This window comes from Mercenaria mercenaria, chromosome 1 (assembly GCF_021730395.1).
Source record: "Mercenaria mercenaria strain notata chromosome 1, MADL_Memer_1, whole genome shotgun sequence".
Taxonomy (NCBI): domain Eukaryota; kingdom Metazoa; phylum Mollusca; class Bivalvia; order Venerida; family Veneridae; genus Mercenaria; species Mercenaria mercenaria.
Window position 1 is genome coordinate 21,656,133 of NC_069361.1, and position 128,207 is coordinate 21,784,339.

Sequence of the window (128,207 nt, forward strand, 5' to 3'; positions counted from 1 at the left end):
ACTGATGGGTCATTTTTCTTAGGGGTCAGAGAGACGAACAGTTTTTTACAAGGATCAAGTAACCATAATCAAAGAATTGAGCGTTGGTGGGGTATACTTCGAAATGAAAATGTTCAGTATTGGATAGATTTTTTCACAAGGCTGAAAAGTGCTGGTGATTTCAACTGAAGCTTCCTTGATAAGGCTGTTCTACAGTTTTGTTTCATGGACTTAATTCAGGTACGTCTATATTTTTTTTTTTATAAATTATAAAACATATGACAGATTTCTGACCTTTCTACACGGATTTTCGATTATACCTTCATCGTATAATGTTGTTATTTTATATAGAAACAGATTTTGCTCTACATGTATGTAGGTTAATTATTTGCTGGTCGTGTTAAAATATATAATTTAGTGACCAGGCACAGGCACCAGTATAGGACCTGGGACAAAAAATATGGCCTTATTTTCATCCTAAATGAGTTCAAAATGAAAAATATGTAGTGAAATATGAGCCCCCTTCAAAAGATACGTATGTCTACTGAAGGCCAGAATCTTGAGAATCAAGCCTGCGAGCAATGGGTTCACTTCCCGGGCCGTTGTGAAATAAATTCTCTAGACAAACTACCTATCACTGTTTCCCGTATACATTTAGCTACAAAATGAGACTGACCCCAAGTCTCTAGCCCTTCCCGTTCATGAAATATCTATCAGGAAACGAATGCCTTCCTTCTGAAAGTCCCTGGTAGATAAAGATGCGGCACAAAGAATCGGTACCTAAACATAGACTAAAGTATAGCTGTCTGCCGATTACAGCTCAAATTCAATAAAAAAAACAACCTAAAAAGTATAACTAAATACATAAACTAGGGCCACTCAAAATCTTCAGTAGCATCTCAAACACGCGATATATGCGTTTCAAATTTTTCCACGGTCTTTCAACTGAATGCTACGCCATTGAACAGAATTCATTAAGTACTTTAACTTAAGTTTCTGATTGGCCAATAGTGACACACCTCTGACAGAACCACAACGTTTCGTACAAAATTACTCGGATATTATTATATCTGTTTCAATGGCGGAGAATACAATAATAGAAAGACCGACGGAAAAATAAAGAAGTAAATATCGCGTGTAGCAGATGCTACTGACGGTGGTGAGTGGCCATAATTTACATATTTAGTAATACTTGTTATTCATGGCAAATGAATCTGACCCGTGCTAGGCAGACAAACATCTTTTAGTCCATAATTTCGTACCGTTTCGTTGTGCCACATTTCTATCTACCTGGAACTTGCAGCAGAAAGGCACTCGTTTTCTGATAGATATTTCATGAACGGGGAGGGCTAGAAACTTGGGGTTGGTCTCAATTTGTAGCTAATTGTACATGCGAAATTGTGACAGGTAATTTGTTCAATTGTCTAGAGACTTTATTTCACAACCGCTCAAGAAGTGAACCCATCGCTCGCAGGCTCGATTCTCGAGATTCTGGCCTTCAGTAGACATATGTATCTTTTGAAGGGGCCAATATTTGACTACATAGTTTTCATTTTGGACTCATTCAGGATGTAAACAAGGCCATATGTTTTGTCCCAGGTCCGATACTCGTGCCTGTGGTAAGTTACAATGGTACCAGAAACGTCAATATTTTTCAATACACGGACGCCTGAATTTCATATCGGGTGCGTAACGTAATTTACTGTGTGTCGTTGCATTAATTATTTTATTTATTTCAGTACTGTTAGTCTTAATCAGACTATTAAACAAATTTATAATATTCACATTTTGTTTATACATGTAGATATGCATGTGATAAAAAGGTTATTATCTTTGCATATATACATTATATGTGTAAATACCGGTATGTATGAAATAAAAAGTTCTCAATGCACGAGTTCTGCAACGGAAATATTGGTCGACTTTTGGAGCGCAAAAGAATCAATTCATATTTTCCAATGTAAATCCAATACAGTACTAATTTTATAACTTACGCATACCTCACTTTTAATTATTATATAAATGGTACACATCTTTTTATGAAACGTGAGTGAAATTGAAATTATCGTCGCTGAAGAACTTTTAAACGTGACGATATACCTGAAACTGACGTCACACACCCGGTATGAAATTTGAACGTAAAAAAAATAACATTTCAGACTCCACTGAAACTTAATAGAGTTTTAAAAGAGTGTTAACAAATACATTTAAAAGTGTGTGAGAAGTCTTAAAAAGTGTAAATACAGGCCTATATGTAGCGTGCATCTTAATTACTTTCTTTCACCATTATACTTTTATCTATACATTTTTTCAGGAAGAACTTAACTCTATAGTTAAACTGTGGAATAACCATCGTATAAGACCATCAAGCAATCCAAACCAGCCATACGGAAGACCATTTTTGATGTATCATTGTCCTGGTATGTTCGGCTGTCAGGATTACCTTTATCGTACATCTGAAGCACAGGTGAACTTGTGTCTTGAGGAAAGTATTCAAAAGGGAAATGTTACATGTGACGAAACGGTGTACCATCATCATGTCGGACCATAATCTGATGCCTGCCAAAACAGCAGACGATGCTGCACTGCTTTACCAATTTCTCCGACAGGAAATATTAAACAAACTTCACCAGGACTAGGCCTAAATGCAAGACCAACCAATATAAGGTGAAGTCTGTCGACGCACAGGCTACTCCATTATTTACAAGTTATTTTAAACAAGTTGACCATGTTCATTTGTAAAACATGAAAATGACGTATAACTGTTAACGTGAACTCGCGACCCCACGATCTGTAGACCAACGCTCTACCTACTGAGCTAAGCAGGCGGGCTCCGTCACTTTATGAATGTTGATGTTTCTAATATTAGCACGACATAATGTTTCAATAATTGAGTAGTTTGGGAAGGGCCCTCGATAATGTTGTCATAACTTTTAGCCCAACCCTTTTGTATATATGACATAATTATATGATGTATGTGATTGTTGTTTATGTTTCCGTATATATGTACAATAAAATATGATTAAACTAAATGATTGAGTAGTAATTGGGAGTCTGTAATTATATTTAAAGGCGAGTGTTTTAGAAATTATATTTTTAAATTACTGAACTATTCATCCTTTATTCTTATGAAAAACAAATGCGGACCTCTGTCAATTTTAGTACACTAATTAGTCGGGCCACAAAAGTGGTCACCAGGCAGTGCAGTCTTAGGGTTAAGGTTTACAAGCTAAATCTTTCAAATAAGGTGCCTTAATAATTTTGCCTACAGAGGTAGCTTTAAAACACTGCTAGATCTTTTAAGCTAATGTTATCTTTTTAGCTAATGTTAAAACTGATTCCTAAACCTTCGACCAACAACATGCGCGGATCCAAGGGGGGGGTGGACCAGACCCCCTCTGGAAAATCCTTGAAAAAGGAAAGAAGAGAAAAAGGAAAGAAAATGTTTGTTTTTTTGAAAAAGGCAATATTAGGACTGCATTCAAAGTATATGCGGCTGCTGCTTCATACCATCCCGAGATAATTAATATTTATACCAATTATCTAAAAGAAACTAAGAATTCTACCTTGAAGAAAACTTAATTTTATTATTTTCCCCAAATTTAACAGATTAGCACATAAAACTGTGAAAATAAGGGGTATATTGTATATAAACTTGCAGTGGAAAAGTGTTCTTAAGTGCTCCTAAAATGCCCAGAATGCTGAAAGCGCTAAATTTCAAAATGTTCCGGGTGGGGGAGGTGGTCGGACCCCCTCTGAGAAAATAAGCTGGATTTGCGCATGTACAACTCCAAATTTCCCTGACTTTTCCCTGACTTTTGCCCAAAGTCCAAATTTCCCTGACTAATTACAAAATTCACCGACTTTCCCTGACCGTGGGAACCCTGACAGAGTTCAGATGCGTATGAATTGAATGCCCGACTGGTTAAATACCGATCTAGAACCGACAAAAATAGTTCCGTCTCGGCCGAAAGTGACCTTGACCTTTCAGCTAGGGATGTGGATCTTGCACATGTCTCATTTTTCATATAAAATTCAAATATTCGTCTCTCTCTCTCTCTCTCTCTTAATTACTGTATATTTTCTCTTAATTACAGTACTATATTTAGCCCACTTTTATATATTATTTCCTACTGAATTTTGTGATCTATTCCCCAGAATACACTCAATAATAGTGTTCCGAAAAACTAATGTCAAATCAACTTGTGGTCCAACGGTTTTGCATTCTTTAACATGGTGTGTGTATCTTCTATATATTGTATATGTTGTGAAAAAGAGGAAGAATAGAATAGTATTTAAATAAAGTGTAGCATTTTTTGACAGTAAAATGTTTTAATTAACGATATCACGGCGAATTTGTAGGTTTCAGTCATTAAATCTGGTTATCCTTTGTTTTGTTAAGTTTATGCCTAGAGAGAAGAAATTAAGGACGAGTAACTTGGTAAACATGATTTATTCCCTTTTATCACTCTTCACAGTAGAGGCTTTTTTTTTTAATATAAGAGCTAATTTCATGAGAAATAACCTTTACAATTTTGTTTGATCAGAGTGACTAGATAAAAGAATAATTGACTAGTTGAAACTTACTAAATCTTATAGAACATTGATAATCATGTCATGCAATCAGGTCTATATAAATTCATTCTTTGTTATTGGTTAGAAACAGTGGTTAAGAGATTATTTCACGGAATTCAATGAAAAGTTATTTATTTAAGCCCCTTCTCGAGACAACACATAAAATACAAGAATATAAATAGTTTAGAAAATAAATGAAATATTGCAATAAATGCCTTTTATCAGCACGCAATTAAAAAGTCAACCAGCAATGTTCAATTTTACTGGGGGTATATCAATTACTGGGATATACATATTACCGTGAATGTCCTGTTTTGACACTTAACATGAAAATTGCTTTACAATTTTTCTCTCATTATTCATGCTCAATGTGCTCAGGTTTTTAGCAAAACTATTTTTGAAAATTGGAGTGTCTTTCTTTTTATTTCACACTGATCCCAGAAATTAAGGAATTTAGCTAAGTGACTGTCATTATGGTTAATCTTTGCAATTTTTCTCCGCAAATTTTCAATGACATTTCTTATTTCTGCCATATCTGTTTCATATTTAGTTTGGCCCATTGTAAAATAGAAATGCTTTCTTTGTCTTAGATCAATTTAACAACTTCTTTAGATTGAAAGCTGAAATTCACGGTATAAATACAATGTAGGTATATGCAAGAAAATGCTGAAATTCACGGTATAAATACAATGTAGGTATATGCAAGAAAATGCTAAAATTCCCCACCTCTGTTCTTTGAATGACAGTAGTGGAACTTTTACCTGGGGTTTTGACGAGCTTTTGGCCAAAAGTCTAAAACTAAAATATAAATTAATTAAACAGAATAAAATTTATCCTTTCATACAATCATTTTGTTATAAATAATGTCCACTGAATATAAGACTCACGGTAATTGGTATACCCAGTATAACACATTACCGGAAACGCAAGTAGGACCACAGAACGTCGCAGCGCTGCAAAATGGGAACCCTTACGTATGAGTTACTAAGTCACATGATGCAGGTGATAAGGTGGCACATCTATTTAAAGTTTGAATCAAATCAATTCAGTAATAACTGAGATAATAGATTTTGGGACATGACGGGACGGGACAAAACTGACTCCTATATAGCTCCCCCAAAACATGTCTGGTGGGGGTATATTTGGTTTTAATCGCGTATTTTCTTTTTAATTTTTACAGATGCAGGATATTTAACCTGTGTCATCTCAACAATTTTTTTTTTAAAATTGCGATTTTATATGATTAACTGATGTCGCCATTGGTTCAGTGCTGTACCTGCTTTTAAACAAAGCCCAAAATGCTCTTCAATAGGATACCTGTGCAAGTAATGTAACAGCAGACCACTTTCAAAAATTGTTTGATTGTCTGCAAAATCTGCAATTTGTTTAAGTAGGAAAAATGTATAAGCTCTACTTTGGTGTATATTATGCACCACTTTGTGAACATGAAAAAAATGTCGTAAAATAAAATTCAGATTATATTCAAATGTCTACATTATATAGTATACAGTGGTCATTCATTTTCTTTTTAGCCAGTGACATTGTATAGTAAAGTACAGTCTCATAAAATCATATGTTTTATAATTGTCACTCTTTAAATTACTAATTTTGTTATTATTTCTTGGCCCTAAGGCGTTTAAACTGAACATGAAGAAAAAAAAAATGAATTAATCACAAAAACATATTTTTCCGAGACACTGGAGCCTGAAGGGGTGCTTCGAAGAATCGTCTATGTTTGATCAGAGTTAAAACAACTGAATAAAAATAGTTTAAAGTCTAGATACATGCCTGACATATTGTTTGGGCAACTGGAAAAAGATGATAATTATGAGCTACAGTAGCAGTACAGTGTTCTAAATCTACCTATGCCAGGAACAAACTCTGCAAAGATATTGCAGATAATTATCTGGATTAGAATTAATGTTGACAAGTCAGTCAAAACTTTGGTGTCAAAAATTTAGGCTTGATCATTGATTTATTCAGATTGAAATTTAAACAAAATGAAAGAGTTAAACTAGAAGATGCTTTTGTAGAAAAGCACATGTCTCACCCAATGCATAGTCATAATCATCCTATCATCCTATGAAGTTTCAACAAAAAACAAAAAGGGTCATCTACTCTGATAGCCCTATCACCCTATAAAGTTTGAAGGTTCTGGGTCAAATGGTTCTCAAGTTATTGATCCAAAACCGTTTTCCATGTTCTGGTCCCTGTGACCTTGATCTTTGATCAAGTGACCCAAAAATCATTAGGGGTCCTCTACTCTACTTGTGCAATCATCCTATGGAGTTTCAACGTTCTGGGTCAAGTGATTCAAGTGGTTATCAAGTTACTGATCAGAAACTGTTTTCCATATTCAGGCCCTTGTAGGTTATCTACTCCGTATGCACTGCCTACTTTATGATTTGTTTGTTTGTTTGTTTTGGGTTTAACGCCGTTTTTCAACAGTATTTCAGTTTGAAGGACAAATGGTTCTCCAGTTATTGATCGTAAATGAAGTGTGACGGACGGACATGGCAAAAATAATATGTTTCCACCGGGGAGGGGGGGGGGGGAACATAACATAACAATTCTGACACATTACTGAAAAACAAATGGAAGGTCAGCTCAGCTCAAAGGCTACGCACTGACTGAAACAAGGGAAATCAAGAAAGATATGACATGCAATGCCTTACTGATCAATCTTGGTCCATAATGCAGGATATTTTGCAGTTGCAGTACACCACAGATGAAATTGTCATGTAAGATAAGTTTTTGTCCTTCAGATGTTTGCACAGAACTGGAAGTGTTCTATACAAAAGTCCTGGAAAGTGTTGCCAAATTGTAACTGCATGTACAAGACTGCATAACTTCTGTTTGGAAAGAAACATACCATTACCAGATAACAAACAAATAACTGTTGACAGACAGGAGGAGGTGCTTGCAAATACTGCAGATTTTAATGCTGTTGCTTATCGGCAGCACATCATTGAGCGTTTTGGGTAGAAGATGGATTTTCCTCATGTGTTTAGGTCAGAGTCAGACTGTTGTAGCATGGCAGGAATAATGAAATCAATGCAGAAAGGACTGACAAATATTACTGCGAGCATAGGGAAAGACAAGAAACTAGTGCACCATGCAACAAATATATGGGATGCTGCAAGGAGAGTTGGACGAGACAGGATTGCCACTTGCCAACCATATAGTGTCTGGGTGTACAACAGATTCATGGGAGGCGTAGATCATCATGATCAGTTGAGAGCAAACTGCAGTGTTGGACGTAGTGGAAAGAAGTGGTGGCGCTACCTCTTATGGTTAATGCTGAACTGTAGCATTGTCGATGCATTTGTCATTTACAAGGACGTATCAACATGAGTAACAAGGAAGAAGCAATACCGTCATGCAGACTTTAAGAGTGAACTAGTAAGGCTGCTCATTGGAGGGTTTGCCAAGAGAAAGAGATCAGATGGTGACCTGCAGAGAAATGGAGTCGCACTGGTTCGGCATGAGAACATGGGTGTTCATGTAGACGTTCTGTTGCCTGGGCGCAGAACTACATGCAAATACCACATGCGTGTCCATAACGAACAGCGGGAAACTGTTTATGGTTGCGCAGTATGCAACATTCACTTGTGTAAAGAGGAATGACATGGACAGTACCACGCACAATAATACAAACACTGTTACACTATGGATTATTGAGTGAATAGAACATTTAAGTACTGGTTAGAAACTCAGAAGAATAAAACTGTTTCATAGAAAACTGAACACCAAATCTTAAAAATTATTTAGATATTTGAGAAGATAAATTAGTGTATTAGTACAAGTATGCATTCATTTTGTGTAAATGGAATTTGTTTTCAAAACAGTGACTAAACTTCACACCATTGGAATTATTTTTCAAAGCTAAAACAGCTGGATTTTAGTTCAAGAATAAACAATTTGTGCACTTGGATTTATTTTGATGTTACAGTTAGAACATTAGTTTCACTAAGGATAGACAGGCATTCAGCCTAAAAGATGGGACTTATTTATTGATATATCCATTTTATCATATCAAGTTATTATTTTGTTTTAAAATTTATTAGGTTTTGTACATATTTTACTATTTGTTTTGTATTTAAATAATTTAAAAACAAATGATTTCCATTAAAAAAAAATATGAATTTGTCTCTTTTATTGCCCAGCATCAATGGTGTAAATTAAATTACTGATTTTGGTATCACTGGAAAGGAAATTTAATTCTCTACAAGTTTTATATTTGTCATAAAATGATTAAACGAAAACTTAACTAGGAAACACAGGTGTAAACAGAACAGGACCTGGTGTAAATTTATTGGATTTTTCCAATATATCCATATCGTCGGTGTCACTCGAAAATGTTGTATCAGAATTTTGGCGGAAAAACTTTTAATTCATTTTCGTAGATATTTATTAAAGGTGCACCATATGCGTAAACACCAGTTAAATAGCCAATCAGAAAGTTTGAAAAACGTCACGTGAGAAAATATCGTATGGTAATTGGTTCAAATTTCGTCACGCGAAAATATCGTATAGGACTCAGAATCAACGTCGATGTTTCAATGGAATGAACAGTTTTGCAAATTCGAGAATTAATGTAAGTTTTTGCTTGAAATAGTCTTTCAACATTATTAAATTGTGTTTTGTCATTTATAAACAATCGTAATATCTCGTTTTCAATCATAATTTAGGCTTTAAAGATCATTTTAAACTGATTAGTAGAACTGAACAAATCAGATATTCTGTTTGTCATTTTTTTTATATTTTTTTGATTCAGATATTTCAGTAAACGGACAATGATGCATATTTCTAACGATTAAGGCTATTACTAGCTTGATATGAGGTGTTGATAACTCCCAATTTTGATATACGTCTTTTTCACATACTCATGCAGACGTTAAGAAATTCTTATACGATGTTTTCGCATAAAAACTTCTGTGCACTATGCATTACCACAGACACTTTGGGGTCAGCACCCTTCCCCTCCCAGGCCACATATAAAGATAGTTTTTTTTAGTAATTATAGAATATGGGAATTTTTTAAACATGTTGAAATGGAAACAGAAGTCGTTGGACGATCGAGACATGTGCTCAGTTTGTTTTAAAAAACAAAATTATACTGACATGTGTTCAGTTTGTTGTAAACAAGAGCTGTCTGATGACAGCGCGCTCGACTATTCGAAGAATTGATTGAAGAATGGGGTCAAAATATTTCCACGGATATTCAGACAAAAGAAATAAATAGATTAGATAAACAATGTTCCTGTATTACTTTGATTTCGATAAGTCTTGCACTAAATGGCAATATATGAGCCAATTTCAAAGTCCAAAAAGGGCCATAATTTAGTCAAAATAGTTATGTACTCTTGCCTACAGATGTAAATCATAATGATAAGCAAGTGTTCAAAGTTTAAAAGCCATATGTCAAATAGTTTTGACAAAACATGGACTTGTATGAAAACAGAACCAATTTCAAAGTCCAAAAAGGGCCATAATTCTGCCAAAATAGATGACAGAGTTAATATGTTCTCTTTCCTACAGATAGAGACTATTATATTAAACAAGTGATAAAAGTTTCAAAGCTATATGTCAAACACTTTACAAAAAATATGAACTGGTACGAAAAACTTAACCAAGATTTCTAAGTCAAAAGGGGCCATAATTCAGCCAAAATCCTTGATGGAGTTATGTACTCTTGCCTATAACTGGACATGGTGATTGTAAACAGGTGTTGAAAGTTTCAAAGCTTTATCTCAAAAGATTTTGTCAAATAATGAACTGGTACGAAATATTAACCCAGATTTCTAAGTCAAAAAGGGCCATAATTCAGCCAAAATCCTTGATGGAGTTATGTACTCTTGCCTATAACTGGACATGGTGATGGTAAATAAGTGTCGAAAGTTTCAAAGCTTTATCTCAAAAGACTTTGTCTAAATATGAACTGGTACGGAAAACTTAACCAAGATTTCTAAGTCGAAAGGGGCCATAATTCAGCCAAAATCCAAGATGGAGTTATATACTCTTGCCTATAACTGGCCATGGTGATGGTAAACAAGTGTTGAAAGTTTCAAAGCTTTATCTTAAAAGACTTTGTCAAAATATGAACTGGTACGAAAAACTTAACCATGATTTCTAAGTCAAAAGGGGCCATAATTCAGCCAAAATCCTTGATGGAGTTATGTGCTCTTGCCTATAACTGGCCATGATGATGGTAAACAAGTGTTGAAAGTTTCAAAGCTTTATCTCAAAAGACTTTGTCAAAATGTGGACTGGTACGAAAAACTTAACCAAGGCGTGACGCCGACGCCGTGGTGAGTAGGATAGCTCTACTTATTCTTCGAACAGTCGAGCTTAAAAGGAAAATTTATTGACTTAGGGTTGTCAGGGGCAGCCTTGGAGGATGACGGTGCTGACCCCCAAGTGTCTGTGCCCATAACGAATGTCTTTGTTATGGCCAATTATGAAATTTCTTACTTTTGATTTTGTTTATATTTTCAGTTCCCAAGCAAAGCAAGTACCGCAAAAGCAAAACCGACAAAGGCCCGAGGTGTCACTTCAGTCTGGCTGGAGTCTTTATAGAAGCTTTCTCTAATTAGTAAGGTAATGTCTGTACTAAATAACAAGTGAATTATGGATGCATTCCTTTTAATAAAATCCTTCAACATTTGTCTTGCAATATGCCAAAGCATTTTCTTGAACTTGATTCAGTATTTTGATAGAAAGAAGAACACTATAATACTTATTGATTCCATGCATTGAAAGTGAATTTATCAAAGAATAATGAACATTAATTGTAGATTGTTGATTATTTCATTTTCTTTTTGTAAAGATTTTATGCCCCGGGGAGCATATTAAGCAATCGAGAACATATGATCTTTCTTTCTGTCTGTTTGTTCATCCGTCCGTCAGTCACGAACTTTAATACTACCTTCAAATGAAAAAAACTTCATCTTGCGATCAACAGGGTATTACTTCATAACAAAGGTTCACCATGATGAGTTCTACATGACTCATTGAATTTTGAGTCACAAGAGAAAAAGTCAAGGTAACAGTAACCTTGATGCAAGATTGTAAAATAAGCGTCCCTAATACAAAATTTGAACCTAGTCTGTGAACAATGCAGTCATATGCTTCAAGTTTCACACAGTCATGTAGGTTTGCCCATCATTCATCAATTTTCAAGTTCAAGGTCAAAGCTTAGTGTTTTATGATTGTTTACCTTACAAAATTTTACTGCAGTTCTATCCAACCTCCGGGGTATGACGTTTAAAAAAACCCTCTTGTTCGTTATGTAAAATGTATTAAAGACAGATATTTGTTGTTACAGGAGAGATCAGTTTTGATGTCAGACACTGAGAATTCGGACTCTGAGTATTTGGTTCTTGATGACTGGATCTGCGACAACTGTAAGGAGAAAGCAGTCAATCCAATACAACTGGAGGAACAATTACTTCCTGGAGAAAAAGTATTTCTAATTGATTCAAACAATGAAGTGTGGTTACTTTGTTGGGGATGTGGACTTCGATTCCATTTAAAGTGTTTTTGATCTTTCTTTGGATTCTACTGAAGAAGAAGTTGGTGCAAAGTAATTCTGTTGCTTTTGTGAAAATGTCCAGTAAATGGTTACGTTGTAAAGAACAAAATACTGCACATGAAAATTTAAATATTTATCTGTGTAGAAAGGAGACTGGGTCATATTCCAGCAAAGGAAGGCAATACAGCTTTCTTAAGGAATGTTACTTTACCTTATATCGAGAAACCACACCAAGATATATTTATATTCAAAAGAAGAAAGGGGAATATAGAAGTGTGGAGATGAAATTTCATCCAAATTGCATAAACGGCTGCTAATTTGAAAAAGAATAATCATGGCTTCTAGAGGGAAAAGGCTAGTACAGTTAGCTATTGAAAAAATAACATTACAGAAGGCACATGTTGAGACAAAAACTGACACAAACAATAACACCCTTGATACTTACAGAATTCAGGGATGCACCATCGTTAATACAAACACAGCTTTATTAAGTGAAGAACAGTTACCTCAAGCCTCTGAATTAGTTGCAAATATAGATAATGACAAGATATCAGAAGTTAGTGAAAATGATAGTTAAACTGATGAAATAAATGGGGCAATGGAAGAATTTTATGACACAGATGATACAGCTAATGATTCAGATTGGAGGATTGATTCAAGAAAAAATCACAGATTGACCTCATCGTCCTCTGAAGATTCAGAAGATGAAAACCCAAAGAGAAATAGAAAGAGAAAAAAGACACTGGAGAAAAGCAAAACTCTACCTACAACAATATCAGAAATTCCAACAAGAGCACCGCCTTGCGGGTGCTGACGCTCATCTGAATTTTTTTGTGTAATAGAAATATTGTCCTACCCATGATTTTCTAAGTCTAAAAAGGGCCATCATTCTTGCAAAAAGCAGGATAGAGTTATGTTTCTTGATGTACAGTGTCCACTTATGATGGTGAAAAACTGTTGCAAGTTTTAAAGCAATAGCTTTGATAGTTTATGAGAAAAGTTGACTTAAACATAATACTCAACCAAGAAAATGATTTTCTAAGTCCAAAAGGGGCAATAATTATTGCAAAAAGCAGGATGGAGTTATGTTGCTTGCTGTACAGGGTCAGCTTATGATGGTGAACAAGTGTTGCAAGTTTCAAAGCAATAGCTTTGATAGTTTAAGAGAAAAAGTTGACCTAAACATAAAACTTAACCAAGAAATCTGATATTTTCTAAGTCCAAAAGGGGCCATAAATCTTGCAAAAAGCAGGACGGAGTTATGTTTCTTGCTGTACAGGGTCAACTTATGATGGTGAACAAGTGTTGCAAGTTTTAAAGCAATAGCTTTGATAGTTTAGGATAAAAGCTGACCTAAACATAAAACTTAACCAAGAAAACTGATTTTCTAAGTCCAAAAGGGGCGATAAATCCTGCAAAAAGCAAGATGGAGTTATGTTTCTTGATGTACAGGGTCTGCTTATGATGGTGAACAAGTATTCCAAGTTTCAAAGCAATAGCTTTGATAGTTTAGGAGAAAAGTTGACCTAAACATAAAACTTAACCAAGAAATCTGATATTTTCTAAGTACAAAAGGGGCCATAAATCTTGCAAAAAGCAAGATGGAGTAATGTTTCTTGCTATACAGGGTCAGCTTATGATGGTGAACAAGTATTCCAAGTTTCAAAGCAATAACTTTGATAGTTTAGGAGAAAAGCTGACCTAAACATAAAACTTAACCAGGCAACGCCGACGCAGACGCCGACAACTGCTCAAGTGATGACAATAACTCATCATTTTTTTTTTTTCAAAAAATCAGATGAGCTAAAAACAGATCTAAGAAATGTATAAGAAAAAGTAAATGCTTGTATTCAATTACATCATGAACAGGAAAAGGCAGAAGTAGCTCAACAACATGTAGCAGTTTATATTGACCACGAAGAAACAGTAGAAACCCAACCATTTGAGAATCTGACAGAGACAATATCAAATACAGATAATTCAGGCACTGAGACTCCACAAGCTCTCAGTGATACAACCACGATGAATGACCGAGAGCAGGTTAACAATCAGTCAACTAGAGTGTGAAAAGGAATGGGAAACAAAGACACCTGGAAACAGAATATAGAGAAAAGGCTTAGAATGACAGGGCGTTCATATAAAGGTCTGAAGAAGGTAGATGGAAAGAAGAAGTATTGTGTTGATAAGGGTGAAAAAATTATGGGTGAAAGAAACTGTGGTAATCGATGTAGGAAATCAAGAAAGTGTTTTGAGGTTAGTGAAGAGACAAGACAGAGTATATTTAGTTCGTTCTGGTCTAACATGGACTGGCAGCAAAAGAAAGTGTATGCTGTAAGTCTTGTGTCTAAATCAGAAGCCGGTAAGACATAGTGGGAAGTAAGAGAAAATACACGTATCGGTACTACATCCGAAAGGGAGAGGAGAAGTTTCAGGTATGCAAAAACCTGTTTCTTTCTACCTTCGGCACTGGAGAGAGAGCACTCACAGAATGGTTAAAAAAGTCTGACCAACATGGATTGCCGAGCGAGAAGGTTCCCGAAGAACAAAATACAGAAAAGTTCACAACAGAGAAAGCTATCAAAGTAAAAGAATTCCTAAATTAACTTCCAAAAATGCCATCACATTATTGTCGGTCTACGTCGAACAAAAGTTATCTTGAACCTGAATTCAGAGATATGACTAGTTTGTACAATTTTTACAAACATGAATGTATAAATGAACCTGTTGGAAGATCTCTGTTTGTTAGAATATTTCGGTCACTTGATCTAGCTCTATTTCAGCCAAAAAAGGATCAATGCGACATTTGTGTTGGTTATGAAACCAAAAATATCACAGAGGATAAATATCTGTTGCACATCAAGCGAAAAGATGAGACTAGATCAGAAAAGGCAAGAGATAAAGAAAGGGCAGAAGACGATCCAAAGATAAAAGTAATTACAATGGATGTACAGGCTGTACTTTTAAGTCCTAGTCTTCAAGCAAATGCACTTTATTACAAGACAAAGCTTGCATGCCACAACTTCACGGTGTATGATCTTACGACACGAGATGTTATCTGTTACTTATGGCATGAAAGGGAAGCAGGATTAAGTGCTTATTCCTTTGCAAGTTGCGTAAATGATTACTTAGAAGGTGTTCTTGCAGGCAACAGTGAAATTCAGGAAATTGTTTTATTTAGTGATGGATGTTGCTACCAGAACAGAAATGTTACGCTTTCAAAGACATTGTTCAGGCTTGCTGTAAAATACAATGTGAAAATTCTGCAAAAATACTTAGAGAAAGGCCACACTCAAATGGAGGTCGGTGGAGGTCAAATTGAACGTAAACTTAGAAAAAGACCTATATTCTCCCCAGCAAACTATGTAGAATGTTTTAAAGAAACACGCCCAAATCAGCCTTATAAAGTGAAATACATACAGCATGACTACTTCAAGGACTTTGGAAGTTTCAAGTTGTACGAAAGTATCAGGCCAAGCAACAGAGTAGGTGACCCAGTTGTTACTGATATACGATGTCTGAGCTACAATCCAAAAGGGGATATAGAATTTAAACTTGTATTTGGAGATCAGTTCTCTCCTTTACCACAGAGGAAGAAAGCAGATATGGCAGTAGACGAAATGATACCTCGGTTTTATACGAGTGCACAGAGTATAAAACGTACTAAGTTCACACATTTACAGCAGCTGAAGTCTGTAATTCCTGTTGACTATCACAATTTTTACGATACACTTACTGTAGATTCTCAAGAGTGACTGAAATGTGTACAAATAAGAGCATTATGACTCTCAGAAAACATTTTATTTAGAAGTATTATAATGGTAACGTAAACAACATTATTGCCAGATTTATGATTGACTGTTTGACATCAGAAGTTACTTGTTGACATTTAAAAAACATGTTTGTTTGACCACTCTTCTCTTTATTCTTAGCAGAAAAGTGAGAATTTGTATTTCACATTAATTTTGTCATTTTATTTTGATACAATCAATGGATGTTTTTGTTTTTAATTTGTGCGAAAATATCGTATAATCCTCTGGAGTTTCAATAAAAGTTTTGCAAAAATGTCGTATTGTTTTGGTATGTCATATGAGAGCATCTCATGTAGCTGTTTTTTCTTCGAAAATGTGGTATGTAATTATATTCAAGATCTAAAGGGATTATCACCAGTCAATCATTCTTGTTCGTATTAGCTTTACGTTAATGTTAATTTATCCAAGTTTCGCCACAACAACTTTACTAGGTAAAATTAAATTTTTTTTCTTCCTCCTGAAAAGTGCCGTTATTGCTGATATGACATTTTCTACTGACACCAACGATAAGTAGTTTTTGATCCTACATGACCCAGATTCAAACTGGACCTTGAGATCATCAAGATTAAAATTCTGACTAAGTTTCATGAAGATACAGTCATAAATGTGGCCTGTTAATAAGCTTTTCCTTTGATTTGACTTGGTGACCTAGTTTTTGACCCCAGATGACCCAATATCAAACTCCTCCAAGATGTTATTGAGGGTAACATTCTGACCAAGTTTCATTTAGATCATGCAAAAATTGTGACCTCTAGAGTGTTAACTAGCTTTTCCTTTGATTTGACCCGGTGACCTAGTTTTCAACCCTACATGACCCAGATTCGAACTTGACCCAAAGATCATCAAGACTAACATTCTGACTAAGTTTCATGAAGATATAGTCATACATGTGGCCTCTACAGTATTAACAAGCTTTTCTTTTGAGTTGACCTAGTGACCTAGTTTGTGACCCCATCTGAGACGGATTTGAACTTGACCTATGTATCATCAAGATTAACATTCTGCCAAAGTTTAATTAGGATATGGTCATACATGTGGCCTCTAGAGTGTTTACAAGCTTTTCCTTTGATTTGACCTGGTGACCTAGTTTTTGACCCGACATGACCCTGATTCAAACTGGACCTTGAGATCATCAAGATTAATATTCTGACCAAATTTCATGAAGATACAGTCATAAATGTGGCCTCTACAGTGTTAACAAGCTTTTCCTTTGATCTGATCTGGTGGCCTAGTTTTTGATCCCAGATGACCCAACATCGAAATCGTCCAAGATTTTATTAAGGGTAACATTTTGACAAAGTTTCATTAAGATTGGGCCAAAATTGTGACCTCTAGAGTGTTAACAAGCTTTTCCTTTGATCTGACCTGGCGACCTAGTTTTTGACCCCAGATGACCCAATATCGAGCTCGACCAAGATTTTATTGAGGGTAACATTCTTACCAAGTTTCATGAAGATTGGGCCAAAATTGTGACCTCTAGAGTGTTAACAAGCTTTTCCTTTGATTTGACCTGGTGACCTAGTTTTTGACCCCAGATGACCTAATATCAAACTCGTCCAAGATTTTATTGAAGGTAACATTCTGACCATGTTTCATTTAGATTGGGCCAAAATTGTGACCTCTGGAGTGCTAACAGTCAAATTGTTGACGACGACGGATGACGGACACAGGGCAATCACAAAAGCTCACCTTGAGCACTTCATGCTCAGGTGAGCTAAAAAGCAGGATGGAGTTATTTTTCTTGATGTACAGGGTCAGCTTATGATGATAAACAAGTGTTGCAAGTTTCAAAGCAATAGCTTTGATAGTTTAGGAGAAAAGATGACCTAAACATAAAACTTAACCAAGAAATCTGATATTTTCTAAGTCCAAAAGGGGCCATAATTCTTGCAAAAAGCAGGATGGAGTTATGTTTCTTGCTGTACAGGGTCAGCTATTGATGGGTGAACAAGTGTTGCAAGTTTCAAAGCAATACCTTTGATAGTTTAGGAGAAAAGCCGACCTAAACATAAAAGTTAACCAGGCAACGCCGATGCCGACTCTGACACCGATTAAGTGATGACAATAACTCATCTTTATTTTTCAAAAAATCAGATGAGCTAAAAACAACTGACACTTTTGACCACTGACACTTTTTATGGGAACAGCTAAAGAACACTACTAAGAGCATCAACACTAGCCGACAAAGTATGATTGGGAAACCAGGCACTTGTCCCAGTTATGAAAGCATTGAGCAGAAAAAACATAGGTCACCGAACTCGTTTTAATTTTATAGGGTATTTTCTACACCCACTGTTTACGCATTTCTGAAATTTTGTAAAATTGAAAAAATGTTGGTACTTTATAAAACATATAATATCCTATTTAATCTTATAGGGATTTCAGGTCTTACAGGTTAATATGAATACATGGTGATGTCAGTATTATATAAGCATAAATGTCACTAACAAATCTCTTTAATTTTTACATGTTGACATAATTACCCCACCCACTTTATTTTCAATGGAAAAAACGTATTTAGATCTACAAAAAAAATTCTGAAACTAAGATTTTCAAAATATTTTGCAGCATTAATGACACACAAAAATGCTTCAAAATGGAAAGAAAAAAAGTTGGGGTCACCGTGCATCTAAGAGATTTATTAAGAAAAAACTGTTAAAAAGTGGTGAATTTTGATATTTTTTATTCTTTTTGATTTATTTTATATTTTCTAGATAATATAAAGTGCTATCTTGAAAACTTTAATTTTCTTTATAGCTTAACATTATATGTATCAGTCAGAAAAATATCAAAACCAAACCTGATCTCCTTTAACAGATATTTTAAATTACCTACCCCTACCCCACTTTAAGTCAATTTTCGGCAAATGCCAGCCATAAATAAGGGTGAAAAAAATATTTCTGAAAGCATAATATATTTGGTTAAATGGTACATTATTAGCCATATTTTAATTGTTTAGCATTAATTTTGGCAAAACTTTTGTCAGAAAGCAATATTCGAAGAACATTTTTTCAAAATGGCGGATATCCTGAAAAAACAAGAGGACCATGATGGTCCTGAATCGCTCACCTCTTCCCACATGACCCAGTTTTGAGTATGACGTCGTTTTTTCTATTATTTGACATAGTGACCTTGTTTTCGAGCTCATGTGACTCAGTTTTGAATTTGACCTAGATATTATCAAGATAAAAATTCTGACCAATTTTCATGAAGATCCATTGAAAAATATGGTCTCTAGAGAGGTCACAAGGTTTTTCTATTATTTGACCTATTGACCTAGTTTTCGAAGGTACATGACCCTGTTTTAAACTTTACCTAGATATCATCAAGGTGAATATTCTCACCAATTTTCATGAAAATCTCATGAAAAATATGGCCTCTAGAGAGGTCACAAGGTTTTTCTATTTTTATACCTACTGGCCTAGTTTTTGACCGCAAGTGACCCAGTTTCGAAACTGACCTAGATATCATCAAGGTGAACATTCAGATCAATTTTCATGAAGATCCATTGAAAAATATGGTCTCTCGAGAAGTCAAAAGATTTTAATAATTTTAGACCTACTGACCTAGTTTTTGACAGCAGTTGACCCAGTTTCGAACTCGACCTAGATATAATCAAGATGAACATTCAGACCAACTTTCATACAGATCCCATAAAAAATATGGCCTCTAGAGAGGTCACAAGGTTTCTTTATTATTTGACCTACTGACCTAGTTTTTTAAGGCACGTGACCCAATTTCAAATTTGACCTAGATATCATCAAGGTGAACATTCTGACCAACTTTTATGGAGATCCATTCACAAGTATGGCCTCTAGAGACGTCACAAGGTTTTTCTATTTTTAGACCTACTGACCTAGTTTTTGACCGCACATGACCCTGTTTCGAACTTGACCTAGATATCATCAAGATGAACATTCAGACTAATTTTCATACAGATCCCATGAAAAATATGGCCTTTAGAGAGGTCACAAGGTTTTTCTATTATTTGACCTACTGACCTAGTTTTTGAAGGCATGTGACCCACTTTCGAACTTGACCTAGATATCATCAAGATGAACATTCAGACCAACTTTCATACAGATCCCATAAAAAATATGGCCTCTAGAGAGGTCACAAGGTTTTTCTATTATTTGACCTACTGACCTAGTTTTTGATGGCACGTGACCCACTTTGGAACTTAACCTAGATATCATCAAGGTGAACATTCTGACCAATTTTCATGAAGATCTCATGAAATATATGGCCTCTAGAGAGGTCACAAGGTTTTTCTATTTTTAGACCTACTGACCTAGTTTTTGACCGCACGTGACCCAGTTTCGAAATTGACCTAGATATCATCAAGACGAACATTCAGACCAACTTTCATACAGACCCCATGAAAAATATGGCTTTTAGAGAGGTCACAAGGTTTTTCTATTATTTGACCTACTGACCTAGTTTTTGAGGGCACGTGACCCAGTTTCGAACCTGACCTAGATATCATCAAGGTGAACGTTCTGATAAATTTTCATGAAGATCTCATGAAATATATGGACTCTAGAGAGGTCACAAGGTTTTTCTATTTTTAGACCTACTGACCTAGTTTTTGAAGGCAGGTGACCCAGTTTCGAACTTGACTTAGATATCATCAAGGTAAACAATCTGACCAATCTTCATGAAGATCTTGTGAAATATATGGCCTCTAGAGAGGTCACAAGGTTTTTCTATTTTTAGACCTACTGACCTAGTTTTTGATGGCACGTGACCCAGTTTCGAACTTGACCTAGATATCATCAAGATGAACATTCTGACCAACTTTCATGAAGATCCCATGAAAAATGTGACCTCTAGAGTGGTCACAAGCAAAAGTTTACGGACGTACGCACGCACGGACGGACGACGGACACCGCGCGATCACAAAAGCTCACCTTGTCACTTTGTGACAGGTGAGCTAAAAAACGCTCTTACATCCTTAAGTAATTCATTTAAAAACAAGAACTGTCCCTAAGACAGCGCACTCGACTTTTCTCAGTACTTGACTCTGAATTAGAGCTTGGCCAGTAATAAAAAAATCCAAGTTAAAAAGGGACATAACTCTGTCAAAATTCAATCAGAGTTATGGGAATTGTGTCTGCTGGTGTAGACTTTGATAGTATTTAACTATTTTGAGTTTCAAGTCAAAAGCTTTAATAGTAACAGAGATATTTGACTTCAACAAAAATTTTAACCAAAAAAAAAAAAAAACTAAGTTAAAAGGGGGCATAATTATGTCAAAATTCAAATCAGAGTTATAGGGATTATTTCTCCCGGTGAAGACTTTGATTGTAATTAAGTACTTTGAGTTTCAAGTCAAAAGCTTTGATAGTAACAGAGATATCTGATTTTATCAAAAATTTTAACAAAAAATTCTAAGTTTACAAGAGCTGTCCGTAAGACAGCACGCTCGACTTTTCTCAGTGCTTGACTCTGAATTAGAGCTTTGCCAGTAGAAAAAACTCCATGTTAAAAAGGGACTAACTCTGTCAAAATTCAAATAAGAGTTATGGGAATTGTGTCTCCTCGTGTAGACTTTGATAGTAAATAACTACTTTGAGTTTCAAGTCAAAAGCTTTGATAGTAACAGAGATACTTGACTTTATCAAAAATATTAACAAAAAATTCTAAGTTAAAAAGGGGCATAATTCTGTCAAAATTCAAAACAGAGTTATTGGGATTGTTTCTCCTGGTGTAGACTGTTATAGTAAATAATATTTTAAGTTTCAAGTCAATAGCTTTGATAGTAACAAAGATATTTGACTTTATCAAAAACTTTAACCAACGGCGATGCTGACGCAGGGGCGAGTACAATAGCTCTACTTTTTCTTCGAAAAGTCAAGATAAAAAAGGACAAAATTCTGTCAAAATTCAAATCAGAATTATGGGGATTATTTCTCCTGGTGTAGACTTTGATGGTAAATAACTGTTTTAAGTTTCAAGTCAATAGCTTTGGTAGTAACAGAGATATTTGACTTTATCAAAAATTTTAACCAAAAATTCTAAGTTAAAAAGGGGCATAATTCTGTCAAAATTCAAATCAGAGTTATGGGGATTGTTTCTCCTGCTGTAGACTTTGATAATTAATAACTTTTTTGAGTTGCAAGTCAATAGCTTTGATAGTAACAGAGATATTTGACTTTATCAAAAACTTTAACCAACAGCGACGCTGACGCCGGGGCGAGTACAATAGCTCTACTTTTTCTTCGAAAAGTCATGATAAAAAGGGACATAATTCTGTCAAAATTCAAATCAGAGTTATGGGATTACGTCTCCTGGTGTAGACTTTGATGGTAAATAACTGTTTTAAGTTTCAAGTCAATAGTTTTGGTAGTAACAGAGATATTTGACTTTATCAAAAATTTTAACCAAAAATTCTAAGTTAAAAAGGGGCATAATTCTGTCAAAATTCAAATCAGAGTTATGGGGATTGTTTCTCATGCTGTAGACTTTGATAATTAATAATATTTTGAGTTTCAAGTCAAAAGCTTTGATAGTAACAGAGATATTTGACTTTATCAAAAACTTTAACCAACGGCGACACTGACGCCGACACCGGGGTGAGTACAAATTATAGCTCTACTTTTTTTTTGAAAAGTCGAGCTAAAAAGTGTGATAATTCCTGACGAGAAGGGAAGCATTTGTGCATCATTCTGGTGTTACCACTGCTCGTTCCTTTGAAGGTAATGTTGGAGACCCTTTCGTTGCAAATGGATGCATGCTGAGATGATATGAGGACAGTTATAGTGTACTTAATATACAATTAACGAAAGAAATGACACATTGGCCTTCTTAGAGCACATTCCGTGTGACAATAATATAGTTAATGACTTAAAGTCCTATAAAGCAGCCAGAGAAAAATGCTCAGTCTTTAAAAGACTTTGGTATATTATCTGGGAAAGAGTCTTTAGCTGCTGGAGTTTCTAGTGTTTGTGCTAAATTGTATCACCTGTGTCTGCTTCAGGGGTGTTTAAAGTAAATGGCAGGTGGTGAAAATATGCAGTTCTGTGAAAAGTGTGACAAGCGTTATTTGGTTTCTGGTGATGGTTTGCATTTACATTTAGCTACAGAAGGGTTAACTTGTGAAGTATTAATGATCAACCAAACATATGAACATTTCCTTAACTTGGCCACCAGGCAAGTGAAGGACTTCAGCCAGGATGAGTTGCTGCAATTGCATGATGGGCAACTGTTCAAATCTGAGTTTGTACCTGGTACACAGGGGTCAGATTTCATCTGCTCTGCTGTAGTTGAAGTTTTTGGAGATGGTGGACAGAGGGCGGATCGCAACAAGGAAGGTAATTGCCTCTAGCTATATCATTTGCTGTGACTGTCCAAAAAGTTCAAGGTCAAACTCTTGAACAGTCAGCCTTCAACATAGGCGAAAGAGTGTTTCAAGGTGGCATGGCATATGTTGCTTTAAGAAGAGTTTCGACACTAGAAGGTCTGCATTTGCTGTCATTTGATCAGAAGAAACTTTACCCACCTCCTCATGTGCCAGAAGAAATGGACAGGATACAAAAATATCAACTAGTTCAACAACTGCAAAAATGAGACTAGCATAGAATAAAATTTCAACTCAATTAAACAGCACATTGTTAAGCAATTCCTGAAACCATGAAAATGAAAGATTTGTTGTTTAACTACATGTAACTGTGAACTGGAGTGAATTATTGTCATATGGACCAGTGTTTATGTTTTATGCATTTAAAGTGATTTGTCCGTTTCAGAGGTGTGTCTTCTGCTTTAGACAAGACCTGCATAATAAGTAGAGCTATCCTACTCTTCACGGTGTCAGCATCAGCACTGCCCCTTGGTTAAATTTTTGTATCAGTCCTTTTTTTAGCAGATACCATGATAAAGGTATGTCATATAGCAGTTTTTATTTCTAATTTATGTTTCATTGTAATTCAAAAATGTTATGAATCCAGACACTTATAAAACTGACTACAAATGTATTTACCTTCATCATGCTGGACATAATTGATTCTTACTTTGCAACCAGTGCAGATCAAGATCAGACTGCATATCCGTGTATTCTGAACATAATCTGCACTGTTGAGTCAGTTTATTTAGGTAAGCATTCATTTTCACTGTTAATAACTCTGTCAAAATTGAAAGCTGGACAAGCACATTAAAGAAATTTAGAACGGTTTAAACCACAATGATGTTTACATGAACAAAGGACCATACCTCTTGTCGTACTAATACAATTTGACCAGCATTTCCCTATGCTGAGTTTAAATTTCAAATTCTTCCATGTTTTATATAATTACTCCACATCATGTAATTGATATGGCTGCGGGCAGATGAAAAGATGGCAGTCCAGACAAAGCCACACTATATTCCTCTGCCTTCACTGGAAGACAGAAATGTTTTATCATCGAGGTTGGTCGTAAGGCCAGTCACATCGTAAGACAGATATTTACGATTTTTTCTGTGACTACAGCTGAACAATTTTATGAACACAGTCGTACGTCTTCGGTCACAGCTAAGACTGTTTTCCGTCGTACGACCTAAAACACAGTGATGCAGTCTGAAATGTAAACATCCGGGTCACGTGACTTATGTCAAAATCGTCTGTTTCTAATGAAAACAAGATGTCCGCTACATGTACTACAGAAGTAAAAGCCACCAGAAAAAGTAACTGGCAAGTGAATGAAGTCAACGTCCTCGTCAACGCATGCACAGATAACGTGTCTACCATTTATGGTAGGCACAGAGACACCAGTGAGAAAGAAATGGGGGATTTCTGGAGGGATATTTGTGAAATATTTATTGTTTCATTTTGTATTTCCACGTCGAAATATCTATATCTATTTATCTAAAGTACTGTGAATGATCCTGTTGTTGACAAAGACATTCGTTTGCTGAAAAAATGTTTTAAAATAATGCCATACAGTACAGATACAATTATAATAGTCCAAATAATAGGACGTTTTGGGACTGCGTGCTACAGTCCCTGGCTCGCGGATTTTGCTTTTTCCTTGTTACCACCGGCACAAATATTTGCCTTGAGTGGAAAATTGCGATGATTTTTTCACATTGAACGGCTGTTGACAAGAGCGAAAAATCGCGGTGATTATATAATACACCGCAATAGAAGTATCAATAAATGCCCGCGGTGAGTCACGAGGAATAATCTCAGCGGGTCGCGGTGAATTGCGATGGATCGCGGTGAACCACCGGCAATCACCGCAAAATCCAGGTAAATTTTGTAGCTTTAATACATATAAACTCTCTACTAATGTTACATGTATAATTGCATTAGTTTTTTCTGTTAAAATGGACAAATAATAGGGTTTAAGAACAAATAAATAAAATTTATGTTGATATGTCATTCCATTAGTTTAGTAAATATCTATAGTATTTAACAAATTAAAATTTATTCCTATCTTACCTTTTGGATAAATTTCAAAATTCACACGTAGGGCTTGGCATTGGAATTTTGTAGTTTTAATTTGAAATTTAATGATTTCCTGTTGAGGATTAATGTTTATATTCATTCGCAAAATAAAACAGAAATATAAGCAATATATAGCATAAACTGTCTCATGTCATTGTGGAGTACCGAGGTTGGAGAAACAAAAATGACCCGTTTAACACTTGCAGGAAGTATCACTTTTCAAACTGTTTATTGTCATCAATATTTTAAGCATAGTCAAATACTGTATAATACACGTACTTGACACTTGACACTTTTCTATTTTTGTAAAGAAACAGTTGCACAATGTGATATGTATTATGAACATACATTAATTATATCAGGCCTTTTTGTTATAAAATATTATATAAAATATATAAAGAAATCGTTGTTTAAGTACTTTCTAAGTAAACCACTTTACATTTCGGCAAGGATGGTCACCTGTTTTTACCAACTTAGTTTTAAATATAATTTTATAATAAAATTTTATTAAATCTTTAGGCACAATAAAAATCATAATTAAGAGTCTTTGTGTTTTTGTTTTCGGCAAAGGCCGACTCTTATTTTATCCAATTGTAGCTAGTTTTAACAGTTTTAACCAAATTTACACAGTTTTTACATGTTTTACATAGAAAAGAAACAAAGGTAATAAAACTTTAATAAGAAATGAGCCGTGCCATGAGAAAACCAACATAATGGGTTTGGTACCAGCATGGATCCAGACAAGCCTGCGCAACAATCTGTTTGGTCAGGGTTCATGCTGTTCCGTAACAGTTTCTCCAATGCCAATAGGCTTTAAAAGCGAACAGCATGGATCCTGTCCAGACTGCGCGGATGCTGGTCGCAAACCCACTATGTTGGTTTTCTATTGAAAATTACAAATAAGAGGATGAAGTTACTCCAAAATTTCCAGGCTACAGTTTACAGAAGGGTTATCCTTGGTGAGAAATTACGATGGAATTGATCTGAATTTACGTGCTTTCTATTGCACAATTTTTGTTTAAATCAATTTTATTACTGTTCAGATTTGGCAATATAAGGTGCAATTTAACAGGTCTAGGATATCATTGTTTTTACAGATGTTCGGTTAAAGTCTACATCCCTGTAAAGGGTTAGATAGTATTGGATAGATAGAAAGACAAATAAACGGACAGTCCATTATTTTAAGGATTTTTAGTAAGTTTTTCAGGTAGAGATGAAAATGAATTGATTGATGAAGAAAAAAAGGATAAAAGTGATGATGAAGTGGTTGATAAAAAGGGAAAAACTGAAGGAAAAGAGGAAGAAAAAAATACAAAAGTGAGACAGATAGTGGAAGTGAAGAAATGGAATTTGAAATGCGGGCAGATGAACTTGACGACTTGTATAAGAATTTCTATTTGATAGATTCGAGCAAAGAGGAAGACAGAAAGGATGAAAATGAAGATGATGATGGTACAATGACTGAAGATGAAAGTGATAACATAGAGATAGATTGACAACAGCAACAGTGTATACATATAGAGGAAACAAAGTCATACATACTGAAAGATACATAATCAGTGATAAATGGTTTTATACAGAAAACTAAACAAGGATTTTAAGACCTGTATGTCTCCTGTTTATGTGTAATCAAACTTGAACACTATTAATTTTCCTCCTTGGCAGGAGTGTTGTGAAATACACTATGTTTTTGTGTCATTATTTGTTTTCATTTGATGTGAAATGACTTATGAATTATCATATTTGTTTAAGGAAACATTATATTTATAACATAAACATGTCCTTCTACTGAAAGCTAATAATAGCTATACTTATGCATTTTATGGTAGATAAAATAATTTATGTCATTGTATAGCATTTGGGTAAATGTTGCATTTATGCAACAACCAATCACAGAGCTCAATCTAATCACATGATCAATTCCAACCAATCGGTGTAAAGCGCCTTCCTTCTTTTAGAATAATTCCATCGTAAAAGCATTTAACATTTACAAGTATTTCAACAAAGTTTACCGATTGGATTTTATGGTAAACAATTACTGACATTTCGTGTTCCACAATGGCCTTGTGATCACTGCACCACGGAGGAGGAATATACAAAAAATTCAGTGTTTTATGTTCGGGTTGGAAAGAATTGTGGTCCTGGTATCACGTGACATTACAAAATGGCAGCCTCTATTCAACTTTAAGGACACTCTTTCATCACCCATTTAAAACGGTTTATTCAGTGCCAACCAGATATGTATTTTAACTTCAACTTAGCGTCATCTCCATTGATACAGTATACTGGTTACTCAGGAGGGCGAATACAAACACTAGAAAATGCTTTTGTAAAAAAGCGCATGTCTCCCCCAATGCAAAGTCCTATAGGCAAGAAGTCAATAGCGGTCAGGAGCGAAAGTCAAAGAGACACTGATGGTTGGTTGGCTGCAATAGGGATCATCTACTTGGCATGTCCAGTCAACCCGCTAATTTTCAACACTCGTGGCCTAGTGGTTCTCAAGTCACTGTTCAGGCTCCTGTGACCTTGACCTTTGGTCAAGTGACCTCAAAATAAAAGGGGGTCATCTACTCTGCATGTCCAATCATCCTATTAAGTTTCAACATTGTAGGACAAGTGGTTCTCAAAATATTTCAAAAAAATGATTTTACATGAACAGGCCACTGTGACCTTGACCTTTGATAGACTGACCCCAAAATCAATAGGGGTCATCTACTCTGCATGTTCAATCATCCTATGAAGTTTCAACATTCTGGGTCAAGTGGTTCTCAAGTTATTGATCGGAACTAGTTATCAATGTTCAGGCCCCTGTGACCTTGACCTTTAACGGAGTGACCCCAAAAACAATAAGGGTCATTTACTCTGCATGAACAATCATCATATGAAGTTTCAACATTCTGGGTCGAGAGGTTCTCAAGTTATTGATCGGAAATGGTTTTCCATGTTCAGACCCCTGTGGGCTTGACCTTTAAAAGAGTGACCCTAAAATCGTTAGGGTTCATCTACTCTTCATGACCAATCATCCTATGAAGTTTCATCATTCTGGGTCAAGTGGTTCTCGAGTAACTGACTGGATATGGTTTTCAATGTTCGGGCCCCTGTGACCTTGACCTTTCACAGAGTGACTCCAAAATCGTTATGGGTCATCTACTCTTTATGACCAATCATCCTATGAAGTTTCAACATTCTGGGTCAAGTGGTTCTCAAGTTACTGACTGGAAATGGTTTTCAATGTTCAGGCCCCTGTGACCTTGACCTTTAATGGAGTGACCCCAAAATCGATAGGGGTCATCTACTTTGCATGCACAATCATCCTATGAAGTTTCAACATTCTGGGTCAAGTGGTTCTCTAGTTATTGATCGGAAATGGTTTTCCATGTTCAGGCCCCTGTGACCTTGACCTTTGATGGAGTGACCCCAAAATCAATAGGGGTCATCTACTCTTCATGACCAATCATCTTATGAAGTTTCAACAGTCTGGGTCAAGTGGTTCTCTAGTTATTGATCGGAAATGGTTTTCCATGTTCAGGCCCCTGTGACCTTGACCTTTGATGGAGTGACCCCAAAATCAATAGGGGTCATCTACTCTTCATGACCAATTATCCTATGAAGTTTCAACAGTCTGGGTCAAGTGGTTCTCTGGTTATTGATCGGAAATGGTTTTCAATGTTCTGGCCCCTGTGACCTTGACCTTTGACGGAGTGACCCCAAAATCAATAGGGGTCATCTACTCTTCATGATCAATCATCCTATGAAGTTTCAACATTCTGGATCAAGTGGTTCTCTAGTTATTGATCGGAAATGGTTTTCAATGTTCAGGCCCCTGTGACCTTGACCTTTGACGGAGTGACCCCAAAATCAATAGGGGTCATCTACTCTTCATGGTCAATCATCCTATGAAGTTTCAACATTCTGGGTCAAGTGGTTCTCTAGTTATTGATCGGAAATGGTTTTTAATGTTCAGGCCCCTGTGACCTTGACCTTTGACGGAGTTTCCCCAAAATCAATAGGGGTCATCTACTCTTCATGGCCAATCATCCTATGAAGTTTCAACATTCTGGGTCAAGTGGTTCTCTAGTTATTGATCGGAAATGGTTTTTAATGTTCAGGCCCCTGTGACCTTGACCTTTGACGGAGTGACCCCAAAAACAATAGGGGTCGTCTACTCCAGCAGCCCTACAACCCTATGAAGTTTGAAGGTTCTAGGTCAAATGGTTCTCCAGTTATTGCTCGGAAATGAAGTGTGACGTACGGACGGACGGATGGAAGGACGGACGGACAGGGCAAAACCAATATGTCTCCTGGGGAGACATAATTACGTGATAACTTGGTAGACGTTACGGATTTTAATCTCAATATGGTAGTTCTTTTGATAGGAACAAATGATTTACATAGGCCTGACACAGGCCCTGAAAGTGTTACAACAGCAATTCTTGATTTAGTTGACACACTGTTATTTACTGAAAATGTAAAAAAAAAGTGGTAGTTTGTCAGATCCTTCATCGTCTGCCGTCAGATGTTTGTCGCTATGCGGTAAACACGACCTGGTTTAACTCTCGGGTAGATGACACCAATAATATTTTGTCCGCTCGGATTCTACAGCTCCCACACTCTAGGACTACATTCTGGTGTTTTAAGGGTTTTTGGTCTGAACAGGCACAGTCCTCCGCATTTGCCACTGATGGAGTCCATCTATCAGATTTGGGTCAATGGAAACTCTACTCGAACCTCGTTGCTACCCTCAATGGCGGGCTACAAACATAATTACCATCAGATAAGTAAACGATAAATTCAAATTTCCAACTGGAATTTACCCTGGCTTAATTTTGATTTACATTAAGTGCCAGGTTTTATATTTGCTCAAAGATGAGCTTAAGTATTTCCACAGCCTGCTTTTAATGGTAAAGGTATTTCAATTTTAACTACATGATACAAGTTTCAATTATTGTTTGTTTTGGGTTTAACGCCATTTTTCAACAGTATTTCAGTCATGTAACGGCGGGCAGTTAACCTAACCAGTGTTCCTGGATTCTGTACCAGTACAAACCTGTTCTCCGCAAGTAACTGCCAACTTCCCCACATGAATTATCAGAGGTGGAGGACTAATGATTTCAGACACAATGTCGTTTATCAAATAGTCATGGAGAACATACATCCCGCCCGAGGATCGAACTCGCGACCCCGCGGTCTGTAAACCAACGCTCTTACCTACTGAGCTAAGCGGGCGGGCTAAATTTCAATTAAAGTCCGTTTTACATATACAGACAACATTAGCTAGGACGATTGACTGACATGTGTATTGATATACCGTCTAGGATTTAAGCATGTTAATACCTCAATGTGAAGTAAATGCACCCAGATAATCACAGAAATAATTTTTTTTTTTTCTTGCTTTGCTCATGGGTAACAGTGTAGCTATTCTACATGTCTTCAACCGAAACATAGGGGTTATATACAGTATAGCATAATTTTTTAGATATGTTGATTAAGAACGCTGATTTACATGAAAGGATATTAGTCTCAATGTTTATATTTATAAGCATAAACAAGTACTTCAGATTGTATATAGGTAAACATTAAATAATAAGTTTATTTACATTAACAATAACATGCAGTAGGTTTAAAGTAGCCCACACTGCATACACTTATAAATACAGTGCATTCACGATGCTATGAATCGCAATTTAACGAAAGACTGGTATACTACGAAAAGGTTTTGTGGTCCCGGCTGCTTTCCTTCTCATTTCTATGTTACAAATTCGCGGTTTTACGAAAATGCAATTTTACGAAAAATGCGCTCCTACGAATGTATTGTTATGTCCTTAAAGCATGTTTTCAACTTGTTTAAGTTGCGATTTTACAAATACCTGTATCGTCTAAATTTTCACACCTTCCATAATGGCGTGAAAATGCTTTAGAGTGGAAAGTGTCACTATCATTTAGCTGGGCGTAAACAGTAATTAAAGTGTGAAAACTTAGTAATTAAATTCGAAACACATAGGCTGTACACTATGACAAAAGTTAGTGGTTAATTTTTCTCCTGTAACTATCAGATCGGATGGCATACCAGTCACACTTGCTTCGATATCTATACGTCTCAAACAATCACTGCATAAAGAAAATAAAAAAAATATTTAAGTCCTGATCATCTGTTTATAATTGTTGTTTTATTATTCCAAACAATTCAGTAAAGGGTAGCTGAGGGTATCGGAATATGCAATTGCAATTTTTTGTTCTTGTGCAACATTGTACCCTATATATGTTTAATATACAGTGAATAAAAAGTGAAGAAAAAAACCCGTTTTATATTCCAGATACCATCTGAGTTCAGATTCGAATAAGATTTGTAGTAAACCTAGATGTACATATAAAATTGGTATACATGTATTCATATACGAAAATCACGTTTAAATATCACGGGTTACGACATGTAGATATTATGGTGCTGTATATTTCCTATGCTATGCTCGAACGAAAATGCGATATTACGAAAAAAACGGCCGGTCCCTTGGCTTTTCGTAGGATCGCATTGTACTGTATATAAATGCGGTATAAAGGAGTATACTACTGCTAAACATCTGGCTGTCTGTTGTTGTTGTTTAACACTTCCCTTTTCCATCACTACATTTGAATTTGACTATTTTATGAGGATTTCATGCATTTGAAGTAAATATCATACGTAAAGGTAAATTAATTTTTGGAAAAATGGCCAAGATTCGTTCCTTAAAGATAAATATTGTGGCATATTACTTTAATAGTTTCCAATTTCAATCTGTTGCATACTTGTTTGTCGGTCCCAGTATTTTTAATGTTTCACTAATTTTTGGACAGGTTGTATGTTGGTAATAGGCTAGTTGTTTTACACTCCTGACCATGTTCACATACAAACTCTTGTACACATTCTGTTGTAATTTTCAAAACTGTTTTCAGTTATGATCTGATGTGCAGCACTGATTTTCCAGACTATTTGATCCTTGGAAAACTGGATTGTGCACAAGAGGACATGACAGGGGGCTTACCGGAAGGCGTATCCTTTCCGGTAAAAACAACAGAAGAATTAAACAACCTAGAAGAAATACTACTGAACAGATCATCATTCTCTGCTGTGGTAAGCAGAATAATATTTAGATCTTTTCAAAACACCACATGTTTGCGACATATATTTATTTATACCAATTTCTTTTTTATTAAACAGAAGGTCCCGCTGTTCAAAACACCGTAGTAATAAATAAGGCGGCACATGTAGATCTGATGAGTTGCATGTGCGACTTGGATCCATATATACCTTGGAATCCATAATATTTTATGTGTTAAGGGTCCTATCAAATGCATTTGAGATTGACTATTCAAGTATAAGGAGGGCTATTCTACTCGCTGCACATCTGAAATGCTGTCCCTGTAACGCTTTGGTGAAAGTTTTGAGTCCAATACTACTGGAGGAATTAGATTGAAACTTCACACATCTTCAGTGTCACTGTATGGGCAAGAAGCTCTATAATGATTGAGGAAGTGCAGTGTACAAGAACTGCCTCACTTTACCTTTTACTATGAATGATACTGAAGGGGTATTTTAGTCAGCTGATCACAAGACATCTGATAGTGGTCATAAATTGAAATCTGATGATGGGCCGATATAGAAATCTGATGATGGGCCGATATAGAAATCTGATGATGGGCCAATATTGGAAAACGATATTGGCCCAATGTCGTTTTGATATTGGTCAATATCGGATTGATTTCGGTCCGATATTACATCAACTTTGCAAATCTGACGATGGGCCGATATCTACTTCTGATGATGGGCTGATATTGCAAACATTATCGGTCCAATGTCGGCTGGATATATAATGCCTGCTGGGTATGTTCTGATGCTCCAGACTATGATTATGATATAATCTTTTCCAGTCTATATTCTGAGGTTTCAGACTAAAGTTTGATGCTCCAGAATATGTTCTGATGTTCCAGATTTTGTTTTCTGATGTTCCAGACTATGTTCTGATGTTCCAGACTATGTTCTGATGAATGTTTTATCACATATCAATTTATATTGTTTAATCATCTGTTAACATAAGTTTTCTATTTTGCAGATGAAACGTCACAAACGGTCGGCAACAGTGAGTGGCTGCACCTTGCCCTGTTGCGCTCCCACAAAACATGTTTGGCGGGCACACCAGTCACCCTCTCCGCAAAGGGAACAAACTGAACAGTCTACAAGAAAGTCTATGTCTAGAATAACTGTCTGTCCGTCAAATGTCTCCCCCATTGAAAATAGTAAAACCAAGACACGGGGTCGCACAGGTCATCGAGGTGAAAAAAGCCAACCACAAACAAGAATGAGTGACAATGTAAATGTCTCGTTCTCAGTAAATACTCTTAGCCGTAATAGGGGTAATAAACGGCAACGTGGTGAAAAACGCAAGTCACAAACACAGTTGGGTGACGATGTTGATAACACTCCCATTGCTAATAAGCAAACCCAGACTCAGAATCGGAGAAGGCAACAAGGGCAACAAATCCAGCGACAAACAGACTCTGTTCCCTCTCAGTCTACAACAGGTGATCATGCAGATCCAAACTGGGTACAAATGAACATTCACTTGGGTGATGAACACCTGGATGAGAATTCACTGTATATAAGTGACGCGTCAGAATCCTCCGGAAATTCCAATTCAGATGATTCCAGCGAAGGGGGATACTCCAGTTTTGAAAGTGTTATACACCACCATTCTCAGACTTTAACAGGTAATGGCACACTCTTCGTTGAGCCTGTCTCCACCCCTATTGCACACTCCATCTCTAAATCATTAAGAAAAAAAATTCACCACAATAAGTTTATTGATTCTGGTACACTACTTCCATACACTGATATACCCCACCCTACCAAATATTCCATTACAGTAAACAATTATTCACGTTTAAGTCTAGACCCAACCAGCAATACCAAGAAAATAACGTCCATCGAAGCCAGGACCACAGCATTTCTGAGGTTCGTTGCGATATATTCTTCAAAATATTCATCAGAGACTCCCCAACTTAAGAAATATGGGGAATAGTTAGGGCCCTAGCAAGAAGACGTCATGGGCTGGCAGGGTCATTTTATGACACTCAGTTCAGGACGTTCAGGGAACACCAGATTATGCCATGGGACCGGCTTCATACAGAATTCTGGATCATGGCAACCACTCAACACTCGCAACATCCCAGTAACAGTTATTCTGGCAATCGGCCCTTAATATGGGCTGGAAAAATTCAAGTGTTTTTAAACATTCTTGTGCTTTTGCCTTTTGGCGGGATAATTTAATATAAATACATTTCCTTTAACCGCTTTAGTTGTTAGATTCACACTGGAAATATTATAAGGAGGATTACAGTCATTTTATTTCTGAAATGGTGCGTTTGAGATTATATTCAATATTCTAATATGGCTAACAATGCTTTAATTATCGCAACGATATTATTTTGTTGTCACGTCAACATGATATTTAGCGCCATGTACGCATCAAGAAATAACGCTTTCAAATTTTATGAAGTATTTTACTTAAAGGTCCATTACTAAGGGAAAGTGAGTTGGCAATTTTTTTCATAGCCAGTGCATAGACTTCTGCAAGACACTAAATAATGAAGATTGGCAGGTCAAAATTTACAGAAGGTCTTTGGAACTCAAAGAAATGTATGTGTATTATGTTGAAATTTCAATGAATCGACAGAATGACCCCCCAGGTCTTTTTAACTTTCTTCATACTTCATAGGAAAAATAATTGTACATATACTGCGATTTATTTCGAATTTCTACATACCAACTTTCATTTTCCAATAAAATGAAATAGTTTCTGTGCTTTTTAAAAGAAATTAAAATGTTCACTTTCCTTAGTATTGGACCTTTAATAACATGTTTTAAACGAAATGTCACATTGCACAAATGTGTTGAATAATTTACAAACATACTGACTTTAAAGTTAGATCTATTTGCTTTGCTGAACAATTCACAATAGTTTTCGACTGAACTGAATTCTGCCGCCAGACATATTACCATTTCCGGTCCTGGCGTGTATAAACAAAGACCTACTATTGGTGCCAAGAAACAGTTCCATCATATTTGATATAAATTTTACAATAAAGAACGTTATTATTAGAATAAATAATTTATAGCAAAACAGTGCTTTATAACTATTTATACACTTGGGTGGTTATACGTCGTCCGAAATAATTTCACTCAGGCGCATCGTGTATAATAGTGATAAAGCAGTTTTGCTATGAATTATTTCTTAAATCAAGGCCTTCCAGTGGTTTATCATCTAATTTACCATGTTAGCCCTTGTGGTAAATTAGATGATAAATCACAAGAATGCCTTGATTGTTTTCATTCTTACAAGCTCATCATTTACCCGAGGAGTAATGTATTTGACGTCATGTGGCAATTTTATTTCATAAATAAATTTACCTGACATTACAGTGTGGATTTCCTTTCTTGGCCTGCATAATACTTTCCTTAATCTGGAAAGTAAACTCGACGATATGACATCACTTTACTTCAGGAATAAGCCACATGTGCCAGTTTTCCTTTTTCGGCAAAACAGTTCACATCGTATTACTTTCTTTTCTTTACAAAATTAAAGTTTTTGGATTTTTTTTACATATTGGATTTGATTTACATGCCAGGAATGTTGTTTGTTCAGGATGAAGATGAAATTTCTGAAGAAGAATGTTTGTCGAGTGATTCGGACTCTCCAACTTTTACGCTGAGTGACAAACACAGGTTAGAAAATCTTCGCACAAAGCCAAGAGAAAACAGAAAAGACATTCTAAGTATAAAGAATTGATGCAGCGTTTTGATAAGACTAGAGGCTTTAGTTGAAAAAGCATTGACTCTGAAAACAGCCTAAGAAATAAATTCTCGAGCACAGGAGAAAATGATACCAGAAACGACCATGTTTTGTCAATTCATGCACATTAACATGTTGGATTTTCAGGCAGTGATATTGGTGATAATGAAGAATTGTCAAGTCACATGAAAAAGTGTCTTGCTGATTTATTTGGTGAAGATGCAGTAGTAGTATTAAAGAAACCTCACAAAGACTGCTTAGTGTTGGACGAATCACAAATTGAAATTGTACAAAACAGTTTCCGCAAAAATGAACCCAACTTTCTTGCAGCTTTTTCTGAAGAAACATTTGAACAGTTTCCCCTTGATGTAAATTGTGAGTCACCCTTAAAAGTACCATCTTCAGACCCTTTAGTTGAATGTTGTCTAACTAAACGTTATGGTAATAAAATGTCTTTTGCTAAGAAGAAAGGAAAGACTTTTTAATCAGCCATGAAAAGTGGAGACTGAATAATAAAATCAATCGAGTTTTGAAGAGTCCAATATATTGTACACCTCTGGAGAGCCTCTCCTAACATTTAACCTATGTGTGAGTCATGTGGGCTTATTAGTAATCGGCTGCAGCCTCACTTTAGTTTGCGCATCCAGCTTCTTTCTTTCTTTGTTCGGAAGTGCGTGGTCAAGACTGGTCATTTTCGGAGCTCACTAATATTTCACTTATATCGTCAAAAACCTACAAACCAAAGCTTAAAAAAATGTCAGGAAGACGTGGCAGGAGCTTTTTAAGGAGTCAAGCTCCAAAACAAGCAGGACATTCCACGGAAAGTGCAAGTAATTCCTCTGGAATTGTTGCGGACAAAGGCCGAAGCAGGTCGCCGTGACGTTCATCAAAACTGAATGGATCAATTCCGGCGAACTGGAAGAGATGAAAAAGAGGGCCATGAAGGCCCTGTATGGCTCACCTGACCTATTGACCTAAAGATCATCAAGATTAATGTTCTGACCAAGTTTCATTAAGATATGGTCATAAATGTGGCCTCTAGAGTGTTAACTAGCTTTTCCTTTGATTTGATATGGTGACTTAGTTTTTGATCCCACATGACCCACATTCGAACTTGACCTAAAGATTATCAAGGTTAACATTCTGACCAAGTCACATGAAGATACAGTCATAAATGTGACTTATACAGTGTTAACTAGCTTTTCCTTTGATCTGACCTGGTGACCTAGTTTTTGGCCCCATCTGACCCAGATTTAAATTTGACCTAAAGATCATCAAGATAAACATTCTGACCAAGTTTCATTAAGATATGGTCATAAATGTGGCCTCTAAAGTGCTAACTAACTTTTCCTTTGATTTGACCTGGTGACCTAGTTTTTGACCCCACATGACCCAGATTTAAACTTGACCTAAAGATCATCAAGATTAACATTCCGACTAAGTTTCATGAAAATAAAGTCATAAATAAGGCCTATAGAGTGTTAACAAGCTTTTCCTTTGATTTGACCAAGTGACCTAGTTTTTGACCCCACCTGACCCAGATTTGAACTTGACCTAAAGATCACCAAAATAAACATTCTGGTAAAGTTTCATTAAGATATGGTCATAAATGTGATCTCTAGTGTTAACTAGCTTTTGCTTGATTTGACCTGGTGACCTAGTTTTTGTCCCCAGATGACCCAATATCAAACTCGTCCAAGATTTTATTGAGGGTAACATTCTGACCAAGTTTCATTAAGATTGCGTCAAAATTGTGACCTCTAGAGTGTTAACAGTCAAATTGTTGATGACGGACGGATGACGGCGGACGACAGACACAGGGCGATCACAAAAGCTCACTTTGATTGTGCTCAAGTGAGCTAAAAATCTCCAGGACTACAAAGAAATTGATGACGTCATAAATCAAGATTGCAGCGCCCATGTTTCTGATTCGAATCAGTCAGAACCAAAAATGTGTTAAAAGAAATCTATAACAAGAGATCACAGAGTGATCTTGGCGCCCACCATTGAGCCATTTTTGATTGTTCCAAATTTCAAGACTAGCTCAAGGTCAAATTTCATTTCAGCACACATCACTGAGCATGTGGTCCATGCATGTGGTAAAAATTTGAAAGCCGTAGCTTGAGAAATGTGAAAGTAGGTCACAAGATCAATATCAAGGTCAAAGTTCATTTCGGTATACAAAACTATGCATGTGCTTCAAATTGGGAGGCTGCAGCTTGAGAAATGTGAAAGTAGGTACTAGATAAAAATCAATGTCAAATTTCAATTCAGAGCACAAAAATATGCATGTGGTCCAAATTTGAACCCTGTCGCTTGAGAAATGTGAAAGTAGGTCACTAGGTCAATCTCTAGATCAAAGTTCATTTCGGTACACAAAACTATGCAAGTGGTCTAAATTTGAAGGCTGTAGATAGAGAAATGTGAAAGTAGGTCACTAGGTCAAAATCTAGGTCAAAGTTGTTTTTTTTGGTACACAAAACTATGCATGTGGTCCAAATTTGAAGGCTGTAGCTTGAGAAATGTGAAAGTAGGTTACTAGGTCAATGTCAAGGACATTGGATCGTTAAAAACAACTAGTCGAATCATGGCTACAGCCACTCAGTTTATTATTGTACCATGATGGTACCTTTGTAAAACAACTGATACCCATACATAATCTTAAGTTACAAGGGGTAACTGACTCGTATGAACTTGTTGTGTAAGTGTACTGATTTTTTCTTCTTCTTTCATTTTCGTTTGTTTACTTCCAGTTGTCAGCATTCCTGTGCACAAAAACTACCGACAGTCAATTTGTCTATAAAACCGCTGTAGAGCACAAATAAATGTATCTGTTAAGTCAAGGGCAAATAAAGTGAAAAGCTCCCTTTTCAAGATGTAACATCTCGAAAACCTTAAAACGTCATGTGGTTCCTTTATAACTGATTACATTAATTTTAAACCACTCATTTTATAAAATTTCTGCTTAGAAACAACAGAGCCCAGCTTTAATAAAAGCTCACATAACAGTCTTAGTGAGATGCCATGACTCAACCACTTGTTTAACCCCATAACAGCATACTATGCTTAAACAAGAGCACCGCCTTGCGGGTGCTGACACTCATCTGATTTTTTTGGTATAATAGAAATATTGTCCTACCCATGATTTTCTAAGTCTAAAAAGGGCCATCATTCTTGCAAAAAGCAGGATTGAGTTATGTTTCTTAATGTATAGCGTCCGCTTATGATGTTGATAAACTGTTGCAAGTTTTAAAGCAATTATTATATAGCTTTGATAGTTTATGAGAAAAGTTGACTTAAACATAATACTCAACCAAGAAAATGATTTTCTAAGTCCGAAAGAGGCAATAATTATTGCAAAATGCATGATGGAGTTATGTTGCTTGTTGTACAGGGTCAGCTTATGATGGTGAACAAGTGTTGCAAGTTTCAAAGCAATAGCTTTGATAGTTTAAGAGAAAAAGTTGACCTAAACATAAAACTTAACCAAGAAATCTGATATTTTCTAAGTCCAAAAGGGGCCATAAATCTTGCAAAAAGCAGGATGGAGTTATGTTTCATGCTGTACAGGGTCAGCTTATGATGGTGAACAAGTGTTGCAAGTTTTAAGACAATAGCTTTGACAGTTTAGGAGAAAAGCTGACCTAAACATAAAACTTAACCAAGAAAACTGATTTTCTAAGTCCAAAAGGGGCAATAATTCTTGCAAAAAGCAGGATGGAGTTATGTTTCTTGATGTACAGAGTCAGCTTATGATGGTGAACAAGTGTTGCAAGTTTCAAAGCAATAGCTTTGATAGTTTAGGAGAAAAGTTGACCAAAACATAAAACTTAACCAAGAAATCTGATATTTTCTAAGTACAAAAGGGGCCATTAATCTTGCAAAAAGCAGGATGGAGTTATGTTTCTTGCTATACAGGGTCAGCTTATGATGGTGAACAAGTGTTCCAAGTTTCAAAGCAATAGCTTTGGTAGTTTAGGAGAGAAGCTGACCTAAACATAAAACTTAACCAGCCGACGCCGACAACCGCTCAAGTGATGACAATAACTCTTATCTTTTTTTTTTCTTCAAAAAATCAGATGAGCTAAAAATGATCTCGGCTTAAATTGACAAAATCATGCATTCTTAAAAACCATCCTGCTATGAGTAATAAGAGAAGGAGGAGAGAAAATGTACATAGATTAGTATAAATGAGTTTATCTTTACTTTCTCGTTTCTGTTCTTTTTGTTTTATATACACACTATACAAAGTACAACACAAAGTACAAGTTCCCTACTCTATATAAAATAGGTTGGAACAAACAACATATCTCCTTCTGCACAAAATGTGTTTAATTCTGTTCGAAACTACTAACATGTTTTACAGAACTGACTTAAAAATACAAATATCATATTTAGTGCACTTCAATTAATACTAATATTAGTCATCATGTCAAAAATTAATGTACTTTTGAACACCAGGCTTTTCGTTTCTTAACAGAGTATAATGTTTGTGACTTTGTAGCATAACATTAACATTTTACTGGTGATTTTACTTTTAAGAGTAAATCATTTTCTGATTTTCCCCCCATCATCTACATACTCCATTTTGCATCATTGTCTGTTGCTTTGACACTACCAATATGCCTGTTTAATCATATTTTGTTTTAAGTATATATACTCACAGTGTCAATTAGGCAAGTTTTTTCAAAACTGGTTCTTTCGTAGACATCTTTATTCTTTCTTTTTCTTTTTAACAGAATGCCAAAGATCAAAGTCACCAGGAGAAAAATAGAAAGTAAACCCAGATGTCCAATGTGTAACATCTTCACATACTCACAGGAAGAGGACCTTATGACACATGTTCTTTCATGTGCCAAGGACACTGTAAAGAAAGTTAAACAGTGCAAGTACTGTAAGTACCAGACAGACAAACCTGCGAACTTGAGTCGTCACATAAGATCAAAGCATCCAAAAGCACCAAGGATGAATGTCTCATTGCACACTGGCACTACTGCCGCAGGCAGTAGCCAGGATGAACTTGAAAGATACCCAGATCCAGGCAGTTTGATCGGGGATGATGATGAAGATCCCCAATCAAATAAGGGTATGGATGGGGAAAGCGATCGATTGTCTGTGTCATTGGAAGACGAAACACCCCTTCAAGGAAATGAGACTTCCTGTAAGGAAAAGAACGTGCAGGGCGACACTTCAAAGGTGCCAGCTGCTCATCAAAAGTATCAACATCAAACTGAGCCATATTGTTCTTTTAGGGTGTTTTTTTTCTCTCTCTCTCTCTCCCTCTTCTCTCGAACGAAATTGTTAACATCAGCCTGTTCTACTTCTAGTCATTAGTCTGTACATATAGTTATTGTTTATGATGCTACTTTCATCAAGTCCGCCAGCAAAAGGGCACCAACATAATAGCCATTGCTTCTTTCTTGAATTTTGATGTATATTTTGTTGAACATGTTCACATCTAGTTGTTATAAGTGCTTAAAAAAAAAATAGTAATAAACAGAACATTTGTTAATTAATATAGCGTTATTGTTACCTCTCCCATAAGAAAGACTCTTGGTATTATGCATCTGAATTGATCTCATGAAAGAGTATGATTAAATATATACGACACACTTTACAGAGGCACCTGTTTTGATTAAATATCATTTTTCAATGGTTACTTCAACTAGTGTACTGAAATGTTGATGAAGGCTTGAGCAAATCCAACAAATCAATGAATACTGTTGATAGTGAACTGAAGAATGGTAGATGCTTAATAGGAAGCTCTGTTAATCAAATCTTTTGTGACAACCACAGCATACAGCTTGCTAACAAGTTCCTCATAACCTACTCATCCTTCATAGAGGAACGCCCATCTACACCTTATTGTTATATATACACCCTTGAAGCTTCTCTGCAAGCTCATTTTATCCAAGATATAACTTCTTGAAACCTATACACCTAGTGATTGCACAAATCACTCAAAATACAACACACTGTGATCCTGCTCAGCCGAACTATTCCTTTCACAAGTGTTGCTTTAGACATTTAAAAAACAACAAAAAAACATGCCGTAGCCATGATGCCACTACCATACACTTTTACTGGCACAGTTTTTGTGTTATATGCACCAGACTTACTTGCCATCACTCAATACTTAAGCATCATTCTATTGAAGCGTACAGTGCTATATGCATCCCTACAGAATCAAAGTACTACTGTTGACAAAAGTAACCATGCTGAATGAAACCATCAGATTGTTTAATCTAATCAGGAGAGATGACTGCACCTAGTATTACAAACGTTTGTGTTAAAACTTTATCTTAACCGCGTTTTGTTCCTTGGTTGTCTGCACGTTTCATTGTATTACCACACAGAAAACAGAGAACAGTATATTTTACTTATTTAAGTCATTAAAGGTAGCGTGGCTCAAGTAAATATCTTATCAAAATAAGCTGTCATTCGATCAAGTTTTCTCTACAGTATACACCTTCAACATCAATCTTAAATCAAGCGGAAATAAAAAAAATTGTGGGACGCACATAATCGGAGGCGTGGGTAATGTGATGATTTTTTTCTTTTTCTCTACTTTCATTTTGTTTGTTTACTTCCGGTTTGCATCGTACTTATGCATGAAAACTACCAACAGCCTGTTTGTCTATTAAAACACTTTTCTGTATCAATAAACAGATCCATTTTGTCTAGAACTTTGCGTAGATGCTACATGAGGTAATAAATAACCTTCAAACGCTTTCCAATCGCTGTTACAAACGTTTTTCATTTAGAAATTACCCCACCCACCATAATTTGCTAAAAGCTACATCCGGGGAATCGCAAAGATCAGCCACCAATCAAAACAGTTGTTTCTAAACTTTGAGCTAATCAGAATTGTTCTTTCTAAAACAATAATTTATTCAGTCTGTAGAGGGTGCTTTCGTCATTACTGAGACGCTTTCAGAACACATTCTCAATACGCAGCAAGCGCCAACTGACAAATGTAATATTTCTTATTAGTTATTCATGACAGAGAGGTCAAGAACTTTTATTATAAATAGCTGAATTCTCAGTTATTCGTCCCATTTGTTCTCAGTCTTTTCTACGAACAACATCGATCAATAAACAACAGCCAAATAATAGAAACAGCGATACTGAACAACTACTCTTCTACCTTGGTAAGAATGCTCGTTTGTTTCAACATGTCGATACGTCAGTCAAGCATTCTGCATCAGAACAACTTGCCCAAGTCTTTTAACACAATGTATTAGATGCATACAACATGTCACACCCCTCTATCACATATAATACGCACCCCCTTTTCCATACAGACTATCTTGCACAGCACGTAACAACCGTGCTCACTTGCGCAGGCTTCCTTCTAAAGGTACATTCAAACTCCTTATCTCAAGCCTGATAGTCTTCATTCTTTTTACATTCGCATCCCGTCAGTATCTGACATCCCGTGACCCATAAAGCTGTAATATAACTACAGCCACAGCTCAACATAGTGCGTACTCAAACCAAGTGACTCTACGGTAAATAAAGTGTGAGATTCTAGGGCAAATAAAGTGTGACAATCTTTTGTTAAGTCACCCCGGGTTGAGGAAATATTTTTATATCCAGTAACTTCCATTATGAACACAGACAGCTGTGTGCCAAACGTGTCTATTTTCATAATAGTGCACAACGATCATCTCTACTCATTGCTCAGTACCTCAGCAAGTTATCTGAGGCTTATCCACATAAAACAAATAGTGTGTTTTTATTATTGTTATCATTGTACATTTTCATATATCATATGTTCATCATAGATCAATCATTATTTTGGAGTCGTATAAGCTTAACGGCTAGTGTACATAACCACAAACTGCAGCACGTTACAAAATTTGACGGCACCCATTGGATTATTCTATTAAGCAATATACATTCATTGTACAAGTCTTCCACATGCACGTTACATAAATTTGGTAGCGGCAGTGAGATAATCTTTTGGAGAATAATTACATAGATCTTGTAAATCAACCATAAACACGTTACAAAAATTGGTGGCAGCGGTGGGATTATCTACTGAGCAATATATATATACATCACACAATTCTTTCGTTGTATTTTCCCCCCTCTCACTTCCCCATTTGTTTGATTGTTTTGTTAAATTTTCTTCTTGTAATTACTAATGGATGCAGACATAGAATCACTCAATCAACCTATTCAAGACCTTGAGTCAAAAATTTTAGAGAAGAAAGAGGCTATGGCTCAGTCGTCACCATATACAGAGAATTCTCATCACGTGCATTATGATGATCTAGAGCGTGATCAGTCCCTAGACGAACAGGAGTATAACTATAAGCAAAGACGTGATTTTCTGACCCAACCCTTATCTCATAATTATGACTCTGATAATAGTCAATATGATCAACCAAGGGATAGACACGTCACACAGAGAAAATATCGAGTTAACAGTATACCAGATCAACCATATGGCGGAAAGGCCAAATCAAACATTGAGCCGCTCTCATTTAGCAGCATACCATTATTTGTTACTCAAGTCACAGATAGTGACAAACCAGAAGAAAGAAAAACCGCTGGAATAGAAAAAGGCGTACAGACTGAACTGAAAAGTAAAACAATTACCAAGAGGATTTTCAAAAGGAGGAGGGTTGGTGATATCATTGAAGAAGAAGAAACAACAACTGTGGAACAATACTAAAAGGAGAAGACATTTATAAAAACCGGACATTCCTCCACAAAGGATTATATTTAAGCTATCACTAGAGTTTTGACAAAGCATGCACTTCTTCTACAAAAGAAAAAAAAATGATTTGATTAAAGACTGATATCTTTCACAGAACTTTACAGTTGTTTTCCCTTCTTTCTCTTCTCTTATTTTGTTACATTGTCATTGTCAGTACTTAAAGGTAGATTTGATTAGGATACAGTTAAAGCAGATTACTTTTAATAATGTTTCATCATTATAATCCTGAATAACTTACAAAAGTATTCCAAGCAGCTTACAAAAAGACCTCATTTATGGTAATACAATTGAAATTTTTGACTTTTAGCCTCCGGTTAGTACTGTTTTCTTCATACATTGGCATATTCCTTGTTGTTGTTGTTTTTTTTTGTACATATATATATATTATGTTATTACAGAACTTGGTTCAGAGGACCATGATACAATAAGGTCCCACACTTTTATGATGATGTTGTCTCATTTTTTAATATATCTATCATAGTCTTTGTAGAAAGTTACTGTTTGCATTAGTTGTTATTGTCAAGTCCGCCAGCAAAGCACCCAATGCCGAGCTTTTGCCACTTTTGACTTGGATCTTTTTAGCAGTTTTAAACATTATGTAGTAGTAATTATAGTTTTAAGAAATAAAACTATGCAATGTTTATAAAGCTTTTTTGTCACAATTACTGAGGCATCTTAAATGCCCCAATATATATATATGAATATTATTAAGGTATGAGTATTATTTTTTCAATAGCGTCTTTCAGAGTACATATTAATAATCCAGGATCACCCCAGCCAATATTCTGAAATGTTGAAGTATGCATAAGCAAATCCAACAAATCAATGGTTGCTGTTGGTAGTAGACTGAATGTTCAGTGATATGTTCTCAAAGACATATCGTTGCTCTATCCTTCCTATAACTACAATAACATTGACAGTCACTAAACTTAAATATATTAAGGGCTCAGATCATTATGCATAATGTATTTTTTTAATTGTATCAGTTTCTTCTCCTGGTCATTTTGTACCTTGATCTTTTCACATGAGTCAGTAAAATGACAGTCCTTTTCCATTATTAAGTAATAAAAAAATTATAAAGGCAGCATACTATACAGTTTTTTTTTCACAATGGACCATATTGTAATACTTTTTTATATGTCCTGAAAATAATTAAAACAAGAAGCTGCGTTCAATAAACGCTTGATGCCCCCGGTGGAATCCTTGTTGGTACAAAGCAAAGTCCAAGACGAGGTCAAGTTCAAGGTCAAACTGAGGTCAGGTGATGTCTGAAGATGAGGAATGGTCAGAGGTTACATCTGCATTAGTATCAAGTCATTCTAGTAAGGGGTACTGATGCTAGACGAAACGGTCCCATTTGGTTAACCAAGAGATGGCCCATATAAAACAACCTAAGTCCAAAATGAGGTCAAGGTCAAACTGAGGTCAGGTGATGTCTAAAGATGAGGAATGGTCACAGGTTACATCTGCATTAGTATCAAGTCATTCTAGTAAGGGGTATTGATACTAGATGAAACGGTCCCATTTGGTTAACCTCGTACGGATGGACGAACGGACAGGACAATCACTATATGCCTCTCGCATCAGTAGATGCCGGGGGCATAACAAGGAGCTGAGTTCAATAAACACTTGATGCCCCCAGTGGCATCCTTGTCGATACAAAGCAACCTAAGTCCAAAACAAGGTCAAGGTCAAACTGAGGTCAGGTGATGTTTGAAGATGAGGAATGGTCACAGGTCACATCTGTATTAGTATCAATTCATTCTTGTAAGTGGTATTGATGCTAGACGAAACAGTCCCAACCTAAGTCCAAAATGAGGTCAAGGTCAAGGTCAAACTGAGGTCAGGTGATGTTTGAAGATGCGGAATGGTCACAGGTCACATCTGTATTAGTATCAATTCATTCTTGTAAGTGGTATTGATGCTAGATGAAACAGTCCCAAACTAAGTCCAAAATGAGGTCAAGGTCAAGGTCAAACAGAGGTCAGGAGATGTTTGAAGATGCGGAATGGTCACAGGTTACATCTGTATTAGTATCAATTCATTCGTGTAAGTGGTATTGATGCTAGACGAAACGGTCTCATTTGGTTAACCAAAAGATGGCCCATATAAAGCAACCTAAGCTCAAAATGAGGTCAAGGTCAAACTGAAGTCAGGTGATCTCTGAAGATGAGGAATGGTCACAGGTTACATCTGCATTAGTATCTAGTCATTCTTTTGTTTTGTTTTGTTTTGGGTTTAACGCTGTTTTTCAACAGTATTTCAGTCATGTAACGGTGGGCAGTTAACCTAACCAGTATTCCTGGATTCTGTACCAGTACAAACCTGTTCTCTGCAAGTAACTGCCAACTTCCCCACATGAATCAGAGGTGGGAGACTAATGATATCAGACACAATGTCGTTTATCAAATAATCACAGAGTACATACGCCCCGCCCGAGGATCGAACCAACGCTCTTACCTATTGAGCTAAGCGGGCGGGCTTATCTAGTCATTCTAGTAAGGGGTATTGATGCTAGACGAAACGGTCCCATTTGGTTAACCTCGTACGGATGGATGGACAGACAATCACTAGATGCCTCCTGCATCAGTAGATGCCGGGGGCATAAAAATGTTAAATATTACAAAATTCAAGTTGTCAATGATATCTTTTTATTGCATTGAGAACAATAATATAAAAGAAGTACTTGTATGATATAGGTCAGTTTCAGTGTTCGGTTTCACCCATTTTCAACATTATTTCCTTGGAAAGACCGGTACTAGACCCTTTTACCTTGTTTCAGACCACCATGTGAAGACATCCACGTGGAAGATTTAGCATGGCTCGCTCCGGGTACATGGTTGATGAATTCACATTCATGAGTGACCCAGACATAGAGCTGGTGGACCCCAGGGAGGAGACCCCTGTGACACATAGTTAGGGGTCCAGGTCCCCTTCCCTTACTGAAAGCCTGTGTAGGCGTATGGGGTAAGTCTATCCTCTGTCAGTTCCCCAGATCAGAATGTACCGAGGGGGCAGACAGCACCCATCTTGGTCACTAGTTCCCCGCTGGGCTGAGGACTGAATCCTTTGGCCAATAGTTCCCCTCAGGGCTCCGGAGTGAGTGGGACTGATTCTCCTGAGCATCATGAGGACTGTGAGGATGAGAATATTCAAGCAGTCGGGGAGGGGATAAAGATCAATCGGGCCGCCGAGGAGGATAAATCTGAACGGCCAATTGTTCGGCTCCACTTGAGGCCTCTGAAACTCCCCTTGAGGAACCAGGGACAGATATGTCCCTATCCTCATCAAAGCCTGAAAGTCCATTGGCCTCACCGATGGTTGAGGAACATATGGCCCTGCTGGAAGGTGTGCCGTTCACCTCTCCAGTGGACTCTGAGACTGGTATTTCTCCTTTCACCCTACCAGCAATGAGCGACTCGGGGGAGAGCGAAACTTCACTCTATTCCCTTCAGAAGCCAAGGTTAGACTTGACCCAAGAGGGTTTCCAGTTAGGGGGGAGGTCAGGCAGGGAAGCCACTGCTGGCAGTATCAAACGGGTGCCAAAGAGGCAGCGTTCCCTTGAACCTATTTTTGTACCGTCCCAAAACCCAGGGAAACATCCGGAGAAAGTTGTGCCCAGTCCGCAGTTGTGAGCTCAGGCTGTAGACATGAAAACCCATGTCCAAAGGTCACATTTGCCAGAGCCTTTCCGTTCAGGGGCCCCCCCATTTTTAAAGTTTTTTTCCTATACAGTAAAGTTCCGCTTAACGACTGGTCCAAAAATGAGACCATTCCGTTAATACGGACAGTTTTTGAAAGAACCAAATTTCTTTCTCTATAATTTAATGGTCGTAAGGTCCGAAATTGTGACCACTTTTTAAAGAACCAAACTGTCAAATTGTTGTTTTAGGTCTCTTTAATGCAACCGCTCAACAATCAGTGAGAGTCAACTAATTAGTGATTATACACGGACTGCTACATTTTGCAACATTACCTATGATCGGTTTACTACACACGGAAGAGATGTGTGAAAAACAATTACAATGACCGAGTAATGACAATTTGATTGTTTGTTGATTGTTTATATCATGTGCCATTACTGATTGTGCATTTAGTGAAAACTATATAATGAAACTGTTTGATGTATTGAGTCGACACATGTACAAATCACAGGTGCCCGGCGCGTGACCTGGACCCCCCCCCCCCCCCCCCCCACCCCCCACACACTACAACCCCCCCTGTTTTAAAAAATAAAAAAATATCATCAAAATCCTGTAAAACACTATCAAATATTCACATTACAATCAAATAAATAATTTCAAACAAAAATATAAAAGTATATGGGTATTTTCTCTAAAGGTGTTTTTCTCTGAAGCATTCTCAATGGGGAAAAACTAATGTCAACGTTTCTAACGTAAATTTCTCATACAATCTTTGGTCGATTTCCGAAATTTTGGTCTCAATTTAGAGAAAATACCCATATTAATTTATATTTTTGTTTGAAACTATTTATTTGATTGTAATATGAACATAAAAGTTCATTTTATTACAATGTATACTGTATTATAAGAATGGAGTATATATATATATATATATATTAAACTACATCATGTACCTTAATTTGTTATTTATTAAACACTTTGTAATTTGCGTCCCTTCAGAGCTTCAATGCATTAACGCCTCATCTGAGTACCATTTTATAGGGCCTCCATAATTGACTCGATAATAACACCACTTTTTATCAGTCCCCCGAGTGGTCTTAACAGTGGAACTTTACTGTATAAGTCTATGTAAAACTTGAGACCCCCAAAGGCAGGGCCTCTTTTCATCCCAGGGGCATAATTTGAATAATTTTGGTATACAGCAATGTCACATCAAAATATCAAAGGCCTAGGTCCTGTGGTTTTAGACACAAAGATTTTTTAAAGTTTTTTACTAAATAAGTCTATGTAAAACTTGCGGGGCCTCTTTTCACCCCAGGGGCACAATTTGAACAATCTTGATAGAGGATCATAAGATGGTCTCACATGCCAAATATCAAGACTCTATGCCTTGCAGTTTTGGACAAGAAGATTTTTAACTTTTTTCCTTTTGGTTGCCATTGCAACCAGAGTTCTAAATGGAACTAAATTCTTTGAACAATTTTGAAACGGGACCACCCAAGGATCATTCCTGTTAAGTTTGGAGTAATTCTGCCCAGTGGTTTTCAAGAAGAATGTTGCTGATGCACGACGCACATTACACAACATAAGACGAATACTGAACGGTCACAAAAGCTCACCATGAGCCTTTGGCTCAGGTTAGCTGGAAATGGGGTGTAAAGGTCTGGATGCTATGCAACGCTAACAATGCTCCTCTCCAAGTTCAAGTTCTACCAAGGAAGACAGAACAACCAGAGAGAACATGGTTTTGGACACAATGTTGTTACCGACATAACATCCCACATCCAGGACACTAACCGATGGATTTTCTTTGACAATTTTTTACTGGAATTCCTTTGGTGCAGAGTTTACTTGACAGTGGATTATATTCATGTTGCACCATAAGAACAAACTGTCTTGTATTTCCGCCAGAGATGAAAACGCCATGTGACTTACAAATAAGGGTGATATGAAATTGATGCAGAAAGGACTAACAAATATTACTGCGAGCATAGGGAAAGACAAGAAACTAGTGCACCATGTTTCGTCATTGCGTGGTGCAACAGATATATGAGATGCTGCAAGGAGAGTTGGCCGAGACAGGATTGCTGATCGCCAACCACATAGTGTCTGGGCGTACAACAGATCCATGGGAGGTGTAGATCATCATGATCAGCTGAGAGCAAACGTAGTGGTAAGAAGTGGTGGGGCTACCTCTTTTGGTTTATGCTGATCTGTAGCATTGTCAATGTGTTTGTCATTTACACAAACATATCAACAAGAGTAATGAGTTAGAAGTGATACCGTCATGCAGACTTTAGAAGTGAACTAGTAAGGCTGCTCAATGGAGGGTTTGCCAAGAGAAAGAGATCAGTTGGTGGGGGAAATTGAGTCGCACTGGTTCCGCAGGAGAACATGGGTGTTCATGTGAATGTTCTGTTGCCAGGGCGCAGAACTACATGCAAATACCACATGCCTGTCCATAAAAATAGCGGGAAACTGTTAACGGTTGCGCAGTATGCAGCATTCACTTGACAATGTGTAAAGAGGGATGTCATGGACAGTACCACGCACAATAACAGAAACACTGTAATACTATGGATTATTGAGTGAATAGAACATTTTAGTACTGGTTAGAAACCCAGAAGAATAAAAATGTTCCATAGAAAACTGAACACCAAATCTTAACAAGAGCTGTCTGATGACAGCGTGCTCAACTATTCGAAGCATTGATTGAAGAATGGGGTCAAAATATTTCCACGGATATTCAGACAAAAGAAATAAATAGATTAGACAAACAATGTTCCTATATTTCTTTGATTTCGATAAGTCTTGCACTAAATGGCAATGTATGAGCCAATTTCAAAGTCCAAAAAGGGCCATAATTCAGTCAAAATAGTTATGCACTCTTGCCTACAGAAGGAAATCATAATGATAAACAAATGTCAAATAGTTTTGACAAAACATAGACTTATATGAAAACAGAACCAATTTCAAAGTCCAAAAAGGGCCATAATTCAGCCAAAATAGAGGACAGAGTTATGTACTCTTTCCTACAGATAGAGACTATTATACTAAACAAGTGATAAAAGTTTCAAAGCCATATGTCAAACACTTTACAAACAAGAGGGCCAAGATGGCCCTAGGTCGCTCCTCAGAAACACACTATAACAGTGTAAACATGTTTAACCTAGTGATTTCATGAAAACAAATATTTTGGTCAATTTTCATTAAGATTGGACTAAAAATGTGGTCTCTTGAGTTTAAACAAGTATTTTCTTAGATATGACCTAGTGACCTAGTTTTTGACCCCAGATGACCCATTTTCGAACTCAGCCTAGGTTTCATCAAAGCAATCATTCTGACCAATATTCATGAAGATCAATTGAAAAATACAGCCTCTATCGCATACACAAGGTTTTTCCTTGATTTGACCTAGTGACCTAGTTTTTGACCCCGGATGACCCATTTTTGAATTCGGCCTAGATTTCATCAAGGTAATCATTCTGACCAATATTCATGAAGATCAATTGAAAAATACAGCCTCTATGGCATACACAAGGTTTTTCCTTGATTTGACCTAGTGACCTAGTTTTTGATCCCAGATGGCCCATTTTCGAACTCGGCCTAGATTTCATCAAGGTAATCATTCTGACCATATTCATGAAGATCAATTGAAAAATACAGCCTCTATCGCATACACAAGGATTTTCCTTGATTTGACCTAGTGACCTAGTTTTTGACCTGGATGACCCATTTTCGAACTCGGCTAGATTTCATCAATATAATCATTCTGACCAATATTCATGAAGATCAACTGAAAAATACAGCCTCTATCGCATACACAAGGTTTTTCCTTGATTTGACCTAATGACCTAGTTTTTGACCCCGGATGACCCATTTTCGAACTCCGCCTAGATTTTATCAAAATAATCATTCTGACCAATAATATTCATGAAGATCAATTGAAAAATACAGCCTCTATCGCATACACAAGGTTTTTCCTTGATTTGACCTAGTGACCTAGTTTTTGACCCAGGATGACCCATTTTCGAACTTGGCCTAGATTTTATCAAAAAAATCATTCTGACCAATATTCATGAAGATCAATTGAAAAATACAGCCTCTATCGCATACACAAGGTATTTCCTTGATTTGACCAAGTGACCTACTTTTTGACCCCAGATGACCCATTTTCAAACTCCGCCTAGATTTCATCAAGGTAATCATTCTGACCAATATTCATGAAGATCAGTTGAAAAATACAGCCTCTATCGCATACACAAGGTTTTTCCTTGATTTGACCTAGTGACCTAGTTTTTGACCCAGGATGACCCATTTTCGAACTCGGCCTAGATTTTATCAAAAAAATCATTCTGACCAATATTCATGAAGATCAATTGAAAAATACAGCCTCTATCGCATACACAAGGTGTTTCCTTGATTTGACCAAGTGACCTAGTTTTTGACCCCAGATGACCCATTTTCGAACTCCGCCTAGATTTCATCAAGGTAATCATTCTGACCAATATTCATGAAGATCAGTTGAAAAATACAGCCTCTATCGCATACACAAGGCTTTTCCTTGATTTGACCTAGTGACCTAGTTTTTGACCCCAGATGACCCATTTTCGAACTCGGCCTAGATTTCATCAAGGTAATCATTCTGACCAATATTCATGAAGATCAGTTGAAAAATACAGCCTCTATCGCATACACAAGCTAAATGTTGACGGACGACAGACGACAGACAGACGCCGGACATCGAGCGATCAAAAAAACTCACCTGAGCAATGCTTAGGTGAGCTAAAAATATGAACTGGTACGAAAAACTTAACCAAGATTTCTAAGTCAAAAGGGGCCATAATTCAGCCAAAATCCTTGATGGAGTTATGTACTCTTGCCTATAACTGGACATGGTGGTGGTAAACAGGTGTTGAAAGTTTCAAAGCTTTATCTCAAAAGACTTTGTCAAAATATGAACTGGTACGGAATATTAACCCAGATTTCTAAGTCAAAAAGGGCCATAATTCAGCCAAAATCCTTGATGGAGTTATGTGCTCTTGCCTATAACTGGCCATGATGATGGTAAACAAGTGTTGAAAGTTTCAAAGCTTAATCTCAAAAGACTTTGTCAAAATGTGGACTGGTACGAAAAACTTAACCAAGGTGTGATGCCAACGCCGTGGTGAGTAGGATAGCTCTACTTATTCTTCGAATAGTCGAGCTAAAAATTATTTAGATATCTGAGAAGATAAATTAGTGTATTAGTACAAGTATGCATTCATTTTGTGTAAATGGAATTTGTTTTCAAATAAGTGACTAAACTTCACACCACTGGAATTATTTTTCAAAGCTAAAACAGCTGGATTTTAGTTCAAAGATAAATAATTTGTGCACTTGGATTTATTTTGATGTTACAGTTAGAACATTAGTTTCACTAAGGCAGGGTTCTGACGAGGCCGCGATATTGCGAGAATCTTGCGTTAAAATTACAAATGTTGCACTAGAATTGGTCTAGAAGCGTCAGTTGTCGTCTTACAAAATTTTGGGAAAGAATGTGTGTATGGGACGACCGGAACTGAGTACGAATCGTTCTGTAACTGAACAGAAGAGTTTCCTGCAAAAACATCATTTTGATCAACATTGAGCAATTTTAAGCTAAATTTCTGTATCTGCAGACAAGAAAAACATTCAGTCTAATGATTAATAGCCGAGTACTTCATGTTGCTTCATAAAAAGCCCTATATACCACACAAACCCAATGTTATTTACCGTTCTCTAGCCACTCTTGGCAGATGAAACTGAAAGTGCACCCATAGCCATTGACTGCTTAAAATCTGTCTACCATTTCAAACTTATTGTCTCCAAAACAAACAATTTGTCACAAAATCAAACCACAAAGGGTGCGGAAAATCAGATAAAGCCAAAAAGCAAAGTGACTTCAAATTTCAACAAAGTTGATAATAAAGAGTTTCAATGGTTGGACTAAAATAAAGACTTTAATTTCAGTGATGATACTGTGTTATTTCAATGACATACGATTAAAAGTTGTTGTCCCCAAGATTTTGAAAATGTCCCCACATTTTTCATACTGGGGGGACATTTGTCCCCACCATTTTTGATTCAGCAGAAGGATAGATAGACATTCAGCCTAAAAGATGGACTTACTTATAAATATATCGATTTTCTGTGTTTATCATATAGTTATTATTTTGTTTTAAAATTTATTAAGTTTTGTACATATTTTACTATTTGTTTTCAATAAATAAATTAAAAACAAATGATTTCCATTCAAAACAAGAAGCTGCGTTCAATAAACGCCTGATGCCCCCGGTGGCATCCTTGTCGATACAAAGCAACCTTAGTCCAAAACGAGGTCAAGTTCAAGGTCAAACTGAGGTCAGGTGATGTCTGAAGATGAGGAATGGTCACAGGTTACATCTGCATTAGTATCAAGTCATTCTAGTAAGGGGTATTGATGCTAGATGAAACGGTCCCATTTGGTGTACCTCGTACGTACGGACGGACGGACAAGACAATCACTATATGCCTCCCGCATCAGAAGAAACACTGGTGTAAACAGAACAGGCGTAAATTTATTGGATTTTTCCAATATACCCATATATGGACAGTGTATAGACACTGATAGATTATCTATTGATTATTGATTACCAATATACCATTATCTCTAAATGTATGAACTGACATCGACACTGAAGTGTGTAGGACATCTCCATATACTTTGTTTAGCCAAGATAAACATCAACAGGAAAGAAAAATAATTTCAAAATCTGCGTATCAACATTGTAGTGAGGCTTAAGGCAAAATGTTCCATACAGACAAAAAATCCAGAGCCTGAGCTCAGATCAAAAGTACTAATCTCACGCAATGTAAGTTTTTGAAAAGCTTTAACGTAGTTAAGATGTTTCTACAAATTATGTTTTTGCTGAATAAATTTGCAGGCTTAGGAGGAGGGGCCACCAGAACTCATAGCTATATGATTTCTTGATAAGATTGTTCTAACCAGGGAAATAATAAGTAACTGAACTGTCTCTATTCTTTAAGAAATTGTCTTCCAATAGCAAAAATTGTGTCTCAGATATTTAAGATATACAGGATATTTGTTTGTTTCAGTGCAAGATTGAAATATCTTTCACAAGAGAACACCAGAATACTGATGCAAAATTTCCATGAGTGGCAGTCATAGGTGAAACTGTAAGATACCGTGTTCATGAGTGAAAGATATTTTGATCTTACTACACATGTTAAACAAACAAATTTCCTTTTTTGTTTTGACTAAATTTATTCATTTTATAGTTTCTTACAGACGAAAAATGTATTTGACATTTTTCACTGTGACACTCTATTATTTTGAGAATTCACTGAAACATTTTCCTTGATACTAGTACTGATTATGTTAGTCTCTAGCAGGAACAGAAATTTCAGCATTTCAAGGATCTATATTTAAACTCATAAACTTAAGCTAGAATTTACCAAATAAAAAAAAAAAGATTGCATAGACTTAAGTAGTTCCATAGGATTTTTTAAAAAAGGTAGTACCAAAAAAACTAGAAATTTTAATTATGAGAAGTAAAATTACACTAAAAAATACCTGAGGAGTTCTCCGATACACATTAGTGTTTGAAATTATTTTTTGTCCAATGGCACTGCAGTATTTTTCAAAGTACCGTGATATCTATTTTGGTAAATCAATTTTTACTTCCATTTGTTTATTATTTTGTTTTGTTTTGGGTTTAACGTCGTTTTTCAACAGTATTTCAGTCATGTAATGGCGGGCAGTTAACCTAACCAGTGTTCCTGGATTCTGTACCAGTACAAACCTGTTCTCTGCAAGTAACTGCCATTCGTTTATTAATCCAGTAAGTCACATACTGTCGGCTGAGTTTAAATCTGTAAACAAAAAATAATTTCAAACACTAAACAGGTTATTCAATAGTAACCATTTATCAAATAAAACTGGTTGCGCGGCTGCGCTGCACCAAACCAATTTAATTTGATAAATGCTTACTAATAAATACTAACTATTACCAAATATTTCAGCAACACTGTGCATATGTAAATAAATTAGCAGTCAATGACTAGAAATTACAATACAACCTTTGTTTAGGACCAACAGCTGACAACAATGGATGAAATTTTCTTCCCAATCGGACATATTTTCTTAACACATCATCCTTGACACAGCAGCAGTTTCTTTGTTACAAACTATTTACAGCTGTCCATTTGCTCTGTAGAGGCTGATTAATATACATATTCAACACTGATTTATGGTAATGTCTCGTCGACTTCGACTTTGGATATTCAACACTGCCTGGTAGACTTGGGATAACGTTCTTTAAGATTTTCTTTGAAAGTTCGAAACAATTCTCTATTTCTGCTATTCTCTGCATCTTTCTTTGCATGGAAACTGGCTGGTTCCTTAAATCCTCTGTGCACCAAGAATGCATTATTCAACACAGCAAACTGGTACCCAGCAATATGCAGTTCACAAACCTGAAATGTCATTGTTAACTCATTATTCATGTTCCAGTCAATGGCAAGTATTTCAAATTTTATCCAACTGTAATGTCAAAATGAATTCTGTATACATGTATTCAGATTTATGTAATATGATACCAATATAAAATATTAAAACAAGATGTATACACTTATTGCCATTCATTATTTAAAATAACTGCCCGAGGTCTAAAACATCAAGAGCTACAAGTTTCAGTTACTAACAGGGAAGCCATTTATTATTATATGACACCAGAATTTATTTTTTATTAAGACAGTAAATTTGTGTAGAATATAGACTAGTCATATATCACAGGTGTTTTATATATGAGGTCATATAATAATATGTCAAACTATTTATCAGATCCAACATTTATTACAAACAACAACTGTCCCTTTTTTCTTTAACAGTAAAACATCATCTCCTCAAAATTCTAACAAGAGGAATCGCTCACCTCTTCCCACATGACCCAGTTTTGAGTATGACGTCGTTTTTTCTATTATTTGACATAGTGACCTAGTTTTTGAGCTCATGTGACCCAGTTTTGAACTTGACCTAGGTATTATCAAGATAAAAATTCTGACCAATTTTCATGAAGGTCCATTGAAAAATATGGTCTCTAGAAAGGTCACAAGGTTTTCTATTATTTGACCTATTGACCTAGTTTTCGAAGGTACGTGACCCTGTTTTGAACTTTATCTAGATATCATCAAGGTGAACATTCTCACTAATTTTCATGAAGATCTCATGAAAAATATGGCCTCTAGAGAGGTCACAAGGTTTTTCTATTTTTATACCTACTGGCCTAGTTTTTGACCGCATGTGACCCAGTTTCGAAACTGACCTACATGTAGATATCATCAAGGTGAACATTCAGATCAATTTTCATGAAGATCCATTGAAAAATATGGCCTCTAGAGAGGTCAAAAGATTTGAATAATTTTAGACCTACTGACCTAGTTTTTGACCGCAGTTGACCCAGTTTCAAACCTGACCTACATATCATCAAGATGAACATTCAGACCAACTTTCATACAGATTCCATGAAAAGTATGGCCTGTAGAGAGGTCACAAGGTTTTTTTTATTATTTGACCTACTGACCTAGTTTTTAAGGCACGTGACCCAGTTTCAAACTTGATCTAGATATCATCAAGGTGAACATTCTGACAATTTTTATGGAGATCCATTCACAAGTATGGCCTCTAGAGAGGTCACAAGGTTTTTCTATTTTTAGACCTACTGACCTAGTTTTTGACCGCACATGACCCTGTTTTGAACTTGACCTAGATATCATCAAGATGAACATTCAGACCAACTTTCATAAAGATCCCATGAAAAATATGGCCTTTAGAGATGTCACAAGGTTTTTCTATTATTTGACCTACTGACCTAGTTTTTGATGGCACGTGACCCACTTTCGAACTTGACCTAGATATCATCAAGATGAACATTCAGACCAACTTTCATACAGATCCGATGAAAAATATGGCCTCTAGAGATGTCACAAGGTTTTTCTATTATTTGACCTACTGACCTAGTTTTTGATGGCATGTGACCCACTTTTGAACTTGACCTAGATATCATCAAGGTGAACATTCTAACTAATTTTCATGAAGATCTCATGAAAATTATGGCCTCTAGAGAGGTCACAAGGTTTTTCTATTTTTAGACCTACTGACCTAGTTTTTGACCGCACGTGACCCAGTTTCGAACTTGAACTAGATATCATCAAGATGAACATTCAGACCAACTTTCATACAGATCCCATGAAAAATTTGGCCTTTAGAGAGGTCACAAGGTTTTTCTATTATTTGACCTACTGACCTAGTTTTTGATGGCACGTGACCCAGTTTCGAACTTGACCTAGATATCATCAAGGTGAATGTTCTGACCAATTTTCATGAAGATCTTGTGATATATGTGGCCTGTAGAGAGGTCACAAGGTTTTTCTAATTTAAGACCTACTGACCTAGTTTTTGACGGCACATGACCCAGTTTCGAACTTGACCTAGATATCATCAAGGTGAACATTCTGACTAATTTTCATGAAGATCTTGTGAAATATATGGCCTCTAGAGAGGTCACAAGGTTTTTCTATTTTTAGACCTACTGACCTAGTTTTTGATGGCACGTGACCCAGTTTTGAACTTGACCTAGATATCATCTAGATGAACATTCTGACCAACTTTCATAAAGATCCCATGAAAAATGTGACCTCTAGAGTGGTCACAAGCAAAAGTTTACGGACGGACGCTCGGACGACGGACACCGCGCGATCACAAAAGCTCACCTTGTCACTTTGTGACAGGTGAGCTAAAAATGCTGAGTTGTCCATAGTTTCAAAGTGATCCAAACATGGAAAGTTATAAGGGCAATAAAATGTGACCATTAGTTGCTCCAGTGAGACCATCAATGCCCATTATTATAAGCCAGTGATTCTTGACTGAATATAATCACAAAAATCAGCACAATTAATATTTAATAATATACGTGTTGTTCTCCTTCTCCTACCTTTATTATACAATTAATATTTGTCTAACATATATAGTCCTTAATGTAATACTAGCGTAAAATTGAGAAAATATCAAAGCTGAAATGAAATTTTTCCTCAATAAACCTCTGACAAATATAAGGCTCTGCAATTTTCATTCTGTACAATACTTCATTTAGCAAAGTCAGCTAAGAGGTAAATTAGCAAAGACCGACTGACCAAAATCTCTACATCTGTTAATTAAGACATTTCATATATGTTACTGTGATAAGAAAATTATTAAACCTAGACTAAGAGCAATCACATGACTTTCATTATTTACAATACCTGGCTTATTCTGTTAAATCCATACTGTTTAAATCTCCCATCATACGGTGGTAGATCCTTCCTCCTTGCAATGTAGAATGGCTCCCACGGATCTTCCCATTCCAATATATACCCTACATCCAAGAATGGCAAGTTGGGTAATCCTCGCCATTTATCATAGTCAGTCACCTTTTGACATTTCCAACAAACATTTTTATAAAACGGACGGACATTTTGGAAGTCCCATTGCTTTAAGAGTGACTGTTTGTCAAATGTTTTATGATCACCTTGAGATTCAAATGCAGGAACAACATACACTGTCTGTTCAACCTTATTTTTATCTCCCTTTATTTCAGATATCGACTGCCTGCTTATAAATTGCGAGAAAGTTTCATTGAGATCTTGGGAAGGAATCATATCTATGTCTATCACTAATATATATGGAGTTGATGCAGATGACACAGCAATATTGCGCAATACATTATGTGGATAGGCAATCTCATTTTCATAATTTATGTTATTCTCGTTAATTAAACTTTCAAAATTATCACAATGCATTTCCATATTTATGACTGTTTTTAAATTGATAGGAGGATGTGATATTGGATATGCAACATGAAATCTCACTGACGTTTGTACTTTTTCAAAACATGTATGCATGTATGCTATCGAATACAGAGCAAATGCTGTTTCATGACCATGTGTGAAAACTGTTACTGATACTGGTCCGTGCCAAGTTTCAGTCAGATCTTTCAAATAATGCAAATGATCTGCAGTTGTCTGAGAACACAGTGAGAGGGTTTCATTACTATCATCCGACACAGGAGTCACAACATTTTCAATAATCATGTATGTTCCGCTGGAATCCATTAAATGAGCTTTCTCGATCTGTTCAACATATTCAAGCAAACTGACACGTTTAATCATACGCTGACCTGTAAATCTATCACCTGCATTGACCTCCCTTATATGTTTCTTGTGCAAACTTTCACCTGTCTCCGTCTCTTCCTTATTTCTCTCATGCAGTTTCATCAGTTTAGTCATGTGATAAGCTTGTAAAATGACAGTTATTACAAGGAGTATCATGACAGTCTTCCCATAGTGACTCCAGATCATAGACTCTACACTCATCCTTCCCATGATTGTTCTTCATCCATCCTGTATTATGTTACCAATCACTGTAAGGAAACAGGTATATACTGTACAATTTATCAAGTTACCAATCACTGTAATGAAACAGGTATAAACTGTACAATTTATCATGTTACTAATCACTGTAATGAAACAGGTATATACTGTACAATTTATCAAGTTACCAATAACTGTAATGACACAGGTATAAGCTATACAATTTATCAAGTTATCAATCACTGTAATGAAACAGGTTATACAATTTATCTATCGGGCTTTGGTGGCTGAGTGGTTAAGTTCACTGACTTCCATTCACTAGCCCCTCAATGTGGGTTCAAGCCTTGCTTGGGTCGTAGAATTCTTTGTGTGAGAGAGCCATCCAAGGTGCCCATCTATGATGAAATAATGCCAGGAGGGGTCTTTCTCCACCATCAAACACCTGAAAGTCGTCATGTGACCTGCAGATGTGTTGTTGTGATGTTAAACCTCACCAAAAAAAATATATCTGTCAACATGCAAGTATCAGTATGACTTCCTCAGCAACAAGAAAATGCAGATTGAAGACAGTTCAAAAAGGTTATGAACTACATTAAATTTTAATGAAAAGTTCTTAATTTTGTACAGGATAAAGGGACTAGCTACATGTAATTCAACGAGCAATGGTTTGCTGTTGATCCTGGTTTAACAGCACACCAACATAGTACTGGTTATATGGAGCTAAACAGGACTTAAAACTTTGGTTTCATATCTCATTTATATGAAAATTAAAATAAGAGGTATGAAATCAAAACGTTCATAACTGCTGAAATCACAGATACAGCATAACCAAATGTTCAGACCCTGTAAGTTACCTCTCATGCAAGAGTAAGACAGTGGTTCAAATTATTTTTATAAATAACTTGTCCCAGACATGAGACCTAATCATTCCCTGGTTTTCTGGCACATTTTAGGACACCACATTTTATCTAAACTTTTAATTTTCTCTGAATTTTTTAAAGTTGGCCCATCGGTGTATTTGAAAACATTTTTCAGACTGACTGCAACCACTTTCAGTGATAATAATATGTAATAAAATCTGTAAAAAGATCCTTTGGAAGCAAAGAATGCAACCAAAAAGAATAATAGCAGACTCGGTTTGATTGAGTCTGTTCATGAGAGGTAATGAAACGTGCAATACCTCTCACGCCCCCTAGCACCAGCTTAAGCGGAACTCTATTACACATTTGTTGAATGGACTCCATGATCCCAAAGGACCAGAAAGCATGCTCCCCACATAAACAGGTAGGTATTTATTTTTTAATCTACTAACATTATGATATTGAGCTGTCAGATGGAAGGAACAATCAACTACTCAAAATGCTTTACATAATGAAGTGTAAGAAATTAAAAACAAAAATCAAGGCAACCCCAGGAAACCAAGTTTTTAACATTTGATAACTGAACTAACACTTTGATATGAATACAAATGTACATGTAATAATGCTAGCAACCAATCTGTTGTGAGTGTATCACAATTCTAAGTTTTTTTTACAGTGCTTTCCAACCTTTATTTCAATAGAAGCTGTCTTCACACCAAAACATGTCTGGGGACAAAAATAGGTCTACCCAAACTGAAGATGAAACCATTTGCTATATTTAGAAACAATGACACTGACCTTGACCCCAAATGTAATTCCAACCTTTGTCCCAGTAAGCACTATCTACACAGAAATCTTGGTGACAACAGGTGCATCCAAATTAAAGACTTTAAGTAAAAGCCATTTTTTCTATTCTTAGTAACAGTGACCTTGATCCAAGTGGCTCCAAATGCAATGCCAACTGTTATCTCCATCAAAGCTACCTAAACGCCAATATCATAACTATACCTCATTAAAGACTGTTTTCCTATTATTAGTAACAGTGACCTTCATCTAAATGACCCTAAATATGATCACAACCCTTGTCTCGATAAAAGCACACACCAAAGTGTACCTATTAACCTAAAGATATTGAGTAGAAAAACCCTACATGCAACCTGGAGGAACTGTTTGAACATTTTTGGAAGACCACCTAAAGAACATCAATGCTAAATTTCATCCTTCCATCTCATGGTTTCAGGGGATAATTATCTTTTGAAGAAAAGTTTGGATGGATGGCAACCGTGAGTGATCACAACAGCTCACCCCTAGTCCAATTCAAACAAGAGCTGTCACAGGAGACAGCGCGCTCGACTATTTTGATGCTGGATAGTGAAACTGGGCACATCTGAGGAAACTAGAGTGCCACTGGAGTGTTTAATGACTCCAACTGTGGATGAAGATATTGCACAATAGCCTGAACAACTATTTTAAGTTTGAATCAAATCCATTCAGTAATAACAGAGACAGAGTGAAAGTGCATCAAAACTTTAACCTAAAATTCCAAGTAAAAAGGGGAAATAATTCATGAAAAATTGGTCCCAGAGTTATGCACCTTGCATCATATGGTGTGGGTGATGATGTTGAAGAACTATTTTAAGTCTGAATCAGATCCATTCAGTAATAACAGAGATAGAGTGAAAGTGCATAAAACTTTAACCTGAAATTCTAAGTAAAAAGGGGAATAATTCATGAAAAATTGTGCCGAGTTATGCATCTTGTGTCATATGATGTAGGTGATGATGCTGAACAACTATTTTAAGTTTGAATCAAATCCATTCAGTTTTTACAGAGGTAGAGTGAAAGTGCACCAAAACTTTAACCTGAAATTCTAAGTAAAAAGGGGGAATAATTCATGAAAAAATGGTGCCAGAGTTATGCACCTTGTGTCATATGATGTGGGCGATGATGTTGAACAAATATTTTAAGTTTGAATCAAATCCATTCAGTAATAACAGAGATAGAGTGAAAGTGCATCAAAACTTTAACCTGAAAATCTAAGTAAAAAGGGGGGATAATTCATGAAATATTGGTGCCAGAGTTATGGCCCTTATGTCAAATGATGTAGATGATGATGAGGAATAAGTATTTCAAGTCTGAATCAAATCCATCAAGTAATTACAGAGATAAGTTGAAAAAAGAGAAAGTGTTAAAAAACTTTAACCAAGGTGGGGACGCGGAAAGACGCCGGGGCGAGTAGGATAGCTCTCCTTATACTTCGTATAATCGAGCTAAAAAGTACAGGGAACTTACTGGGAATGAGATAAGTGTATACCTAGCAGGGATCATCCTACAAGGCGATTTGAGCGATATCGTCGCTGTAAAGTTGGCCACTTCGCCTAATTATCGCCTGCAGGTGAAATCCGAATCACTGAGTTTTTCTGAGTGTTGTAATCTGTTTATTTAAAGTTGTAAAACTTGATGCATATTCTAGATTAAATTGCCGATAAATCCATAGTCAACCCCGCCTACTCGCCTGTCAAACTTCAGCCAACAGTGTTAATCAATAATAATGTAAGCCGCCGCCATTTTGAAACTTTTCAATCGGCATGTAAAAAGCCGATATACCTAACGAGTGCATGATCTTATGCATCAATAGTATAATTATAATTTATTGATTTTATTAAAACTTTCTTCAAAAAATATTTCAAATACGGCCAATTTCTATAGATTTTCTAAATGAATTGCCCGGACGCTGTGGATAAAAAAAAATATAATTCCGCGGACGTCTGAATTGCCGTACAAAATTATAGTAAAAAGATCGCCAATATCTATTTTCAAAAAGATTAATAAATATATCAATTAAATGTATAAATCTGAACAATTTGATGCAAGAATCGGGCATTATTTGAGCGCGAGAATCGAAAAACATGAATGAAAATTTTCACGGCGTTTCGATCGTGCACCTGATAAACTTACGAGTTTCGGACATTTAAATTTCGGATAAAAATTTTAAGGCGACTTTTTCATAGCTAAGTTAACCCTTACAGAAGCAAGCCTCTGTTGCGTACATGCTGCGTATTTGCTGTGTATATGCCGCGAACACAGTAGTACGCCAGAGGAGTACATTTTACATACACCGCATGCCGCGTACATGCCGCGTACTATTTCGACGAGTACACAGCATGTATGCAGGAGGTCACTAGTACACTTCAAGTACGCAGCACAGACTCTGAAAATTTAAGGAGTACACTGCATGTACGCAGGAGGGACTTGTACAAGAAAATAGTACACTGCATGTACACCGCAGATACTTTGAAATTTGTGCAGTACACTTCATATACGCGGGAAAGACTTGTACAATTTCTTTTGGCATTTATACTTAGTTTTTTTTTTATAAGTTAAAGTCTGAAGTAAACCTCATATACGCGGGAGGGACTTGTTAATTTTCTTTTGGTGTTTATACTTTGAATTTTTTTAGGTAAAAGTCTGAAGTACACTTCATGCAGGAAGGATCTGTACATTTTTTATTTTTAAGCAAGAACTTGATTTATCTTAATAGCACAGAATAGTTCAGATTACCGGTATTCTGAACAATGAACATTTGCCAAACTATTTGCAATGTTCATTTGTGAAGCTTACATCTTGGTGATTTCTGAGCTGCACCTTGCATGCAGTGTAAAAATATATTCTTTTTCATTTTGAATTAATCCTGGAGCTTTCTAACTTGGATAATTAAAAGCCTTATTTGAACTTTGTTGCATTACATTTTGTAATACATGAAATAATTACCAAGATAATGCCTCAACAGCGCCCGAATGAGAAGAATTAATAGCTCTCACTGTTATTTGAATACTCTTAAGCAAAACACCATTCTATCATGTTTTATAAAGGCTTTAATGCTCATTATGTTAACTCATTAAATTAAGGCCTCACCAAATTAAAAAGTTGTTCATCGGATTTGCCGCTTGTATATTTTCAGAACGTTTTTGGCTAATTGCACTCGCCCCATTGGAAAAAATCAATCCAAAATTTTTTGGTGCGCTACTTTTTACGGACGTTAAAGTGTATAAATGCTTATATAATTCAGTCCTAGATTGTTCTCAGATGGATTTTAATCAAAATAAATACATACTACGCACACATCGTCTATAATTAATCATAACACTTATATTTAGTTGCATTAAAGTTGTTTCCCCTTGATGCAGTTACGCCATTTTCTTCAAATGTTTACCAAATTACATGCTACAAAAATTTATTCATTTCATTGAAAAATGGATGAAGAAAAGCATACTAATTCATTTGATAACATCAATCTACATTATTTTGGTAAGGGTAAATACTTATTGATGAATGTCACTTATCTTTTTTCCGTTTTTTTCTGTCCAAATGATCAGCATTTGCATACCAAAGTTGGTGGGGTAAGGAATTTACATTATCACAGCAGTTTCGCCACAAGAGTACACATCATGTATGCAGCAGGAGTACACAGCATGTGCGCCGCAGGACTCGGGCCAGGAGTACACCACATGTACGCCGCAGGAGTACACAGCATGTACGCCGCAAGAGTACACAGCATGTACGCCGCAGGGGTAGTACACCGCAGGCTCATTTGCATGTGAAAAGTGTATGTGCCGCGTACATGCTGTGTACTATTTCCCGCATACTAAATTCCTCCAGCGTACATCCTGTGTACTATGTAGTCCACAGCATGTACGCAGCAAGTAGTACGCGGCAGAGCTCATTTGCATGTCAAAAGTGTACTACAAACGTACTATCGGTGTATGTGCGGTGTATATCCTGCATACTGTTTAAAGCCCTTGATTTCAGTACACATCATGTACGCATCATATACGCTGTATGTACACAGCAAGAGTATGCAGCATGCCTTTTTCTTCTGTAAGGGAATACTTTATTTATAAATTCATGAAAATAATAATGCAATAATCAATATCCTTCAATAATTAGTGTTTATAAGTAATAACAAGACCCACAGAAAATGGAAATATATAATTATAGGCTGGAAACTGAATACACCGATTCTTATCCTTAAATTCCTCGATTTCTCCTTAAATTTTGCAGAGGGAGAAGTCACTTCTCCCTAAAATTTTGACCTAGGATGATCCCTGCCTAGGAATAAGGTAGCGTTTGTGCGTTCTGATTGGTCAGTCATGTAAACAAACCCAAGAAGTGATTTTTTTTCAAAATGGAATATTTTTTCTGCATTTACAGTATTTCATTATACATTTTGACCAAATTTGCATTGAAAAAAGTTTCATCAAATGAATATTCCCGCCATGACAACTATGTAAACAGGGGGTCATCTCATTCACACGAAAATTACTTTTAAAAATAAAGTATCATTATTAATATGTTTTTCGTCTGATATTTTGGTGGCACCAAGATAGTTCTTGAAATAAATGTAATTGGATATACATGTTTCGATTTGTGGAAAGCCGTACACGCCATGTTATAATGGAAGTCTATGGGAAAACAATTGGTGTTCCCTAACCTTCACCAAGAGGGCCACGATCGCCCTAGATCACTCACCTGAGTTACAAAGCATGAACAGTTTTCAAATTGGCATATATGGCTAATACATCGGCTATGTAAGGAAAATGTCTGTGAAATTATATTGAAAAAGTGCCAGTGTTTTCTGACAAGAATATTTAAAAAGTTTCCATTAAATGAATATGGGTATGGGCTGGTAATGCAGGGCCGGCAAAATCAATTGTCCAAGTTGCCCCAAGTGGTACATTTGCGGGCCCAGGCAACCAAATTATTTGCATTTTGCTTGTCCGTGGACAAATGAAAATTGAGCATCTGCTTTCTAATGTTTGATCGAAATTCCAATTCAGACCCTCAAAGCAATATTCAAGTCTCCCAATTTTTCTTTTGATCTACACTCAATAATTGCTTACGTAAATTAATATACATTGAATACACGCCACTTATGACATAATTCAAGGACCGCCTACTTCAGGTACTTGTGAGATTTTCCCGAGAAGTGTTAAAGTGAATCAAATTAACAGTTACACCAGAGGCGATTGTACTCGGCCAATCAGCGACGCTGTTAGGTCTTTAACACTGCATTTAATTGTCAACACGTGTATGTTTTGTAAACAATTTTTTTTATTAAACAATGCGCTGAATTATCGCATGACCAGGTAATTTAGGTCAAATGTTGTATGTATAGCCGGAATTGAAAAGATGTCTTATTATATTTTCATCTGTCATTGTTGAAAACAACTAATAAATTTATCACAACACCGCTTTAAAATGATTAATTCATTGGCACACCAGTAGACACACGACAATTGACCATATCGACATTATAGGATAAATCCCGTTCTCTATATAAAGACCGTGTACAATATTAGCGATTATTTTTGCCAGAAGATAAAGATTTAGGAAAATTCATATTTACTTACAATGAAAATACTATTTTACGCCCTCGGCAACAAAATCTTTGCATGAAAAAATTGTTTACCCTGAAAAATGCGAATAATTTCAGACCATCTGTGTCAAGCCTCGGAAGCGGCAGTTTAAAATAAAAGATAAGATTTTAGAATTAAGCAAATTTTGGGGATATTTTAGCTACATCTTAATTACAACAATGTTGTATGATAATCTGCAGTAATTTTTTATACATTTTCTTTGTTTAAACCTAGAAAAAAGGATAATACTAAATACTACCACTATGTAATGGCCAATACCCCCCACATCGTAAAATGGGGAACTGTTGCTTATTGGTGGCGAATACCGGAAAACGGGATTTATCATATAATGTCGACATCGAGAAGGCCGAGACATTTGCATGATAGACTGTCGTGTGCCATTGCTCGTTGTCGCATTGAATGTTGTGTGTCATGGTTAAGAAATTTAAGCTGACAGTCGACAATTCTACAACCTTTGCATGATATAATGTCAAGTGTCATTGTACACTGGCGTGTTGAATTTTGTGTGTCACATTCTTAGGGCGACACACGACAATCAACAGATCAACGCGAGTCGTGACACACAACATATGTGGCACATTATAACACAACACTCAGTTTTTACTGCAACATTTTTTGCCAAAACCTAAAGCGACAATGAGACCTTCAAATATTAAAATGTCGTGTGTCGTTGTACATAGTCGTTCGTCACGTTGCAACTTACTTTCATTTTTCCCACCACAGAGACGCGTGGAAAACTAACGGGGAGAAATTTGCTCCAACACCGGATCGGCAAGGGAAATAACTCTAATTTGACTTCTAAAATTTGCGCTACTGTTATTAAAATGTAAGTATCTATTTACTTGTTAAATTTACAATAACTTACAATACACTGGGATTGATTTAATATGGAAACTTCCAGTTTCCATTAATTTCGCAGTCGCAGGTCTCATATTTTTTTAGAAGAATAAAAATATAACATGTTTTCGCGACATTTAAGATTAAATTTAGGCTACACAAACAGACCATAAACACGACAAGATTTTGATATTGTTACAGATTCTTTAAATATACGACCAGTCCAAAAATTTAAAGATTTTTCAGAATATGAATTATGAAATATGTTAAAATTACAATTTAAATCAAAACAACTAGACAAGCTTACTGTGGCTGAGAGGCTTCTTTTTAATTTCTGACTTTTGCAGCCACCACAGTTACAGTTTGACCGTCACAGTATAAAACAAACTGTATATGTCGGATTTGTTCGACTACAAAACAACAGGCTGAAACTTAATGATTTTAGCCAAGTTAGGACTGCATGCACTTATGTTGTGATTTTCGGTCAATATTCATGACATTGAATTTTTGAAAAATGTGAAAAAAATAGTTATCTAACCTGTCTGAAATCCTGTTAGTTTTATCTGGGCATGTAGTAAGTGTTGACAGTTGGTTAAGAATGATATATATGTTCTTATTGTTGAATACAACAAAAAGGTATAGTTTCCCCAGAGTTAAAAAAGAGGAACAAATATGTATAACCCTTGTGTGATAGGCATCTCACCTGCAATAAGTGGCCCATGTGGCAAACTGTAAAATACTATTCTAAAAGTATTGGAATATTCAGCCATTTTTGTCTTAACGTCAGAAACTGCTTACTTGTTTTTATAGAGAGCTTTAATGTTGATATTTTTGCAAATTATAATATGAAGATTCACAATTGGTTAAAACATTTTACTGATTTTTCTGCATTCTGGTTTGACAGTCAACACTGCAGAATTTTTATAAGAAATGTTTGTTCAAGCTTAAGTTTGTTAATATCTACCTGTGTATCTTACAATAAAGGTTGTTCTTTAATTTTGTCATTGTTCATGGTGAGCTTTTAGTATTTGTATATAGGTGGCTGTTTCTCTCCATATTCTGTAATACAGTTCATTTCAGCATTATAGTCACCACCTTATGGAACAATGTTCTCTCCATATTCTGTAACACAGTTCATTCCAGCATTATAGTCACCACCTTACTGAACAACCATGTTCATTTTCTGTTTCTTATTGTCAAGTACATTAAATGATGTATATCTTGTTGACTTACTTGCATAAAAATTCTGGTTTTTTCCTGGGCAAACTGCATAATTGACAGATATTGTTTTTGCTCGACTATACGAAGTATGGAGAGCTGTCCTACTCAACCTGGCGTCGTCGTCCTTCCGCATCCGCACTGGTTAAAGTTTTGATGCACTTTCACTTTTTTTCTGTAATTACTTGATGGATTTGTTTCAAACTTAAAATAGTTATTCCTCATCATCACTCACATCATATGGCACAAGGGCCATAACTCTCGCACCAATATTTCATGAATTATCCCCCCTTTTTACTTAGAATTTCAGGTTAAAGTTTTGAAGCACTTTCATTCTATCTCAGTTATTACTGAATGGATTTGATTCAAACTTAAAATAGTTGTTCCACCTTACCACCCACATCATATGACAGAAGGTCCATAACTCTGGTACCAATGTTTCATGAATTATGCCCCCCCCCCCTTTTACTTAGAATTTCTGGTTAAAGTTTTCATGCACTTTCACTCTTTATCTCAGTTTTTCTAAATGGATTTGATTCAAACTTAAAATAGTTATTCAACATCATCACTCACATCATATGACACGAGGGCCATAACTCTTGCACTAGTATTTCATGAATTATCCCCCCTTTTTGCTTAGAATTTCAGGTTAAATTTTTTATGCACTTTCACTCTATCTCAGTTATTACTAGATGGATTTGATTCAAACTTTAAAATAGATGTTCCACCTTATCATTTGATTCAAGGTCCATAACTCTGGTACCAATATTACCTGAATTATGCCCCCTTTTACTTATAATTTCAGGTTAAAATTTTGATCCACTTTCACTATATCTCAGTTATTACTAAATGGATTTGATTCAAATTTAAAATAGTTATTCAGCATCATATCTCACATCATATGACACAAGGACCATAACTATTGCTCCAATATTTGATGAATTATCCCTCTTTTTACTTAGAATTTCAGGTTTAAGTTTTGATGCACTTTCACTCTATCTCATTTATTACTAAATGGATTTGATTCAAACTTAAACTAGTTGTTCCACTTTATCACCCACATCATATGACACAAGGTTCATAACTCTGGTACCAATGTTTCATGAATTATGCCCTCCCCCTTTTACTGAAACTTTCAGGTTAATTTTGATTCTCTTTCACTATACTTCAGTTATTACTAAATGGATTTGATTGAAACTTGAAGTTGTTATACTAGATCGTCACCCGCATCAAATGACACAAGGTGCAGAAATCACTCTTGCGCCAATATTTCATGAATTATCCCACTTTTTGCTTAAAATTATATACTTATTTAATGTTCTTTATCTCTCTTATTACTTAATACTTTTGACACAGACTGAAGCTATTGTTCAATATCTTCTTTCTTACTGGAGTCATTAAACACTCTAGTGACAGCTCCAGCTTCCTCAGATGTGCCCAGTAAAGTTACACTATCCAGCATCGAAATAGTTGAGCGCGCTGTCTCCTGTGACAGCTCTTGTTTTTAAATGATCTCCTGTGTGGCTTTTTGGGATGAAATAAAGTTCTGTTTTTGCAAATGAGATAAAATTTTAGTTTTGGGGAATGAAATATATTTCAGCTTTTGGGAATAAGATCAAGTTTGGCTTTTGGGATTGAAATAAGTTTTAGTGATAGGAATTAAATAAATTTCAGCCTTTAGAAATGAAAAAGTTTTAAACTTTTGAAAATGAAATAAATTTCAGCATTCTGGAATGGCATTGTCACTGTTTACATCTGATGTTGCTTTGCTGAAGAACATTGCTACAGAATTGTCAGCATGTGGTTGTTGTGCACGATGTACCCTGCGATACCTAGGACTGAAAGACATGTATTTCTACAAGGGAAACCTACAGGTACTGCTTTTTGTCATTTGTTTTCTTTATATGAGCCGCGCCATGAGAAAATCAACATAGTGGGTTTGCGACCAGCATGGATCCAGACCAGCCTGCGCGGATGCTGGTCTGGTTCCATGCTGGTCGCAAACCAACTATGTTGGTGTCCCATGGTGTGGCTCATATATATGACATTGTTAATATTAGGCATGTTAAAAAATTGATAATTGATTTTCTTGCCTGTATTGTTTTGGTAAGTCTTTATAATACTCATGGATATGATTATGAAAGTTAAGGATTACTAAAACTTATTGATTTAATTATGATTATACATTTGCAAGAAGGGCCAGTGTGGTTTATCTACTTTCCAGATTATATTTACTTCACAACAGCGGGTGTTAAGCGCTGTATGGCGGCTGTAAAAAGATTGAATACTGCTTAAGCCGGTGCTAGGGGTCGTCGGCAGTGTTGCATTTTCCATTACTGCTCATGAATAGACTCAATCAAACTGAGTCCGCAGTTTTCACTGTTTGCATTGTTCTCGGTGCTTCTGAGGGATCTACTTTCCAGATTATATTTACTTCACAACAGCGGGTGTTAAGTGCTGTGCGGTGGCCGTAAAAAGCCGCCCCGACTTCATCTCTGTGTTGTTATATTTTCTGGTCCTTCGGGTTCATTGATTTCAGCTCATTCAGATTTGAAGATTGAATACTGTTTAAGCCGGTGCTAGGGGGCAGTGTTGCATTTTCCATTACTGCTCATGAACAGACTCAATCAAACCGAGTCTGCAGTTTTCACTGTTTGCATTGTTCTCGGTGCTTCCGAGGGATCTACTTTCCAGATTATACCAGTGTATACAAACAACAATATGATGTCAGATTATGTGTGCAGTTTTGCTAGGCATTGCGTTTACTTACATGTAGTTGTACATTAGTGTCTGTTTGCAACTTGACCTTGGCTGCAAAAAGTTTAACATTAAAGTTAGTCTGATTAAGTTTTTCTTGTTTGAAAAAAATTATGACTTGTCTACAAAACGGCATATGTCATGTTCAATTGATCTTGACATTTAGGAATCATAAAAAAGAGAAAAATGTCTTTCTTTTGACTTTTATGGTTCACATCACAATTGAATATTGAAATATGATAAACTTTTTTAATAGATATTGTAAGGTTAATTAATTATATAAGCCATAATTAGGTGATTTCATTTTGGATTTAGTATTTAGCCTTTAACAGTCATAATATTATTAGCTTCTGCCATTACAATTCAGTCCTCGGCCAGGTAACAAAGCCAATATAAAATCACTTAATAAATTGATAAAATTATAGTACAGCGAAAATGGTAACTCTGTCTGACAGGTTTGTATCTGCTGAAATAAACTGAAATGTATCTACTACTTTTCAGGAAATGGAAGAAATGGTCAAAGAATATAAACATGGTACAGTAAAGGAAGATGGCAAAATTTCCCCTGTGCCTGTCAATGCAGAAATAAATGGTAGTAAAGTTGAAGGAGATAATACAGAGAACTCTGGTGATTTTGATGGTGTTGTGAATGAAGACAGTAAAAATGTACAGGTTTCAGATGCTGAATTGGAATCTGGTGATAAGAAGTCTTCTGTTGATATAAAGGAAGTGGAAAATATTCTGAAATCTGACAATGATTTTACACAGACTGATGAATGTGTGGAGGATGTTGATGTACATTCTGATCAAGGTGAAAGTGAAGCTAGTCAAAGAAGGACATATATATTACAGGGAGACAGAGATTCAAAGACGCCACCATGTGTAGTGTGTCTTGGAATTCTTCAGAATTTTTGTTCTGAAAAATACCTCAGTAAGGTAAAGAAACCTAATTATTAAAGGTACAGAAAACCTAGACATGACAAAGAAACCTAAATACCTTTCAGTTTTGTTCAAACTGTTCCACTTGGTTACTCAGAGGAGCCTAAAAATAGGAAGATCTTTAAACAATATTTCCTAAACTGCTTGTTTTATTTTGAAATGATTTCATGCAAATAAGCATTTGTTGACCCTTTGGTTACTGTGTTCTTATTATTCTCTTTAATCGAGAAGAATAGTTGCTGAAAACAAAAACATCTCCACATAACTCCTGCTTACCTGCTGGTTCAGCCAGCCACAGAAATATTCTTTGTAGAACGTCAACCAAGATCGTTTATATTATTCCAGTTTGTTAGGAAACATGTCTGCTATAGCTAGAAATAGAAAAATCTTCCAGATTGCCATCTCTTAAATCGTTGGTCCGATGTTCTGGATGACCCTGCTCTAAAATTGTTTAAGTCGTGTTTGTTCATTAATTAAAAAACATGAAAGACATGACCAGGTCAAGATTTCCCACTATGGCACTATGAAAAGCTTTTTCCCTCTTAACCTGCTAGCCAGTTTTGTATCTTGAAGTTGTTATACATGTGTCAGCTGTGAAACTTTGAAAAAATGGTTATTGTGGTCATTCTGTTTTGTTGACTAACAAACTAAATGATTCATTACCAGTTGTTTACTTGATATGCTAAATTGATCCACACTGTGAAGACTACATGTAGACTGAATGAAATACGGACGTTAAATAATCGTCTAAATTTAAGTTTGTATGTAAAATTGAAATTGTGTGGGGATGAAATCCAAAATATTTTTGTTAAGTTAAGTGTTGTAAAAATTTAATTCTACCACAAAACCAGCAGTGATGAAGTTAAAAATGATTTAAATAATATAAACTTGTTTAAATGCATTGTTTGAAAGTTAGCTACAGTTTGTTTAAGTGTACAGTGCTTAACTTGTTAACATTCAATAAATTCATTAAATTAAATTCATTTAAATTCATCAAATAATAAAGTACTCAAATTTTCGAACAAAAGTTTTGTTAAACTTTCATAATGTTAGAATACAAGTATGTTTATGGTATAACAAATATGACTGATTATTTTGTCGTTGATTTCAGTTAAAGCAGCATATTGAAGATGAAGGGTTTCTCTATACTGTGTACATGTGCTCTATGATGATACCAGTCTGTATAATACTGAGAGAGGTAAGTGATACCTGTCTGTATAATACTGAGAGAGGTAAGTTAGTGATACCAGTCTGAGTTATACTGAGAGAGGTAAGTTAGTGATACCAGTCTGTGTTATACTGAGAGAGGTAAGTGATACCAGTCTGTGTAATACTGAGAGAGGTAAGTTAGTGATACCAGTCTGTGTTATACTGAGAGAGGTAAGTGATACCTGTCTGTGTGATACTGAGAGAGGTAAGTTAGTGATACCAGTCTGTGTTATACTGAGAGAGGTAAGTGATACCAGTCTGAGTTATACTGAGAGAGGTAAGTGATACCAGTCTGTGTAATACTGAGAGAGGTAAGTGATACCAGTCTGTGTAATACTGAGAGAGGTAAGTGATACCAGTCTGTGTAATACTGAGAGAGGTAAGTTAGTGATACCAGTCTGTGTTATACTGAGAGAGGTAAGTTAGTGATACCAGTCTGTGTTATACTGAGAGAGGTAAGTGATACCAGTCTGAGTTATACTGAGAGAGGTAAGTGATACCAGTCTGTGTAATACTGAGAGAGGTAAGTGATACCAGTCTGTGTAATACTGAGAGAGGTAAGTTATACCAGTCTGTGTAATACTGAGAGAGGTAAGTTAGTGATACCAGTCTGTGTTATACTGAGAGAGGTAAGTGATACCTGTCTAACCTGTCTGTATACCAGTCTGCCTGTCTGTATACCAGTCTGTATTATTTTGTGTCAAATTATTGGTGTTCAAACACATGTTTACTAGCAGACATTTTTGTTTTACTCAATGTTCTATATTGTTTCAGTTAACCTTACTGGTTTTCATGGCTTTGATACCAGCATTAAATTATTCTTTCTAAAGAACCGTGATCTTCCCAGAATGAGTCTGAGATGGATAAGAAATTATTTCTGAGACTTTGTTTCACTGTTAGATTATCATGTAGAATGTTTGACCCGCTGTATGGGTGGAGGTTGTTGGGGTCAAACTTGTGACCTTGACATTGCTAGTATTGTGCCCTCCCTACAGAGCTGAAGTGGCCCCTTTTCAACAAAGGAAAACTGTATGAATTAAAATTCTTTCCCCTGAAAAAGAATGTTAGTATACATCTGGCCAATCTTGAAGTCTGCCACATTAGAACTAGACAACGTTTCACATGATCTGCTGAGCTTGGTTCTATCTACTAACCATTAAGATGTTACTAAAATAGGTTACTAGAGATTAAAAGCTAGGTCACAAGGTTAGATCATTGAAAAGCCATGTTAACCATGTAGAAGCCACATTTTTTAACCATCCTTCTTAACAGTTTGTTAGATTGTCTTTATGAAATATAGGTCAAACTTGAAACTGGGCTAAGATTAAAACGGTCATATTTCATAAAAGTTTGTTAGAATGTTTGTCTTTCTGAAGTTAAGGTGAAGTTTGAAATAGGCTTAGGCGAGGTCAAATACTAGGTCACTATGTCAAATAATAGAAAACTCTGTTTAACATTCAAGAGGCCACATTTTCTACTTGATATTCATGTGATATTGTTAGAATGTTTGTCTGCATTAATTTAGGATAAAGTCGGTAAGTAAAATCTTTGGAAAAACCTTTTTAATACTCCGATGCATTCTTAGATCGTTTTTTTGTACATATTCATTTCCATTATATTACTTTTTGCATGTTTTCATTGAAATGAAAGTTTCAAGTTTACATTGTAATTTGCCTTTCAGTATGCTCTGATGTTACACTTGAAAGAAAAGTTTAGGTATGTAATATATTTCTGCCCTTTAAAAAAGTTTAAGCTGTTAAAACATGCTTTTAAAAAAGTTTAATGTAGCTATAATGATTCTGTTTATAAATATAGATAATACTTTGAACATTTGGCAAATGTCTTGGCTGAAGAATATTTGTCAGTTTTCATGCAAGCTAAGACAATCGTGTTGGTAGAAATTTTTGAATTTCAAAAGTAGCATGACTGGTCAACTCTGTTTTGAGAACACTGTAGTATTTTGACAAGAAAGGGTATGTTTTATTTTTCACTTACAGCTCAGTGTATGGAAACAAGAAATATACAGATGTGGCCCAGATAAAAGATGTATGGAAATGGAGATGTGGTCCTCTGCTGACAGAGATTCTTGGAGCTTCATTTGATGCCAAAAGCAAATTTGAAATAACATTGACATTCCAATATGAACATTCAAACAAGGAGTGTAGCTTTTTGTATGTTTTTTTTTTATATATCTATACAATTTTTTTTCTCCAGTTCATGTGCATTGAAATGTTCAATACATTGTATTTCATCTTTTTAGTCGTAATGTTTGAATAAGAGTAGCCAAACTTAGACTGAAGATATTCTATTACATTATGCAAAATCAGTGAACAAGTCATCCATAAAAAGCATTCTATTTAACTAATTGTAAAAATGTAGTAACATATGGTAAGCTGCCTATGTAAATGATAATGAGGCAAGTTTTATCAGTTAACTTAGTTCTGTTATACAGAGTGAAAAAACTGAAGGACAAAAACAGGGGTTAGAATTGGAATCACCCCTTCTGCAACGAAAAATTCTAGTATTTTGCATAACAATTAAATATACCTGCATGGTTATTCTGGTCTCGATGATTTATGAGTTTTTATGTATTTGTATTATGTCAATGTAATTTGCATGCAGAAAACAGTCAGATGTTACTTATATTTATACTGTCAATGTAAGTTGGATACAGTAAACAATAATACGTTAAAGTTAATTTTTCTGTGATGCAGAATAACATAAATTTATTCAATGCAAATGTAGGTTAGATGCTGAAGACAATGACACATTTCGTAAACGTAAACAGGATAGAAGGTACAATAGAAAGAAGACAACATTTGCTGTCTATACGAGAGCTAATGTAGCCAAAGCTGCTGAGCAAATGCCTGAAGAGGAATTTAGAAGGTTTGATTACACATTTTTGTCTGCCATCTCTCATTTCTACTGTACTCCAAATCTAACTCCTAAGACAGTATGTTCTGAATGGTCAGTCTGCTAAACTTTTTGCTTGACTCTTTGGAAATACTTTTTAATACAAGATTTGACAGTACTGAATACAAGAAGTATTGATTCTATTTTTTTGTGTCATAGGTTACTATAGCTGCCATATTGAAATTCCAATCTCTTATACCAAGTAAACTCTATCTCTATTTTTTGCGCAGTATTCTTTCGTGTTAGAAATTCATCTAGCTGGCTTCCAATAGGTTCACCTTTTTATCTGGGAAGAAGTTCAGGGGTCTTCCTCAGCCACTTGAGCAAGAAAGTTGCTATATGTATAGAATGACCTTAAATATCTGTCAGTACGAAGAAACAGTCTTAAAATAAAGGCATTTGATTATTTGTCATTTGATGCATATAGTGTTAAGGTGAAAAGATAAACAGAAAATATGTTATTTTTTAAAGGAGTTATCAGTGTCCCCCATCAGAACCAAGATCATATACAAAGTGTGATGTCAAGTGCCAAAGTGAAAATGTATTTGTTGCAGGTAAGAAAAAGTTCATTATTTTGTGTATATACTTAGCAGTGGACACTTTGTATTTAACAGCAAAGACTGATCTAAGCAGTTGACACTTTGTTCTTAACAACAAAGACTGATCTAAGCAGTGGACACTTTGTTCTTAACAGCAAACACTGATCTAAGCAGTTGACACTTTGTTCTTAACAGCAAGCACTGATCTAAGCAGTGGACACTTTGTTCTTAACAACAAACACAGATCTAAGCAGGGAACACTTTGTTCTTAACAGGAAACACTGATCTAAGCAGGGAACACTTTGTTCTTAACAGCAAACACTGATCTAAGCAGTGGACACTTTGTTCTTAACAGTAAGCACTGATCTAAGCAGTGGACACTTTGTTCTTAACAGCAAGCACTGATCTAAGCAATTGACACTTTGTTCTTAACAGCAAACACGCAAACACTGATCTAAGCAGTGAACACTTTGTTCTTAACAGCAAACATTGATCTAAGCAGTGGCCACTTCGTTCTTATAGGCAAACACTGATCTAAGCAGTGAACACTTTGTTCTTAACAGCAAACAATGATCTCAAAAGTGAACACCTTGATTTTAACATTGAACTCTCTTATTTTTAACATTGAACTCTCTTATTTTGACAGTGAACACACTGATATCAGTAGTGAAAACTTTGATTAGTGAAGGCCAGTGCCTTTAGGCTGGATGTTCAGTGCAACTTCTCCATATGAAAAACCACTTAAAGGACTAAAATCTGTTTGTTGTATAGAGTATTGTTCTTGAGAAATTAGTTTACTAATTATTAAATTTGTATCTAGTGTTGTTGAAGTAAGGTGTTTGCATTTTAGGGGATGTCATTAATGGAGGATTTATCTATGTATTGTTGGGTTATTTTACAGGTCGTTATAACAAATACAGTAGAACATTGAGTCAGACACCCTGGTTGATTGATGGTGTAAGTAAAACAGAATCTTCTGTAGAGGAACTACTGGAGATGGAGATACACAAAAACTTCAGACCTTCAGGTAAATATTTTTGAAGTTTTGGTAAAGGATATATCATGTTCAAATTTCATATTTGAAGCTACAAACAATTACTGTAACACAGTTATTTCGTTTTCTCCTGTTACAGGCTTTCAAATGGCCCTAAAATTCCTAAAAATTCCTAATTTTTTTAGGTCTCCCTAAAATTCCTTAAAAAAATGCTCAAAAAGGGCCAAATTCCTAAAAAAGCCCTTATTCTTTTCGATTGTCCCTAATTTTTTGTAATATCTGTCTGAACTTAAATTTTGTTTTTGCACAAAGTCATGCCTATAATGATCCAATTAATTTATTGAAGTTTATATTCTTTTAAAATTTTCAGAGGTTGCTTCTTTCTGTTTCCATGAGTTCCTAGGCTACAGCTTCATGAAACATAGATTTACTTCATTGAGCGATCAGGCCTGGATCCCAGGCTGGGCCCAGGAGGCCTGTGCCCCTATTTGGCTCATCAAAGTTGTTCTCAGCTATTTTGGCAAAGAATGAATATTTTCTCAAATTAGGCCCAAAAACACACCAGAGGCCACCATTCCATTCCTTTATTTCAAAATTTTCCAGGGGGAGGACCCACTGACCCCCCTTCAGTACTTCAAAATTTATATAAGAAGTTCACCAGAGACAACCATTTCATACCACATTTTTAAACATTTCCAGAGGAGAGTCCCCTTACCCTCCTTAAACTACAGAGATACCCTCTACCACACATCAAAAATTAGACCAAAACATGCACTGCAACACAGCATTTTATACCTCTGTTTCAAATTTTTCCAGTGGGGTTGCAGCCTCCTTACCTCCCTAAAAATAGGGGGCTACACCCTCTTATGCCTCAAAATTTAGAACAAAAAATACACCAGCACCCACTATTTCATACCTGTATTTCAAAATTTTCCAGGGGAGAGCCCCCTGACCACCCCCGACCCAATTAAGAGAAGTACCACTCCAGTACCTTAGTATTTTAGACAAAGGCACCAGTGTCCACCATTTCATACCTGTATATCAAAAACTTATGTTGGAGACTTGTTTGTTCTAGAAGGGTTCCCCCGCAAAAAGCAACAATATATAAAAGGGCAGGCTTGACATTTTGACCTAATTTGGTCCTAATTTAGCCCTTATTTTTTGCAAAAATAGCCCTAATTTTTGGCAAAAACAGCCCTAATTTTAGCCCTAAATTTTTACCAAATAGTGCTTGAAAGCCTGCTGTTATGTTATATACCAATAAAACAATGGCTGCTCATTAACTATATGAGAAACAAGCATAGTAGATATTTAGGTAACTGCTGATTATGTAGTCCTTCCGTAAGTACCTAATTCAGAGTTGACCCGTGACAATCTTTACATTAGATATTTTGAAAACTTCCAAAGAATAGACTTCATACTTTTTGTGATTGCCTCTTCAGTGCATAAAATGCAGTTTTGTCCATTGAATTTCTGTTGTATAATAAAAGTTTATGTTAAAACATACAAAAATGCATTTCCAAAAGTTACAATAAATTTCAGAACTGTGGAAAAAATTCTGAGACTTGTTACATGTTGCAAAGTTAAAGGTTGATGGTATTGTAGAGCTAACTGTTTATTTGTGTGCAATACTGAATTCTTATAGAAGACATATTGTGTAATTTCAGAGATCAAGTTTTCATCATCGGGCAGAGAGGATGTTGATGTTCTAATGCTTGGAAATGGTGAATATTTATTTTGTTGTCACACATACACAGAAAAGCATCAAGACCTTTAAAACTTAAAAATATATTGAGAATATTTGTTTGTTTCAATGTAATATCAAAATATATTTCTCTTGCTGAGTGAATAAAAGATGACGTATTTTCTTGAGTGGCTAAGATTTGGTGTTCACAGGTGAAGATGTTTTGAACTTACATGTAAAACAAAAAAAAAATGTTTTGTGTGTGTCTTTTTAAATGCTTATAGCCAAGGTTTACCTTTATGTATTTTTGTTCTAGTGAGAAATATATTTGAAAGTTCACAGTGTATATCAGCATTAATATTTCAATAATTCACTAAAACATGACATTGTATTGATTGAAAATAATAAGGACATTCAGAGAAATTCACCTAAAAGATTAATAAGTGTAGCCGCCATCTATTTCATCTTTAGCCTGCTAAATTTCTAAAATGAACTGGTCCAGAATTCAATTTGGGCAATACCATTCATTATTCGAAGGGGTATTCACTGAAAATTTACTGACTGAATAGCGAGCAGAGCAGACCATGATAATGGTAGAATCACTTGCCGCCAGCAGGCATAAGGTTAAAAACTCATTTTCTATTCTAAAAAAAAAAACAAAAAACATTGACAAAGATAAAAATGAGTTTCATTAATTTTAGGACGGCCATTTGTATTAGAGTTAGTTAACCCGAGAAGGAGGGAATTTACACAGGAACAGATGACAGTTATGCAGGAGGTAAGTTTTGCCTTAAAACAAATCTTGACTGCATTTTCAGCTCAGCTATTTGAAGAATATGTGGAGCTATTGCACTCACCTATTTTTCAGCTTCTACTTGGGCATCAGTGTCACAATTCAGCTAACTTTTGTAGGTAAGATGGTATTTTAGAATGGATTGACACTCCACTATTAGAATCTTGCATGCAGTGCACAGCTTTCATAACTCTATTTGCTTTGAGTTATGAGTTATATATGAAAAAATACTTAAAAAATTATCTGATCCTATTTCCTAGACTGTTTAATGTAATATGGGGGTCACATTACTGTGACCTTGACCTGCTGACCTACTTTCTTGTTTTTTAAGATACATCCTTGAAATTTGGATGACATACACAGTTTTGCACACTGATCTTAAAAAAACTGACTTTCATTGACCATGAATGTGACCTACTGACCTACTTTCTTAACATTTTAGCATTAGTTTGACATTTGAAACATGTAGCTCATATCACTCAGGTGAGCGATGCAGGGTCATCATGACCCTCTTGTGTTGACTTGGCATTTTGGGGTAAGGTTTTTATGTACACTGATATTTCTAACTGTTGGTAAGAATAGATTGAAACTTCACAAACTTGTTCACTGTGATGGTCTGACAAGCATTACGCAGGTTTTATGATTCTACTTTGCGATTTTAGCTCTCCTGAGCACGAAATACTTGGGGTGAGCTATTTTGATCACCTGCTGTCTATCGTACATCTGGTGTCCATCCATCCATCCATCCATCCATTCATCGGCTTTTTCCTTCAGAAGACATCTTCTCTTTAACTGCTGGTCAGAAAAAACTACACCAAACTTGAACAGTAGCATCCTGGCATGGTCCTTTATCAAGTTTGTTGAAATGATTGAGCTTAAAATAGAAATACCTTTTAACAATTTTTCCTTCTGAAACACTTGATGGATCTTCGTCTTACATATCTGTAGCATCATTGTAAGGTCCTCTTCCAAATTTACTCATAGGGGGGCATCTTGGTCCTTTTATAGAGCCCCTAGAGCTAAAATTAGAAATACCTTTAATCAATTTCTTCTCATGAACCGTTCGGTAGATCTTCATCAAAGTTGACTTGTAGCATCATTGTAAGATCCTTTCTCAAATTTGTTCCAAAGGGGTGCTTGGCCCCTTCTAGGGGATTGCTAGAACTATAAATAGAAATACCTTTAGACAATTTTTTCTCATGGACTGCTGGATTGATCTTGGACTTGATCTGTTGCATCATAATAAAGTTTCATGTTTGTTCAAATGGAGGCACTTGGCCTCTTTTAGAGGCCACTAGAGCTAAAACTAGAAATAGCTTTAAATGTTTTCTCCTCACGAACAGCTTGATGGATCTTCATCGGACATGATTTTTAACATTGTTGTAAAGCCCTCTCCCTTTTTTGTTCAAATAGGAGAGCTTGGCCCCTTTTAGAGTCCACTAGAGCTAAAACTAGTAATACCTTTAGATGACTTCTTATAAACTGCTTGATGGATCTTCATCAAACTTGACCTATAGTATCATTATAAAGTCCTCTCCCAAATTGTTTAGAATGGGGGCACTAATGCTATAAATAGAAATACCTTTCAACAACTTCTTCTCATGAACTGCTTGATGGTCTTCATCAGACTTTATCTGTAACATAATTATAAGGTCCTCTCTTGAATTTATTCAAATAGGGGAGTTTGGCCCTTTTAAGGGCCACTAGAGTCAAACTAGAAATACCTCTAAACAACTTTTCCTCTTAAACTTATGTGCTGGATCTTCATCAAACTTTGTAAGGTCCTTTCCCCAGTTTAAATAAATGGTTGACTAAGGTCACTAGAGCTAAAAATAGAAATACAGTAAACAACTTTGTGTGAGCCGTTGGTGGATCTTCATCAAACTTTGTATACAGCATCATTTTAAGTTCTGCATTAAACAGCATTTATTTTTTTCAGGTGCTAAATGCAAGTACAAAAGACATTAAATGCAGAGATCTACAAATAGTTAGCAAGTAAGTTTATAGTCAGATTACTCAAACACTTCATTTGTATCTCACATGTACACACAGTTGCCGTGAGCTGTTATAATAGGTGTATAATATATTTACTGCTAACAGTTTCCTTTTAACAGCTGGTTCCCTGGAATTGCTTGATTGACGTTCACCAAGCGGATCTGAGGCATGCTTTCATGGACCTATCTCTGGTTCATTATTCTGCTTGATGGTACAGAGGCCTCCAGACTAAAACAGCAAAACCTGTAAATAACTTCCTTCTTTCAAGAAGCTTAGTGAATGTTCACCAGACTGTTGCATACTTCTGTTTGAATTTATACCAATGCGGCAATGGTTCTGTATTTACTCTGTAACATTATTTCCTTCAATAAAACTATATATAAACAGTCACCTTTCGTAAGTGGTCACCTGTCATTAACTGTCACTTTGAATTCTACTTGACAATTTTCCTCCTTTTAATTACTGCATTAACAACCATCTTCTTCATGCAGTCAGTGGCCACTGTTTTTCATTTCCAGTTGTATCTTATGATCCCATTTAATGGTAACTAACACCACTTTGGCTTTGGCTATAAATCAACAGAAGATGTTAGATATGCTTGTTAGTGCTGCAGATTTTTTTAAAGGTTATAGAATTGAAACTAGAATAACACAAACAAGAAATATTGACTTATTTAAATGATAGTTTTAGGCACTGAAGTTCAGTTGCAGAAGGACAGATTAGTATTAAGAATATAAAACATTACAAGATAGAACTGACTTAATGTTTGTAAATGGTTCAAAATTAATATTTATTTTAGGTTTATCTAAATTCTTTATGTCTCTGTGTTTTGATGATAATATTTGAATAAAATCTACTGTATCCATTATGTATAGAGGGATTAAAGGTCCATTACTAAGGGAAAGTGAGTTGGCAATTTTTTTCATAGCCAGTGCATAGACTTCTGCAAGACACTAAATAATGAAGATTGGCAGGTCAAAATTTACAGAAAGTCTTTGGAACTCAAAGAAATGTATGTGTATTATGTTGAAATTTCAATAAATCGACAGAATGACCCCCCAGGTCTTTTTAACTTTCTTCATACTTCATAGAAAAATAATTGTACATATATTGCGATTTATTTCGAATTTCTACATACCAACTTTCATTTTCCAATAAAATGAAATAGTTTCTGTGCTTTTTAAAAGAAATTAAAATGTTCACTTTCCTTAGTATTGGACCTTTAAATACCCACCAGCTGCTTTGCTTGAAATAGTAATGTGTTGAAATGTGTAAATGTTGTCATTCACAATAAGAGAAGGTTTGAACTGCAATTTTCAGATTGGCAGACTGCATTCTATGTACTTTTTGTGTTTGAGTTGATCTTAAAATAGCAGGCACTTTCAGTGAATAGTAACCACACACATTATACATACTTTGACCACATTTTATAAACATGTATTACAGTTTCCACTGGTAAGATTTATTATCCTTAAAAAATCACTACCTGTATTAAGTGTTCACCTATGATAAATAGTGAGTTTGGCCTTTTCTCTTGACAAACTGTTTAACACTGGATTGGCTGTTCAGCTGTTGCATTACAATTCCCATGAAATATATTGACCTTAAATGTGGAATATTCTAGAGGTCCCAACACCCAGTTGGCTGCATTTGTTGACATTCTTTGCATGAAATGTATTTATGTTGAATGTGGAATATTCCAGAGATCTCCTCACTCAGTTACTTGACCTTGTTAACATACTTCATAAGGCCATATGAGATACATACATTTTACAAATTAAACATTTTCCGTGGAAGGTGTTTTCTGTTATGTTTTAAGGGGAGCAGTGGTCAAGTGGATAGGTGTCAGCCGCTCATTCCAGGGGTCGTGGGTTCGAGCCCCACTGGGGTCATGACCCTGACCTCTATGATACCAGTACTGGTTTTTCCAGGAAGCAGACTCGAGAGTGGTTACAATAAGCTTGAAGCTTTCATCACAATCGAGCTAAAACAAGTAAGTATGAACTAAACTAATGTTTTATTCAAAAGTATAAATTTGTTACAGTTATATGTTAGGACATGATTTATATGAAATGATTATTATAACAGTACTTGTAATTGTGTATTCTTTTCCAGGGAGGACACAGATATTTTGAAGGAAGGAGAGATTGACAAAGTGAAGAAATACAGTGCTCTATGTTGGTCCAAACTTCCTGTCACAGATGAACACCTGAACACATTGTCAAATATTAAGGTAAGTGACATTCTTTACTTTAGTCTGACCACATTGTCAGGTAGCAATGTGTCATACTTTACTGTTACAGTAGTCTGACCACATTGTCAGGTTGCAGTATGTCAAACTTTACTGTTACAGTAGTCTGACCACACTGTCAGGTAGCAACGTGTCAAACTTTACTGTTACAGTAGTCTGACCACACTGTCAGGTAGCAACATGTCAAACTTTACTGTTACAGTAGTCTGACCACACTGTCAGGTAGCAAGGTGCAAACTTTACTGTTACAGTAGTCTGACCACACTGTCAGGTAGCAACGTGCAAACTTTACTGTTACAGTAGTCTGACCACATTGTCAGGTAGCAACGTGCAAACTTTACTGTTACAGTAGTCTGACCACATTGTCAGGTTGCAATCTGTCAAATTTTACTGTTACAGTAGTCTGACCACATTGTCAGGTAGCAACGTGTCAAACTTTACTGTTACAGTAGTCTACATTGTCAAGTAGCAACGTGTCATACTTTACTGTTACAATAGTCTAACCACATTAGTAGTCCTATACATAGACTTATATAGGAAAAAACTTTAAAAATCTTCTTGTCTGAAACCACAATACCTAGGCCTTTGATGTTTGGTATTCATTTTTTAATATAATCGCTTCAAATTTTCAACACCGCTTGAGAAGTAATACAGTTTGAATTCTATAACGATTTTAATAAGATATCGACAGAAATGTAGGCAAAAGTCTATAAAAACGATCGAATTTTCATACATTTATTTGTAAAATTTCAAACAGCGCGATCTACAATATTTATTTATTTCTAAAAGTAAATAAATACTACATTCTATGGTCATAAAATTCAGACTTTTGACAAGAAAGTACAAAAAACAGAATTAAAAAATCTTAAATAAGAAAAAAGCGGCAGCTATTTCAATACATGAGTAAAACAATTTTTGGCAAACAGATTTCTGTGTAATGCGGCAGAATAGGTTACGTGACCTCGTAAACGTAAATAGAAATATGGTTTTAAAATAAAGCAGTATGATGTCGCTGTGGTTTTAAATAAGTTTGATAAGTAAATGAATATTTGTAGATGTATTTTTGACACGACACTATGTGAGATATTCTTCTCAAACAATAATGTAAAAAAAATTAGGGCAATTAGGTCACTTATCGTTTGACACATTTACCTGTCAGTTTATACGGCACATTCGCTTTTAAAAAAATTAAAGAAGATACTTTTTTTACTGTTTTAAAGAACCGAGGCGGTACGATCAGACAGTGATGTGTCACATGGCGCGAAAACATGACGTAATGCCATGACAATCTCGGGCAACTTTGATCTTCACTTCAGATGCCATGATACCGACACACTTCTTTTAGCTCTTTAAGGGGGTTTTAACTGATGACGAAAACAAGGCCAGTACTTATTTTATCAACAGAATATTTACCGATAATTGTTAATGTTTTTTTTTCCGCTTTGAACAGGGGTGGGTTGATAATTATTTTTCGGGATTTTCGAATCCAAAGCAATCTAGATCAGATAGGATACAAGAAAAATAATTAACAGCTGCATACTGATAAAAGGAAGCAAGATTCCTGTTTGTTTCATATTTAATGTTCGTCCCGGCAGTGCAGGACCGAATGTCCGGCCATTTTTGGCAACTTTCGTGATGTCTGGATTTTATTATACACACCTTGTAAAGAGTTCCAATTATAAAACAAGCGTCAAGAAGGAAAAGTCACTTTTATAAAAAATATTGCAGTGATGATTACTCGATCCCGTTACGTACCGAAATTTACTTCAACTGTTTGTTTTAAAACATCATTTTAGACGACCGTTTATATAACTATTCACTCACGTTTTTCATGACTTTCACGTGCTCCTAAAAGTTACCGCGTCAAAGTTTGCACGGACTTTCACACGCATGTCTTGATTTCTACGGTTTGCACGCTTTTTATCTCCAAAGTATCAATCTTTCCACGAGGAACAGGAGGAAGATCAAGATTTCTTTCGGGGATTAACACGCCGTAATTAGGGCTGCACGGGTTAGTGCGTGAAAAATAATGTTTTTACCGCCAGCGTACAATACTTAGGACTTAGAAAGCAAACATGGTAACAAATGGAGATGGGCTTGGCTATCTGAATGTGACACTGATGGTGATCGATGGGGTCTTTGGCTACGAAAACCGGATATTGCAGGGTCTGCATTTTGTGAATGTTGTGCCAAAACATTAAAATATGGTGGCATGAAAAAACAAAAATGTTGCTAGAATTTTCAGGTAGTTTCAGTCTGAATCTTACAAAAATATGTTGAGGGTATATTGTCGAAACAAGTCCTTGACTTAGAAAAGTTACTGTTAACTGAAAATCATGCATTTTGTGCAATATAATAAGTAAATTTTTGGCACACATATAAGGGTAGAATAGGGCTGTTCTAAGCATTCAAAATCACTAATTCTCTAAGCTTCCGGGGGTCTTTGCCCCCCTGGCCCCCCTACCAGGGCTTTGCCCTGGACCCACCAGGGGCCTTAGCGGCCCCCAAGCCCCCAGCAAATTTTTCAGGATTTTCAATATTCCATACTTTCACCCATGGGTATGTAGCATTGCCTTGTGGTCTTCTACCAAGATTTTACAAATTATGCCCCTGGGGTGAAAAGAGGCTCCGCCACAGGGGTCCCAAGTTTTACATAGACTTATATAGGAAAAAGCTTTAAAAATCTTCTTGTCTAAAACCACAAGGCCTAGGCTTTTGATATTTGGTATGTTGCATTGTCTTGTGGTCCTCTACCAAGATTGTTCAAATTATGCCCTTGGGGTAAAAAGAGGCCCTGCCCTGGGGGTCCCAAGTTTTACATAGACTTACAAAACTTTTAATTATCTTCTTGACTGAAAGTTCAAGGTCTAGGCTTTTGATATTTGGTATGTAGTATTGCCTAGTGGCTCTCTAACAAGATTATTCAAATTATGCCCCTGGGGTGAAAAGAGTCCCCTCCCGAGGGTCACTTAGTTTTTATATGAGTTATATAGTAAAAAAATACTTAAAAAATTATCTGATCATATTTCCTAGACTGTTTAATTATAATTACCTAATGAACCCAAGTAATTAGGGGTCATTTGACTGTAACCTTGACCTACTGACCTACTTTCTTGTTTCTTTAGATACAGCCTTGAAATTTGAATGACATATACAGTTTTGCAGACGGACCTTAAAACTGACTTTCAGTGACCATGAATGTGACCTACTGACCTACTTTATTAATATTTTAGCATCAGTTTTACATTTGAAACGTGTAGCTCATATTACTCAGGTGAGCGATCCAGGGTCATCATGACCCTCTAGTTAGTTTATACTGATTTTTTATCTCATTTGTGGATCAAGTTCAACAACTAACAATATTTACAGTCTCCTTATCAATTCCATTGAAAATTATGACATTTGTTACATCATTCTAGAAAATTGTGATTTTAGGCCTAGATAATTTTTAGCTCATCTGATTTTTGAAAAAAGTCTACGAGATATTGTCGTCACTCGATCGTTCACGTTGGTTAAAATTCTTGTTTAGGTCCACCTTTTCTCAAACACTGTAAGAGCTACAGCTTTGAAACTTTGCACACTTGTTTACCATCATTAGGGGACTATGTAGACAAAGAACCATAACTCTGATATGCATTTTGTCAGAATTGTGGCCTTTTTTGTACTTAGAAAATTTGAGTTTCTTGGTTAAAATTTTTGTTTAGGTCCACCTTTTCTCAAAAACTATAAGAGCTACAGCTTTGAAACGTTGCACACTTGTTTATCATCATTAGGGGACTATGTAGGCCAAGACCCATAAACTCTGATATGCATTTTGTCAGAATTATGGCCCTTTTTGTACTTAGAAAACTTAAGTTTATTTGTTAAATTTTTTAGAAAATTTGAGTTTATTGGTTAAACTTTTTGTTAGGTCAAGAAGCATAACTGTAACCTGCATTTTGTTAGAATTATGGCCCTTTTTGTACTTAGAAAATCTGAACTATATCTCTTTTCTCACATATTGTCCAGCACTTGCAGATGAGCGATGGCACCCATAGGTGGTGCTCTTGTTCAAAATATCTGTTTATATTTGAAATTTATTATCACAAATGTTTTCCATTTAACTACAGTTTTTGACACTAAAAAGTTTTGCTAAAGGGGTATAATGATATTAAAAGTTGTGAATGTTTTTTATCATGTGGTACTTTCTATTCTTTCAGGACTTAACCATACTTCAGAAAACACCAATTAGAGTGCTTCATAGGTAGGTCCAATTAGTGTGCTACATAGGTACTAAGGTCCAATTAGAATGCTACATTGGTTAGTCTAATTAGAGTGCTACGTAGATAGGTTTTGAAAGCTTAACTGGAGCCGTTTTCATCAATGTTTGGGATGTGACATTTGGACTTTTGTGTTCTAATGTGGATAATTCTGTTTCATGGGCATGAACTTTGTGATTATGGCTAAAATGGTTATTTCATAGGGATATGAATTCATGAATTTTAATTTTTGAAGATAACATGAAAGGAAAATTTGTTCAGTTGGATTTAATGTCATGGATTGGTGCAACCATGAGTTCAGGGAAAATTAGTCTCCCATGAGGGTTAATGATTTTTCAGTAACATCCAGTTAGCCTGCAGAGCACTTTTCCTGGATTTTTTTTATCTTCCCTAATTTAACTGTTTTAAACACTTACAAGCCAAGGCATGTAAGGGACATATTGGCAAACATAATTTGTTCTTTAAGACTGTTCACCTATCACCATACTGAATAAATTATATCAAAATTAATTAATTGTGTAAACATCTGGATCATCCCTTGTCATTTACTTGCAGGCGTCCCTTGTCAACTCGTGCCAGGATGATTCATCAGATGATAGCAACAAGGAGAGACGAGCATCATTTCCAACTTGAGATGTCTACACAAGCTGGAACGTATCCTTTAACATTATTTATTTTGTGACTATTGAATTTAAAAAGATGAAACAAAGAAAAATTTAGACAAGAAAAAGAAAACCTTTTTTGTTGATTTTTGCCTATTGTGTTTCAGATTTCAAGGGTCTAAGGATATAAAACGGAGTTTTAAAAAAGCAGTCTCAAAATACAGCATTGCCATTGGTCAGTTTCAAAATTCATGCTCAGATACAACCAATCAGATGCTGGAGTTTTTATGCCCCCACTTTGGGGGGGCATATAGATTTGCCCTTGTCCATCCTTCCGTCCGTCCGTCCGAGCTCACATTTGCATACTTAGGTGGCTATAGGAACAATAGGTAACTGTACTTTTTCTTTGGTGCCATTCATTCTGTAAGGCTTTTATGTGGCTATTTTTCTCTTACCTGGCTAAAAGAACAATAGAGAGAACAAATGAGTAGCCACATAAGTATCCATTTGTTGGAACGTCCGTCCTTCCGAGAATGTTGTGTCGTGCCTAGCTCCAAAAGTATTTGATGTAGAGTCACAAAACTTTACAGGAATGTTGGTCAGCATGTGTAGTTGTGCATCTGGGGTTTCTCTTCCAGATTCGTTCAGTCCCGTAGGAGTTATGGCCCCTGACTTAGTAAAAAATTGGTCATTTTGATGTTGTGTCGCGCATAGCTCCAAAAGTATTTGACCTAGAGTCACCAAAGTTTACAGGAATGTTGGTCAGCATGTGTAGTTGTGCACCTGGGGTATCGCGTCCAGATTCATTCAGTTGTAGGAGTTATGGCCCCTGACTTAGTTAAAAATTGGTCATTTTGATATGTCGTGCATAGCTCCAAAAGTATTTGACCTAGAGTCACTAAAATTTACAGGAATGTTGGTCAGCATGTGCAGCTGGGGTTTCGTGTCCAGATTCTTTCAGTCTTGTAGGAATTATGGCCCCTGACTTGGCTAAAAATTGGTCATTTTAATGTTGTGTTGCGTGTAGCTCCAAAAGTATTTGACCTAGTCACCAAAGTTTACAGGAATGTTGGTCAGCATGTGCAGTTGTGCACCTGGGGTTTCACGTCCGGATTCATTCAGTATTGTAGGAGTTATTGCCCCTGACCTAGGAAAATATTGTCATTTTAATGTCATGTAGTGAATGCATCTGTGTCCCATGGACACATTTCTAGTTTGGCCAAACTATTACCTATATAATCTTGGGTCTCGGTTTATGACTTTAACCCTTACCATGCTGGACACGATTGATTCTGCCTTTGCGATCAGTGTAAATCATGATCTGCACTGTTCGCTATTCAGCTAGTATCTTTTTATGCCCCCACTTTGCGGGGGGCATATAGATTTGCCCTTGTCCGTCCGTCTGTCCTTCTGTCGGTCCTTCGGAGAATGTTGTGTCGCGCCTAGCTCCAAAAGTATTTGACGTAGAGTCACAAAACTTTACAGGAATGTTGGTCAGCATGTGTAGTTGTGCACCTGGGGTTTCGCGTCCGGATTCATTCAGTATTGTAGGAGTTATGACCCCTGACTTAGTTAAAAATTGGTCATTTTAATGTTGTGTCGCTTGTAGCTCCAAAAGTATTTGACCTAGAGTCACCAAAGTTTACAGGAATGTTGGTCAGCATGTGCAGTTGTGCACCTGGGGTTTCGCATCCGGATTCATACAGTATTGTAGGAGTTATGGCCCATGACTTAGTTAAAATTTGGTCCTTTTAATGTTGTGTCGCTTGTAGCTCCAAAAGTATTTGACCTAGAGTCACCAAAGTTTACAGGAATGTTGGTCAGCATGTGTAGTTGTGCACCTGGGGTTTCGCGTCCGGATTCATTCAGTATTGTAGGAGTTATGGCCCCTGACCTAGGAAAAAATTGTCATTTTAATGTTTTGTCGCGCGTAGCTCTGAAAATATTTTACCTACAGTCAGAAAAGAAATGAGTTTTTTTGACAGCATCAGCATGTCCTTTGTCATGTAGTGGGAGCATCTGTGTCCCATGGACACATATTTAGTTGATGAGTTAATGGTACTGTCCAGATTGGAAGATAGACAAGCTCATCATAGAAATCTAGCAGGGTAAGGCTTAACCTGCACTGAATAATTAAGCAGATATTTTATACAGCATTTAGACATCAAACCGAGGTATACTATTTCTATAGAATATATGTCATCATCTAGGCACCAGAATCACAATTTAACATTGTGAAATGTTCTTGTTTACTAACCAAACACTAAGGTTAACATTAAGTCAAACAGGTATTTCAGATGCAAGCTATAAATTGATGTTGAAAAAGCCAGAATATTAAAAAAAAAACACACAAGTTGTTAAGTGTTAAGGTATTGTATGTTTATCTGTGTGGGACAGGGTTTTCCCCAGGGGTAGTGGGGAATGAGAAACCAAGTGCTAGAGAGGTCAGAGGTTTTTTAATCCCTGCTGCCCCAAAGATAATATAGCATGCAAGTTGTCATTGCTGAAGTAAAGTTAAAGCTTTAATAATTTTTCATAGAATAACTCCGCAAAGTTAGTACACTTGTACAACTTAGAAATTGTCAATTAATCAAGCATGTCTTATGGATAGCTCATGTTCTGAAAGAAAAACTTTTTCAGCTACAAAACAAACAAAAAATATATCAAGTCATTGAAGAAAAGTGTGAAGATAAAATTAATCACGTGATATTATATCGAGTATACAAATCCTTTACTGATAGATCAGATATGTTAAGGAATTTGTGCATAGTGATTTTGGAAGGACCAAGCCAAATGTGTCATCTTTGTTGTCTCAGGAATGTGATATACTGGAACTTGATGTAAACGTAAGTATATAATGAAGAGAAATCATATTACCAACTTATATATTAACAAGTTTATTATACACACTATTCATAATTTCTATGAAGATCAAATACTGCTTTAGCTCTTTGGTCGACCAGTAAAAGTCACTGACTTCAAACCGCTTTTCCCTCACCAATGTGAGTTCAAATTACACATTGGGTGTAGTATTGTGTATGTCAGAAATCCATCCAGCTGGCTTACGTAAAGTCACTGGTTCTACCCAGGTGCCGACCCACGCCTGAAACAATGTCTGGAGAGGCACCTGGGTTCCCTCTTTACCATCAAAAGCTGGTAAACCCAACAAAACCAAAAATTACTGCCTTAAAATACATGTACTTTTACAATCAGTTTCCTGGTAAATTCCCTGGTGAGGTTTTATGATTTTGGGAGATTGGTTGACTGTAGATGTTACAGCTTAGGTCATTCAGTGTATAATTGTTAAACAGAGTTGAAGTGTTGTTGGGAACAAATTGATGTTTTGCGACTTCCAAGAGTAGATTTTGACCAAGATCTATATGTCCTTAAAGTTTAGAACGTGTGATTATGTGAACAAAACATGAGCAACAAGAGCTGTCTCCATAGGATGACACATGCACCCGATGGCACTTTGAATGAATAGTTATGGCCGATGTTAGAGTTTAGGACCTTTGACCTACGGAGCTGGGTCTTGCGCGCGACACGTCGTCTTACTGTGTCACACATTCATGCGTAGTTATTTTAAAATCCATGCATGAATGACAAAGATATGGACCGGACACGCCCATCAATGCACTATCATGAAAAATGACCTTTAACGTCTAAGTGTGACCTTGACCTTTGAGCTACGGACCTGGGTCTTGCGCATGACACGTCGTCTTACTGTGGTACACATTCATGCCAAGTTATTTGAAAATCCATCCATGGATGACAAAGATATGGACCGGACACGCCCATCAGTGCACTATCCTTTTACATCTAAGTGTGACCTTGACCTTTGAGCTACGGACCTGGGTCTTGCGCGCGACACGTCGTCTTACTGTGGTACACATTCATGCCAAGTTATTTGAAAATCCATCCATGGATGACAAAGATATGGACCGGACACGCCCATCAATGCACTATCCTTTAAAGTCTAAGTGTGACCTTGACCTTTGAGCTACGGACCTGGGTCTTGCACGCGACACGTCGTTTTACTGTGGTACACATTCATGCCAAGTTATTTGAAAATCCATCCATTGATGACAAAGATATAGACCGGACACGCCCATCAATGCACTATCCTTTAATGTCTAAGTGTGACCTTGACCCTTGAGCTACGGACCTGGGTCTTGCGCGCGACACGTCGTCTTACTGTGGTACACATTCATGCCAAGTTATTTGAAAATCCATCCATCGATGACAAAGATATGGACCGGACACGAAAATTGCGGACCGACGGACCGACAGACGGACAGACGGTTCAAAAACTATATGCCTCCCTTCGGGGGCATAAAAAAAAAAAAGAAAAAAGGTAATACTATGGAATCTTTAAATTTCATGGTTAGGGTCAAAACAAATATTTCATGAGGATATAAATTCATGGTTTTGTCTTTTGAACATGAAATAAATGGGAATGTTACTTGTTTGTTGGGTTTTAATTTCTAAGATTGCTTTAACCGTGGTCTATGAAAATCAGTCCCCCTAGATTATTAATTATTTCATAGTAATGCAGTTTTCATCCTTGTGTGCTTTTCCTATCTCTTTATTTAGTTCCTTTAGTGGATTTTGAGTGTCATTCCAGACAAAAATTGTTTGTGGGATAGGCAGCTAGGGATGAAAATGAAATGAGCCGTGCCATGGGAAAACCAACATAGTGGGTTTGCAACCAGCATGGATCCAGACAAGCCTGCACATCCACGCAGTCTGGTCAGGATCCATGCTGTTCACTAACAGTTTCTCTAATTGCAATAGGCTTTGAAAGCGAACAGCATGGATCCTGACCAGACTGCGCGGATGCGCAGGCTTGTCTGGATCCATGCTGGTCGCAAACCCACTATGTTGGTTTTCCCATGGCACGGCTCATTTCATTTTCATCCCTACCTTTTTTTTTTGATTTTTGTTTTTACCCTCTAAAATTGGGAGCCAAGACGATACAGCGTTATAACGAATACCGCGGTATATCGAGAAGCGTTATAACGGGTTTCGAGTGTATGTTGGTTTTCTCATGGCGCGGCTCAAATACATTCAAGCGAAACTTTGGCTGTGATGATTGAGATTACAACTGTTTGTTATTAAAACAGTGACTGCATTATATAAAAACAAATATGTATAACCTGATAGGTGAAATACTATTGATGATTATTTCTTGACGGCTTCCTAGATTTTTGGTCTATACAATACAGCATATTTAATTAAAAATGACTTTTTATGCCCCCAGGCACTATCCATCCGTTTGTCTGTCCTTTTTCACCAACAGCCCACATTAATGGCCTGCATAAATGACCCAATTTGGTTAATACACATGCACAAGACCTACAAACTGACCTAATATAGATGACCTTGACCTTGATATGACTATAACCTTCTAACTTAAAATCTAAAAAAAAAACATTTTGGTTGATCAGATTTTACCATTTCGCCTACAGCCCACATTAATGACCTGATTTGGTTCATACTCACTCTCAACAAACCATGTGGAAAGACCGGCACACTGACCTTTATATAGATGACCTTGACCTTCATATGATCTTCACCTTAAAGCTCTAAACCTCAAAAAGCCACATCTTTGGACATGCAACTGGGGGCATGATACTCAGCTACTTGTTAGTTATATTCTAAATTCCCAAATATGCAGTACATCAGTGTCAGTACCCACTTTCTATAGGCAGATATTTCCTTTCCAATTCTACAAACTTCCAGCAGTGAATGTCAGTATCAACACTGTCCTAATATTGTAAATCATTCATAATTTTGAGAAGTTCCTTTAAAATCTACATTGTTTGCGAAAATGTTATCAAAATTGTGATTTTCCTGTAAACTCTAAAACTTGCGTTAAATCAAAAATTTTCAAATTGATCAGGCACACAGCCCTGTTTTTTTTTATTTCCCGAATTTTCTAAGTACATTCTGAAGTTTTGATAAATCAGGGTTTAAGCAAATTCAACATTGTAGAAAAAAAATTATCTGAATGATTATTGTGCAGAACTACCTTACATTAATGTTTTGTGGTCTTAAAGTACGAATAGACAAACTAAATGCATCATCTGATACTGTATTCTCTTTCCTTTAATTTCATTAATATTTGCAGGGGACTTTTAAAATAAAAATTATAGTGTGTCAGTCTACCTAATTGAATCCCATTAAACAAGTAAAATTACCATTTGTGTTCTTTTCTTTACTGGTAGTTTAAATCTTTGAGTTCATATCCTCACAAAAATGCTGTTTTTAAGAATTTTCATGTCCATGAAATCGAATGATTTCACAGTATACCTACTAGTGACTTCAGTGTTACACCAGTAACTTAAGAGTTATACTAGTAACATCAGTGTTACATCAGTAACTTCAGTATTACACCAGTACTTTCAGTGTTACACCAGTAACTTCAGTGTTACAACAGTAACTTCAGAGTTATACTAGTAATGTCAGTGTTATACATGTAGGCCCAAAAGTACAATTATTCCATATTACTCGACATAAAATAAGAACATGTACCATTCTTTGTCTTTTATTTATCTCATTGTTATACTGTTAAATGTTTTAAGATCATATAACACATTATGACGAATAAATGACTTAAAATACTTGATTTCTAAATTAATATATTCTACATCTGCTAAGGTAAATGCATCAATAGATCTGAGAAAACATTGAAAAGTTAAGTTGGCATGTTTTTGGCCGCTCTATCTTCAAGCGAGAGGAGACCAGGCGCAAGCATGAGACAACACGCAATGCGATGACCCCTAAAACCACAGACGGCACCCAGCACACGGACCACACCCGAATGTATGACAGCAGACCTCAGCTCACCACGGCTCCGCACCAAAACGATGCCACGAAGCAAGTCAAGAGCTGCTACCAAACACTCAGTGCTAGAAAGCTGTCTGATATATGTCTGTGCTAAAACAAGAATGACAATATTGGCATTATTGTCCACGAAAACGGCACACGTTAAATATTCATGAGACAGCCCAATTCTTCAGCTAGTAAAACTAAAATACGGACTGACCGGGCCTACCACACAAAACACCAACTGATGCACCCCAGACACACTTCACCTTGCAAGAAGCAACGCAACATAGGCACCACACAACATTATAGTGAAGCATTACAGACAACGGAATGCAACCAGAGCCTCACCAGTACCATTGTGATGCATTACAGACACTTCATATCGCAAGAAACAACGCAACATAAGCATTACCAACACTATAGTGAAGCACTACGGACAACGGAATGCAACTTGGGCCTCACCAGTACCATAGTGATACATAATAGACACAACCTAGGTTTCGCCAATACTGTAATTATTTACTATAGAAGCTTCACTACGCAAAAAAGCAAAGCAACCTAGGCATCACCAGAACCTATAGTGGTGCACTACAACCACTTCACAAGCAAGCAACGCAACGCAATGCAATCTAGGACTCGCCAGTACTATAAGGATGAAATCCTAGTGACCCGAAGCAACTTCAGGTCAATCAACCTTAAAAAGCAAGGTGCATCTTTTGCAATGAACAACCTTTGGTGCACTGTTTAAGACAATAATGCCCTTGTGATAGGCCTGATAAAGGCAAACATAGCTTCACCAAACTGAGCGGACCGTGTCCCTAACTGACAAACAACAACGCTAATAACACTGAACTGTTCCGAATAAAATTCATCACACCAAACACATAGATATATCTCTAGTTCAGCATCTACCGTATAAATCGCCACAAAACAAACACCCAACCGGTTATTGTTTAGCAATCTAATTAACTCAATATCTTGCCTGATCCCCTCAATTCAACATTATTTGAGCGACAGTCCTAACATTTAAGGTATAATTACCAATTCATAAAAATTACATAACACAGAAATAACTGCCAGTGAGCCTTATCTTTTATCTAGAAGCTAAGATATAAATGAAAATACCTAAGCTAAAGTAATACACAAGTTCATGTAATTTCTTTTCCTATATATTCTTTTACAGAAAATGTCTTAAACATTGATTTAATTTCCGATATCCTAAAAAAGCACATAGTTCCAGTTAAAAACATTCTAACGAATGCTGTTATTTATCAACACAATACACCTGAATTCCATAAATCGGGAACTATCCAAAAGTTAATTTCCAGGAAGTATCTACGGTACTTTGAAGTTCCTTCGACATGGCTTCTATCACAGAACATTCATTCGTAACTTCTTTGAGTATGATTATAATTGGGATATCGGAGACTTCACAGTGTACATTGCACTAACAGCTCACTGACATCTTCAATAAATGCCATATAAGAAATCTGTACCCTGAAAGTATAATACAAAACGCAGCAAATCTGACACAAATTTCTCCAAAATGTCAGGTCTTTCACCAAAAACTAAGTTAACCATAAAAAATTACTGCATTACCAACTTTAGGGGTGTGGTGGGAGGGTAAGTTTATCTTTACTGAACGACATGTAGAAGAACAGTAGATTCTGTCAGTCATTGTATAATAACGGTCTGTTCGCCCTTTCAGACGCAATGTGAGAAATCTGCACGGGCTTTTTGCTTTTATATCGAACAACTCTCTGTTTTCGGCTCGCTGAACATGCACATCAGTACTGTATTGATAAAACGAGAACCAGCTCAACTGAATAATAAAGGCCGATTAATCCCGAATCCTTAGCAACTAACATACATTTTAAGTCTTGAGGAATAAATGAAATTATTTTAAAGAAATAATTTATATTATTCCATATTACTCGACATAAAATAAGAACATGTACCATTCTTTGTCTTTTATTTATCTCATTGTTATACTGTTAAATGTTTTAAGATCATATAACACATTATGACGAACAAATGACTTAAAATACTTGATTTCTAAATTAATATATTCTACATCTGCTAAGGTAAATGCATCAATAGATCTGAGAAAACATTGAAAAGTTAAGTTGGCATGTTTTTGGCCGCTCTATCTTCAAGCGAGAGGAGACCAGGCGCAAGCATGAGACAACACGCGATGAGATGACCCCTAAAAACTGCAGACGGCACCCAGCACACGGACCACACCCGAATGTATGACAGCAGACCTCAGCTCACCACAGCTCCGCACCAAAACGATGCCACGAAGCAAGTCAAGAGCTGCTACCAAACACTCAGTACTAGAAAGCTGTTTAACAAACACCATGCGTCCCGTCTCCTCTCGATTTATTGATTTTTTCCGCCACAATAAATTTTGCAAAAATTTATCCCCCAAAAAATCAACACAAAGAAAAATTAGACATTTACAATTTTCTATTAAAGCATCTCTGTGACCGCGGCAAATCTCAAGTAAAATGCAATGAATCCGCGCGAAAGAAATTCTAACGAACGCATAAAATATAGGTAAACATTCAATCCACATGGCCAGCCAATCGCTGGAGTCGAAAATATGCGGTGTTACCGAAAGATACTGTAATATTTTAATACGAATGATCAGTACGTGCAGGACAAACTAATTAAGCGTATTGATGCACTTATCCCTAATAGCATAAATCTGAACCACATTTTACCGGGAAAAAAGTTGCTGTGGCATAACACATTATAGTGTGATTTGGTTTAACCGTAAAAATCTTGGGCAAACTAGATCTTAACAAAATAATTCGATGTTAGGTTATTTGTGACGTCAGAACTTCTGAATCACAGTAAGTAGTCATGAAAAGTTATTTGTTTTATTTGCGTGTATACATGGTAAAAGTACATACATAGTTTCAAATCAGCAAAAATTCGTAATTTCGGATATTGCTTAATATTTTACCTAAATCAATGAAGAATTGTATCAACTTTTGGCACACACAAGTTTTATATGAATTTGTGTCCAAATTGTGAAATAATTGTCATAAATTTAAACCTCTAGCATGTAAAGCGTAGGTAGCGATGAACATTTTCTCAGAAATTGCTTGAACTATTTGGTCTTTTGAATGTTTGACTCGGGGGATATTGCCCATAAGAAAATAGTATCTTAATATTTCATAGAATCGCGTTAAATTAATTGAACTATGGGCAAGCTACACTGGTTTCGTTTTGTATTTTCAACAAAATAAAATCCCCTTTCTGATTTGTCTTAGAATTTATTAAGCGTATAATCAAATACTGTCCGTAAAAGACAGGTCAGCCTCTTCTCTAAATACCGGATCCCATCGACGCTTGAATCTACCAGTACACTTAATTAATCTGAATAGGTGGCCTGCCAAAATAGGCTAATGTGAAAACAACTGTAAACATCCTTTATTCGTAGTTATAATAAATCTGCAATAAAACAGGTTTATATCTACCGCCGCAAAAATGAATTTGATTCCGTATGACAACCCTGTAATAGATTACTTAAAAACACACTCATATAAAAACTAATGAAAAATAATGCTCGTAATGTATGATAAACTTTGATGAGAACCCTTACACTAAACCATACGTCATGAATAAACATGATGACGTATTCACTAAGTATAGGCTATACTTTTACCGGTTATAATTGTCGAAATATTTCAAATGCTTTTAAAAGCAGTGCTACACATTGTCAGTGAATCGGTAGAGATTTCCGACCAATAAAATAAAATGTGTATTTTATACTTCTTTGTTCTAAATAAAGAATGTCTTGGACTTTTCAATTCGAAGGCGAAGCAGGCCATTTCAAATGCCATTAAAACGACCAGGCACGTGATTGGTTTTGAATAAAATATTTATATGAAGGCACCAAACATAATCGCCACTGAATTTGATTTCTTTATTCGACAAGTCGGTACCCCAGATAAATGGGGAATAATATAATAGTTCTAGAACAGTTCTGTCGGAAGTTATGCCACATTTATGCCACATGTCAGGCAACAATTTGCGTGTCACCAATGACCTTTAATCCAAACCTTCACCCCAAGCATTTGCAGAAAAAACAACTGTTTACCCTGATTGGTAATCCAAAAATAGTCCTGAAAAAACAGGTATACCGACTGTATTATCGCAAGAATCCTAGTATTGTTAAATCTAAACAAATCTCAACCCTTATGTGGTGATAGGCTTGCTAAATCAACAGAATGAGTCGGATGAAGCAGAGACGAAACAATCCACATACATTTGCAGTCCTGAATAAAAATTATTCTGTGAAACAATCGATGTTGTTTTATTTGTTGTTTTTTTTAAATTACTTTCTGAAGTGTAGTGGTCAGAATTCGGATCACCATCTGTAGGTCTACAAATCAAGTTCTGAACCCCAAAATTTCAATCATTATTGCCTTTGATCTTTCGTTTGCCAACTGCTATCAAATCCTTAAATACATTTAAAGCCGAAAAACCACCTCCAGTAAAATCGTCTAGATAGTTCTGCTGTTTGCCTGATTTCATGTTTGATTTCAACACAAAATTCTTAAATGCCCACCACGACCTAGTAACCTTTTTTTTTTTTTTTAACCACGGAAACTTCATGAAAATCATTCTTAAATTACAAGTAATATACAGCCATGATGGATAATTAAGGCCCTTCCTAAAATAAATGAGTTTTACAGCTTCATATGCAAAACTTATTCAATCAATCTCTTATCATCATAGTTTTAAGAGCATAGCATAGAATGACTACTTTACACTGAAGAAACCAAATGTGTTCGAAATTTAACTTAATACACTAATTTCTGTACATATTGTTACATTGATTAAATATAGTATTAAGTCATTAAACACCTTGTTTTGGCCTAACCTATGTCACCGTCAACTCGTTACTAAATACTTGTAGATTTCAATCTTTTCATGCAAATCATGTAAAACTACCGTCATGGAAATACAAAAGAATACAGGTATTTTGTGACGTATCTTTAAATCCTAGCAAATTTTGCAATATTATCGATTCCTCAAAAGGAAGTGTTGTATCAAAATAAAAACTTTCTGTGTCAGTCCAGTGTTTGTGTTAGCAGAGAAGACTATTAAACATACTAAACGGTATGCGTTTTGCGTTTTTTGATGACAAGTCCCTTGACCTAGATCTTGACCTATTTTAGAAATTTAACAGCTGTTATTTTGGGTCGATATAGTCTACTTTGACCGGTGAATTTGCTAAGTTAACTATATCAATATTTTTTTTTTTTTTTTTTGAGCTCTGAGACGAAATTTCATTTGAACTTCATCTCCGGGCGCAACCCCAATCTTGACCCCTAAAATGTCTCTGAAATGTTCTACTTGCAAATTATCCCGGGATGTGGGTTTTGATACTTCACTGAAAAGTTATACTGACTGCAGGACACTCCCGAATGTGGAGCTAAGTATGTGCTATATATAGAAAATTTGAATATTAATGAAGTAATTGCACATGCAGTGACGTGTACTTGCCCGAACCGTTTCCGCTGCGTCATTAACCTGCACACATCGCCACCACAAGTCTATTATGTTTTAAGACCAGGATGCGGGCGATATCACCCGACGCAACTGAAACTGCCCACCGTGCACACGCCATGCTAAAACTTGTACATGTAACAAAGAATTTTCTGAACTTTATCACTGATTGGTTAGATATGCGTCACATAAATAATGAACGCTTTCGACCACTGCATATAGAATTAATCTTGCCCGGGTGTTTTCAGCCTGACCGTCGGTAGACAGTCTAAAATGTCTTTCTTACAAAAAACGTTTTATAACTAAATGCCCCCTTTGACCGGCAATAATGCCAAATTTATATATTCATCTCTGAAAATCTGTTGAAGGGAGGAAAGCAGATGTGCCGCCAATAAGACACTGGTAAGACTAACAGAAGGTATGATTTAATTTGCGCATCTTCCCACAGACTGTAACTTTTTGTTCAATATTAGACATGCTGACCATACAGACGAGCCTAGTATCAATGACCTATACACTTACATCGCCACACCCTCCTTGAAATTTTACCTCTAACCATGACATAGTCTTGTGAAATACCCGAACCATGTAAAAATACTTAAAAATCAATAATATTATTAATACACCCACCAGCATTATCTTGTAACTGTCTGTTTCTTCCTTCTCGATATCGTTTGCACAATTACCGGTCCCTCGTGCTCCAAGGTCATGTGGAGGTATCTGATTCAGCACCTCATTCCTGGCCGGCCTTTTGTTTCTCTCCTCTCGTCCTATGGTGATATTCCTGTTGTTGACGATTTTGCTCTTACATTTTGCCTGTGACCTTCGTCTTCCTTTCCCAGCCTTGTTGTTTAGGTCTAACACGTTCATGCGGCATCTCAATTTAAGATTACTTTAAGTTTATCTTTACTGAAAGACATGTAGAAGAACAGTAGATTCTGTCAGTCATTGTATAATAACGGTCTATTCGCCCTTTCAGACGCAATGTGAGAAATCTGCACGGGCTTTTTGCTTTTATATCGAACAACTGGCTGTGTTCTCGGCTCGCTGAACATGCACATCAGTACTGTATTGATAAAACGAGAACCAGCTCAACTGAATGATAAAGGCCGATTAATCCCGAATCCTTAGCAACTAACATACATTTTAAGTCTTGAGGAATAAATGAAATTATTTTAAAGAAATAATTTATATTAATTTCCCATAGGGATACATACATTATATCAATGCAAGTCTTTGACACAATGTTCTGAAGACAAATGCAAATACCTTCTCTTTAGAAATCTATCCAAGAGAAACACAAAAATCACTTTGAAGTGACCTGTTGACCTGCTACTTTTCTCCTCACATCTGTCAGAATGAGTAGTGTATGGCATTTTTACAAAGTGAAGCGGTCCAGCCTACTTTTTGTACAAATCCGCAGACAGTCATTTGCAAAAGAAACCATGATTTTCCAGCAATTTTTTACCCCTTTCTCTTCATTTACATCAGATCTATAAAATTTGGCTACTTTCAGAAGCTCAGGATATCTATTTACAATCAAATCCATCATGAAATGAGGGACCTCTTTTCTCTCGGATACACTTCCTTAAGTTGGGTAACGAAGGGCAGGTAACTGTACCTTATTACCAGTAACTCCAGTGTTATACCAGTAACTTTAGTGTTAAACCAGTAACATCAGTGTTACACCAGTAACTTCTGTGTTACAAGAGTAACTTCAGAGTTATACTAGTAACTTCAGTGTTACACCAGTAACTGCAGTATTACACCAGTTCTTTCAGTGTTACACCAGTAGCTTAAGTGTTACACCAGTACTTTCAGTGATACACCAGTAACTTCATTGTTACAAGAGTAACTTCAGAGTTATACTAGTTATACCAGGAACTTCATTGTTACCCCAGTAACTTCAGTGTTACAGCAGTAACTTCAGTGTTACCCCAGTAACTGTAGTGTTTCCCCAGTAACTTCAATGTTACACCAGTAACTTCATTGTCACATCAGTAACTTCAGTGTTACACCAGTAACTTAGTGTTACACCAGTAACTTCATTGTCACATCAGTAACTTCAGTGTTACCCCAGTAACTTAAGTGTTATACCAGTAACTTCAGTGTTACCCAAATAACTTTAGTGTTACACCATTACTTTCAGTAGCTTCAATATTATACAAGTAATACCAGTATTAAACCAGTGGAGCCTGTGTTACACTAGTAACTTTATTGTTATACCAGTACTGTCAGTAACTTCAATATAACACAAGTGATATCAGTATTAAACCAGTCACATCCATGTTACTCTTGTAACTTTATTGTTACACCAGTGCTGTCAGTAACTTCAATATAACACAAGTCAGATGAAGCCAGAAGGACTCACTATGAGTTTATGTCCTTTGTGTTCATTGAATAAATCCAATGTTACTACATGATAGTCTTCCATTTATGTCACTTCAAGTGGGGATGGCGAAGTTACTGGTACACATTTCAACACTTCTCAGAAACAGACTAAAACAGAGTATTATTTTTTTGCTGCATTCTTTGCTTTCAATGGATCTCTGATATTATTTTATGTTTATATTTTATTTTGCTTCCTTGCTTCCAAAATTATTACTCTGTATTTAAGGTTTATGGAAATGAACACATCTGTTACTTAATGTACATTGGTCTCGATCTTACTATATACATGTATAAGTCATGTGTTTTTAGCTCATCTGATTTTTTGAAAAAAAAATGATGAGTTATTGTCATCACTTGATCGGCGTCGGCGTTGCCTGGTTAAGTTTTATGTTTAGGTCAGCTTTTCTCCTAAACTATCAAAGCTATTGCTTTGAAACTTGGAACACTTGTTCACCATCACTAGCTACAGCAAGATACATAACTCCATCCTGCTTTTTTTGCAAGAATTATGGCCCCTTTTGGACTTAGAAAATATCAGATTTCTTGGTTAAGTTTTATGTTTAGGTCAACTTTTCTCCTAAACTATCAAAGGTATTGCTTTGAAACTTGCAACACATGTTCACCATCATAAGCTGACCCTGAACATCAAGAATTGTAACTCTATCCTGCTTTTTTCAAGAATTATTGCCCCTTTTGGACTTAGAAAATCAGATTTCTTGGTTAAGTTTTATTTTTAAGTCAGCTTTTCTCCTAAACTATCAAAGCTATTGCTTTGAAACTTGCAACACATGTTCACCATCATAAGCTGACCCTGAACATCAAGAATTGTAACTCTATCCTGCTTTTTTCAAGAATTATTGCCCCTTTTGGACTTAGAAAATCAGATTTCTTGGTTAAGTTTTATTTTTAGGTCAGCTTTTCTCCTAAACTATCAAAGCTATTGCTTTGAGACTTGCAACACTTGTTCACAATCATAAGCTGGCCCTGTACAGCAAGAAACATAACTCTATCCTGCTTTTTGCAAGATTTATGACCCCTTTTGTACTAAGAAAATATCAGATTTCTTGGTTAAGTTTTATGTTTAGGTCAACTTTTTCTTTTAAACTATCAAAGCTATTGCTTTGAAACTTGCAACACTTGTTCAGCATCATAAACTGACCTTGTACATAAAGAAACATAACTCCATCCTGCTTTTTGCAATAATTATTGCCCCTTTTGGACTTAGAAAATCAGTTTTCTTGGTTGAGTATTATGTTTAAGTCAGCTTTTCTCATAAACTATCAAAGCTATTGCTTTGAAACTTGCAACAGTTTTTCACCATCATAAGCGGATGCTGTACTTCAAGAAACATAACTCTATCCTGCTTTTTGCAAGAATGATGGCCCTTTTTAGACTTAGAAAATCATGGGTAGTACAATATTTCTATTATACAAAAAAATCAGATGAGCGTCAGCACCCACAGGGCGGTGCTCTTGTTTTAATTGATGATCATACTATAATTAATGGGTAGCTATGAATTCACTGGAAGGTTTGACATTGCATTTAGCAATGTCTGACTGAAGAATTTAGCTGAATATGTGAAAAGCCCAGATCTGTAGGTTAAAAATGTACATGTAGTCCCCTCAAGGGTTTTGTGTTACTCATTGATTTTCTTTTTAATCCCCCACCACAAGTGGTGGGGGGTTATAGGAATGGTCTCCATCTGTCCTTCGTCCTTCCATCCTTCTGTAACATTTTGTGTCCGCTCTGTATCTCCTAAACCCCTTGAAAGATTTTCATGAAACTTGGGTCAAATGATCACCTCATCAAGACGATGTGCAGAATCCATGAGTCAGCCATGTCATTTCAAGGTCAAGGTCACAACTCAAGGTCAAAGGTTTGAGCCTTCCATTTTGTGTCCGCTCTGTATCTCCTAAACCCCTTGAAGGATAATCATGAAACTTGAATAAAATGATCACCTCATCAAGACGATGTGCAGAACCCATGAGTCAGCCATGTCGGCTCAAGGTCAAGGTCACAACTCAAGGTCAAAGGTTTGAGGCTACCATTTCATATCCGCTCTGTATCTCTTAAACCTCCTGAAGGATAGTTATGAAACTTGGATTAAATATTCACCTCATCAAGATGATGTGCAGAACTCATAAGTCAGCCATGTCAGCTCAAGGTCAAGGTCACAACTCAAGGTCAAATGTTTGAGCCTTCCATTTTGTGTCCGCTCTGTATCTCCTAAACCCCTCGAAGGATTTTCATCAAACTTTGGTCAAATGATCACCTCATCTAGATGATGTGCAGAATTTATGGGTCAGCCATGTCAGTTCAAGGTCAAGGTCACAGCTCAAGGTCAAAGGTTTACCCTTTCACTATCCATACCAGTGGCGGGGGATTTAGCTGGCTGTAGGCCAGGATTTAAAAAAAAATCCCCTTATGGTAGCATGTCGTAAGTTTAAGATGTATATATATATTTCGAAAATATGTGGAAGCAGCATGCTTCAAGATTTGCTCATTTTTAAACACATGTTTTGTAAAAATGGAATGTATTATACAGTGAGTTGGAATAGGGATAGACCTAGTGTGGTTACTGTGATATTGTAAGAGGGTTGATGAGTGGGTGTGCAAATGTAATCATCTTTAAACTGAACCAGATTTATATATTATGTTTACCTCTTTGAACATCTAGATTAGATTTGATAACCAGCCAGTTTGGACAGAGTAAATGCCCTTGTGAATTAATCAAAGTTGTGAAAGTTTAATAACTACAGTTTTCATATTTGTACAAAAGATATGTCGATGTCAAATATATGTCAGTTTTTGAGCCAGATTGGAGTTGTACCTTCAGAGTTATTGCCCTTGAAATTGATCAAAATTGCAAAAATTGAAAGACTTATCTAAGTGTCCACAAAATAATTTAACATGTTTCAGTATAAAATACAGGTCGAGTATGGTAACTAGAAAGTCGAGCTGTTGCCCATGTCTCCTCAACCTCTTATTACTTTACTTGGATTTTAAACAAACTTATCTACAGGAAATAAAAAAATATTTGTCCTATGGTTGTAGAAATTATATATATAAGATAAATTGTGTCAAATTCCACTTGCTGTGACGGTTGTCAAAGTTGATTTAAGCATTGTAATGTTAAATGCAATCAAACTATTTTTATGTCCCCCGTGCAAATACTTTGAGAACCACTTGACCCAGAACATTCAAACTTGGTAGCATGATTGGGCATATGAAGTAGATGATCCCTTTTGTTTTGGGGGTTAATAGGTCAAAGATCAAGGTCACAGGGTCCTAAAGGTTGAAAACAGTTTCCGCTTAATAACTTGAGAAACACGACTCAATATCTTCAAACTTGGTAGCATAATTCTGAAGTAGATAACCTCTATAGTTTTGGGGGTTAGTAGGTCAAAGGTCAAGGTCGTAATAACCATGGGACTGAAAATGGGACAACCCGTCATTGGAGGCATATGTTTTTAACAAACAGCTCTTGTCATTCATTGGTAATCATAAATGATTATGAACTTAAGGAGAATTCCTATAGTTTTTAGCTCACCAGTCACATAGTGACAAGGTGAGCCTTTGTGATCACCCTTCATCCGTCGTCCGTCCGTCAACATGATAGTGGTTTCATTTATGATTTTATTTTAACCAAACTTGCACATAACTTGTATCACCACAAGATCTTGGGTCCTTCGTTGAACTGGCCAGATCCCATTATGTGTTCCAGAGTTATGGCCCCTGAAAGGGCCAAAATTAGCTATTTTGACCTTGTCTGCACAATAGCAGCTTTATTTATGATTTGATTTTTACCAGACTTGCACACAACTTGTATCACCATAAGATCTTGGTTCCTTTTTTGAACTGGCCAGATTCCATTATGGGTTCCAGAGTTATGGCCCCTGAAAAGGCCAGAATTAGCTATTTTGACCTTGTCTGCACAATAGCTGAGCTTCATTTATGATTTGAATTTAATCAAACTTGCACAAAACTTATGTCACCATAAGATCTTGGTTCCTGTCTTGAACTGGCCAGATCCCATAATGGGTTCCAGAGTTATGGCCCCTGAAAGGGCCAAAATTAGCACAATAGCAGCTTCATTTATGATTTGATTTTAACCAAACTTGCACACAACTTGTATCACCATAAGATCTCGATTTCTTTTTATACACCCGAAGGGATGTATTATGTTATTGCCTCTGTGTCCGTCTGTCTGTCTGTTGGTTAGCAATTTCCCTTCCGCGCTGTAACTCTTGAACCCCTTGAAGGATTTCAAAGAAACTTGACACAAATGTTCACCTCATCGAAACGACGTGCGGAGCACATGTCAAGGTCTCACTTAGGATTCAAAGGTCATATGACTTTGTTTTGTGTGTATATTGCCCTGCATTTGCATTGCATTGCAGTGCTATTGTTTTTATTTGGCTGATCCTTCTTTTGTTCAGTTACAATATTTTTTTATGTCCCCAAAGGGAGGCATATTAGTTTTCAACTGTCCGTCCGTTAGTTCGTTCGTTCGTCACAATGTTAACTTTTTGCATGAAGGCACTTTACTTGCGAACCACTGCACCTAGGACCTTCAAACTTCACTTATTGCGTACCTGACCCCTACTGACTTTGGGGTCACCAGGTCAAAGGTCAAGGTCACCAGGTCAAAGGTCAAGAAGCTGCGGGGGCATTTGTTACCATTAGTGACAGCTCTTGTTTTTAATTACTTCCCTTTTATGTTACTATAAATAGCGTATTTAGGGAAAAACCAAGACCACTTTTCTGTGGTACAACATGGATGGTACCTCCAATTTTTATGCCCCCCTTCGAAGAAGGAGGGGTATATTGTTTTGCAGATGTCGATCGGTAGGTCGGTCGGTCGGAATGTAGACCAATCCGTTTCCGGATAATAACTCAAGAACTCTTGGGCCTAGGATCATGAAAGTTGATAGGGAGGTTGGTCATCACCAGCAGATGACCCCTATTGGTGGACGGATAGCTCAGTGGTTTGCGCACTGGCCTTCCAATCCTGAGGTTGGGGGTTTGATCCCCGGCAGCTACTCTGGAATTTTCAGAAACGCTTTTCAGTGTTTCCCACCTAACTAGAGGTGTACTGGTCAGGAACCCAGGCAATCCTTGCATGTATCAGTGCTATACACTGGGCACGTTAAAGAACCAGGCTGTCTATTCGCAACGAGCTAGGCTAAGTTAGCTGGACAAGCCTGTATCTGATTTCTGATCTCTCTGTCGTGGGGGCTTTGTCTCACTCTGTCCCTCTGGTCAGATTGCTCTGTGTCTGTACTAGTAGAGGATGAATTATGTGCCCTGTGTGGCTGCATTTGAACTATGTAAAGCGCCTTTGAACGTGACATTGATCATGAAAAGGGCGCTGTATAAATCTGGTATAATAATAATAATAATAATATTGATTTTGAGGTCTGTATGTCAAAGGTCAGGTCACAGTGACCCTGAATAGTAAAACGGTTTCTGGATGATAACTCAAGAACCCTTGGGCTTAGGATCATGAAAGTTGATAGGGAGGTTGGTCATGACCAGCAGATGACCCCTATTGATTTTGAGGTCAGTATATTAAAGGTCAAGGTCACAGTGACTCTGAACAGTTAAATGGTTTCCGGGCAATAACTCAAGAATGCTTGGGCCTAGTGTCAGGAAAATTGATAGTTAGGTTGGCCATGACCAGCAGATGACCCCTATTGATTTTGAGATCATTAGGTCAAAGGTCAAGGACACATTGGCCAGGAACAGTTAAACGGTTTCTGATCTTCTTGTCCAAAACCATAGGGCCTAGGGCTTTGATATTTGGTATGAAGCACTATCTAGTGGTCCTCTAGCAAGATTGTTCAGATTATTTCTCTGGGCTCAAATATGGCCCCACCCTGGGGGTCACATGGTTTATATAGACTTATATAGGAAAAAACTTTGAAAAACCTTTTGTCCAAAACCACAGGGCCTAGGGCTTTGATATTTTGTATATGTAGGCATAGGAAATAGAGATCAATAAAATTGCACCTTTACTAATCGTACCAGGTGTTCTGTATTATAAAAGTGCTTCTATTGTGACATTTTGGTACAAGTAAAACTGTATTATCTGCACTATTATTTACTTACTGGTATTTCATTTTATTATTGGCTTTTTAAAAGTTAATTTTTTACCATATGTAAGTTCACAGAATCATAGGAACCATGTTTTGAAGGGTAAATCAAACACAAATGAATAAATCCTAAATGTTTCTGTTGTGCAAAAAAGTATGATATTGTGTCTAAAACAGTTTTCATTTTCCACTCAATTGTGTAATTGGAAGGGAAGCAAACTAATAGATATCTGCTTATAAGTACTAGCCCAAGGCAAGAGTTGTCATTCTTTGTGGATCACAACTTTAAATTAAAAATTAAAACTTCTGTTATTGGTATTAACAAAACTATCATAAACTTCACATTTGTGAACTCATTTTTGGTTATTTCAAGGACTTGGAAATCAATTTCTTGACTTTATTTAATGTATTACTATCATTGAAAATTTTAGGGTCTATCTCTAGTATATGAAATCATCTAGTGGTCCGCTACTAAGATTGTTCAAATTATTCCCCTAGGGTCAAATATGGCTCCGCACTGGGGGTCACATGGTTTTCATAGACTTATATAGGGAGAAACTTTGAAAATCTTCTTGTCGAAACCACAAAGACTATGGCTTTGATATTTTGTAATGTAGCATCATCTAGTGGTTCTCTACCAAGTTTGTTCAAATTATCCCTCTAGGGTCAAATATGGCCCCGCCCCAGGGGTCACATGGTTCATATAGACTTATATAGGGAAAAACTTAGAATCTTCATGTCCATAACTTACATCATTCAAATTTGGACCACATGTATAGTTTTGAGTGGCAAGATGAACCTTGACATGAGTTGACCTTGATCTTGACCTAGTGACCTACTTTCACATTTCTGTAGCTACAGCCTTCAAATTTGGACCACATGCATAGGTTTGTGTACCGAAAAAAACTTTGACCTTGTTATTGACCTAGTGACCTACTTTCACATTTTTGAAGGTACATGCTTCAAATTTGGACCACATGCATAGTTTTTTGTTCCAAAATAAAATTTGACCTTGATTTTGACCTAGTGACCTACTTTCACATTTCTCAAGCTACAGTCTTCAAATTTTAACCACTTGTATAGTTTTGTGTACTGAAATGAACTTTGCTCTTGAGATTGACCTAGTGACCTGCTTTCACATTTCTGAAGGTACAAGTTTCAAATTTGGACCACTTACAAAGTTTTGTGTTCCGAAATAAAATTTGACTTTGATTTTGACCTAGTGACCTACTTTCACATTTCTCAAGCTACAGCCTTCAAATTTGAACCACATGCATAGATTTGTGTGCCGAAATGAACTTTGATCTTGAGATTGACCTAGTGACCCACTTTCACATTTCTGAAGCTACAGGCTCCAAATTTGGACTGCATGCATATTTTTGTGTTCTGAATTGAAATTTGACATTGATTTTTACCTATTACCTACTTTCACATTTCTCAAGGTACAGCCTCCAAATTTGAAGCACATGCGTAGTTCTGTCTACCGAAATGAACTTTGACCTTGAAATTGATCTAGTGACCTACTTTCACATTTCTCAAGCCACAGCTTTCAAATTTGGACCACATACACTATGTTTTGTACTGAAATGAAATTTGACCTTGATTTTGACCTTGAGCTCAGTGGATGGCGCCAAGATCTCTCTGTAATCTCTTGTTAGGTTAATAGGTTAAAGGTCAAGGTTATCACTTGCCCCTCATCAATGCGGGTTCGAGCCTCACTCTGGGTGTTGAATTCTTCATGTGAGGAAGCCATCCAGCTGGCTTACGGAAGGTCGGTGGTTCTACTCAGGTGCCCGCTCTTGATGAAATAATGCACGGAGGGGCACCTGGGGTCTTCCTCCACCATTAAAGCTGGAAAGTCGCCATATGACCTATTGTGTCGATGCAATGTTAAATCCCAACAAAAAAAAAAAAAAAATAAAAAAATAAAGGTCAAGGTCAGATTAAACCAGAATGGTAGAACTTTTGTTTACAGTGAGCATATAATTTCTGTTTCTTGTGCAATTACTGAATGCATCAAGGGGGACATTTCGTGTTCGACAAGCTCTTGTTAGGTGTATTTTGACATATCTGTACGTTGTAAGAATTTTTTTTTCGTTTTGTTAAATTCTTTTGATTGATCTTGATTATGATTTTTTGACCTTCTTGTCCTTTAGTGCAATGATAACAGGTGAGCGATATAGGGCCATTATGGCCCGCTTGTTAGCTCATCTGATTTTTTGAAAAAAAATGACGAGTTATTGTCATTACTTGATCGGCGTCTGCGTCGGCGTTACCTGGTTAAGTTTTATGTTTAGGTCAGTTTTTCTCCTAAACTATCAAAGCTATTGCTTTAAAACTTGCAACACTTGTTCACCATTAACTGACTCTGTACAGCAAGAAACATAACTCCATCCTGCTTCTTGCAAGAATTATGGCCCCTTTTGAACTTAAAAATTTCAGATTTTTTGGTTAAGTTTTATGTTTAGGTAAACTTTTCTCCTAAAATATTAAAGCTATTGCTTTGAAACTTGCAACACTTGTTCACCAACAAAAGCTGACTCTGTACAGAAAGAAACATAACTCCATCCAGCTTTGTGCAAGAATTATGGCCCCTTTTGGACTTACAAAATCAGATTTCTTGGTTAAGTTTTATGTTTAGGTCAACTTTTCTCCTAAACTATCAAAGCTATTGAGTTAAAACTTGCAACACTATTTCACCATTGAAAGCTGACTCTGTACAGCAAGAAACATAACTCCATCCAACTTAGAAAATATCAGATTTCTTCGTTAACTTTTGCGTTTAGGTCAACTTTACTCCTTTACGGACAAAGCTATTGCTTAAAAACTTGGAGCAGTTATTCACCATTAAAAGCTGATACTGCACAGCAAGTACCGTAACTCTGCATTGCTTTTTGCAAGACTTATTGCCCCTTTTGGACTTAGAAAATCATGGGTAGGTCAATATTTCTATTATACAGAGACAAAAAAATCAGATGGGCATCTGCATCCGCAAGGCGGTGCTCTTGTTTTATATTTCATAGTTTTTTTTTCAAATTCACACATCTGATAGAAAATTTTGTGCTGAAAACAATGAACAAATAAAAAATGGGTCACCAAGCTTGATTTTGTGAAAAGTTGTTTTGAACACGCCCACTGTTGCTTAAGCTGCTAGAGATTTTTCAACATTTTCTTAATTTTCTGCTTTTTTTTAAGTTCACCTGTCACATAGTGACAGAGTGAGCTTTTGTGATCGCATTTTATCTGTCGTCCGTTCACATTTTCTTGTGAACACGATAGAGACCACATTTTGCTATCAACTTCAATCAAACTTGCACGCAACTTGTATTGGCATAAGATCTTGGTTCCTTTTAAAAACTGGCCAGATCCCATCATTGGTTCCAGAGCTATGGCCCCTTAAAGGGCAAAAATTTGCTATTTTTGGCTTGTGAACACGATAGAGACCACATTTTGCAATCAACTTTAATCAAACTTGCACGCAACTTGTATCGGCATAAGATCTCGGTTCCTTTTGAAAACTGGCCAGATCCCATCATGGGTTCCGGAGTTATGGCCCCTTAAAGGGCCAAAATTTGCTATTTTTGGCTTGTGAACATGATAGAGACCACATTTTGCAATCAACTTTAATAAAACTTGCACACAACTTGAATTGACATAATATCTCACTTCCTTTTGAAAACTGGCCAGATCCTATTATAGGTTCCAGAGTTATGGCCCCTTAAAGGGCCAAAATTTGCTATTTTGGCTTTTGGAGGCCATATAGGGACTTCATTTATGGTTTGATTTAATACAAACTTGCAAAATATCTTCAACAACAATAAATCTTGGATTCCATGAGGAATATGCCAGATCCAATCATAGGTTCCGGAGTTACGGCCCCTGATTGACCCCTGAAAGAGCCAAAATTTATTAATTTTTACCAGTTTTCAAGCTTCAGGACCCTGTGAACACGATAGAAGTGACATTTTATATCATTTTTTGACATCTCAATGCGGTGAACATTTGTGTTAAGTTTCTTTGAAATCCTTCAAGGGGTCAAGAGTTACAGAGCGGACATGAAACACACTCAAATGACCTTTGATCCCTAAGTGTGACCTTGACCTTGAAGCGAGCCATCCAGAACATGCACTTTGCACATCGTCCTGATGTGATGAACATTTGTGTCAAGTTTCTTTGAAATCCTTTAAGGGGTTCAAGAGTTACAGAGCGGACACGAAATTGCTAATGGACGGACAGACAGATGGACGTACAACAATGGAGTATAACATAATAACATAACATGGGGTATAACATAATACATCCCTTTGGATGTATAAAAAGGAAAAGGATTTCTGTCAAAAACACGAAAATGTAGACCATTTCATATTAAAATATATAACAAATCTGTGTATCTCTCAGTAAAGTGTTCCAGAATAAATATTGCGACTTTATGATGCTGTATATTAAAATTTTTTATCTTTGGTTGAATCCATAAAAACTACTTGCCCAATGTTTGGTTGAAAATTTCATCATGTTCATTTCCAGCAAGTTTGGCATAAAGTGTATAATATGACACTGAAAATGCTCAAGTTTCAAATATTGATCAAATGGTAAGAAGACTATTGATTTTCTTCATTATTTCAGAAGTGTTGCAATGGTTTACTCCATTTTCATGCTATTGTTGGTTATTTATTAGGATACTTTGCAAAAGTCATGTCAGTAGGTTTATATCACTGGTCACTTCCACCTGTATTTTATGTATGTTTGAGAGGGATTTTATTTGAATGAATTTCTTTAAAAAAAACATACAAAGTAAAGGGAAAATTTGTTTTAAATATCATTTACTTGTTGAACTCCAGATTGTACATTTTCAGTGGTGACTTACACCTTGCCAAATCATCATGAACATATTGCATCTTGTATTTACTTGTTGCCAGATACTGTGATCTTTCACTGAAGCAAACAAGTATCCTTTATCGTCTTGGAATGTTACACCATTTTGGAAATTGCTCTTGTCACAGATGGCTAGCATAATGTAATCAAACTGAATAAAGCACAATTTTCTTCTTCAGTAATTATATAATCTATATATACAACATAGACAAAAACAGCCTTTTTTATCTTGTTTTCTGTATGTACAGATGTATTGCACGATGAGAAAGAAAACCTGTTGCCACAAGTATCAGTCAGAAAATCAAAAAAGAAGTTAGTAGAGTACTTGACAAACAAACTGTGTCCAAAGCTAAATACTCCTTTAATATTTACTGTCCAGCCAAGGTACCGTTATTACAAAACATTATTTTACTTTCAGGCAGTTGAATTGGACTGGCCGAAGAAGATTGACACAGTCGAAGAATGTGTGACCTAAAAATGATGAAATTAAATCAGTTTAAACATCTGATTAATCCATCATAAAAATATTTGAGTAGAAGTGGCAGCAAGAAGATGATATAATGGCACAGCCTGTCATCAACCAACAGATAATGTTAAAAGCACAGTCTGTCATCAACAGATAATGTTAAAGCACAGTCTGTCATCAACAGATAATGTTATAGTACAGTCTATCATCAACAGACAATGTTATAGTACAGTCTTTCATCAACAGACAATGTTATAGTACAGTCTATCATCAACAGACAATGTTATAGTACAGTCTTTCATCAACAGACAATGTTATAGTACAGTCTATCATCAACAGATAATGTTATAGCACAGTCTTTCATCAACAGACAATGTTATAGTACAGTCTATCATCAACAGATAGTGTTGTAGCACAGTTTATCATTAACAGATAATGTTATAGTACAGTCTATTGTAAACAGATAACGTTATAGCACAGTCTGTCATCAACAGATAATGTTATAGTACACTCTATCATCAACAGATAGTGTTATAGCACAGTTTATCATTAACAGATAATGTTATAGTACAGTCTATTGTAAACAGATAATGTTATAGCACAGTCTGTCATCAACAGATAATGTTATAGTACACTCTATCATCAACAGATAGTGTTATAGCACAGTTTATCATCAACAGATAACGTTATAGCACAGTCTGTCTTCAACAGATAATGTTAAAGCACAGTCTGACATCAACAGATAATGTTATAGTACAGTCTATCATCAACAGATAACGTTATAGCACAGCCTGTCTTCAACAGATAATGTTAAAGCACAGTCTGGCATCAACAGATAATGTTATAGCACACTCTGTCTTCAACAGATAATGTTAAAGCACAGTCTAGCATCAACAGATAATGTTATAGCACACTCTGTCTTCAACAGATAATGTTAAAGCACAGTCTGGCATCAACAGTTAATGTTAAAGCACAGTCTGGCATCAACAGATAATGTTATAGCACAGTCTGTCTTCAACAGATAATGTTAAAGCACAGTCTGGCATCAACAGATAGTGTTATAGCACAGTTTATCATCAACAGATAATGTTATAGCACAGCCTGTCTTCAACAGATAATGTTAAAGCACAGTCTGGCATCAACAGATAATGTTATAGCACACTCTGTCTTCAACAGATAATGTTAAAGCACAGTCTGGCATCAACAGATAATGTTATAGTGCAGTCTATTGTAAACAGATAACGTTATAGCACAGTCTGTCATCAACAGATAGTGTTATAGCACAGTTTATCATCAACAGATAATGTTATAGCACAGTCTATCATCAACAGATAATGTTATAGTACAGTCTATCATTAAAAGATAGTGTTATAGCACAGTTTATCATTAACAGATAATGTTATAGTACAGTCTATTGTGAACAGATAATGTTATAGCACAGTCTTCCATCAACAGACAATGTTATAGTACAGTCTATCATAAACAGGTAGTGTTATAGCACAGTTTATCATTAACAGATAATGTTATAGTACAGTCTATTGTGAACAGATAATGTTATAGCACAGTCTGTCAACAACAGATAATGTTTTAGTACCGTCTGTCATCAACAGATAATGTTATAGTACCGTCTGTCATCAACAGATAGTGTTATAGCACAGTTTATCATCAACAGATAATGTTATAGTACAGTCTATCATCAACAGATAATGTTAGAGTACAGTCTGTTGTAAACAGATAATGTTATAGCACAGTCTATCATCAACAGATAATTTACAGCATAGTCTGTCATCAGCAGATAATGTTATAGTACAGTCTGCCATCATCAAGAAGTCCTGACAGTCTATATTACCAGAAATGTTAGCAACTGTTGTTAAGGGCACCAGGAAACTGACTGTCAAATCATGTCAGCAGTTGTGAAACAGCTGCTTTTACTTTAATCGTCTGAAGGTTTGATACTGAGCAATGATATGGCAGAAGTAGCAGTTTGATTTATATATAGGGTTGGATACCGGTTCCTGGTATCGGTACAATACCGAATAATCACTTCGAAAAGTACCAGTATATACTGTTTCGTAAAAGAACCGGTTGATATTTTGGTATTTCCATAAAAGTAAAAACAAAATTCTTACAAAATCTGCAGCAAAATAAAGCAGAAATTTAAGCAAATATCGTAATAACGGAATCAACATTGTTTACTGTAATACCGCTCCGAGTAACCTCCCTTGAATTAACACGGAGAGCTAACCATGTTTAGTTATAGTTTTGTATGCTAAATATTACCTGAAATACTTCTTTTCCCGTCGTTTTAAACAACATAAACCAATACTTAATTTCAAAATATACGAGACTATTTTTCTTTGTAGTATTCTTTAAATACCAATGAAAAAAAAAATGATGTAAATAAAAAGTTACGAGACTAAGCTGTAACCTAGGTAAACAAACAATCGGTTTTTTGCAAACCATCAGAAATATGTTATTGTTAGAATGTTTGTTGTTTCAAGTGTTTTGAAGGTTATTGTTCAATTAAAAATGTGTTGCAAAAGTGTTACACTTTAAAAACGTTACTAGTCAACCTGGTCGGAGATTATCATGAGTGAAAATGAGTCTGACTTGTTAGAGGGGTAATTTGAAAGCTAGTAAGTGTTCAGTTTACCAGTTCTAGACAGTGCTGAGCTTTAAAAGCATTACTACAGTGTGTGTATTCATAGATTTAAATTGCATAGTGAACAAGGTATCTACTCTAGATTTTTATTTTGGAAAACTAGTCTGTAAGATATGTTTTACTTTTTACTCTTAAATAATCTAATACATCAACCCATTAACAGACTTGAAATGTTTATTTATCACAGCAAATTTTCATATATCTGCTTACATAGGTGTATATAATACTAACCAAATCATTGCTTATGTAATGTACTACAAAGCATGGTATGGGTATCGGTATCATTAAAAATACCGTATCGTTTCGTTGATATCGGTATCGCTTCCTCCTTAACGATATCCAACCCTATTTATATATGAACTTCTTTAATTGTATAATGTTAGGAAGCACAGTTTTCTTTAACCTTTTATGGACAGAATGTCTGTCACATGTGTTCCATTGGAAATATGAAAATCTTCTGTCTAAAATCACAAAAGCGGCAATATTGAATAGATGAAAATTGTTGATTAAAGGCAGATAAACGTCTGTTTTCGTATTTATCAATAACATTGATAATTCCATTTCAAAAAAAAAGAGAATATCTAGGGTCCAATTGTATGAGAAAATGAATACATGCCAAAATTCAAAACATGAAATTACGTTGAAATCCCCATGTATGTGGATCTACACTGTTAATTACTCACATAGTACTGTAAAATCATTTAACTTTGTGGGCATGAAATTTTGTGGTTTTGGTCAAAACATCAATTTCTTGGGGATAATTCATGGATTTCAACTTTTTAATATAAAATGAAAGGGAATTTTACTTGTTTGTTAGGATTAAATTTTGTGGATTGACTCAACCACAAAATCCACGAAAATTAGTCCCCCTTGAATATTAATGATTTCACAGTATTTTGTAAAGAAGCAGATCAGATCCAGTTTGTGCATACCGTCATTCTTGATTCGCATGAGTTGACCTCAGTTTGCACCAGTCACACATGTCTTGCTGTTCAATTTGTTGTTCTGCAGATTAAAGTATAGTGTGACATCAGTTCAAAACATTAAAACCTATACAGAAGGTGAAGAAACTAGGTTTGGTGTTGTCCTTCCATAGCTCTGTTTTAAAGTTTAATAAAATTTGGTAAAAATTTGTACTACCTTAGGGAAGTACAGTTTTTAGCACACCTGACCCAGAGGCTCATGGTGAGCTTTTGTGACCGCTCGATGTCCATCGTCAGTCGTGCATCATGTGTTGTCCGTCTGTCAACATTTTTTCTAAAAAAAAAAATCTTGAAAACCACATGGCAGCACCAAACTTCACAGGAATGATCTTTGGTTGGCCCCCTTTCAAAGTTGTTCAAAGAATTGAATTCCATGAAGAACTCTGGTTGCCATGGTAACCAAAAGGAAAATCTTTAAAAATCTTCTTGTCCAAAACAGTAAGGCTTAGAGCCTTGATATTTGGCATGTGTCATCATCTAATGGTCCTCTGTAAAGATTGTTAAAATTGTGCTCTTGGGGTAAAAAGAGCCCCCCCCCCCCCCAAAGGGGGTCACAAGTTTTACATAGACTTGTATAGGAAAAAACTTTAAAATCTTCTTGTCTAAAACCATAAGACCTAGGCCTTTGATATTGTGTATGTAGCATTGCCTTGTCCTGTACCAAAATTATTCAAATTATAACCCTGGGGTGAAAAGAGGTCCTGCACTGGGGGTCTTTTGCATAGGCTTAATATGCAGGAAAAAAACTTTAAAAATCTTTTTGCCTGGAACTGCAAGACATAGGCTTTAGATATTTGGTATGTTGCCTTTCCTAGTGTTCCTCTACCAAAATTTTCAAATTATGCCCATTGAGTGAAAAGAGTCCTTGCCCTGGGGGTCCCAAGTTTAACTTAGACTTATATAGGGAAAAAATCCTTCTTGGCTGAAAGTTCAAGGCCTAGACTTTTGATATTTGGTACGTAGCGTTGCTTAGTGGATCTCTAACAAAATTGATAAAATTATGCTCTTTGGGTGAAAAGTGGCCCAACCCTGGGGGCCACTTGTTATATGAGTTACATGGAAAAAATACTTCAAAAATTAACAGATCATATTTCCTAGACTGTTTTATTGTAATTACCTGAATACCCCAAGTGATTAGGGGTCATTTGACTGTGACCTTGACCACCTACTTTCTTGTTTTTAGCTCATCTGAGCCAAAGTCTCGTGAGCTTTTGTGACTGCTCAATGTCTGTGCTCTGTCGTGTCCATCAACATTTTCTAAAACAATCTTATTGAAAACCACTGGGGAGACTTACAACAAACTTCACAGGAATGATCCTTAGTTGGCCCCGTTTCAAAATTGTTCAAAGAATTGAATTCCAAGCAGAACTGTGGTTGCCATGGAAAAATCTTCTTTTCCAAAACAACAGGGCCTAGGGCTTTGATATCTGTTGTGTAGTATCATCTAGTGGTCCTCTACCAAGATAATTCAAATTATCCCCGTAGGGTCAAATATGGCCCACTCTGGGGGTCACATGGTTTATATAGACTTGTATAGAGAAAAAATGTTCTTGTCTAAAACCACACGACCTAGGCTTTTGATATTTGGTATGATGCATTTCCTAGTGGTCCTCTACCAAAATCATTCAAATTATGCCCCTGGGGTTAAAAGAGGCCCCGCCCAGGGGTCACTTAGTTATTATATGATTTATATAGGAAAAAATACTTTAAAACTTATCTGATCCTATTTCCAAGACTGTTTAATTATAATTACTTGATGACCCCAAGTAATATGATGTCACTTGACTGTGACCTTGACCTGCTGACCTACTTTCTTGTTTTTTAGCTCACCTGTCACAAAGGGACAAGGTGAGCTTTTGTGACATGCAGCGTCCATCGTTCGTCCGTCCGTGCGTAAACTTTTGCTTGTGACCACTCTAGAGGTCACATTTTTCATGGGATCTTTATGAAAATTAGTGAGAATGTTCACTTTGATGGTATCTAGGATAAGTTTGAAACTGGGTCACATGTGGTCCAAAACTAGGTCAGTAGGTCTAAAAATAGAAAAACCTTGTGACCTCTCTACAGGCCAACCTTGTGACCTCTCTAGAGGCCATATTTTTCAATGGATCTTCATGAAAGTTAGAATGTTCAACTTGATGATATCTAGGTCAAGGTTGAAACTGGGTCATGTGCAGTCCAAAACTAGGTCAGTAGGTCTAAAAATAGAAAAATCTTGTGACCTCTTCTATAAAATTACAGAAACGCACACAGTGCTTTTTTAAAAACAAAATCTGAATCGTCCGGATGCGTTAGGTAACAGCCGATCAGGCTTAATTCTCCCACATTGAACGTAAACACGCATGGTATGATTTCTATAAACTTTGCGTAGGTTGAATTTTGCAGTCAGTAAACGGATAAATTATCGGAAGAAGAAGCTCTTACTGGTTTGTTTAGTTACTACTGATATTAAAAATGATTTTGATTCTTATTTTTCGAGAAATAAACAAATCGACGAAACATTAAATTGTATTTTCTTGTAGTTTTTGAAATCGAAAGCAGATCGTCTATGTTTGGCTGAAATCACGAAACGAAACAGTTTTTTTATGAAAAGATTTAAATAAGAGGTAATTTAACGGTAAACTTCAATGTCAGATACTGCCAATTGCTGCCAAATGTCTTCGTATCAACACAATTTGTAAAATATATTGTTGAAACTGGAGAAAAGTGTAATCGTATCCGGATATAATATTTTGGGTAAATATCGAGCTGTGTTATGAAATTTTAAGAAAAAAACTAAAAACAAACTGAAACTGGTAGACTATACTGTCAGTACATCAATCATTAGCCGACTCAGGCCCTTCATGCCTTTGATTCTATTATTTGACCTAATGACCTAGTTTTTGAAGGCACGTGACCCACTTTTAAACTTGACCTAGATATAATCAAGGTGAACATTCTCACCAATTTTCATGAAGATCTCGTGAAAAAAGTTTCTAGAGAGGTCACAAGGTTTTTCTATTTTTCGACCTACTGACCTAGTTTTTGACCGCACATGACCCAGTAACGAACTTGACCTAGATATCATCAAGCTGAACATTCTCACCAATTTTCATGAAGATCCATTGAGAAATATGGCCTCTAGAGAGGTCACAAGGTTTTTTCTATTTTTAGACCCATAGACCTAGTTTTTGACCCCACGTGACCCAGTTTCGAATCTGACTTAGATATCATCATGATGAACATTTTGACCAATATTCATGAAGATCTCATGAAAAATATGGCCTCTAGAGAGGTCACAAGGTTTTTCTATTTTTAGATCTACTGACCTAGTTTTTAACCCCACGTGACCCAGTTTCGAACTTGACCTAGATATCTTCAAGGTAAACATTCTGACCAATTTTCATGAAGATCCATTGAAAAATATCGCCTCTAGAGAGGTCACAAGGTTTTCCTATTTTTAGACCTACTGACCTAGTTTTTGACCGCACATGACCCAGTTTCGAACTTGACCTAGATATCATCAAGGTGAACATTCTGACCAATTTTCATGAAGATCCATTGAGAAATATGGCCACTAGAGAGGTCACAAGGTTTTTCTATTTTAGGATCTACTGACCTAGTTTTTGACCCCACATGACCCAGTTTCGAACTTGACCTAGATATCATCAAGGTGAACATTCTGACCAATATTCATGAAGATCTCATGAAAAATATGGCCTCTAGAGAGGTCACAAGGTTTTTCTATTTTTAGATCTACTGACCTAGTTTTTAACCCCATGTGACCCAGTTTCGAACTTGACCTAGATATCATCAAGATGAACATTCTGACCAATTTTCATGAAGATGCATTGAGAAATATGGCCTCTAGAGAGGTCACAAGGTTTTTCTATTTTTAGACCTAATGACCTAGTTTTTGACCCTACATGACCCATTTTCGAACTTGACCTAGATATCATCAAGATAAACATTCTGACCAATATTCATGAAGATCTCATGAAAAATATGGCCTCTAGAGAGGTCACAAGGTTTTTCTATTTTTAGACCTACTGACCTAGTTTTTGACCCCACGTGACCCAGTTTCGAACTTGACCTAGATATCATCAAGGTGAACATTCTGACCAATTTTCATGAAGATCTTGTGAAATATATGGCCTCTAGAGAGGTCACAAGGTTTTTCTATTTTTAGATCTACTGACCTAGTTTTTGAAGGCACGTGACCCAGTTTCGAACTTGACCTAGATATCATCAAGATGAACATTCTGACCAACTTTCATAAAGATCCCATGAAAAATGTGACCTCTAGAGTGGTCACAAGCAAAAGTTTACGGACGCACGGACGGACGACGTACACCGCGCGATCACAAAAGCTCACCCTGTCACTTTGTGACAGGTGAGCTAAAAATAGAAAAACCTTTTGACCTCTTTAGAGGCCATATTTTTCAATGGATGTTCATGAAAATTTGTCTGAATGTTCACCTTGATGATATCTAGGTAAAGTTCGAAACTGGGTCACATGCGGTCAAAAACTAGATCATTAGGTCAAATAATAGAAAAACCTTGTGACCTCTCTAGAGGCCATATTTTTCAATGGCTCTTCATGAAAATTGGTCAGAATTTTTATCTTGATGATATCTAGGTCAAGTTCAAAACTGGGTCACATGAGCTCAAAAACTAGGTCACTATGTCAAATAATAGAAAAAACGACGTCATACTCGGTTCAAAACTGGGTCACGTGGGGACAGGTGAGTGATTCAGGACCATCATGGTCCTCTTGTTTAAGATACAGCCTTTAAATTTAAATGACATACACAGTTTGCACACCGATTGTACAACTGAATTTCATTGACCATGAATGTGACCTACTGACTTTCTTAATATTTTATTTGAAACATGTGGCTCATATTACTCAGGTGAGCGATCCAGGGTCGTCATGACCCTCATGTTTAAGATACAGCCTTGAAATTTGGATGACATAGACAGTTTTGCACACCGATCTTTAAACTGACTTTCAGTGACCATGAATGTGACCTACTAACGTACTTTCTTAATACTTTAGCATCAGTTTGCCATTTGAAAGGTGTGGCTCTTATTACTTAGTGAGTGATTCAGGATCATTATGACCCTCTGGTTTTGGTTTTTGACAGATTGATTGGGAAGTACAAGAGTTATGGCCATTTACACTTGCATAGTTATCAAAAAATGGTAATCTTTGCAAACCATTTAGTCCATTTATGCTCAATTCAGTGAAGAATTAGGTCTCCCCCAACCCTGTTTTGCCCTGTCTGTCCATATGGCACACTTCATTTCAAGTCAATAACTAGAGAACCATTTGACCTAAATCCTTCAAACTTCATAGGATGGTAGGGCTGCTAGAGTAACAGACCCTTACTGTTTTTAGGGTCACTCCATCAAAGGTCAAGGTCACAGGGGCCTGAACATTGAAAACCATTTTCGATCAATAACTTGAGTACCACTTGACCCAGAATGTTAAAACTTCATTGTATGATTGGTCATGCAGAGTAGATAATCCCTATTGATTTTGGGGGTCACTCTATTAAAGGTCAAGGTCATGGGGGCCTGAACATTGGAAACCATTTCAGATCAATAACTTGAGTACCACTTGACCCAGAATGTTTAAACTTCATAGGATGATTGGTCTTGCGGAGTAAATGACCCCTTTTGTTTTTGGGGTCACTCTGTTAAAGGTCAAGGTCACAAGGGCCTGAACATTGAAAACCATTTCCGATCAGTAACTTGAGAACCACTTGATCCAGAATGTTGAAACTGCATAGGATGATTGAACATACAGAGTAGATGACCCCTATCGATTTTGGGGTCACTCTGTTAAAGGTCAAGGTCACAGGGGCCTGAACATGGAAAACCATTACGATCAATAACTTGAGAACCACTTGACCCAGAATGTTGAAACTTCATAGGATGATTGAACATGGTGAGTAGATGACCCCTATTTATTTTTGGGTCAGTCTGTTAAAGGTTAAGGTCACAGGGGATCATTTCCGGACAGTAACTTGAGAACCACTTGACCTAGAATGTTGAAACTTAATCGGATGATTGGACATGCAGAGTAGATGACCCCTATTTATTTTGTGGTCACTTGATCAAAGATCAAGGTCACAGGAGCCTGAACAGTAACTTGAGAACAACTAGGCCAAGGATGTTGAAACTTAGTGGGATGACTGGACATGCCAAGTAGGTGATCCCTATTGCAGCCAACCATCAGTGTCTCTTTGACTTTCGTTCCTGACTCCTATTGACTTCTTTCCTATACGACTTTGCATTGGGGGAGACATACACTTTTTTACAAAAGCAGCTTCTAGTTTGATGTTGCAACTAAACTTGGTACATAGTTGACTTTCTTTGAGTTTTCAGCACACTGACTTCAATTAGTAAGGGATATTGCAGTGTATAGGAAAATGGCATGGAGGCAAAATTACTTTTCCAGTTCAGGTTGTCATGGGCAAGCTCAAAGGTTTCTTAAGGTAGTTCTGCACATTCGATAAACCAGAAGTTCTAGTGTAACATCATTTATGCGGAAAACGTAGAATAAAGCCTGGATTCGGCATACGGAAATGAAAATCATTTTATGAATTAATGGCAACCTGTGAGTAAATTTTTTTACAATGGCACTGCTACTATCTTTCTAAAGTTAAAATGTGATATTTAAATATCTGACAATTGTGGTCAAATATATCAAAGATAAGCACAAAGACCTATACATTTTATTTCACCACATTGAAGGCCGTATGTTTATTTACAACTGTGAGAAGTTTCATTACAATCTACATTGTAGAAAAAAATTCTATATGGGAAAATGTTATGAAAAATTGCCTGAGGTCCAAATTTTTCTAATCACTCTAGCAAAAAATCAAGTACATTACCTTATTTTTTTTATTTGCTATATTTTTTAAGTATATTCTGAAGTTTTGAAAAATAAAGAGTTTTATCAAATTCTACATTGTAGAAAAAATTTCAATCCGAGCGTGCAGAACTACTTTAATACATAAAGTAGAAACAAGATCTTTTTTGAAACTTATGTTGTTGTTTTTTTTTTATTTTAAATTAACAGTACTTTTAAAGGGACATATTTATTAACAACAAGTTATAAAAACATTCTTAAGTGTCGAGTATTTGTTCAACTTGTGAAAAACATTG

General features: G+C 36.2%; 3 protein-coding genes across 3 annotated transcripts in view; 1 reads left to right on the top strand and 2 right to left on the bottom strand.

The window, feature by feature from the left end:
- Positions 1 to 55,860: 55,860 nt before the first annotated feature.
- Positions 55,861 to 68,990, bottom strand: LOC123544167 (beta-1,4-glucuronyltransferase 1-like). Its single transcript, XM_045330230.2, has 3 exons — positions 68,940 to 68,990; positions 59,833 to 60,989; positions 55,861 to 57,009 (listed from the first exon to the last, which is right to left on the bottom strand). Exons 2-3 carry the CDS (start codon positions 60,949 to 60,951, stop codon positions 56,818 to 56,820), a joined length of 1,311 nt encoding a protein of 436 aa, XP_045186165.2. The 5' UTR covers positions 60,952 to 60,989; positions 68,940 to 68,990; the 3' UTR covers positions 55,861 to 56,817.
- On the top strand, positions 68,984 to 120,594 carry LOC123544158 (tRNA pseudouridine synthase Pus10-like). The gene is made up of 17 exons (XM_045330221.2): positions 68,984 to 69,062; positions 72,016 to 72,165; positions 73,550 to 73,984; positions 75,099 to 75,185; positions 76,878 to 76,912; positions 77,194 to 77,367; positions 77,942 to 78,082; positions 78,581 to 78,663; positions 79,550 to 79,675; positions 81,310 to 81,366; positions 82,028 to 82,104; positions 84,059 to 84,114; positions 86,230 to 86,347; positions 90,565 to 90,608; positions 91,180 to 91,278; positions 93,973 to 94,072; positions 117,360 to 120,594. The coding sequence occupies exons 2-17, from the start codon at positions 72,025 to 72,027 to the stop codon at positions 117,414 to 117,416; spliced, it is 1,830 nt and encodes a 609-aa protein (XP_045186156.2). The 5' UTR covers positions 68,984 to 69,062; positions 72,016 to 72,024; the 3' UTR covers positions 117,417 to 120,594.
- A 7,501-nt stretch (positions 120,595 to 128,095) lies between these two features.
- The window catches only part of LOC123544152 (uncharacterized), a 6,895-nt gene continuing 6,783 nt past the window's right edge, over positions 128,096 to 128,207 (bottom strand). Inside the window, exon 3 of the mRNA XM_053541947.1 lies at positions 128,096 to 128,207. This exon is cut by the window's right edge and continues 547 nt beyond it. The gene's annotated coding sequence lies outside the window, so the exon portion shown is untranslated.

Excerpts from the sequence above, each read along its gene's own strand:
- LOC123544158 (XM_045330221.2), top strand. The coding sequence starts at position 72,025 with ATGGCATTGTCACTGTTTACATCTGATGTTGCTTTGCTGAAGAACATT. Across the intron at positions 78,664-79,549 it reads TGAAAATGTATTTGTTGCAG|GTCGTTATAACAAATACAGT; the intron begins GTAAGAAAAAGT and ends GTTATTTTACAG. Across the intron at positions 81,367-82,027 it reads TGTTCTAATGCTTGGAAATG|GACGGCCATTTGTATTAGAG; the intron begins GTGAATATTTAT and ends CATTAATTTTAG.
- LOC123544167 (XM_045330230.2), bottom strand. The coding sequence starts at position 60,951 with ATGGGAAGGATGAGTGTAGAGTCTATGATCTGGAGTCACTATGGGAAG. Across the intron at positions 57,010-59,832 it reads GATTTAACAGAATAAGCCAG|GTTTGTGAACTGCATATTGC; the intron begins GTATTGTAAATA and ends ATGACATTTCAG.